Source organism: Ipomoea nil, unplaced genomic scaffold, assembly GCF_001879475.1.
Source record: "Ipomoea nil cultivar Tokyo-kokei standard unplaced genomic scaffold, Asagao_1.1 scaffold1099, whole genome shotgun sequence".
Lineage (NCBI taxonomy): Eukaryota > Viridiplantae > Streptophyta > Magnoliopsida > Solanales > Convolvulaceae > Ipomoea > Ipomoea nil.
In genome coordinates this window covers 49,229-189,610 of record NW_017617527.1, presented here as the reverse complement: position 1 = coordinate 189,610, position 140,382 = coordinate 49,229, and the positions used below count along the sequence as shown (strand labels likewise).

General features: G+C 35.6%; 3 protein-coding genes and 15 non-coding genes across 18 annotated transcripts; all 18 read left to right on the top strand.

Moving 5' to 3' along the window:
• Positions 1-9,015: 9,015 nt before the first annotated feature.
• LOC109183092 lies at positions 9,016-18,392 on the top strand. The gene is made up of 12 exons (XM_019333311.1): positions 9,016-9,098; positions 10,994-11,079; positions 14,795-15,089; positions 15,167-15,373; positions 15,738-15,995; positions 16,084-16,518; positions 16,598-16,864; positions 17,059-17,366; positions 17,447-17,620; positions 17,959-18,022; positions 18,112-18,210; positions 18,303-18,392. Exons 3-12 carry the CDS (start codon positions 14,811-14,813, stop codon positions 18,390-18,392), a joined length of 2,181 nt encoding a protein of 726 aa, XP_019188856.1. The 5' UTR covers positions 9,016-9,098; positions 10,994-11,079; positions 14,795-14,810.
• Positions 11,373-14,660, top strand: LOC109183093. The gene is made up of 3 exons (XM_019333313.1): positions 11,373-11,389; positions 11,523-14,283; positions 14,328-14,660. The coding sequence occupies exons 1-3, from the start codon at positions 11,373-11,375 to the stop codon at positions 14,658-14,660; spliced, it is 3,111 nt and encodes a 1,036-aa protein (XP_019188858.1).
• Positions 18,393-34,216: 15,824 nt separating the features above from the next.
• Positions 34,217-34,290, top strand: TRNAV-CAC. Its single transcript has one exon. It is a non-coding gene; the product is annotated as a tRNA-Val (tRNA).
• Positions 34,291-41,480: 7,190 nt separating this feature from the next.
• Positions 41,481-41,554, top strand: TRNAV-CAC. Its single transcript has one exon. It is a non-coding gene; the product is annotated as a tRNA-Val (tRNA).
• A 1,494-nt stretch (positions 41,555-43,048) lies between these two features.
• TRNAV-CAC lies at positions 43,049-43,122 on the top strand. Its single transcript has one exon. It is a non-coding gene; the product is annotated as a tRNA-Val (tRNA).
• A 9,124-nt stretch (positions 43,123-52,246) lies between these two features.
• On the top strand, positions 52,247-52,320 carry TRNAV-CAC. The gene has a single exon. It is a non-coding gene; the product is annotated as a tRNA-Val (tRNA).
• A 7,031-nt stretch (positions 52,321-59,351) lies between these two features.
• On the top strand, positions 59,352-59,425 carry TRNAV-CAC. Its single transcript has one exon. It is a non-coding gene; the product is annotated as a tRNA-Val (tRNA).
• A 1,481-nt stretch (positions 59,426-60,906) lies between these two features.
• TRNAV-CAC lies at positions 60,907-60,980 on the top strand. Its single transcript has one exon. It is a non-coding gene; the product is annotated as a tRNA-Val (tRNA).
• A 1,454-nt stretch (positions 60,981-62,434) lies between these two features.
• TRNAV-CAC lies at positions 62,435-62,508 on the top strand. The gene has a single exon. It is a non-coding gene; the product is annotated as a tRNA-Val (tRNA).
• A 1,848-nt stretch (positions 62,509-64,356) lies between these two features.
• TRNAV-CAC lies at positions 64,357-64,430 on the top strand. The gene has a single exon. It is a non-coding gene; the product is annotated as a tRNA-Val (tRNA).
• A 1,879-nt stretch (positions 64,431-66,309) lies between these two features.
• TRNAV-CAC lies at positions 66,310-66,383 on the top strand. Its single transcript has one exon. It is a non-coding gene; the product is annotated as a tRNA-Val (tRNA).
• A 1,852-nt stretch (positions 66,384-68,235) lies between these two features.
• On the top strand, positions 68,236-68,309 carry TRNAV-CAC. The gene has a single exon. It is a non-coding gene; the product is annotated as a tRNA-Val (tRNA).
• A 16,326-nt stretch (positions 68,310-84,635) lies between these two features.
• Positions 84,636-84,709, top strand: TRNAV-CAC. Its single transcript has one exon. It is a non-coding gene; the product is annotated as a tRNA-Val (tRNA).
• Positions 84,710-85,238: 529 nt separating this feature from the next.
• TRNAV-CAC lies at positions 85,239-85,312 on the top strand. Its single transcript has one exon. It is a non-coding gene; the product is annotated as a tRNA-Val (tRNA).
• Positions 85,313-95,782: 10,470 nt separating this feature from the next.
• LOC109183091 lies at positions 95,783-98,525 on the top strand. Its single transcript, XM_019333310.1, has 3 exons — positions 95,783-95,870; positions 96,616-96,671; positions 96,729-98,525. Exons 1-3 carry the CDS (start codon positions 95,783-95,785, stop codon positions 98,523-98,525), a joined length of 1,941 nt encoding a protein of 646 aa, XP_019188855.1.
• Positions 98,526-108,785: 10,260 nt separating this feature from the next.
• TRNAV-CAC lies at positions 108,786-108,859 on the top strand. The gene has a single exon. It is a non-coding gene; the product is annotated as a tRNA-Val (tRNA).
• A 20,131-nt stretch (positions 108,860-128,990) lies between these two features.
• On the top strand, positions 128,991-129,064 carry TRNAV-CAC. The gene has a single exon. It is a non-coding gene; the product is annotated as a tRNA-Val (tRNA).
• Positions 129,065-130,790: 1,726 nt separating this feature from the next.
• On the top strand, positions 130,791-130,864 carry TRNAV-CAC. Its single transcript has one exon. It is a non-coding gene; the product is annotated as a tRNA-Val (tRNA).
• Positions 130,865-140,382: the final 9,518 nt, after the last annotated feature.

The following is a 140,382-nucleotide window of genomic DNA, read 5'->3' as shown; positions in this document are numbered from 1 at the left end:
GAGATCATGTTGAAAAGAAAGACATCAAAATCGATCACGTACCAACAGAAAATCAACTAGTAGATATTCTGACAAAGCCTTTGTGCGAATCACGATTTATCACTCTAAGGCATGAGTTGGGCATGATCGAAATGAGCTAAGTATCACGTTCTCTATCCTTAAGCTCAATTTGTTTAATTTAATTTTGGTTACTGTGTTTATTTTATTTGTTACGTACCTATATGTGCTAATTGCATAATTATTTTGTGTTAATTAAAATGCAATTTCTTAAATTTAAAAAAAATATTAAAAAAAAAAAATTTGTTGTCTTATAATTCTTAGATCTTAAGTACGTGTCTTATGTGATTTTACATGACTTGTACGTGTCTTATGTGAAAGTTTTCATAAAACTTTTTTACCCTACTCACTAGAATAGCCATCTGTAAGTCATAGAGTTTTTACCTGGCACATAGAAATTTACTTTGGAAAAAGGTTGGTCTTGTTTGCATAACACATGGATATTGTGTCAGTGAATGAAATTTAATGTGCATCTACCCCTTTGACAAAAATATTTTTGCATGTATCTTTTATGCATGTATCTAATTCATCTGGGATATCTTTGAGCTGGACATATTTCTATACTCAATAATTTGACCAAATTACCCTCAATTTTCAAAACCCACTAAGCCTATCATTAAGGGCATTTTCGTCCCTCTAGCCCTAAAAGTCTTAGAAGACACTTGCTCTTCCCAAATAAACCCAATTTCAAAACTTCTCTTCTCTCTCTTTTACGAGAACACCATAGCCGAAACCTCTCAAATTCACTCATCGTCACTTCACTTTGATACCCATTCCAAAATAACTTCACAAATGGCATCCTCAAGTAGAAAATCATCCGAGAACACACAACCCACATAGAAAGTCAACACGGGACATCTCCTTGACCCAGCCGACTTTAAGGATGTTTCTACAAATTCAGTTCTTTCTCAAGAGATTCTGGACGGATTGGAGAAATGTGGTCTACAAAAGGTTTGCATGTTTCGTTATATGGGTATTTTTGATGATGAAGCCTTTGATTTTTTCAAGCATGCTAAAATGAAGAACAATGTGATTAGATCTACTGTTAATGGCGTACGGGTCTCTAATAGTCAAAATGATATTAGGGAGTTATTTGATTTCTCTAAGAATGATATTACTCTAGATAATTATTATTTTGATGAGCTTGAGTTTTGGACAAAGATTGGAATTAATGACAGTGGATTTGATAAGTCTACATTGCAAATAGCAAGTATGATTCATGCTGTGGTTCATGGAAAGAAGTTGGATTGGAGCAAGGTGATTTTCAACCAATTGGTCACAAATGTGAATAAAGAAGACAAGCCTAGTTATGGTCTCATGATTGGTGAACTCTTGAGAAGGAAAGGCATCCAAATGAAGGATAGAAAGTCAATTCTTTCTAGCAAGTACCTATTTCGAGTTAATGTCAAAAGAGAAAGAGTTGAGGAACATGAAAGTGAAGAAGAACAAATGGATGATGACATTCCTTTAAGCCAAGTGTTTAGAAAGAAAAGAACACCAAGAGTTGAGATTATTGATGAAGATGTGGCTGCTGAAGATGAGACAGTTGCTGCTGAGGAACAGAATGAGATTTTGGATGCTTCCAACACCATCCAAACAGAAGAAATTGAAGCAGTTCAAGAAGAAGAAGCAGGGGACAACACAGGGGATGACCAGGGAGACAACACAGCGGATGACCTTATGGCTGATTTGGATACTCACTGTGTGGCAGATTTGAACACTGATTTTATGGTGGATGATGAACCAGTGTTACCAACTGATTTAGGGGCTGATCCAGAGGCCAAGGAAGGAAAACAACAAGAAGATGTTGAGTTGAACAACCAAGCAAAGGAAGATGAAGTCCAAAAAGATGGTGATGAGCATATTGTTGTTGAGATTTTGGATGAACATTCGAATGAAGATGAGGAAATCAACAAAAGTGGTGAAGAAAAAGGTTCTAATGTTGAGGTGATCAAGGCCTTGAAGGAACTAACGAAGGCCATTGAAGCACGTGTTGAAAATTCTAACCCAACAATTGTTGAGTTTTTGAATTCTTTTGTTGACAGGTTAACTATAGCCCTTGAAGAGGAAAGAAGTGCTCAAGCCAATCTTGAAAAGTCTCACCATGCCGAGAATATGATGCACAAAATTAGGCATGAGAAGCTGCTTTTCAAAGTGTGCATGGAGGTTGAGGATCTACGAAGAACAATTTAAAAGATTGACACCCATGGAGAAGATATTCGAATGATCAAGAAGGAGCTATCCACAATTAAGGATTTTCTCCAAGGAATGGCTAGCACGACTTTGCGTACCGACTCGGTGGTCAAGGAGATAGTGACTTTATCCAAGAAGGGCACTGATATGGTCAAGATGATCTTTGATGACACCAAAAAGGGGGAAAATGAACAATCCTCACATTTTGGTGGATTTGGACATGGTGGACAAGGCTCGAGCAGTTCGAGCGGTGCATACCTTCAAGGGGAAGGAAGTTCACCAAATGAAGATGTCATTGCATCCTTTGCAGCTCTAGTACCAGATGTGGACGAACTAAAGGAAGGAAGGAGGATATTCGAATGTGCCAAATGGTACACTCAAAATGTTTTTCCCACAAGCAAGGGAGATGTACGTGGAGCCTTTTCATGCTATCTTAAAGGGCAAGTGAAGCAGTTATATTATCATGCTAATTGCAAAGGTAATTTCATTAAGCTAAGAGCTAGAGTAAATAGCATGATAGGACCGTGAAGATGCTTAACATTTCAGTACATTTTGCTAAGCTTGTAATATGGCTTGTTGGATTTGATGCAATTAATCTATCTAGTCATATTTTATTTAGCTTTATTCTTTTTAATTTTTAGACACATGATTAGCTTTGTAAATGGAATTTGAGGGAAGAAAACAAAGTTGATAAAAGAAATTAAAATTAATCCTCAAAAATTGAACCTTTTTAACGTGTCTAAAAGTAAAAAGTCTTTAGGTCCAAAAATTGTCAAACTCGTCAATTGGCTAGTCAAAATAAAAGAAAGAAAAATAAAAGATTATTGTTTTTGACTGGACTAAGCCAAAATGTTCGGGTATAGGTTTTGGCATCATCAAAAAGGGGGAATTTGTTAGGAATAAAGTGTAATAATTTTGATGAGCCAAATATTGTAATTTTAGAACTTCCCAATTTTATTTTGAGTCTAGTTGTCTATTAGTCTATGTCCCAAGTCAAGCCATAAAGTCTACGAAATTCTTAGCAAAATATACTTATCCAGAATATTACTATTTGAGAATTATTTACCTTGGAAAACATTAAAGGATCAAGCTGTGAAGTGGATAAGGAATAAGGTTGTTGAAGTCAGAGGTTATGGGTTTGAGACTCAATCTCTACATTTTTTAGTAAGAGATAAAGAAGGGATGACCAAGGGGCTGATAGGGGACGACCAAGAAGCAGACTCGGATTAATTTGTGAACTAATCTAAAACGATACTAAAGCCATTCTGGGAATAAAGATTAAATCCAGAAATATTAACCAATGAGTTAGTATGGCGTAGTGGTAAAAGCTTGGGAGATATATTTTTGAAAGATGACACTTGTTAAGTGCATGCTACAATGTGGACACATGTAAGGCTAAGTTGACTACAAGCTTGGAAGCTTGTGGACATGATATGGAAGATTCACGTGAATTCTTCTACACATCTTCTTTCTCATTTAAATATCTTGCTACATATCTCAAATCATTTCAGAAGAAGAAATGGACGAAGATATAATTTTTACTCAAGCAAGAATCAGCGGAAAATCTTTTGGAAGATTTCTTCATTTTGAATCCGTCAAGATAAGGAAATTATTTTTCGGAGAAGATTCAGCTGATGAGCCGACATATATGACTTTTGAAGATTTGTCAGGTGAGGATTTTCAAACTCACTGTAAGAAGCCCATCTCCTGCATTAAATCACCGCAATGCAAGTTGGCAATAATGTGTAGCTGATCAAGATGAACGATCAAGATCAAGTGACGCTACAACGGTAATATAGCTTCTCCAGCTATATATACCAGATGACTTGAAGACATGAAGCAGATCAAGGGAGGCAAACACAACAAAAATAGAAAAGCAAAAATTTGAAATATCCAGTTTGAGTTTTCACGAGAAATTCTTCAAGTCCTTAGAAGAGAAAATTTTTTTCTCTAAATTTTACCTCTACTGTGTGTAGAAAGAGGGTTGAGTGTAGCTTTGTGCAAGACACTACCCTGTTGAGTGTAGCTTTGTGTGAGACACTCGTGAGTGTAGCTTTGTGAGAGACACTCGTGGTTGCTGAGTGTAGATGTGTGCGAGACGCTCGGTGGTGCTAAGTGTAGCTGTGTGCAAGACACTTAGTTGGTGTAGGAGTATAGCTTTGTGCAAGATACTCGGGAGTATAGCTTTGTGCGAGATACTCGGGATTGAGTGTAGCTGTGTGCAAAATACTCGGGAAGTGTCTGTGTGCACTTGATTCACTATTTGTATCTAGATGAACGAGATAGTGAAATTCCTCCTTGGAGTGAAAGGAGAAGAGTGGACTAGGAGGATTACACCACCTCTCAACCACTATAAATTGCCTCTCTCATTTACTTAATGCTTTTATTTATTATTGCATGCATACTAACCCATTTACTATTCGTCTTATTTATCTATCTTATTGATTGGGTTATGTGACTTTACAAGTGCATGCGGAAACAATTCTATTTGGATTCATCTCATTGATTCACACGTGATATTGTATACATATTGAGTGAACCATCTTTTTAAATATTTTGTTGTCTTGCATGTTGAATATTTGACTAACCCATCTTATACTGTGCAAAAATATTCATCTGGGTGTAGTAGTTTTCACGTATGCATGTGAGCATAAATTTTCATACTTATTATTTGAGCCATACCAAGCATATCCATCATATTGCATGTGATATATCTCTTTGATTTTACGTAACACTTGGTTGATTAATTATTCCGCTGCGTATCTAAGTTAAATATCTTGTTACTTAGAGTTGAAATTACCAAAGTGTTATTAATTGTGAAAAAGTTAAAAAGTCTATTCACCCCCCCCCCCCCCCCTCCCCCGTCTAGACTTTTTACCACCCTATCGGGACCAACATATTTGGAGGTGAGTTGTGAGCTAGGCAGATAATCTTTTTCATCCGTAGGCCATGTATCAGATTGTCCACCTGTGAGGGTCTTCGCCACCAAATCCCAATACGTGATTTCTTCTTCGTGCACACCTTTCAAACCATAATACTCATTTGTCATGTCAGGGCCGAAGACATACCATTTTCCGCGAATGAAGATTTGCATTGGTCATGTCCTGGACAAATTGTTAATTTCCTCATTGAGATTATAGTAGAACTCGTAAGTCAGAAGCTTCGAATAAGGAAAAATGGAGGAGACAGTATTCAACAGGCCCACTTCACTCAGCAAGGGCAAGATATCGCAAACAGAGTTCAACTGGTGTTCATCAACAGACCGCTGAACAATAAGATCTCTCCAGATCATTGTGGACCATTTTCCTTGGGCAGTAGAGGAGACAAACTGAGGTCTATAGATAGATGTGTCAGGATTCTCAGCAGTAGGTTAAACCTCAGGCATAATACTTCGTCCTCTGGAGCGAGTAATTGGTTTCCCCTTCCTCGTAGAAGATGTGGGAACCACAGCAGGACCGTTTTGCTTGACGGATGACCACAGGGTTTTGAACACTTGTTGAACAGGAGGATTAGCTTCAGTTTTGACTGATTCACCAGAATTTCTCCTCTTCTCAGGTTGAGCCACATCAAGATTGTCATCGCCAGATTCCACAACCACTTTCACAGGGACACTCTTTCGTTTGGATTTTCTCGTCTCTTTGGATGGGGAATGAGCAGAAGGGCTTGGAGATACAGAATGACTTGTCTCAGAAACTTGGGAAGAAGAACTTCCAAGAAGACTGGTAACCTCTCGAATCTTGAAGGTGGTTGAATCAGGATGCGCAGTAGCCTCAACCGAAGGGGGTTTAGACAAATGGGCTTGTGGACCATAGACTTCAGCAAGAATCTTTTCATCTTCACTCGAGGACTCAGAGGGGTGAATCACACGATACGATTCTGGAATAGAGGCAGTGGGTAAACCTGCAATGTGCGGGACATGTTCAAGGCTCTCAGCCAATGATGAAGCAGTGTAGACTAGCACCCCATCTATTTGATCAGATGCATGGGGATTTGAGATACCGGCAGCCTCAATTTCAGGGGGCAAGCTGGAGGGATTTTCAAACGGATAGATTTCTCTAGGGGACACAGCAATTTCAGTAGAGGGCAGAGCAACTTTTTCAGCAGAGTAAACAACCAAACTAAATTGTTAGCCAAATCGGAGGATTTATCTTTCTCATCAGAAACTTCATCAACAACATCTTTCAGAGGATCAGATTTTTCAGAGGGGATACAGGGGGGATCATCAGGCATAGAGGATCTCACAGATAATAAAGCATTCATATTATCAGTTTCAACAATAGGCAAAGCAGACGGAATATCATCAGAGACTAAATCATCAGGCTTATCAGGAGAGATTTCAATAGGAGATTCAGAGGTATTAGACCTGTTACGAAGAAACTTAATCCGGCGTGTAGCTTCGTCCTGGGCAGCTTGTAGGTAGCGGGGCCTGAGCTGCTGCTCGACGACGTGAGACCTCTTCGGATTCAAGTGCCCGTTGAGCAAAATATTGAAGGAATGCCCCAGCACGATTACCATCTGCAGGTTCTGGGATAGACGCAAGGCTAACCTCATCACTCACCTCGGAGGCCAGCATCAAAAGCTCACTGGTGTCATCCTTGGACCAATCTGCATAGAACTTCGGATAATCCGAGAGCACAGTGACCATGATTTCATCGCGTAGATCAGAGTCAAGCTTCAATTTCTTCTTCATAGCTAACTGAAGCAGCGTCTTTACATGCTTAGTGGCTGTTTCTGGTGAATGGACCTTTCTCCCAAGCTTGATGATGATATTTCGTACAGCATCCGCCATTGATGTGCAATTTGGGTATGTAAGAAGGTAGACCCTAGGTAGAAGAGTAGAGAGAAAATAATCAGTGAGCAGAGATATTTTTGAACTCTTCTTCCTTTCAAGCTTGACCCGATAATCATATATAATCCCAAGGGTGAAGAACCCTATTTAATGCGGCTTGTCAGAATGCATTCAGAGCCGATGTGATTGACGCAACGGTATACCTCCTTTTTAGGAATGAAACGGAAGGGTTGGAGATTTGAATTTAGAAAAGGAGAAATAGTTTATGGTAACTTAGGTTAAGATATTCTCTTAACAAAACAGAAGGGAGTTTAAAAGGAAGTCAAAGGCTAAATTTTGACCCGTAAATATAACACCATATACTCTCCTTCTGTATAGCTAATTGCCTTATTAATCAATCCTGCAGATTCCCAAAGCACACCTGAGAATCTCAAATCGATTTGCATCCAGGGGCTTAGTCAGAATGTCAGCCAGTTTCTTATTTGTTTGAATGTATTCCAACTCTATTTCCTTGGATTCTACCAAATCTCTGATGTAGTGATGCCTTATAACAATATGCTTCGTTTTTGAATGTTGAACTGGATTCTTTGAGATATTGATTGCACTGACATTATCACAGTAGAGAGTCATAATTCTTTGAGTAAGCCCATAGTCCAGAAGCATCTGTTTCATCCAAACCAACTGAGTGCAACATCCGCCAGCGGCTATATATTCTGCCTCTGCAGTACTTAAAGAAATTGAATTCTGTTTCTTGCTAAGCCACGATACCAAGTTCTTACAAAAAAAGAAGCACCCACCCGAAGTACTCTTTTTGTCATCAATATTTCCTGCCCAATCAGCATCACAGTATGCAACCAGACTAAGTTCACTGTCCTTGGAGTACCATAGCACATATTGAATTGTTCCTTTTATATACTTTAGAATCCGTTTAGCAGCTATCAGGTGAGTCTCTTTCGGATCAGATTGATATCTTGCACAGATCCCAACACTGAACATAATATCTGGTCGACTGGCATTTAAGTAAAGCAGACTTCCTATCAGACTCCGATATACTGTGTTATCAACTGATGCACCAGTGTCGTCTTTGGATACTTTTGTGGAGGTAGAAATAGGTGTCCTGGATGGTTTACACGATTCCAGATCAAACTTCTTGACAAAATTCTTAGCATACTTTTCTTGTGAGATAATGTACCCTTTAGGACTCTATTTTAGCTGCAGCCCTAGAAAGTATGTCAGTTGGCCAACCATGGACATTTCAAATTCTTCTTTCATGACCTTTACTTGATCATCAATATACTTTTGTAAAGTAGAGCCAAAAACAATGTCATCCACATAAATCTGAGCAATGGTAACATGCACTACTACATAATTGGACATATAAGTAGTACTTTGCACTACACCTTCAAGGTGAAGGTGTCTTGGATAGAAAAAGGGGGAACTTTCAGAGGCACCAATTATAAAGAGGTGCCTCAGATATTTTATTATTATTATATTAATATGAGAATCCGCGGCACCCAGACCGAAAGGGTGCCGCGATATATTATTATAATAATAATAATATTAGAATCCGCGGCACATCCCTAAGCGGTTGCCGCGGATATAATATTATTATAATAATAATAATGGAATCCGCGGCACCCTCTTGGAAAGGGTGCCGCGGGTTCCAATATTATTAAAATTGGAATCCGAGGCACCTGCCATGACTGGAGCCCCGGATTCCCACCCAAAAATAACCCATCGGTCACAATTTAAACCTAAGTAAAAAAAAACTACCTAAGTAAAAAAAAAAAAAAAAACCGCCTCCGATCCCTAAGCTCCATTGCCACAGATCGACGATCGATCTCCATTGCCGATCTGGTCGAAACTCCATCGCCGGCCACGCCGTGCGTCGAACTCGCCTCCCACTGCACACAGGCACGACGGCCAACCCTTATCGATCTCCCTAAGCTCCATCGCCACAGATCTGGAAACTCCATCGCCTAAGCTCTCGCTCGACGGCCGACTGGTGCGTCCCCTCGCCGCCTCGCTGCTTCGCCGGTTCGCCGGCTCGACCCTCTCGGTAAGTTCTCCTTATTTATTTATTTATTTCGAATTTTAATTATTTGAGAATGAATTGTGTGTTTTTTAGACCTTCCAATTTGAAAGTTTTGATTGTGAGATGGTAAATTACTGATCTAATTCATCAGTGTTGTCCTTATTTATTGTGTGTTTTCTAGACCTTCTTTTCTTATTGTAATATGACTATACGGCTATGGTTTTGCTTTTGTGTTTTGTAATTGCACTTCATTATGTATAAATTGGTTGTAATGCTCAGATTATTGGGTAATGGGTATGATAATTTTTGGTTGTATTACTTGTATTGTTTGGTGATATTGCTTGTTGTTCGACTGCCATGTGTGTGCATTGGGACCACTCTGGACTGGAATTCCATTGTTTATGAATAGAAAAAAAAAAGAAAAAAAAAAACAGTGAGTAGTTTTAAACACATGGGGACCATTTCTTAGTTTGACATATTGTAGGTAATTTCTTATGCACTTCCTTAGGGCAGTCCATTCCATCAAACCCTTATATCTATTTCACATGGCAATCATTCTTTTAGAGGATAGTTCTAGTGATGGGAGTTGGTTGATTTTATATTGCTAGTCATCCTTGGTTTTTCTTTACTTCTCTATTTCAGGTTGCCTTTTTGGCCTTTTTCTAAGGGGTATTATAATAATAATAATAGTAATAATTATTATTAAATTCATAGTAATAAGAGTTGAGAAAAAGGTAAGAAAAAGAAGAGGTCGATATGAACTCATGTGTTGAACTCAAGCTTCAATTCTGTTCTTGTGCAATCTGCAATGGGATCTCATCTATCTGCTTTTATCTTTTGCATTATATTACTACAAAAGTTCAAAACCTAAAAGAGAAAAGTGCAATATTCATATGCTTTGATGGAGCTCATTGTTCACAAAATATTAAGGGGCAGATCAGATACCATTTAGCAGTGTTGTTTGATCAATAGAGATTTCCAGGCCAATTCCCAACAATTTAATTTGAATGAAATTCCATGTTCAGCATCACCACTTGTTCACTGGTCCCAAATCCACCTTCTTTCCACAGATTCTATTTCATTTTAGTGCAGTGAATGCTAGCTGCCTCACAAGTTAAGATAAGCAGAATATAATTAAAGTACATGCATGCATATATGAAATGGAAACCTCTGGTAGGGGTAACATTATTACAGTTTATTGTATATATATGCATGCATGTACTTTAATTGTATATATGAGAGAATAACTGTGTTGAGCAGTTTAAGATACTATTTGGTTACATTTCTTGCTCAGTTTTGGCTACATTTCTTGCTCAGTGTTATAGTTTTGATTTGTTAAAATTCAAACATTTAATTAATATGCTCTTTTAGCTTTACTAAGACTCCTGCTATTGACTTAGGTGTTTGTTAGTGGTATTAGTTATGCCATTTAGTTTAGTGGGTAAAAAATGACCTATATTTCCAAATGCAAAATAAAATTACAAATTAGTTTATCATTGTGAAGCTCCATTTAATGGTGCACCATATATTTAATGATATAGTATTGTTATGTTATATTTCTCCATCTGTTGAATGTTGACTGATTCACTAATTAAGCCTAAGACTTTAGGTAGGAGTTTGCAGGTCCAATCTCCATTCCCATCAAATCTTCCCTAAAATAAAAAAATAAAAAGCTGAAAAGAGACGTCTTAGTACTATCCGTCCATAAATTTTGATGATTTAAACTTGTATACCTGCAAATATTATTAGCATATGAATCACCGACTTTTGTTGAGTGCAATAGATCTGCTAGTTAACACTTCAAGAGTAGTTATACATTCTGCTTTCTGCTTCCTTGTATAGGGAAATTAACTGGAGTGATTTTAAAGTAATGTTTTTTCTTTGATGTCAACTTAACTTTGATTTGGTGTTTCTTTTAGGTGGATCTAGATCTTGGGAACTATGAGCTTTCCTAGATAATAAGCTGACGCGGGACAACAATATAACTACTGGGAAAATTTACCAGGCATGTATTTACATTCAAAGTGTTATCCGTATTTGTTATCTGTTTGGCTGGCCAAATAAATCAAACCACAACCGCTTCTTAATTTTGTTACTGTAGTTTGTTGTTATTATTGGTATTTTAGCTCTTTAATTATTTGAAAATGAGGTTTTAAGTTTAAATTAAATCCTCTCTATTTGATCTAATAATGTTAATTTAAGGTGTCAAATCTTAATATTAGTGACACAAATATTAAAATAGTATTATTTCTAAGTATTTGAAATAAATGGTATTTCATAGTACTATAATTGACAGATATGGATCGGAGTTGGATGTATGAAAAACGCACTACATTCAAATATATACAAGGGGTTCAAGAGTTTATAGAATGTGCTGAAAAAAAATAAAAGTCAAAAGGCCAAAGATTTTATATCGTGCCCGTGTTATGATTGTAAAAATTTGAAAAGATATCGGAGTTCTGAAGAAGTGAAAGTCCATTTAATACGTCGTGGCTTTAAAGAAGGGTACGATCGATGGATATGGCATGGTGAAAGCTTACCTCCTAGTATAAGTGTTAGTAAGAATGAAGCTCATGCAGGCAGTCAAACTCATGCAAAGAGTGAAACTGAAGCAAATAGTCGAACTGAGGCAGATAACGAGGAGAATGATGAGGATGATGGAATTAAAGACCGAATAGATGAAATGATGCGTGATATGCAGGGAGATTGTAGTGAAATGCCTCCTGAATTTAAATGTTTGTTTGAGAATGCTGAAAAACCTTTGTTTTCTGGGTGTGCCAAATATACTAAGTTATCTGGTGTGCTTAAATTATATAATTTAAAAGCAAAGAATGGATGGAGTGATAAGAGTTTTACGGGATTATTAGAACTAATAAAAGACATGCTTCCTAATGATAATAAACTTCCAAATTCAACTTATGAAGCAAAGAAGTTGTTGTGTCCGTTGGGTATGGAAATTGAGAGGATACATGCATGTCCAAATGATTGTATATTGTATTGGAAAGAATACAAAGACTTGCATGTATGTCCAAAGTGTGGGTCATCGCGTTACAAAAGGAAAAATGTTGGTGATGAACCAAAGAATAAGAAAGGTCCACCAGCCAAAGTGTTATGGTATTTACCTGTAATACCAAGATTTAAACGCATGTTTGCTAATCCAAGGGATGCAAAAAATTTGCAATGGCATGCTATTGGGAGAAAAGATGATGGAAAACTAAGACACCCCGCCGATTCACCACAATGGAGGAATATTGATAGGAGGTGGCCTGAATTCGGCACTGAAAACAGGAGTCTTAGACTTGGACTGTGTACTGATGGAATGAATCCTCATGGTAACATGAGTAGTCGACACAGTACTTGGCCTGTCCTTTTAGTAGTCTACAATCTTCCACCTTGGTTGTGTATGAAGCGAAAATACATCATGTTATCGTTGTTAATATCAGGGCCTAAACAACCAGGAAATGACATAGATGTATATCTAGCGCCACTTATTGAAGATTTAAAAATGTTGTGGAATGAAGGTGTGTCGGTGTATGATGCTTATACTCGAGAAAGTTTTACCTTACGTGCAATGATCTTTTGCACCATAAATGATTTTCCAGCCTATGGTAACCTATCAGGTTATACTAATAAAGGAGCTAAGGCATGTCCTATTTGTGAAGATGAAACAGCCAATCTATGGTTGAATAACAGTAAAAAGAATGTGTTCATGAGTCATAGGACATTTCTTCTAATTGATCATCCTTATCGAAAGAAGAAAAAAGCTTTCAATGGAAAATCAGAGACTGGAGTAGCTCGTTTGCCTTTATCTGGTTTAGCGGTTTATGACCGTGTTAAAAACGTTAATGTTGCTTTCGGCAAAACGTGTAAGACTACTCAGAAGACTCTATGGAAGAAGAGGTCTATATTTTGGGATCTACCATACTGGAAGCATTTAGCTGTTAGACATTGTCTTGATGTCATGCATATTGAGAAGAATGTTTGTGACAGCATTATTGGAACACTGTTGAACATTCAGGGAAAGACAAAAGATGGTATTAAAGCTAGAAAGGATATGGTTGAAATGGGAATACGGGAGAAGTTAGCACCAGAAGAATCGGGAAAACGGACATACTTACCTCCAGCTTGTCATACTTTGTCCAAAAAAGAGAAAACAAGTTTTTGTGCTTGTTTAAATGGTGTCAAGGTCCCTTCCGGTTATTCATCGAATATTAACAAACTTGTGTCAATGAAGGACCTTAAATTGGTTGGCATGAAGTCTCATGATTGTCATGTATTAATGCAGCAACTGTTACCTATTGCTATTCGAGATGTTTTACCCAAACATGTTAGGGTAGCTATAACAAAACTTTGTTTCTTTTTCAATGCTATTTGCAGTAAAGTTGTTGATGTAGATGTGTTAGATGCTTTGCCGGCTGAAGTGGTTGTTACTTTGTGTCAACTTGAAATGTATTTTCCCCCATCTTTTTTTGATATAATGGTGCACTTGATTGTTCACTTGGTAAGGGAAATAAAGATGACTGCTCCGGTTTTTATGAGATATATGTATCCGTTTGAAAGATACATGGGAATATTGAAAGGATATGTGAGGAATAGATATCGACCTGAAGGAAGTATAATTGAAGGTTATGGTTCTGAAGAGGCTGTTGAGTTTTGTACTGATTATTTAGCTAATGTTGAATCTATTGGTAATCCCAAGCCTATTCATGAAGGAAGACTCAGTGGGAAAGGTACTATTGGATTTAGACACTTTGTTCCACCTAGTAATTTACGAGATAAGGCACATCATCTCGTATTGGAACACCTTACTGAGGTTCATCCGTACTTGGAGCAACACATGTCTATGATAAGACAACAAAATCCTTTGAAGGGTGAAAGATGGGTGGATATTGAACACAATCGCACTTTCATAAGATGGTTCAATGATATTGTGATGAAAGAGCTATCTCAAGTGCCAAATAATGTCAGTGAAACCATCAAATGGTTATCAAATGGGCCTAAATTATTTGTGAATTGTTACGAAGGTTATGACATAAATGGATATACATTTTACACCAAGCGACAATATGAAAAGAGTGTGGTGCAAAATAGTGGGGTTACATTAGTAGCAACATCAAAAGATTATTCAAGTGCTAAAGATACTAAACCGATGGATGCTGTTATGCCTTACTATGGTGTGATTGAAGAGATTTGGGAACTTGATTACAATGTATTTCAAATTCCTCTATTCCGTTGTAATTGGGTTGATAATAGAAGGGCGTTCAGATAGATGAATTGGGTTTTACTTTGGTTGATTTTGGTCGGTTAGGTTATCATGATGAACCATTCATACTTGCATCTCAAGCAAAACAAGTGTTTTATGTTTCTGATCCTGTGGATAAAAAGTGGTCAATTGTTTTACAAGGCAAGAGAAGTATTGTTGGTGTTGGAGATGTTGTTGATGAAGAAGAGTATGATCATTTTGATGAAACTCCTCCATTTTCAATTGGTATTCAGTCTTTATCTGTAGAGGATGATAACCTTGAAATTAGTTACATGCGTAGTGATCATGAAGAAGGATTGTGGGTTGACCATCGGCCATCATAGTGTTTTGCTGTAAGATTTATGAATTGTTGACAATATCTTTTGCATGTGTAGGTATATCTATTGTTGACAATATCTTTTATTAGACTTGAAATACAATATAACATGTTTATTGATATATATTTTTGCATGTGCAGGTATATATAGACAACCATGACTGATCATACTAGAGAAACCTCTAGTCCAACCCTTAAAGAAACTTGTACTGTACCTAAAACAAGAGGTCCCAATTCATGCAGAAACTTGAAAAAGAAAAAGGGAAAAGGTGAAATATCAATTCAGTTTGATGCGTTAAACAGGCCAATTGGCGAGTATAAAGAGAAATTTGTCTGTTATATTGGGGCTTTGGTTCGCGATAGAGTAAATATCAACAGCGGCACTTGGCCCGACGTAGATGCAACGATTAAAAATTCAATTTGGACAGATGTTAAGGTATCCAATAACTTTATATTAATTGTCAATTATTGATATACGTTATTGTTATTGCTTATGTTTATGTTGTTATTCAGGCACAATTTGGCCTTCAAGATGATACGCAGAAATCTTTTGTATTGAAAATTGCAGCAAAGAGATGGAGAGACTTCAAGAGTAGATTGAAGCGTGAATATATTGTCAATAAGCACCCAAAGTATGAGTCTCCGGCACAATTCTATGAGTACGTGAGTGAAGAGAGTTGGTTGAAATTTGTTGCAAATTGCGAGAGTGAGGAATTCAAGGTATGTTTATTTCATTTTATTATTATAAGTAGTTTAAGTGCTTTAGTTCAATTGTATGAAATAGATTTGGTATGATATATATTGCTTGATTTTGGCATTGTTTGAGTGAAGTATGGGTACAAAGAGCTTGTGTAACAAAACTGTGGATATTATTGCCCATTCTGTAACAAAACTTCAATCAAACTTCAATCATTAATGAACATGCCTTCTAACAAAACTGCTCTCTTCAGTAGGGGAATAAATGTGACCGAAAGATTCCTGTTTAGCTTGATTCTTAATCTATGATTAATTTTGATCCAATAGCAATTAAATTTGAACTTGGATAATTTTGAAAATATAATTTAACTTATCATTGAAATTATAGAAAAGGAGTGAAAAGGCAAAGGAAAGGCAGGCATGCAATGTGCATCCACACTTCCTAGGTTCTGCTGGATATGCAGGCAAAAAAGCAGAGTGGATGATGTCAGACCCTCTATCTTCACAATCTTCTTGTGCTTCTGTTAGCTCAACATTACTATCAGATGATCGCAGTTTTGACTGGGTACGAGCAAAAGTTAAGAAGTCAAAAGAAGGAAATTATTACATTCCGAATGAGAAAACACAGGAGGTGTTTCATAAAATTGTAAGTACTATTTTTTAAAAATTGTTATAAGAACATATAATATTCATATAAATTCTAATACTTGGTTTTATCTAATTGATTGAAACAGATAGAAAAATGTGATGAAGTTGGTCAAGGGACATTTCAACCACACAGACATCATGACATATTGTTTGCAGCTCTCGGTAAACCAGAGGATAAACGGGGTTCGGGTTCGGTAAGAGGAATTGGTTCATACTCCACCATCCGACAAGTATTTGGTAAACCAGAGCAGAAACAGGGCATACGGAGTGGGTTTATGTCTAATGATGAAGTGCAAGTGCTGATGGAAACGGTCAAGCAAAATGCATTGTTGGAGATGCAACCCAAGATTGACATACTCACCCAGCAATTGAATATATTGTTGAATAACATGTCAGCCACACACCAAGGTCCACCAGGAGTTTCGATTAGCACTCCTCAAAGTGTTTATGCGCCTTGTTTTCAACCTCCGACTAAAAGCAGTTGTCATTCTGTTGACGTATATCCAGTAACCACAATTAAGGTAATATTAAAAATTATTTTATAATCAACATATTATTTTCTTTTAAATGTAAACCTAACATATACAATTTTAACAATAGAGCCGAAAAAAGTGTATTCTTGCAATATGTGGTTTTGATGGTAAGCCAATCGATGTTGCAAAGGGTACGGTTTACCCAACTACAGATGAGATGACAATGGTGAGCGATGCGCTACTTTTACCTAACCATGTCAAAGTGATGGTCGATGAAGTGCTTGATGGTGCAGAGCAATATAATTTCCCCGTGCCAACATTGCAGCATTACACTTTGGCACATATTGTTGGGAGTCACGCACAATGGCCTACTCACTTAGTTACTTTGGATGAGGTATGTAAGGTCAATTTAGTTCACGTTCTTTCTATATTGGACAACAAACTGACTTAGGTATTTGAAAACACTGTTTGTGGTTGTCTCTAATGTCTGCATGTTATTTTGGGATTTCTTAAGCGATAGTTGCATACAAAATTGAGTATTCTTTAGAATTGTAAATTAAATTGAACACAATCCTTTTCTCTTGGTAGGAAAATGTCAGAACAAGCTCAGAAAGACAAAATATGCAAATGACAGGTCAAAGTGCTGACCAATCTGCTACTTATATACGACCTCCAATTGTTGGTGAAAATGTGTTTTTGCTTTTGGGGACATATTGCAAGGAACTTGTCAGAGCGTTGTCATCATTTTCTGTTAAGAAAGAGTACATTGATGTGGAATTGGATTCTGCTGTTTTCCATCATGCAAACGCGAATGCTGTTTATGTGATGATAGATGATATATATAATTTGATGACATTGGCTTGCCTCGATGTCTCAATTATACAAGTGTTTATGCTGTAAGTTTTAAATTGTTCATGTGTTTTATATACATTTATTTTTGTAATTTTATTGAAATTTCTTAATTGTTATTTTTCAGGTTTTTGAATAAGCGGGGTAAGCAGCTTGGAGTGACATCTATCGGGTTTGCATGTCCAACACAAATTTCAGCAGATATGGTTCACTTAAATTCCTCTTCCGTTACATCACATTTCATTAAGGTCATGGAGGAACACAAGGATCAGCATTTCATTTTGGCACCATATCATCAAAAGTAAGTATTTTACTTAACTAATTTATTATATAACTTAATTACTTTATTTGAAGTGGTTGATATTAGAATTTTAATATATATATATATATATATATATATATATATATATATATATATATATATATGTTTTGTAAATGTAGTAATCATTGGATATTGCTTGTGATTTGCGCATCTTCAAAAACGGTGTATGTGTTTGATCCTTTGAAAAATACAAGGCACTTTGAAGTCAAAATTTATTTGAATATGTAAGTAAAATCTTAGCACAAATACTATGTATATATTTTAAATGATATTATATGTTATTTATACATCGATATAAATGTTTATTACTAATGTAGGGCATTTCGATCTCTTTCTACAATTGGAGGAAGAACTAAAGCGATTGATTGGAAGCAATGCAAAGTATGAAGTTAAAGTTAAATTTTTAATATGATATTAACATTTGTTTTTTATTTATTAATATGATATTAACCTTTGTTTGTATTTTGTAGTGTCCACAACAGTCAGGAGGCACTGAATGTGGATATTATGTACTAAGATACATGTTAGAGATCGTTACTAAGTATTCAAAGGTTGATTGTCTACATGGGGTAAGTAATTTAATTACAACTATATGTATATTTGAATTATAATTTATTAATTAATATGTTTACTAATTTGAATAATTAAAATTATTATGTAGATATTTGACAATGAAGCACCCTACTCCTTGAACGACATAGATGAAGTTCGAGAGTTGTGGGCAGAATATTTTCTAGAAGAGTGCGTGTAAATTTATTTAGTTTAAACAGTAACTTATGCTTAGTTTATGTTTGAATGTAGTGTTGATTGTTATTATATATTGTGTTGATATTATAAGTGTATTGTGGTATTTTATTGTGTTGATATTATAAGTGTATTGTGGTATTTTATTGTGTTGATTATTACTTGTGAATTATATATATTGTTGTGTTTGGGTTTATAGTTATTAGTGTTAATTATTAGTTGATTTTAATTTAATTATTTTTGAATATTTATAGATAGTTTAATTAATTGTTATTCTTTTTTGATAAAATTTTTTGTGCATTTGGTGAATTTAGAAAATTCTGTACAGGTTGAATCAATAAAATTGGGTAATATTCAATTTTTAAATAAAAAAAAAAAAAAAAAAAAAAAACCGTGTAACCCTCTCGGAGTAAGGTGACGCGGAAAGTAATAATAATAAAAAAATATAAAAGCTTTTCGCGGCACCCTTCATGTCAGAGGTGCCGCGGAAAAGCAATATTATAATATTAATAAATGAGTATCCGAGGCACCTGCTCCGCTGCAGGTGCCTCGGATACTCTGTATTAAAAAATTAAAAAATATATCCTCTGCTTTTCGAGTCACCTGCTCCGCTGAAGGTGCCTCGGATACTCTGTATTCAAAAATTAAAAAATATATCCTCTGCTTTTCGAGTCACCCTTTACGGGTGACTCGTAAAGCGGAGGAGAATCACAGTCTCTCACATCCGAGTCACCTGTACAGGTGACTCGGAAAGTGTTTTATGGGTGACTCTAAAAGCTTTTTTTGTACTAGTGATGACTTCCAGTGGTTTTTACGAACAGAGTTTTGTCAACACTTCTTCGCTTATACCCATGGTGTAGCAAATACTGTGTCAGTCGTTCGTACCATGCCCTTGGAGCTTGTTTGAGACCATAGAGGGCTTTTCTGAGCTTGTAGACATGGGATGGATGGTCTGGATCTTCAAATCCTTTCGGTTGTGCCACATAGATATCTTCATGCAAGTACCCATATAAAAACGCTGCCTTAACATCCATCTGAAACAGTGTGAATCCCATAATACATGCGAATGCCAACAAAATTCTGATCGACTCTAACCTTGCCACAGGAGCAAACGTCTCATCATAGTCAATTCCCTTTATCTGAGTGTATCCTTGAGCAACTAACCAAGCTTTGTTCCTTGCAATATTTCCAGCTTCATCAGTTTTATTTTTGAAGATCCACTTTGTTCCGATTATGTTGACACGATCAGGTCTTGGAACCAGATCCCAGACATGATTCCGGTCAAACTGGTGCAGCTCCTCTTGCATAGCCTTGATCCACAGATCATCCTGTAACACTTCTTTCACATTTTTTGGTTCTATTTTTGAGGTATAGCAGGCTGATCCGGATATTTCTATCAGATTATTTCTCATTCGGCTTCTGGTATTCATCCCATCTGTTGGATCTCCAATAATGTTGTCTGAAGGATGATTTTTCTGAGTTCTGGTGGGTTTGTTCTTCCCCACATTATCGACGAGAGACGTCGCTTGTTCAGAACTTTGTTGATCTTCATCTGATGAATCCTGAGTTTTGGATCTGGTGTCCTCAGCTGTGTCTAACTCACTCAGACGAGGTTCTGTCTCTTTTTCAATCACTGATGCTTCTACAGATTCGTCATGGTAGTCACTTATAACAACATTTACTAATTCCATTACAGATTGAGTTCTTTTGTTATAGACTCGATAGGCTCGACTGTTTGGAGACTATCCCAGGAAGATGCCCTCATCACTCTTAGGTTCAAACTTCCCCATTTGTTCCCTATCGATCAGCACATAACACTTTGTCCCAAACACATGGAAATACTTCAAGTTCGGCTTCTTCTCCTTCCAGATCTCATATGGCGTTTTGGATGTACCTGGTCTCAGGTAGACTCTATTCACTGTATGACATGGAGTGTGTACTGCCTCAGCCCAGAAACATTGTGGTAGATGAGAAGCATGTAGCATAACTCTAGCCATTTCCTGTAAGGTTCGATTCTTTCTTTCCACCACACCATTCTGTTGAGATGTTTTGGGAGCTTAGAATTCATGGGCTATACCATTCTCGGAGCAGAAATCTGAATACAAAGAGTTTTCAAACTCTTTACCATGATCACTTCTTAGTCTCTGAATTTTTATTATAGGCTCGTTCTTTTCTTTTTGAACCCTTATGCACAAGGCTCTAAAAGCATTGAAGGCTTCAGATTTTTCTCTTAGGAAGTATACCAAGCTAAATCGAGAGAAGTCATCTACACACACAAATATGTATTTCTTTCCACCAATACTTTCAGTTTGTGTAAGTCCCATAAGGTCTATATGAACCAGTTCTAGGCATTTCTCGGTAGTGATAACTTTTACTGCTTTGTGAGGAGTTCTTATTTGTTTCCCAATGACACATGCACCACAAACCCCTTCTTGTTCTATTATGATCTTAGGTATCCCTCGCACAGCATCCATTTTGATTATCTTATCCATGTCTCTGTAGTTTATGTGACCCAGTCGTCTATGCCAGAGTTTTGATTCATCTGATTTTGATAGGCGACAAGCATTTTCATTAGTCAGTACATAACAGTTGTCCGAGGATCATGTTCCTTCCATTACCAGTTGGTCTGCTTTATCCCTGACTCTGCACTAGTTACGATTGAAGCACACATTCCAGTTTTGATCACACAACTGACTGATGCTAATAAGATTTGATTTCAGACCACTGACTAATAGAACTTCTTCTAGATGGGGTAAGCCTGCTACATTTAGGGTACCTTTTCCAACTATTTTTCCTTTTTGTCTGTCTCCATATGTAACTGATCCAGTGATAGATTGAACAGCCATAAGGCACTTGACATTTCCTGTCATATGTCTGGAGCACCCACTGTCGAAGTACCATCTTGCTTCAGTAGTAGAGGCGGTCAGAACTATAGTGGGGTAGCATATTACTTCTGACTTCCTGACCCAAACTTATCTTGTAAACGGTGCAATAGTCTATTCTAATATTTCTCCTTCCTTTGGTCTCTATGAAAGGAATAACACTCAGGTCGAGTGTGACCTTTTGTTTGACAGTAGTGACAGATGGGTGTATATTGTTTAATTCTAGCAAATTTAGCTTTGAACTTTGAGTACTGTGATTGAAATGCCACTCTGCCAAAATCAGTTTCTATATGTGTCTTCCCTTTATCCTTTATCTGGACTGACCGGGATGACTGTCCTATCTCATACCTGCGAGCTGGTGTATCAATTGACGTACCCTCTATGACAAACACAGGGATAGTTTTCGAAGACTCTCATCAGTTATAACCAAGACCCTTTTTGTCATTTGGAATTCGTCCAGAATCCAGAATTTTGTCTAGAGTTGATGTGGTGTCCATCATATTTATGTTCTTCTTCAGATCCTCCAACTCTTTTATCAGCTTTCCTTCTCAAGACCTTACCTGAGTTATAACATCTTCTTTTGTGACAAGTTCTGTGTTTAGTTTCTTCAGAAGATCATCCCGTTGCTTTAGTTCTTCATTCAGATTTTTATTAACTTTTACCAGTTGCTCCCAGCTTGCAACAAGTTTAGAAAATTCCATCTCAAGTTGGGTATGCCTCTCTTCAAAGTCATCTGTCGAAATATAAGACTCTTCATCACATTCATTTCCTTCGGACTGGTTTTCTGTAGCTGAAAAGAAGGCCACAAAGTTTCCCATGTTGTCATCTGACTGACCATTAGATGCTTCTTCTTCATCATCACTTAGTGTAGCAACAGACATAGCCTTTTTTGTTTTGAGATAAGTTGCACATTCCGCCTGGATGTGTCCAAAACTCCAAATCCTTCACACTCTCGACACTGCACTGACCGGTTGAGTGACCTGCCTGTGTTAGCCGAACTGCTTCGGGGTTGTCTTGGTCGGCCAGTTTGAGACTGGTTGTTCTGTGTGAAAGAGGGTGTGTCTGTTTTATGATATGAGGAGTTACTACCTTTGTATTGAGTCTTGTTAGGTTGTCCCTGACTCCTTCTATTAAAGCCTTTCAAGATCTTCTTAAAGTTCTTGGTTAGTAAGGCCAAGGCTTCATCATCTATGTCATCTGTGTCTGATTCTCGATCAGCATCAGCAACAAAAGCCACTAACTTGCCTTTTCTGTTGACAGCAAGGTCATCATCAGCCAGCACTTCAAGTTCATATGTGTATAAGCTTCCCATAAGCTCTCCCACGCTCTTCTTTTCCCAGCCTGTGTGTTCCTGAATTGCGGTTACTTTCATTCGGAATCGTTTTGGCAAAGATCGAAGGACCTTTTTGACTACTCTTTCATCAGTGAATGGTTCGTCGAGTATTGAGGCTCTGCTCATTAGATTCTGAACACGACTGTGAAAGACTGAGATTGTTTCCTCTTCGTTCATTCTAAGGGCTTCAAACTCATACAGGACCATTTGAAGCTTTGATTGCTTCACATCACTTGTACCCTCATACCTGGTTTCAAGAATTTCCCATACTCGTTTTGCTTCCTTTACCCCAGTGACTAAAGTAAGCACAGATTCATGCAGAGATCCTAAAATGGAGTTCAGTGCTTTATTGTTCAGGTCAAAGGCCGTCATCTCATTTTCTGTCCAAGTCTCAATAGGTTTTGCCATAGTGGTTCCATCAGGGTTTTGAATAATTGGATGACTCCATCCAAAGAGAATAATACGATAAACCCTGGTACCTTGTGCCTTGAGATAGATCTCCATACGAGCATTCCAGAATGAATAGTTGTGACAATCCAATTCTGGTGGTTTCATGCTTGCATCAATCCTGAATAAAAACAACCAGCCAAAAACACACAAGTAGGCAGACTGCCAATCGACAACCAGAGATACTTCCAATAAAAAGAGTAATGCAAAAGCAAAAACTTCCCGTACGGATCAAGTGACTATGTAGACTTAAAAGCTCTGATACCACATGAAATTTTGCATTCTCTTAATTTAATGATATTAATTAAAAGATTGACGAAATAGTCTGACAAATTCAGCGATGATATCAGTCAGATAGTTGGAACACTAATTAGCTTGCAGAAAGAATAGACTAAGGCAGACAGCGAAAAGAACAACACACAAGATGTTTACCCAGTTCGATCCAGTGTGTATCTACATCTGGGTGACGATCACATAGGCGTCCAATCCACTAACAAATCATCAAATGTACAAAGGTAGAGAACAGTAATCTCACCCAAGTGCCCTACACAAGTTACATACCCAGTCTACACTGATTTAATAGATTGTTGAAGATGGAGAGCCGTGCATACAGAAGTCCAATGAAATCCCTTCACTTGGAGAGCTAACTCTGATGCAGTCCACTTTAATGACGCTGTTCAATGTTGTTCCCGCAACCGTGTGATCTTAGCGTCCTTTTCGTTTAAGCAACGGTATCTGTTGGTCCCGAAAGGGTGGCGAGAAGTCTAGAGGGGGGGGGGTGAATAGACTTCTCTAACTTTTTCAAACTTTCTTCGAAAACACACAAGGCAAATAACACTTTGATAATTTCAACTCTAAGTAACAAGCATTAACAAGATAAACAACTTAGAGTGTGCAGCGGAATAGGTAGCGGTAAAGTGTTATGCTTTAATAGTGTGGTGTTCAAAGAGAGATTCTAAACATGCAACACGTTAGAAACACTTGATATGATTCAACGATGATGTACGTAAAGTTTGGCTTGCATGCAAACGTGGGAACTATCAAATCCAGACAGATAAAGATATGCGATAAATCGTAATCGGGTTAGTTCGCAGTTAGAATAAGCATGCACAAAATATATGAGCAGTATGTAAATAGAGAGAGAGATTTATAGTGGTTCAGAGGTGGTGTAATCCTCCTAGTCCACTCTTCTCCTTTCACTTCAAGGAGGAAATTCACTATTCTTCGATCACCCAGATACAATAGTGAATAAGTGTCCACCGACACTTCTCCGAGTGCTTCGCACAAAGCTACACTCCTCCAAGGTTTTTCGCAAGCTCCTCTTGTTACTCCGCCTTCCCGAGTACTTCGCACCAAGCTGTACTCCTACACCACGAGAACTACGCACAAAGTTACGTCCTCACAGGGTTTTCACAAGCTCCTCTTATTACTCTGCCCTTTACACCGAGTGCTACGCACAAAGCTACACTCAACCAGGGTTTTTCACTCTCTCTAGTTACTCTGCCCTCTTTCTACACTCCATAGAGAATATTACAAAGAGATAAAAATGGGGACTACTTGATTTTTCAAAAATACATTCGGCTCATCAACATTTACAATTTATTCCTAACAATTTCCCCCTTTTTGATGATGCCGAAACTTATACCCAAGTCATTTTGGCTTTGTCAATTTTGAAAATAATTTCTTTTTAATTGCTTTTATTTCGACTAGCCAATTGACGGGTTTAACAAAAATTGTGACTTAGAGATTTTAAAATTTGGACAACCTAAACGTATATATGAGACTTTGATCGTGGGGTGTTCATTTTTCTTTTTAGCTTGAATTTTTCTTCCCCCTAAATTTTATATCCTCATTTTTATACGTGTTACAAAATTAATTCTAAGTCCAAATTAAAATCTTGTGACATAAGAACACAAAATGAATAAATTAACTAAGATACATTAGTATGGTACGAAATATTGTCATGCATTTTTTAACCCATTTTAGCTTAGCATAGATATGATATCAAAAAGTAATGTGCTAGCTAAAATAATTTATACACCAAAAATTGAGTTTGTCAATCAAATTTGTTATCTCCCTTTCAACTTGGCATTGATGAATTCTCTCAACTTCTTGAAGTCCTTCTCTAGTCCTTTATGTTGATAGGGTGCGGTCACTTGTCCCGTGATGTAGTTGCCATAAGCTTCTCTTATATTGTCTCCTTTCAACACTCCAGCTTCATGCGAAAAGATGCACTCATCAAGTGTTCGGTCGTCGCTCATTTGCTCACTTCGGTGTCCGAACTCCGTTTGAAGCTCTTGCAATTTTTGTATCCTTGTAGCAATCGGCTTCGGCATTGGTGTATTTGGCGTGTGTGGCAACACATCATGAGAGGTTGAACTTGAGCTAGGACAAGTGCTTCTAAGATAGTCTAGCATGCTCACACGGCCTTGTCCACTTCGACCTCTTGGTGTTGTTGACGGTCGAACAAGTTCCACTAATGGTCCTCTTGGAGCTCTCGGCCGTACATATGCTTGAGGTACAAAATGACTTGCTAATCCTTCCCCCTTTTCGGCAGCATTAATAAACATTTGAAAGCTCTACGAGGAAGAATTTTTCTTGTCACGAACTCCTTCGAGAAGATCCAAGTTGATGCGTGAATGTTGTAGAAGACCATTCACTTGTTGCTCCAAAAGTTTGAGCCTTGAAGTTGTTACGGACCCAAACTTTCCCATTTCAACAAACAATTTGATCACTTAATTTTTCAATTCTTCCTTGGCCGAATCAATTTCATTTTTCAATAGGCCTTGCCTATTGAACAATTGCACAACACGGTCCACCATGTCCTTGTGGTAGCCATCAAGCTTGTTATCCATTGCATCCACCTTGGTGTTTAATCCTCCCATAGACTCTTGAAGAATTGCCTTGACATCCTTAACAATTTCTTCCCGTAAGGATTGAGCATTTAACGTCGGTTCACTTTGCACGGGTGGTGTTGGAATCGGCAATGGGTGTGCAAAATCATCTTGCGGTGTGGTGATCATTGTGTCAACATGATTGGGTTCGGATTCCTCGGTATTGTAGCAAAGTAACAATGTATTTCGGTTCCTTGGGTGATCTTGATCGTACAACTCACAAGTTGTTGGCAAAGTAGGCAAGTTCCGTGCTTCATCCAAATTTAAAGAAATTTGTTGACTTATTGCACTCACATCACCATGAATAGACTCTGTAACCTCCGTTGCGGAATGTGGAAAACAAGATTCATAACTTAAATTGTCATCCCCAACAGTGGCAGGATACGGATCAATCTCCGGCAAGCTTCCACCATCAATTTGTACCAAAGATCCCTCTCCGGGTCCTCTTCGGCTATCCTCCAAAGAATTAATGGTTGCCTGGCGAATATCATTTGGATCAAATTCACCTATGGGCACTTCGGATGTGGCTTCAACTAGGACACTTTTCTCGGTCCTCTTCTTCCTTGCAAGCTTAGTCAAAAAGCGAGAATTAATTACCGAAAGACAAGTAGCTCTAGCAAGGTCACGTGAACCTAACCAACTCAACACTAGTTCTTCCCGCTCCAAGGTATTTGGCCCAATTGTTTCGGCCAATATGTTGTGGTCTCCTAATCTCCAAGCTCTCCATTCAAGTGCACGTTTATACTCCTCCAAAAGTGCACTATCCGCCCCAAATGTTGATATGTCATCATCACTTCCAACTTCAACTAAGTCACACTCAACAACATCAACTTCCACTCTATTTTCCTCAACTAACCCGTGACTCTCAAGGATAAATGGGTTCGGATTTTGAATGGTTAAGGGTCTTGAGATTGGGTGGCTTGATTGTTCTTTGTTGGATCGGACGGCATGGGTGTTTGATCCTTCATGGCTTGGTTCTCGGATAAACTGTTTAAGGTTTTGGAAGGGGTTAGGCAATTTCCTTTTTCGGCTGGGTTTTGGTAGGTTTGTGGGCAAGGTTGGATTTTTTGGTTCATTTGAGTTGGGTGGCCAAAAGAGATAGCTATGGTTTGTGATGTGTTTGGCTTTGGAAAGGGTAACATTTTTAGTCCTTAAAATTTCACCAATTGCAAACCCGTAACCAATCTCCTGTTGAAACCATCCATCTACCAAAGGTTTCGCCTTCTTCAAAGACTCACACAACCTCCCAAACATAAAAGCACCCCAATCCACACAAACATTGTTCAAGATAATATCCATAATCAACAATTTATACAATATCCAACAATAACCCGTAGTCCTTCTTTAAATCCTTTTTGTTTCCGTTAATCCTCGGATTTAGCGGTGCGTTTGCATCGCGAATCTCGGCCCAAATAGCATTAACATCATGCACATAATTTTCGACTCTTAAACTCGTTTCAACAAGATTAAACATTCTCCAAAAATCATCGAGTTTTATTTCTAAATCAACTCCTTTGGTCATAGAAATAATTGAGCCATTTTCTATTCTAGCATGCATGTAAAATTCGGTCACCTCATCTTTATAAAATCCAACATATCTAAAGGTGCAAAAATTTAACAACCCACAAGATTCGAGAGAGTTGATAATTTTTACCCCAATAGATTTGTCCTCCACTTGCTTGTTGAAATTGGCACCGTCCAATATCATCCCACTAAGTACACGACTTGATCTCCTTGGACCTCCGGTGATGTTTGTCTCCATCTCCACTTGATTGACCTCCATTGAGTAGAAATTGAGTCTTGGAATTTTGGGTGAAATTTGGACTATTTCGGCGGTGAAGTCCGAAAAGAGGGTGATGGGAATGGGTATTTGGATTTAGTGGATATTTGGGTGAGATTTTGGGTTTGGGTGATGGGTTTTTGTGTGTAGAAGAGTTTTATGTAGAAGATTTAGGGTGGGTGTCTAAGCATTGAGTGATTTTGGCTTTCCTCTTGTTCGATTTTTCCGGCCGGCGAGAGAGAAAGAAGAAGAAGACTTGTATTCTTTTTGGGTCTCCACTTCTACCCGTTAGGATTGAGGGAGAACAAGTGCGAAATGACTCCTTTGCCCTCTAGTGGGTAGAGAGAGAATATTGATCTCCTTGGGGATAAATTTGACCTTCCACATGATTTAAATTTGCCAGCTCAGATTTATATACTCCATTTGTGAGTACATGGCGCCAAAAATTGTGCTTCAAATAACCGCCAACCTGGAGCAAATCAGAAAAAAAAAAATTCTCGAAAATAATCGGTTAGACCAATAAATATATTCCAGATAAATATTATCATCTCGATTTCATATTTCAATAAAGCTGATTTTTTCTGAAATAAAATCTGATAAGAAATATTGGACAGACAGATACCTAATATCTGAAAAGAGCTACAAGTTCCCAAAACATTTAAACCTTTTGACTTTCTACAAGCATTCATCAGAAAATACTCCCTTACATATAAAGCCAAATAGACATGCAAATAGCTATATTTCCCCTAAATATATGCTTTGTCTATAAAATTAACCCAACACATAATTGTTCCCCCTTAATTGCATACTAAGCTCAAATTAATTAAACACACTTAGCAAATAAATTACACAAATCAATTATGCTAAATTAAATAGACATACGTATCATATAAATTACAAACACAGGCACGCAAATTTCGTAAGATAAAATTATAACACATTTAGGCACATATAAATTTTATGAAAACATGTACACAAATAAACATAGATCACACGTACATACAAAAATAAAATAAGCACGTAGATCACATAAATTACATGCAACATGCACAGTGCGAACATATTAACAAAAATAAAGAGTTTAGAAATTGCTTAGCTCATTTCGATCATTCCCATTTCATGCCTTAGAGTTGCAAAACGAGATTCACACAACGGCTTTGTGAGAATGTCGGCAATTTGATTCTCCGTGGGAACATGATCGATTTTCAAATCTTTCTTTTCGACGTGGTCTTGGATAAAATGGTGTCGAACGTCGATATGCTTGGTTCGCGAATGAAGCACCGGATTTTGGGTTATGGCGATTGCACTTAATCCCATAGTCCAATAATTGTTGCTTCACCCACAAGATTTGTGCACAACAACTCCCAGCTGCAATATATTCGGCTTCGGCAGTGCTCGTAGCTATGGAGTTTAGCTTTTTGCTGAACCAAGAGACCAATCTTCCCCCTAAGAACTGGCATGTCCCTGAGGTACTTTTTCGGTCTATTTTACAACCTGCAAAATCTGCATCTGAATAACCAGTTAGTGTAAAATCTCCTTCTTTGGGATACCATAATCCCACATTGATTGTTCCTTTGAGATATCGAATTATCTTCTTGGTTGCAATCAGATGACTTTCTTTGGGTTGGATTGGAATCTTGCACATACGCCAACCGAGTAGGATATGTCCGATCTGCTTGCGGTTAAGTATAGTAACGATCCAATCATCCCTCGATACATCGTTTGATCGACGTCTTTTCCTTCATCATCTTTATCCAATTTTTGAGATGTGCTCATGGGAATTTTGACTGAGGATTTTCCATCTATGCCAAATTTCTTGATAAGATCTCTTGTGTACTTGGCTTGATTTATGAAAATTCCTTCCTCAAGTTGCTTGACTTGCAGTCCCAAAAAGTAATTTAATTCTCCCATCATACTCATCTCGAACCTGTTCTGCATGAGCTTAGAAAATTTCTCACATAAAGATTTATCAGTACTTCCAAAAATAATATCATCAACATAAATTTGTACTAATAAAAAGTGATTATTTTCTTGAATTCTAAAGAGGGTTTTATCGACTAGACCTTTGGTGAATCCACGACTAATTAAGAACATCGACAAGGTGTCATACCAAGCTCGCGGAGCTTGTTTTAACCCATACAATGCCTTCTTTAATTTGTAGACTTGATCACCAACGTCTTTTACCTCAAAACCGGGTGGTTGTTCGACGTAAACTTCTTCTTCAAGTAAGCCATTAAGAAATGCGCTCTTTACGTCCATTTGATAAACAATGAAATTCTTGTGCGCTGCATATGCTAGGAATATCCGGATTGCTTCGAGCCGTGCGACGGGGGCGAATGTCTCATCAAAATCAATGCCTTCTTCTTGTGAATACCCCTTCGCAACTAATCTTGCTTTATTCCTAACAGTGACGCCGTCTTCGTTTGCTTTGTTCCTAAAGACCCATTTAGTGCCAATTACATTTTGGTGCGTTGGTCTTGGAACAAGTTTCCATACGTCGTTGCGCTTGAATTGATCTAATTCTTCTTTCATGGCATCTATCCAACTTGGATCGGCTAAAGCTTCGTCAATTTCTTTTGGCTCCAGTTATGATAGAAAGCATGAGAATATTGCATCTTGTTGTTGGTTCCTAGTAGATGATCGCGTTTTCACTCCGTCCCTCGGATCTCCAATGACTAAGTCATGTGTGTGGCTTCTTAGCCATTTTCGATTCGGTTGTAAGCTCATTGGATTCTCAGAGTTTCCTTCTTGTTGCAAAGTCACTTGGTGTGAATCCATTTGTTGCGAATTGTTGACGGGTACATCTTCTAGTTCATCTACTGGAATTTCTTCTTCTTGAATTCTGGGTGCAATTTCGGTTGTAGGTGTGCGTGACATTTTGGGTATCACATTGGATATTGCCTCAATTTGGTGAACACCCATATCACTTGATTCTTCTACTTCCTGCACCACATTATCTTCGAAATTGTCATTTGAAATAATTAAATCATGATTACCTTCATCATTTTTCCCATTATTGTCGTGATTTTCGTCGAACACAACGTGAATCGATTCTTCTACCACCATTGTTGATTTGTTGAATATTCTATATGCCTTGCTGGTAGATGAATATCCCAAGAATATTCCTTCGTCCGCTCGCTCGTCAAAAGTCTTTAATTGAGACTTTCCATTAACAAATACAAAACATTTACAACCAAATGTATGAAAATAGGTGAGATTGGGTTTTCTCCCTTTCCATAATTCATATGTTGTTTTGTTATAAGACTTGTGGATTAGACTGCGATTTTGAGTATAGCACGCCGTGTTAATTGCTTCTGCCCAAAATCTCTTTGGTAGTCCGGTGGCCGATATCATGACTCGTGCGGCTTCCTTGAGTGTTCGATTTCTTCTTCCAGCTACACCATTTTGTTGCGGCGTTCATGCGGCAGATAATTGATGTAAGATTCCTTGTGAATTACAATAAGATTGAATCACTCTGTTCACGAACTCTGTTCCTCGATCGGTTCGTATTGCTGCAATCTTCATGTCCTTTTCGACTTGTAGTAGCTTCAATAGCTCTGGCAGCTTTGATAAGACTTCATCCTTTTTCTTGATGAATATTGTCCAAGTGTACCTAGAAAAATCATCAACAACAACCAAAGTATATTTCTTACCACTTATACTTACTGGGTCTACTGGACCAAATAAATCCATATGAGTAGACTTAGGGGTCTTGATGTTGACTCTTGAGCTTTGGCTTTGAATGATGCTTTGATTTGTTTTCCTTTCTGGCATGCATCACAAATTTGATTTTTCTTGAACACAATGTTGGGTAGTCCTTCGACTAGATTATTTCTTGCAAGCTTGTTGATGGTTTTGAAATTCAAATGATTTAGCCTTCTGTGCCATTCCCAACAAGCTTCATTCGAATTATTTGCCATCAAGCATACAGATTCCTTTGTTGTACTCCAATCTACAACATACATATTTTTCTTTCTTGATCCGGCGAGTACGACTTCATTGGTGGATTCGTCTTTGACTTGACACTTGCCTTTGTAAAATTCTACGAGATATCCTGTGTCGCAAAATTGACTTGTACTAAACAAGTTAAATTTTAATCCTTCGACATAAGATACGTCATCAATTCGTAGACCATTTTTCACAATTGCGCCGATTCCTTTTGTCATTCCATATCTATCGTTTCCACCAAAAACTACTTTTGGTCCTTCGACACTTTTGAACTCAACTAGACTAGTTTTATTGCCGGTCATATGTCGAGAGCAACCGCTATCGAAATACCAAACTTCCGGCAAAAAAGATTAATTATTTTTATTAGGTACCCATACTTGTTTGGGTCCTTTTATGTTAGTAATTCTTGGCATCCAAATCCACCTAGATCCCACTGATCCAAGAATAGGTGATTTGTAACCATTAAAGACTCTATAATCATAACGCACTTGCGAATAATGCTTTGGTGCGGGTTGGGAAGCAGATAGTTGCTTGATCCTATGAAAAAGAGCAAATCTGGACTTGGTCCATGGTTTGTCTTCAAGCGACCAATCTTGTTCTGAGGGATATAATCTCCCAGCCCCAATTCTCGGAATTCTTCCCATATTCCTATGAGGTTTTGTTGCACTAGACTCGTTGGCTCTCTTTGGAGATACAAATTTTTGCCTTTTAAAATTTTGTTGCCTATCCGAGATATTAATTTTTGGATTCGGCCTTGCAACATTTTTCTGGGCATTTATTTGAATACCAACTCCTTGTCTCATTGTGCTATACTGACTTTTCACAAATTTTACCACTGGAACTTTATTAATTAAAGTAGTAGTAGAATTAGTCAGTTTCACAGGGGTTTGAGAACATGATGGATCATAGCCTAGTCCGGCTTTATCTCCAGCGGGTTTTTGCATGTTTACCATTTTATCCATTATTTTGGATGAATTTGTAAATGATGCGATTATTTCTCGAAGGTTATGTTCTCGAACCTCTCTAGCTTTGCACTCTTCTTGAAGTCGAACATTTTCGGCTTTCAAATTACTCATTTCATTTAGAGCATTTTGCAATTTTTGTGACATTTCTTCCTTTTCAAGAATTAACGTATTATTGCGCTCTTTGATTTGAGTATGAGTGGCAATGACCTTTTGACAATCTTCCATAAGACTTTGAAATGATTCATGATTCTCGAAAGAGGTGTCAACGGAACTAAAAGAACTAAAAGAACTAGAAGATATCTCATCGTCGGTTTCACGCGCCCTATAGCATTCCTCATGTTCGGAAGTCTTGCTTACTAAACACAGTAGCGCCGTATGTTCTTGTGATGAATCACTCTCGTCGCTAGATGATTCTTCTATAGATTTTAGTGTATGTTTCGTACATGAGTTTAGACATTAGAAATGAGAATAAAAATCATAGTTAGTGTTTGGTTGACAACTTTATAAAACACAAGTATGGATTTGATTATCCCTACAATTAAAAATCACATTCCCAAATTATAAACGGTAACATTCCAATTAGATTTGTAATAAGAAAATAGAAAACATAGCTTGTGTTGGTGGTGTGGTTGGGTATCACGCTAGTCTCACATATTAGAGGTCCCTAGTTCAAACTTGGGTTTAGACATGTTAATTTACATCCAAGCTTTTCTTCTTTTTTTTTTTTTTACTAGGAAATTAGTGTTTGGCTGACAACTTTTTAAAACACAATTATGGATTTAATTTCTTCTCGAATTAAAAACCTCATTCCCTAATTAAGAATCGTATCATTCAAATTTAATTAGTAAAAAGAAAATAAAAAATGTAGTTTTCTGGGTGGTGTAGTTGGTTATCACGCAAATCTAACACATTAGTGGTCCCTAGAGCAAACCTGGGCTCAAACATGTTGTTTTGCTTTCAACCTGCGTTTTTACCAGGAGATGTTTTGAAATTATATTGGTAAGTATTTTCCTTTCTTAATTATATTTTGATAGATTTTAGTGTATGTTTCGGACATGAGTTTACACATTAGAAATGAGAATAAAAATCATAGTTACTGCTTGGTTGACAACTTTATAAAACACAAGTATGGATTTGATTACCCCTACACTTAAAAATCACATTCCCTAATTATAAACGGTAACATTCCGATTAGATTTGTAATAAGAAAGTAGAAAATGTAGCTTGTCTTGGTGGTGTAGTTGGTTATCACGCAAATCTAACACATTAGTGGTCCCTAGTGCAAACCTGGGCTCAAACATGTTGTTTTGCTTTCGACCTGCGTTTTTACCAGGACATGTTTTGAAATTATATTGGTAAGTATTTTCCTTTCTTAATTATATCTTGATAGATTTTAGTGTATGTTTCGTACATGAGTTTACACGTTAGAAATTAGAATAAAAATCATAGTTACTGCTTGGTTGACAACTTTGTAAAACACAAGTATGGATTTGATTACCCCTACAATTAAAAATCACATTCCCTAATTATAAACGGTAACATTCCGATTAGATTTGTAATATGAAAGTAGAAAATGTAGTTTGTCTGGGTGGTGTATTTGGTTATCATGCTAGTCTCACACACTAGAGGTCCTTAGTTCAAACTTGGGCTCAGACATGTTATTCTACTTTTAAGCTTTTCTTTTTTAACTAGGAAATTAGTGTTTGGTTGACAACTTTTTAAAACACATCTATGGACTATTTTTTTTTTTGAATGCTACTAGCTCCTATTACATTGTAGTCTGTTCATATACTTTCTCAACCTACTGAAACACCAAGAGCTAAAAACGCCTCCACTGAAGCTTGAACTCACAACCTTCCTAATGAAAGTCCTACCTGGATACCATTGGACCACATAGTCCTGGTACATCTATGGATTTAATTACCTCTCAAATTTAAAATCTCATTCCCTAATTAAAAATCGTATCATTCTAATTTAATTTGTTAAAAGAAAATAGAATATGTAGTTGTCTGGGTGGTGTAGTTGGTTATCACGCAAATCTAACACATTAGTGGTCCCTAGTGCAAACTTGGGCTCAAACATATTATTTTGCTTTCCACCTGCGTTTTTACAAGGAGATGTTTTGAAATTATATTGGTAAGTATTTACCTTTCTTAATTATATTTTGATAGATTTTAGTGTATGTTTCGTACATGAGTTTAGACATTAGAAATGAGAATAAAAATCATAGTTAGTGTTTGGTTGACAACTTTATAAAACACAAGTATGGATTTGATTACCCCTACAATTAAAAATCACATTCCCTAATTATAAACGGTAACATTCCGATTAGATTTGTAATAAGAAAGTAGAAAACATAGCTTGTCTTGGTAGTGTGGTTGGGTATCACGCTAGTCTCACATACTAGAGGTCTCTAGTTCAAACTTGGGCTTATAGACATGTTAATTTACTTCTAAGCTTTTCTTTTTTAACTAGGAAATTAGTGTTTGGTTGACAACTTTTTAAAACACATCTATGGATTATTTTTTTTTTTTGAATGCTACTAGCTCCTATTACATTGTAGTCTGTTCATATACTTTCTCAACCTACTGAAACACAAAGAGCTAAAAACGCCTCCACTGAAGCTTGAACTCACAACCTTCCTAATGAAAGTCCTACCTGGATACCATTGGACCACATAGTCCTGGTACATCTATGGATTTAATTACCTCTCAAATTTAAAATCTCATTCCCTAATTAAAAATCGTATCATTCTAATTTAATTTGTTAAAAGAAAATAGAATATGTAGTTGTCTGGGTGGTGTAGTTGGTTATCACGCAAATCTAACACATTAGTGGTCCCTAGTGCAAACTTGGGCTCAAACATATTATTTTGCTTTCCACCTGCGTTTTTACAAGGAGATGTTTTGAAATTATATTGGTAAGTATTTACCTTTCTTAATTATATTTTGATAGATTTTAGTGTATGTTTCGTACATGAGTTTAGACATTAGAAATGAGAATAAAAATCATAGTTAGTGTTTGGTTGACAACTTTATAAAACACAAGTATGGATTTGATTACCCCTACAATTAAAAATCACATTCCCTAATTATAAACGGTAACATTCCGATTAGATTTGTAATAAGAAAGTAGAAAACATAGCTTGTCTTGGTAGTGTGGTTGGGTATCACGCTAGTCTCACATACTAGAGGTCTCTAGTTCAAACTTGGGCTTATAGACATGTTAATTTACTTCTAAGCTTTTCTTTTTTTTTTTTACTAGCAAATTAGTGTTTGGCTGACAACTTTTTAAAACACAATTATGGATTTAATTTCTTCTCGAATTAAAAATCTCATTCCCTAATTAAAAATCGTATCATTCAAATTTATTTAGTAAAAGGAAAATAAAAAATGTAGTTTTCTGGGTGGTCTAGTTGGTTATCACGCAAATCTAACACATTAGTAGTCCCTAGTGCAAACCTGGGCTCAAACATGTTGTTTTGCTTTCGACCTGCGTTTTTACCAGGAGATGTTTTGAAATTATATTGGTAAGTATTTTCCTTTCTTAATTATATTTTGATAGATTTTAGTTTATGTTTCGTACATGAGTTTACACATTAGAAATGAGAATAAAAATCATAGTTACTGCTTGGTTGACAACTTTATAAAACACAAGTATGGATTTGATTACCCCTACAATTAAAAATCACATTCCCTAATTATAAACGGTAAATTCCGATTAGTTTTGTAATAAGAAAGTAGAAAATGTAGCTTGTCTTGGTGGTGTAGTTGGTTATCACGCAAATCTAACACATTAGTGGTCCCTAGTGCAAACCTAGGCTCAAACATGTTGTTTTGCTTTCGACCTGCGTTTTTACCAGGAGATGTTTTGAAATTATATTGGTAAGTATTTTCCTTTCTTAATTATATCTTGATAGATTTTAGTGTATGTTTCGTACATGAGTTTACACATTAGAAATTAGAATAAAAATCATAGTTACTGCTTGGTTGACAACTTTGTAAAACACAAGTATGGATTTGATTACCCCTACAATTAAAAATCACATTCCCTAATTATAAACGGTAACATTCCGATTAGATTTGTAATATGAAAGTAAAAAATGTAGCTTGTCTGGGTGGTGTAGTTGGTTATCATGCTAGTCTCACACACTAGAGGTCCTTACTTCAAACTTGGGCTCAGACATGTTATTCAAATTTTAAGCTTTTCTTTTTTAACTAGGAAATTAGTGTTTGGTTGACAACTTTTTAAAACACATCTATGGATTATTTTTTTATTTTTGAATGCTACTAGCTCCTATTACATTGTAGTCTGTTAGTATACTTTCTCAACCTACTGAAACACAAAGAGCTGAAAACGCCTCCACTGAGGCTTGAACTCACAACCTTCCTAATGAAAGTCCTACCTGGATACCATTGCACCACATAGTCCTGGTACATCTATGGATTTAATTACCTCTCAAATTTAAAATCTCATTCCCTAATTAAAAATCGTATCATTCTAATTTAATTTGTTAAAAGAAAATAGAATATGTAGTTGTCTGGGTGGTGTAGTTGGTTATCACGCAAATCTAACACATTAGTGGTCCCTAGTGCAAACTTGGGCTCAAACATATTATTTTGCTTTCCACCTGCGTTTTTACAAGGAGATGTTTTGAAATTATATTGGTAAGTATTTACCTTTCTTAATTATATTTTGATAGATTTTAGTGTATGTTTCGTACATGAGTTTAGACATTAGAAATGAGAATAAAAATCATAGTTAGTGTTTGGTTGACAACTTTATAAAACACAAGTATGGATTTGATTACCCCTACAATTAAAAATCACATTCCCTAATTATAAACGGTAACATTCCGATTAGATTTGTAATAAGAAAGTAGAAAACATAGCTTGTCTTGGTAGTGTGGTTGGGTATCACGCTAGTCTCACATACTAGAGGTCTCTAGTTCAAACTTGGGCTTATAGACATGTTAATTTACTTCTAAGCTTTTCTTTTTTTTTTTTACTAGCAAATTAGTGTTTGGCTGACAACTTTTTAAAACACAATTATGGATTTAATTTCTTCTCGAATTAAAAATCTCATTCCCTAATTAAAAATCGTATCATTCAAATTTATTTAGTAAAAGGAAAATAAAAAATGTAGTTTTCTGGGTGGTCTAGTTGGTTATCACGCAAATCTAACACATTAGTAGTCCCTAGTGCAAACCTGGGCTCAAACATGTTGTTTTGCTTTCGACCTGCGTTTTTACCAGGAGATGTTTTGAAATTATATTGGTAAGTATTTTCCTTTCTTAATTATATTTTGATAGATTTTAGTTTATGTTTCGTACATGAGTTTACACATTAGAAATGAGAATAAAAATCATAGTTACTGCTTGGTTGACAACTTTATAAAACACAAGTATGGATTTGATTACCCCTACAATTAAAAATCACATTCCCTAATTATAAACGGTAAATTCCGATTAGTTTTGTAATAAGAAAGTAGAAAATGTAGCTTGTCTTGGTGGTGTAGTTGGTTATCACGCAAATCTAACACATTAGTGGTCCCTAGTGCAAACCTAGGCTCAAACATGTTGTTTTGCTTTCGACCTGCGTTTTTACCAGGAGATGTTTTGAAATTATATTGGTAAGTATTTTCCTTTCTTAATTATATCTTGATAGATTTTAGTGTATGTTTCGTACATGAGTTTACACATTAGAAATTAGAATAAAAATCATAGTTACTGCTTGGTTGACAACTTTGTAAAACACAAGTATGGATTTGATTACCCCTACAATTAAAAATCACATTCCCTAATTATAAACGGTAACATTCCGATTAGATTTGTAATATGAAAGTAAAAAATGTAGCTTGTCTGGGTGGTGTAGTTGGTTATCATGCTAGTCTCACACACTAGAGGTCCTTACTTCAAACTTGGGCTCAGACATGTTATTCAAATTTTAAGCTTTTCTTTTTTAACTAGGAAATTAGTGTTTGGTTGACAACTTTTTAAAACACATCTATGGATTATTTTTTTATTTTTGAATGCTACTAGCTCCTATTACATTGTAGTCTGTTAGTATACTTTCTCAACCTACTGAAACACAAAGAGCTGAAAACGCCTCCACTGAGGCTTGAACTCACAACCTTCCTAATGAAAGTCCTACCTGGATACCATTGCACCACATAGTCCTGGTACATCTATGGATTTAATTACCTCTCAAATTTAAAATCTCATTCCCTAATTAAAAATCGTATCATTCTAATTTAATTTGTTAAAAGAAAATAGAATATGTAGTTGTCTGGGTGGTGTAGTTGGTTATCACGCAAATCTAACACATTAGTGGTCCCTAGTGCAAACTTGGGCTCAAACATATTATTTTGCTTTCCACCTGCGTTTTTACAAGGAGATGTTTTGAAATTATATTGGTAAGTATTTTCCTTTCTTAATTATATTTTGATAGATTTTAGTGTATGTTTCGTACATGAGTTTAGACATTAGAAATGAGAATAAAAATCATAGTTAGTGTTTGGTTGACAACTTGATAAAACACAAGTATGGATTTGATTATCCCTACAATTAAAAATCACATTCCCTAATTATAAACGGTAACATTCCGATTAGATTTGTAATAAAAAAGTAGAAAACATAGCTTGGTTGGGTATCACGCTAGTCTCACATGCTAGAGGTCCCTAGTTCAAACTTGGGCACAGACATGTTAATTTACTTCTATGCTCATCTTTTTTTTTTTTACTAGGAAATTAGTGTTTGGTTGACAACTTTTTAAAACACAACTATGGATTTATTTACTTCTCGAATTAAAAATCTTATTCCATAATTAAAAATGTCATTCCATAATTAAAAATTGTATCATTCTAATTTAATTAGTAAAAAGAAAATAAAAAAATAGTTGTCGGGGTGGTGTAGTTGGTTATCACGCAAATATAACACATTAGTGGTCCCTAGTGCAAACCTGGGCTCAAACATGTAATTTTGCTTTCCACCTGCGTTTTTACTAGGAGATGTGTTGAAATTATATTGGTATGTATTTTCCTTTCTTAATTATATTTAATAGATTTTAGTGTATGTTTCGTACATGAGTTTACACATTAGAAATGAGAATAAAAATCATAGTTAGTGTTTGGTTGACAACTTTGTAAAACACAACTATGGATTTGATTACCCCTACAATTAAAAATCACATTCCGTATATATAAACGTTAACATTCTGATTAGATTTATAATAAGAAAGTAGAAAACATAGCTTGTCTGGGTGGTGCAGTTGGTTTTCATGCTAGTCTCACATACTAGAGGTCCCCAGTTCAAACTTATCTTGGGCTTAGATATGTTAATTTACTTCTAAGCTCTTCTTTTTTTTTTTACTAGGAAATTAGTGCTTGGTTGACAACTTTTTAAAACACAACTATGGATCTGATCTAATTACTTCTCGAATTAAAAATCTCATTCCATAATTAAAAATCTCATTCTATAATTAAAAATCGTCTCATTCTAATTTAATTAGTAAAAAGAAAGTAAAAAATGTAGTCGTCTGGGTGGTGTAGTTGGTTATCACACAAATCTAACACATTAGTGATCCCTAGTGCAAACCTGGGCTCAAACATGTTATTTTGCTTTCCACTTGCGTTTTTACCAGGAGATGTTTTGAAATTATATTGGTAAATATTTTCCTTTCTTAATTATATTTTGATAGATTTTAGTGTATGTTTCGTACATGAGTTTACACATTAGAAATGAGAATAAAAATCATAGTTAGTGTTTGGTTGACAACTTTATAAAACACAAGTATGGATTTGATTATCCCTACATTTAAAAATCACATTCCCTATTTGTAAACGGTAAGATTCCGATTGTATTACTAATAAGAAAGTTGAAAATGTAGCTTGTCTGGGTGGTTAGTTGGTTATATCACGCTAGTCTCACACTAGAGGTCTCAAGTTCAAACCTGGGCTCAGACGTGTTAATTTACTTCTAAGTTCTTCTTTTTTATACTAGGAAATTAGTGTTTGGTTGACAACTTTTTAAAACACAACTCTGGATTTAATTACTTCCCGAATTAAAAATCTCATTCCATAATTAAAAATCGTATCATTCAAATTTAATTAGAAAAAATAAAATACAAAATGTAGTTGTCTAGGTGGTGTAGTTGGTTATCACGCAAATCTAACACATTAGTGGTCCCTAGTGCAAACCTGGGGTCAAACATGTTATTTTGCTTTCCTCCTGCGTTTTTACCAAGAGATGTTTGAAATTATATTGGTAAGTATTTTCCTTTCTTAGTTATATTTTGATAGATTTCAGTGTATGTCTCGTACATGAGTTTACACATTAGAAATGAGAATAATAATCATAGTTAGTGTTTGGTTGACAACTTTGTAAAACACAAGTATGGATTTGATTACCCCTACAATTAAAAATCACATTCCCTATTTATAAACGTTAACATTCAGATTAGATTTGTAATAAGAAAGCAGAATACATAGCTTGTCTGGGTGGTGTAGTTGGTTATCACGCAAATCTAACACATTAGTGGTCCCTAGTGCAAACCTGGGCTCAAACATGTTGTTTTGCTTTCCACCTGCATTTTTACCAGGAGATGTTTTGAAATTATATTGGTAAGTATTTTCCATTCTTAATTATATATTGATAGATTTTATTGTATGTTTCGTACATGAGTTTACACATTAGAAATGATAATAAAAATCATAGTTACTGATTGGTTGACAACTTTGTAAAACACAAGTATGGATTTGATTACCCCTACAATTAAAAATCACATTCCCTAGTTATAAACGGTAACATTCCGATTTGATTTGTAATACGAAAGTAGAAAACTTAGCTTGTCTGGGTGGTGTAGTTGGTTATCACGCTAGTCTCACACACTAGAGGTCCTTAGTTCAAACTTGGGCTTAGACATGTTATTTTACTTTTAAGCTTTTCTTTTTTAACTAGGAAATTAGTGTTTGGTTGACAACTTTTTAAAACACATCTATGGATTTAATTACCTCTCGAATTTAAAATCTCATTCCCTAATTAAAAATCGTATCATTCTAATTTAATTTGATAAAAGAAAATAGAATATGTAGTTGTCTGGGTGGTGTAGTTGGTTATCACGCAAATCTAACACATTAGTGGTCCCTAGTGCAAACCTAGGCTCAAACATATTATTTTGCTTTCCACCTGCGTTTTTACAAGGAGATGTTTTGAAATTATATAGGTATGTATTTTCCTTTCTTAATTATATTGTGATAGATTTTAGTGTATGTTTCGTACATGAGTTTAGACATTAGAAATGAGAATAAAAATCATAGTTAGTGTTTGGTTGACAACTTGATAAAACACAACTATGGATTTTATTATCCCTACAATTAAAAATCACATTCCCTAATTATAAACGGTAACATTCCGATTAGATTTGCAATAAAAAAGTAGAAAACATAGCTTGGTTGGGTATCACGCTAGTCTCACAAACTAGAGGTCCCTAGTTCAAACTTGGGCACAGACATGTTAATTTACTTCTAAGCTCATCTTTTTTTTTACTAGGAAATTAGTGTTTGGTTGACAACTTTTTAAAACACAAATATGGATTTATTTACTTCTCGAATTAAAAATCTTATTCCATAATTAAAAATCTCATTCCATAATTAAAAATTGTATCATTCTAATTTTATTAGTAAAAAGAAAATAAAAAATATAGTTGTCGGGGTGGTGTAGTTGGTTATCACGCAAATACAACATATTAGTGGTCCCTAGTGCAAACCTGGGCTCAAACATGTTGTTTTGCTTTCGACCTGCGTTTTTACCAGGAGATGTTTTGAAATTATATTGGTAAGTATTTTCCTTTCTAATTATATTTTGATAGATTTTAGTGTATGTTTCGGACATGAGTTTACACATTAGAAATGAGAATAAAAATCATAGTTACTGCTTGGTTGACAACTTTATAAAACACAAGTATGAATTTGATTACCCCTACAATTAAAAATCACATTCCCTAATTATAAACGGTAACATTCCGATTAGATTTGTAATAAGAAAGTAGAAAATGTAGCTTGTCTTGGTGGTGTAGTTGGTTATCACGCAAATCTAACACATTAGTGGTCCCTAGTGCAAACCTGGGCTCAAACATGTTGTTTTGCTTTCGACCTGCGTTTTTACCCGGAGATGTTTTGAAATTATATTGGTAAGTATTTTCCTTTCTTAATTATATCTTGATAGATTTTAGTGTATGTTTCATACATGAGTTTACACATTAGAAATTAGAATAAAAATCATAGTTACTGCTTGGTTGACAACTTTGTAAAACACAAGTATGGATTTGATTACCCCTACAATTAAAAATCACATTCCCTAATTATAAACTGCAACATTCCGATTAGATTTGTAATATGAAAGTAGAAAATGTAGCTTGTCTGGGTGGTGTAGTTGGTTATCATGCTAGTTTCACACACTAGAGGTCCTTAGTTCAAACTTGGGCTTAGACATGTTATTCTACTTTTAAGCTTTTCTTTTTTAACTAGGAAATTAGTGTTTGGTTGACAACTTTTTAAAACACATCTATGGATTTTTTTTTTTTGAATGCTACTAGCTCCTATTACATTGTAGTCTGTTCATATACTTTCTCAACCTACTGAAACACAAAGAGCTAAAAATGCCTCCACTGAGGCTTGAACTCACAACCTTCCTAATGGAAGTCCTACCTGGATACCATTAGACCACATAATCCTGGTACATCTACGGATTTAATTACCTCTCAAATTTAAAATCTCATTCCCTAATTAAAAATTGTATCATTCTAATTTAATTTGTTAAAAGAAAATAGAATATGTAGTTGTCTGGGTGGTGTAGTTGGTTATCACGCAAATCTAACACATTACTGGTCCCTAGTGCAAACCTGGGCTCAAACATATTATTTTGCTTTCCACCTGCGTTTTTACAAGGAGATGTTTTGAAATTATATTGGTAAGTATTTTCCTTTCTTAATTATATTTTGATAGATTTTAGTGTATGTTTCGTACATGAGTTTAGACATTAGAAATGAGAATAAAAATCATAGTTAGTGTTTGGTTGACAACTTTATAAAACACAAGTATGGATTTGATTACCCCTACAATTAAAAATCACATTCCCTAATTATAAACGGTAACATTCCGATTAGATTTGTAATAAGAAAGTAGAAAACATAGCTTTTTTTTACTAGGAAATTAGTGTTTGGCTGACAACTTTTTAAAACACAATTATGGATTTAATTTCTTCTCGAATTAAAAATCTCATTCCCTAATTAAAAATCGAATCATTCAAATTTATTTAGTAAAAAGAAAATAAAAAATGTAGTTTTCTGGGTGGTGTAGTTGGTTATCACACAAATCTAACACATTAGTAGTCCCTAGTGCAAACCTGGGCTCGAACATGTTGTTTTGCTTTCGACCTGCGTTTTTACCAGGAGATGTTTTGAAATTACATTGGTAAGTATTTTCCTTTCTTAATTATATTTTGATAGATTTTAGTTTATGTTTCGTTCATGAGTTTACACATTAGAAATGAGAATAAAAATCATAGTTAGTGTTTGGTTGACAACTTTGTAAAACACAAGTACGGATTTGATTACCCCTACAATTAAAAATCACATTCCGTATATATAAACGTTAACATTCCGATTAGATTTGTAATAAGAAAGTAGAAAACATAGCTTGTCTGGGTGGTGTAGTTGGTTTTCACGCTAGTCACACATACAAGAGGTCCCCAGTTCAAACTTGGGCTTAGATATGTTAATTTACTTCTAAGCTCTTCTTTTTTTTTTTAACTACGAAATTAGTGCTTGGTTGACAACTTTTTAAAACACAACTATGGATCTAATTACTTCTCGAATTAAAAATCTCATTCCATAATTAAATTTCTCATTCTATAATTAAAAATCGTCTCATTCTAATTTAATTAGTAAAAAGAAAATAAAAAATGTAGTCGTCTGGGTGGTGTAGTTGGTTATCACACAAATCTAACACATTAGTGATCCCAAGTGCAAACCTGGGCTCAAACATGTTATTTTGCTTTCCACTTGCGTTTTTACCAGGAGATGTTTTGAAATTATATTGGTAAGTATTTTCCTTTGTTAATTATATTTTGATAGATTTTAGTGTATGTTTCGTACAAGAGTTTACACATTTGAAATGAGAATAAAAATCATAGTTAGTGTTTGGTTGACAACTTTATAAAACACAAGTATGGATTTGATTATCCCTACAATTAAAAATCACATTCCCTATTCATAAACGGTAACATTCCGATTGTATTACTAATAAGAAAGTTGAAAATGTAGCTTGTCTGGGTGGTTAGTTGGTTATCATGCTAGTTTTACACTCGAGGTCTCAAGTTCAAACCTGGGCTCAGACGTGTTAATTTACTTCTAAGTTCTTCTTTTTTATACTAGGAAATTAGTGTTTGGTTGAAAACTTTTTAAAACACAACTCTGTGTTTAATTACTTCTCGAATTAAAAATCTCATTCCATAATTAAAAATCGTATCATTCAAATTTAATTAGTAAAAAGAAAATAAAAAATGTAGTTGTCTAGGTGGTGTAGTTGGTTATCACGCAAATCTAACACATTAGTGGTCCCTAGTGCAAACATGGGCTCAAACATGTTATTTTGCTTTCCACCGGCGTTTTTACCAGGAGATGTTTTGAAATTATATTGGTAAGTATTTTCCTTTCTTAGTTATATTTTGATAGATTTCAGTGTATGTTTCGTACATGAGTTTACACATTACAAATGAGAATAAAAGTCATAGTTAGTATTTGGTTGACCACTTTTCAAAACACAACTATGGATTTAATTAACCCTCTAATTAAAAATCTCCTTACCTAATTAAAAATCATAACATTCTAATTTAATTAGTTAAAAGAAAAAAGAAAATGTAGTTGTCAGGGTGGTGTAGTTGGCTATCACGCAAATCTAACACATTAGTGGTCCCTAGTGTAAACCTGGGGTCAAACATGTTATTTCGCTTTCCTCCTGCGTTTTTACCAAGAGATGTTTGAAATTATATTGGTAAGTATTTTCCTTTCTTAGTTATATTTTGATAGATTTCATTGTATGTTTCGTACATGAGTTTACACATTAGAAATGAGAATAATAATCATAGTAAGTGTTTGGTTGACAACTTTGTAAAACACAAGTATGGATTTGATTACCCCTACAATTAAAAATCACATTCCCTATTTATAAACGTTAACATTCAGATTAGATTTGTAATAAGAAAGCAGAATACATAGCTTGTCTGGGTGGTGTAGTTGGTTATCACGCAAATCTAACACATTAGTGGTCCCTAGTGCAAACCTGGGCTCAAACATGTTGTTTTGCTTTCCACCTGCGTTTTTACCCGGAGATGTTTTGAAATTATATTGGTAAGTATTTTCCTTTCTTAGTTATATTTTGATAGATTTCAGTGTATGTTTCGTACATGAGTTTACACATTAGAAATGAGAATAAAAGTCATAGTTAGTATTTGGTTGACAACTTTTCAAAACACAACTATGGATTTAATAAACCCTCTAATTAAAAATCTCCTTACCTAATTAAAAATCATATCATTCTAATTTAATTAGTTAAAAGAAAATAGAAAATGTAGTTGTCTGGGTGGTGTAGTTGGTTATCACGCAAATCTAACCATTAGTGGTCCCTAGTGCAAACCTGGGGTCAAACATGTTATTTTGGTTTCCTCCTGCGTTTTTACCAAGAGATGTTTGAAATTATATTGGTAAGTATTTTCCTTTCTTAGTTATATTTTGATAGATTTCAGTGTATGTTTCGTACATGAGTTTACACATTAGAAATGAGAATAATAATCATAGTTAGTGTTTGGTTGACAACTTTGTAAAACACAAGTATGGATTTGATTACCCCTACAATTAAAAATCACATTCCCTATTTATAAACGTTAACATTCAGATTAGATTTGTAATAAGAAAGCAGAATACATAGCTTGTCTGGGTGGTGTATTTGGTTATCACGCAAATCTAACACATTAGTGGTCCCAGTGCAAACCTGGGCTCAAACATGTTGTTTTGCTTTCCACCTGCGTTTTTACCCGGAGATGTTTTGAAATTATATTGGTAAGTATTTTCCTTTCTTAATTATATTTTGATAGATTTTAGTGTATGTTTCGTACATGAGTTGACACATTAGAAATGAGAATAAAAATCATAGTTAGTGTTTGGTTGACAACTTTATAAAACACAACTATGGATTTCATTACCCCTACAATTAAAATTCACATTTCCAAATTATAAACGGTAACAATCCGATTAGATTTGTAATAAAAAAGTAGAAAACTTAGCTTGTCTGGGTGGTGTGGTTGGGTATCACGCGAGTCTCACATACTACAGGTCCCTAGTTCAAACTTGGGCTCAAACATGTTAATTTACTTCTTAGCTCTTTTTTTTTTTTTTTTTACTTGGAAATTAGTATTTGGTTGACAAGTTTTTAAAACACAACTATGGATTTAATTACTTCTCGAATTAAAAATCTTATCCCATAATAAAAATCTCATCCCATAATTAAAAATCGTGTCATTCTAATTTAATTAGTAAAAACAAAATAAAAAAAAATTGTTGTCGGGTGGTGTAGTTGGTTACCACGCAAATATAACACATTAGTGGTCCCTAGTGCAAACCTGGGCTCAAACATGTAATTTTGCTTTCCACCTGCGTTTTTACTAGGAGCTGTGTTAAAATTATATTGGTAAGTATTTTCCTTTCTAAATTATACTTTGATAGATTTTAGTGTATGTTTCGTTCATGAGTTTACACATTAGAAATGAGAATAAAAATCATAGTTAGTGTTTGGTTGACAACTTTGTAAAACACAAGTACGGATTTGATTACCCCTACAATTAAAAATCACATTCCGTATATATAAACGTTAACATTCCGATTTGATTTGTAATAAGAAAGTAGAAAACATAGCTTGTTTGGGTGGTGTAGTTGGCTTTCACGCTAGTCTCACATACTAGAGGTCCCCGGTTCAAACTTGGGCTTAGATATGTTAATTTATTTCTAAGCTCTTCTTTTTTTTTTTTACTAGGAAATTTTTTTTTTACTAGGAAATTAGTGCTTGGTTGACAACTTTTTAAAACACAACTATGGATCTAATTACTTCTCGAATTAAAAATCTCATTCCATAATTAAATTTCTCATTCTATAATTAAAAATCGTCTCATTCTAATTTAATTAGTAAAATGAAAATAAAAAATGTAGTCGTCTGGGTGGTGTAGTTGGTTATCACAGAAATCTAACACATTAGTGATCCCTAGTGCAAACCTGGGCTCAAACATGTTATTTTGCTTTCCACTTGCGTTTTTACCAGGCGATGTTTTGAAATTATATTGGTAAGTATTTTCCTTTCTTAATTATATTTTGATAGATTTTAGTGTATGTTTCGTACAGGAGTTTACACATTAGAAATGAGAATAAAAATCATAGTTAGTGTTTGGTTGACAACTTTATAAAACACAAGTATGGATTTGATTATCCCTAAAATTAAAAATCACATTCCCTATTCATAAACGGTAACATTCCGATTGTATTACTAATATAAGAAAGTTGAAAATGTAGCTTGTCTGGGTGGTAAGTTGGTTATCACGCTAGTCTCACACTAGAGGTCTCAAGTACAAACCTGGGCTCAGATGTGTTAATTTACTTCTAAGTTCTTCTTTTTTTTACATTAGGAAATTAGTGTTTGGTTGACAACATTTCAAAACACAACTATGGATTTAATTACCCCTCTAATTAAAAATCTCCTTACTTAATTAAAAATCGTATCATTCTAATTTAATTAGTTAAAAGAAAATAGAAAATGTAGTTGTCTGGGTGGTGTAGTTGGTTATGACGCAAATCTAACACATTAGTGGTCCTTAGTGCAAACCTGGGCTCAAACATGTTGTTTTGCTTTCCACCTGCGTTTTTACAAGGAGATGTTTTGAAATTATATTGGTAAGTATTTTCATTTGTTAATTATATTTTGATAGATTTTAGTGTATGTTTCGTACAGGAGTTTACACATTAGAAATGAGAATAAAAATCATAGTTAGTCTTTGGTTGACAACTTTATAAAACACAAGTATGGATTTCATTACCCCTACAATTAAAATTCACATTTCCAAATTATAAACGGTAACATTCTGATTAGATTTGTAATAAGAAAGTAAAAAACTTAGCTTGTCTGGGTGGTGTGGTTGGGTATCATGCGAGTCTCACATATTAGAGGTCCCTAGTTCAAACTTGGGCTCAAACATGTTAATTTACTTCTTAGCTCTTTTTTTTTTTTTTTTTTTTTTGTTTAATTGGAAATTAGTGTTTGGTTGACAAGTTTTTAAAACACAACTATGGATTTTTTTTTTTTTGAATGCTACTAGCTCTATTACATTGTAGTATCTGTTCATATACTTTCTCAACCTACTGAAACACAGAGAGCTAATAACGCCTCCACTGAGGCTCGAACTTACAACCTTCCAAATGGAAATCCAACCCGGATACCATTAGACCACATAGTCCTGGTCAACTATGGATTTAATTACTTCTCGAATTAAAAATCTTTTCCCATAATAAAAATCTCATTCCATAATTAAAAATCGTATCATTCTAATTTAATTAGTAAAAAGAAAATAAAAAAAAAAAATAGTTGTCGGGTGGTGTAGTTGGTTATCACGCAAATATAACACATTAGTGGTCCCTAGTGCAAACCTGGGCTCAAACATGTAATTTTGCTTTCCACCTGCGTTTTTACTAGGAGATGTGTTAAAATTATATTAGTAAGTATTTTCCTTTCTAAATTATACTTTGATAGATTTTAGTGTATGTTTCGTTCATGAGTTTACACATTAGAAATGAGAATAAAAATAATAGTTTGTGTTTGGTTGACAACTTTGTAAAACACAAGTATGGATTTGATTACCCCTACAATTAAAAATCACATTCCGTATATATAAACGTTAACATTCCGATTAGATTTGTAATAAGAAAATAGATAACATAGCTTGTTTGGGTGGTGTAGTTGGTTTTCACGCTAGTCTCACATACTAAAGGTCCCTAGTTCAAACTTGGGCTTAGATATGTTAATTTACTTCTAAGCACTTCTTTTTTTTTTTTTACTAGGAAATTTGTGCTTGGTTGACAACTTTTTAAAACACAACTATGGATCTAATTACTTCTCGAATTAAAAATCTCATTCCATAATTAAAAATCTCATTCTATAATTAAAAATCGTCTCATTCTAATTTAATTAGTAAAAAGAAAATAAAAAATGTAGTCGTCTTGGTGTTGTAGTTGGTTATCACGCAAATCTAACACATTAGTGATCCCTAGTGCAAACCTGGGCTCAAACATGTTATTTTGCTTTCCACTTGTGTTTTTACGAGGAGATGTTTTGAAATTATATTGGTAAGTATTTTCCTTTCTTAATTATATTTTGATAGATTTTAGTGTATGTTACGTACAGGAGTTTACACATTAGAAATGAGAATAAAAATCATAGTTAGTGTTTGGTTGACAAATTTATAAAACACAAGTATGGATTTGATTATCCCTACAATTAAAAATCACATTCCCTATTCATAAACGGTAACATTCTGATTGTATTACTAATAAGAAAGTTGAAAATGTAGCTTTTTTGGGTGGTTAGTTGGTTATCACGCTAGTCTCACACTAGAGGTCTCTAGTTCAAACCTAGGCTCAGACATGTTAATATACTTCTATGTTCTTCTTTTTTATACTAAGAAATTAGTGTTTGGTTGACAACTTTTTAAAACACAACTCTGGATTTAATTACTTCTCCAATTAAAAATCTCATTCCATAATTAAAAATCGTATCATTCAAATTTAATTAGTAAAAAGAAAATAAAAAATGTAGTTGTCTAGGTGGTGTAGTTGGTTATCACGCAAATCTAACACATTAGTGGTCCCTAGTGCAAACCTGGGCTCAAACATGTTATTTTCCTTTCTACCGGCGTTTTTACCAGTAGATGTTTTGAAATTATATTGGTAAGTATTTTCCTTTCTTAGTTATATTTTGATAGATTTCAGTGTATGTTTCGTACATGAGTTTACACATTACAAATGAGAATAAAAGTCATAGTTAGTATTTGGTTGACAACTTTTCAAAACACAACTATGGATTTAATTACCCCTCTAATTAAAAATCTCCTTACTTAATTAAAAATCATATCATTCTAATTTAATTAGTTAAAAGAAAATAGAAAATTTAGTTGTCTGGGTGGTGTAGTTGGTTATCACGCAAATCTAACACATTAGTGGTCCCTAGTGCAAACCTGGGGTCAAACATGTTATTTTGCTTTCCTCCTGCGTTTTTACCAGGATATGTTTTGAAATTATATTGGTAAGTATTTTCCTTTCTTAGTTATATTTTGATAGATTTCAGTGTATGTTTCGTACATGAGTTTACACATTAGAAATGAGAATAAAAATCATAGTTAGTGTTTGGTTGACAACTTTGTAAAACACAAGTATGGATTTGATTACCCCTACAATTAAAAATCACATTCCCTATTTATAAACGTTAACATTCAGATTAGATTTGTAATAAGAAAGCAGAATACATAGCTTGTCTGGGTGGTGTAGTTGGTTATCACGCAAATCTAACACATTAGTGGTCCCTAGTGCAAACCTGGGCTCAAACATGTTGTTTTGCTTTCCACCTGCGTTTTTACAAGGAGATGTTTTGAAATTATATTGGTAAGTATTTTCATTTGTTAATTATATTTTGATAGATTTTAGTGTATGTTTCGTACAGGAGTTTACACATTAGAAATGAGAATAAAAATCATAGTTAGTCTTTGGTTGACAACTTTATAAAACACAAGTATGGATTTCATTAGCCCTACAATTAAAATTCACATTTCCAAATTATAAACGGTAACATTCCGATTAGATTTGTAATAAGAAAGTAGAAAATTTAGCTTGTCTGTGTGCTGTGGTTGGGTATCACGCGAGTATCACATACTAGAGGTCCCTAGATCAAACTTGGGCTCAAACATGTTAATTTACTTCTTAGCTCTTTTTTTTTTTTTTTTTTTTTTTTTTTACTTGGAAATTAGTGTTTGGTTGACAAGTTTTTAAAACACAACTATGGATTTAATTACTTCTCGAATTAAAAATCTTTTCCCATAATAAAAATCTCATTCCATAATTAAAAATCGTATTATTCTAATTTAATTAGTAAAAAGAAAATAAAAAAATAGTTGTCGGGTGGTGTAGTTGGTTATCACGCAAATATAACACATTAGTGGTCCCTAGTGCAAACCTGGGCTCAAACATGTAATTTTGCTTTCCACCTGCGTTTTTACTAGGAGATGTGTTAAAATTATATTGGTAAGTATTTTCCTTTCTAAATTATACTTTGATAGATTTTAGTGTATGTTTCGTTCATGAGTTTACACATTAGAAATGAGAATAAAAATCATAGTTAGTGTTTGGTTGACAACTTTGTAAAACACAAGTATGGATTTGATTACCCCTACAATTAAAAATCACATTCCGTATATATAAACGGTAATATTCCGATTAGATTCGTAATAAGAAAGTAGATAACATAGCTTGTTTGGGTGGTGTAGTTGGTTTTCACGCTAGTCTCACATACTAGAGGTCCCCAGTTCAAACTTGGGCTTAGATATGTTAATTTACTTATAAGCACTTCATTTTTTTTTTTACTAGGAAATTTGTGCTTGGTTGACAACTTTTTAAAACACAAATATGGATCTAATTACTTCTCGAATTAAAAATCTCATTCCATAATTAAAAATCTCATTCTATAATTAAAAATCGTCTCATTCTAATTTAATTAGTAAAAAGAAAATAAAAAATGTAGTCGTCTTGGTGTTGTAGTTGGTTATCACGCAAATCTAACACATTAGTGATCCCTAGTGCAAACCTGGGCTCAAACATGTTATTTTGCTTTCCACTTGTGTTTTTACGAGGAGATGTTTTGAAATTATATTGGTAAGTATTTTCCTTTCTTAATTATATTTTGATAGATTTTAGTGTATGTTACGTACAGGAGTTTACACATTAGAAATGAGAATAAAAATCATAGTTAGTGTTTGGTTGACAACTTTATAAAACACAAGTATGGAATTGATTATCCCTACAATTAAAAATCACATTCCCTATTTATAAACGGTAACGTTCTGATTGTATTACTAATAAGAAAGTTGAAAATGTAGCTTGTCTGTGTAGTTAGTTGGTTATCATGCTAGTCTCACACTAGAGGTCTCTAGTTCAAACCTGGGCTCAGACATGTTAATATACTTCTATGTTCTTCTTTTTTATACTAAGAAATTAGTGTTTGGTTGACAACTTTTTAAAACACAACTCTGGATTTAATTACTTCTCGAATTAAAAATCTAATTCCATAATTAAAAATCGTATCATTCAAATTTAATTAGTAAAAAGAAAATAAAAAATGTAGTTGTCTAGGTGGTGTAGTTGGTTATCACGCAATTCTAACACATTAGTGGTCCCTAGTGCAAACCTGGGCTCAAACATGTTATTTTGCTTTCTACCGGCGTTTTTACCAGTAGATGTTTTGAAATTATATTGGTAAGTATTTTCCTTTCTTAGTTATATTTTGATAGATTTCAGTGTATATTTCGTACATGAGTTTACACATTACAAATGAGAATAAAAGTCATAGTTAGTATTTGGTTGACAACTTGTCAAAACACAACTATGGATTTAATTACCCCTCTAATTAAAAATCTCCTTACTTAATTAAAAATCATATCATTCTAATTTAATTAGTTAAAAGAAAATAGAAAATGTAGTTGTCTGGGTGGTGTAGTTGGTTATCACGCAAATCTAACACATTAGTGGTCCCTAGTGCAAACCTGGGGTCAAACATGTTATTTTGCTTTCCTCCTGCATTTTTACCAGGATATGTTTTGAAATTATATTGGTAAGTATTTTCCTTTCTTAGTTATATTTTGATAGATTTCAGTGTATGTTTCGTACATGAGTTTACACATTAGAAATGAGAATAAAAATCATAGTTAGTGTTTGGTTGACAACTTTGTAAAACACAAGTATGGATTTGATTACCCCTACAATTAAAAATCACATTCCCTATTTATAAACGTTAACATTCAGATTAGATTTGTAATAAGAAAGCAGAATACATAGCTTGTCTGGGTGGTGTAGTTGGTTATCACGCAAATCTAACACATTAGTGGTCCCTAGTGCAAACCTGGGCTCAAACATGTTGTTTTGCTTTCCACCTGCGTTTTTACAAGGAGATGTTTTGAAATTATATTGGTAAGTATTTTCATTTGTTAATTATATTTTGATAGATTTTAGTGTATGTTTCGTACAGGAGTTTACACATTAGAAATGAGAATAAAAATCATAGTTAGTCTTTGGTTGACAACTTTATAAAACACAAGTATGGATTTCATTACCCCTACAATTAAAATTCACATTTCCAAATTATAAACGGTAACATTCCGATTAGATTTGTAATAAGAAAGTAGAAAATTTAGCTTGTCTAGGTGGTGTGGTTGGGTATCACGCGAGTATCACACACTAGAGGTCCCTAGATCAAACTTGGGCTCAAACATGTTAATTTACTTCTTAGCTCTTTTTTTTTTTTTTTTTTTTTTTTTTTTTTTTTTTTTTTTACTTGGAAATTAGTGTTTGGTTGACAAGTTTTTAAAACACAACTATGGATTTAATTACTTCTCGAATTAAAAATCTTTTCCCATAATAAAAATCTCATTCCATAATTAAAAATCGTATTATTCTAATTTAATTAGTAAAAAGAAAATAAAAAAATAGTTGTCGGGTGGTGTAGTTGGTTATCACGCAAATATAACACATTAGTGGTCCCTAGTGCAAACCTGGGCTCAAACATGTAATTTTGCTTTCCACCTGCGTTTTTACTAGGAGATGTGTTAAAATTATATTGGTAAGTGTTTTCCTTTCTAAATTATACTTTGATAGATTTTAGTGTATGTTTCGTTCATGAGTTTACACATTAGAAATGAGAATAAAAATCATAGTTAGTGTTTGGTTGACAACTTTGTAAAACACAAGTATGGATTTGATTACCCCTACAATTAATAATCACATTCCGTATATATAAACGTTAATATTCCGATTAGATTTGTAATAAGAAAGTAGATAACATAGCTTGTTTGGGTGGTGTTGTTGGTTTTCACACTAGTCTCACATACTAGAGGTCCCCAGTTCAAACTTGGGCTTAGATATGTTAATTTACTTCTAAGAACTTCATTTTTTTTTTTACTAGGAAATTTGTGCTTGGTTGACAACTTTTTAAAACACAACTATGGATCTAATTACTTCTCGAATTAAAAATCTCATTCCATAATTAAAAATCTCATTCTATAATTAAAAATCGTCTCATTCTAATTTAATTAGTAAAAAGAAAATAAAAAATGTAGTCGTCTTGGTGTTGTAGTTGGTTATCACGCAAATCTAACACATTAGTGATCCCTAGTGCAAACCTGGGCTCAAACATGTTATTTTGCTTTCCACTTGTGTTTTTATGAGGAGATGTTTTGAAATTATATTGGTAAGTATTTTCCTTTCTTAATTATATTTTGATAGATTTTAGTGTATGTTACGTACAGGAGTTTACACATTAGAAATGAGAATAAAAATCATAGTTAGTGTTTGGTTGACAACTTTATAAAACACAAGTATGGATTTGATTATCCCTACAATTAAAAATCACATTCCCTATTTATAAACGGTAACATTCTGATTGTATTACTAATAAGAAAGTTGAAAATGTAGCTTGTCTGGGTAGTTAGTTGGTTATCACGCTAGTCTCACACTAGAGGTCTCTAGTTCAAACCTGGGCTCAGACATGTTAATATACTTCTATGTTCTTCTTTTTTATACTAAGAAATTAGTGTTTGGTTCACAACTTTTTAAAACACAACGCTGGATTTAATTACTTCTCGAATTAAAAATCTCATTCCATAATTAAAAATCGTATCATTCAAATTTAATTAGTAAAAAGAAAATAAAAAATGTAGTTGTCTAGGTGGTGTAGTTGTTTATCACGCAAATCTAACACATTAGTGGTCCCTAGTGCAAACCTGCGCTCAAACATGTTATTTTGCTTTCTACCGGCGTTTTTACCAGTAGATGTTTTGAAATTATATTGGTAAGTATTTTCCTTTCTTAGTTATATTTTGATAGATTTCAGTGTATGTTTCGTACATGAGTTTACACATTACAAATGAGAATAAAAGTCATAGTTAGTATTTGGTTGACAACTTTTGAAAACACAACTATGGATTTAATTACCCCTCTAATTAAAAATCTCCTTACATAATTAAAAATCACATCATTCTAATTTAATTAGTTAAAAGAAAATAGAAAATGTAGTTGTCTGGGTGGTGTAGTTGGTTATCACGCAAATCTAACACATTAGTGGTCCCTAGTGCAAACATAGGCTCAAACATGTTGTTTTGCTTTCCACCAGCGTTTTTACCAGGAGATGTTTTGAAATTATATTGGTAAGTGTTTTCCTTTCTTAATTATATTTTGATAGATTTCAGTGTATGTTTCGTACATGAGTTTACACATTACAAATGAGAATAAAAGTCATAGTTAGTATTTGGTTGACAACTTTTCAAAACACAACTATGGATTTAATTACCCCTCTAATTAAAAATCTCCTTACATAATTAAAAATCATATCATTCTAATTTAATTAGTTAAAAGAAAATAGAAAATGTAGTTGTCTGGGTGGTGTAGTTGGTTATCACGCAAATCTAACACATTAGTGGTCCCTAGTGCAAACTTAGGCTCAAACATGTTGTTTTGCTTTCCACCAGCGTTTTTACCAGGAGATGTTTTGAAATTATATTGGTAAGTGTTTTCCTTTCTTAATTATATTTTGATAGATTTTAGTGTATGTTTCGTACATGAGTTTACACATTAGAAATGAGATTAAAAATCATAGTTAGTGTTTGTTGACAACTTTATAAAACACAAGTATGGATTTGATTACCCCTACAATTAAAATTCACATTCCCAAATTATAAACTGTAACATTCTGATTTGATTTGTAATAAGAAAATAGAAAACATAGCTTGTCTGGGTGGTGTGGTTGGGTATCACGCTAGTCTCACATACTTAGAGGTCCCTAGTTCAAATTTGGGCTCAAATATGTTAATATACTTCTTAGCTCTTTTTTTTTTTTTTTTTTTACTTGGAAATTAGTGTTTGGTTGACAACTTTTTAAAACAAAACTATGGATTTAATTACTTCTCGATTTAAAAATCTTATCCCATAATTAAAAATCTCATTCCATAATTAAAAATTGTATAATTCTTAGTTAATTAGTAAAAAGAAAATAAAAAAAATAGTTGTCGGGTGGTGTAGTTGGTTGTCACGCAAATATAACACATTAGTGGACCCTAGTACAAACCTGGGCTCAAACATGTAATTTCGCTTTCCACCTGCGTTTTTACTAGGAGATGTGTTAAAATTATATTGGTAAGTATTTTCCTTTCTAAATTATACTTTGATAGATTTTAGTGTATGTTTCGTTCATGAGTTTACACATTAGAAATGAGAATAAAAATCATAGGTAGTGTTTGGTTGACAACTTTGTAAAGCACAAGTATGGATTTGATTACCCCTACAATTAAAAATCACATTCCGTATATATAAACGTTAACATTCCGATTAGATTTGTAATAAGAAAGTAGAAAACATAGCTTGTCTAGGTGGTGTATTTGGTTTTCACGCTAGTTTCACATACTAGAGGTCCCCTGTTCAAACTTGGGCTTAGATATGTTAATTTACTTCTAAGCTCTTCTTATTTTTTTTTTACTAGGAAATTAGTGCTTAGTTGACAACTTTTTAAAACACAACTATGGATCTAATTACTTCTCGAATTAAAAATCTCATTCCATAATTAAAAATAGTATCATTCAAATTTAATTAGTAAAAAGAAAATAAAAAATGTAGTTGTCTAGGTGGTGTAGTTGGTTATCACGCAAATCTAACACATTAGTGGTCCCCAGTGCAAACCTGGGCTCAAACATGTTATTTTGCTTTCCACCGGCGTTTTTACCAGGAGATGTTTTGAAATTATATTGGTAAGTATTTTCCTTTCTTAGTTATATTTTGATAGATTTCAGTGTATGTTTCGTAGATGAGTTTACACATTACAAATGAGAATAAAAGTCGTAGTTAGTATTTGGTTGACAACTTTTCAAAACACAACTATGGATTTAATTACCCCTCTAATTAAAAATCTCCTTACTTAATTAAGAATCATATCATTCTAATTTAATTAGTTAAAAGAAAATAGAAAATGTAGTTGTCTGGGTGGTGTAGTTGGTTATCACGCAAATCTAACACATTAGTGGTCCCTAGTGCAAACCTAGGGTCAAACATGTTATTTTGCTTTCCTCCTGCGCTTTTACCAGGAGATGTTTTGAAATTATATTGGTAAGTATTTTCCTTTCTTAGTTATATTTTGATAGATTTCAGTGTATGTTTCGTACATGAGTTTACACATTAGAAATGAGAATAAAAATCATACTTAGTGTTTGGTTGACAACTTTGTAAAACACAAGTATGGATTTGATTACCCCTACAATTAAAAATCACATTCCCTATTTATAAACGTTAACATTCAGACAAGATTTGTAATAAGAAAGTAGAATACACAGCTTGTCTGGGTGGTGTAGTTGGTTATCACGCAAATCTAACACATTAGTGGTCCCTAGTGCAAACCTAGGCTCAAACATGTTGTTTTGCTTTCCACCAGCGTTTTTACCAGGAGATGTTTTGAAATTATATTGGTAAGTGTTTTCCTTTCTTAATTATATTTTGATAGATTTTAGTGTATGTTTCGTACATGAGTTTACACATTAGAAATGAGAATAAAAATCATAGTTAGTGTTTGGTTGACAACTTTATAAAACACAAGTATGGATTTGATTACCCCTACAATTAAAATTCACATTCCCAAATTATAAACGGTAACATTCTGATTTGATTTGTAATAAGAAAGTAGAAAACATAGCTTGTCTGGGTGGTGTGGTTGGGTATCACGCTAGTCTCACATACTTAGATGTCCCTAGTTCAAATTTGGGCTCAAATATGTTAATATACTTCTTAGCTCTTTTTTTTTTTTTTTTTTTTACTTGGAAATTAGTGTTTGGTTGACAACTTTTTAAAACACAACTATGGATTTAATTACTTCTCGATTTAAAAATCTTATCCCATAATTAAAAATCTCATTCCATAATTAAAAATCGTATCATTCTTATTTAATTAGTAAAAAGAAAATAAAAAAAATAGTTGTCGGGTGGTGTAGTTGGTTGTCACGCAAATATAACACATTAGTGGACCCTAGTACAAACCTGGGCTCAAACATGTAATTTCGCTTTCCACCTGCGTTTTTACTAGGAGATGTGTTAAAATTATATTGGTAAGTATTTTCCTTTCTAAATTATACTTTGATAGATTTTAGTGTATGTTTCGTTCATGAGTTTAAACATTAGAAATGAGAATAAAAATCATAGGTAGTGTCTGGTTGACAACTTTGTAAAGCACAAGTATGGATTTGATTACCCCTACAATTAAAAATCACATTCCGTATATATAAACGTTAACATTCCGATTAGATTTCTAATAAGAAAGTAGAAAACATAGCTTGTCTAGGTGGTGTAGTTGGTTTTCACGCTAGTTTCACATACTAGAGGTCCCCAGTTCAAACTTGGGCTTAGATATGTTAATTTACTTCTAAGCTCTTCTTATTTTTTTTTACTATGAAATTAGTGCTTAGTTGACAACTTTTTAAAACACAACTATGGATCTAATTACTTCTCGAATTAAAAATCTCATTCCATAATTAAAAATCGTATCATTCAAATTTAATTAGTAAAAAGAAAATAAAAAATGTAGTTGTCTAGGTGGTGTAGTTGGTTATCACGCAAATCTAACACATTAGTGGTCCCTAGTGCAAACCTGGGCTCAAACATGTTATTTTGCTTTCCACCGGCGTTTTTACCAGGAGATGTTTTGAAATTATATTGGTAAGTATTTTCCTTTCTTAGTTATATTTTGATAGATTTCAGTGTATGTTTCGTAGATGAGTTTACACATTACAAATGAGAATAAAAGTCATAGTTAGTATTTGGTTGACAACTTTTCAAAACACAACTATGGATTTAATTACCCCTCTAATTAAAAATCTCCTTACTTAATTAAAAATCATATCATTCTAATTTAATTAGTTAAAAGAAAATAGAAAATGTAGTTGTCTGGGTGGTGTAGTTGGTTATCACGCAAATCTAACACATTAGTGGTCCCTAGTGCAAACCTGGGGTCAAACATGTTATTTTGCATTCCTCCTGCGTTTTTACCAGGAGATGTTTAGAAATTATATTGGTAAGTATTTTCCTTTCTTAATTATATTTTGATAGATTTCAGTGTATGTTTCGTAAATGAGTTTACACATTACAAATGAGAATAAAAGTCATAGTTAGTATTTGGTTGACAACTTTTCAAAACACAACTATGGATTTAAACGGTAACATTCTGATTTGATTTGTAATAAGAAAGTAGAAAACATAGCTTGTCTGGGTGGTGTGGTTGGGTATCACGCTAGTCTCACATACTTAGAGGTCCCTAGTTCAAATTTGTGCTCAAATATGTTAATATACTTCTTAGCTCTTTTTTTTTTTTATTTTTTACTTGGAAATTAGTGTTTGGTTGACAACTTTTTAAAACACAACTATGGATTTAATTACTTCTCGATTTAAAAATCTTATCCCATAATTAAAAATCTCATTCCATAATTAAAAATCGTATCATTCTTATTTAATTAGTTAAAAGAAAATAAAAAAAATAGTTGTCGGGTGGTGTAGTTGGTTGTCACGCAAATATAACACATTAGTGGACCCTAGTACAAACCTGGGCTCAAACATGTAATTTCGTTTTCCACCTGCGTTTTTACTAGGAGATGTGTTAAAATTATATTGGTAAGTATTTTCCTTTCTAAATTATACTTTGATAGATTTTAGTGTATGTTTCGTTCATGAGTTTACACATTAGAAATGAGAATAAAAATCATAGGTAGTGTTTGGTTGACAACTTTGTAAAGCACAAGTATGGATTTGATTACCCCTACAATTAAAAATCACATTCCGTATATATAAACGTTAACATTCCGATTAGATTTCTAATAAGAAAGTAGAAAACATAGCTTGTCTGGGTGGTGTAGTTGGTTTTCACGCTAGTGTCACATACTAGAGGTCCCCAGTTCAAACTTGGGCTTAGATATGTTAATTTACTTCTAAGCTCTTCTTATTTTTGACAACTTTTTAAAACACAACTATGGATCTAATTACTTCTCGAATTAAAAATCTCATTCCATAATTAAAAATCGTGTCATTCAAATTTAATTAGTAAAAAGAAAATAAAAAATGTAGTTGTCTAGGTGGTGTAGTTGGTTATCACGCAAATCTAACACATTAGTGGTCCCTAGTGCAAACCTGGGCTCAAACATGTTATTTTGCTTTCCACCGGCGTTTTTACCAGGAGATGTTTTGAAATTATATTGGTAAGTATTTTCCTTTCTTAGTTATATTTTGATAGATTTCAGTGTATGTTTCGTAGATGAGTTTACACATTACAAATGAGAATAAAAGTCATAGTTAGTATTTGGTTGACAACTTTTCAAAACACAACTATGGATTTAATTACCCCTCTAATTAAAAATCTCCTTACTTAATTAAAAATCATATCATTCTAATTTAATTAGTTAAAAGAAAATAGAAAATGTAGTTGTCTGGGTGGTGTAGTTGGTTATCACGCAAATCTAACACATTAGTGGTCCCTAGTGCAAACCTGGGGTCAAACATGTTATTTTGCATTCCTCCTGCGTTTTTACCAGGAGATGTTTAGAAATTATATTGGTAAGTATTTTCCTTTCTTAATTATATTTTGATAGATTTCAGTGTATGTTTCGTAAATGAGTTTACACATTACAAATGAGAATAAAAGTCATAGTTAGTATTTGGTTGACAACTTTTCAAAACACAACTATGGATTTAAACGGTAACATTCTGATTTGATTTGTAATAAGAAAGTAGAAAACATAGCTTGTCTGGGTGGTGTGGTTGGGTATCACGCTAGTCTCACATACTTAGAGGTCCCTAGTTCAAATTTGGGCTCAAATATGTTAATATACTTCTTAGCTCTTTTTTTTTTTTTTTTTTACTTGGAAATTAGTGTTTGGTTGACAACTTTTTAAAACACAACTATGGATTTAATTACTTCTCGATTTAAAAATCTTATCCCATAATTAAAAATCTCATTCCATAATTAAAAATCGTATCATTCTTATTTAATTAGTTAAAAGAAAATAAAAAAAATAGTTGTCGGGTGGTGTAGTTGGTTGTCACGCAAATATAACACATTAGTGGACCCTAGTACAAACCTGGGCTCAAACATGTAATTTCGTTTTCCACCTGCGTTTTTACTAGGAGATGTGTTAAAATTATATTGGTAAGTATTTTCCTTTCTAAATTATACTTTGATAGATTTTAGTGTATGTTTCGTTCATGAGTTTACACATTAGAAATGAGAATAAAAATCATAGGTAGTGTTTGGTTGACAACTTTGTAAAGCACAAGTATGGATTTGATTACCCCTACAATTAAAAATCACATTCCGTATATATAAACGTTAACATTCCGATTAGATTTCTAATAAGAAAGTAGAAAACCTAGCTTGTCTGGGTGGTGTAGTTGGTTTTCACGCTAGTGTCACATACTAGAGGTCCCCAGTTCAAACTTGGGCTTAGATATGTTAATTTACTTCTAAGCTCTTCTTATTTTTGACAACTTTTTAAAACACAACTATGGATCTAATTACTTCTCGAATTAAAAATCTCATTCCATAATTAAAAATCGTATCATTCAAATTTAATTAGTAAAAAGAAAATAAAAAATGTAGTTGTCTAGGTGGTGTAGTTGGTTATCACGCAAATCTAACACATTAGTGGTCCCTAGTGCAAACCTGGGCTCAAAAATGTTATTTTGCTTTCCACCGGCATTTTTACCAGGAGATGTTTTTAAATTATATTGGTAAGTATTTTCCTTTCTTAGTTATATTTTGATAGATTTCAGTGTATGTTTCGTAGATGAGTTTACACATTACAAATGAGAATAAAAGTCATAGTTAGTATTTGGTTGACAAGTTTTCAAAACACAACTATGGATTTAATTACCCCTCTAATTAAAAATCTCCTTACTTAATTAAAAATCATATCATTCTAATTTAATTAGTTAAAAGAAAATAGAAAATGTAGTTGTGTGGGTGGTGTAGTTGGTTATCACGCAAATCTAACACATTAGTGGTCCCTAGTGCAAACCTAGGGTCAAACATGTTATTTTGCTTTCCTCCTGCGTTTTTACCAGGAGATGTTTTGAAATTATATTGGTAAGTATTTTCCTTTCTTAGTTATATTTTGATAGATTTCAGTGTATGTTTCGTACATGAGTTTACACATTAGAAATGAGAATAAAAATCATACTTAGTGTTTGGTTGACAACTTTGTAAAACACAAGTATGGATTTGATTACCCCTACAATTAAAAATCACATTCCCTATTTATAAACGTTAACATTCAGACTAGATTTGTAATAAGAAAGTAGAATACACAGCTTGTCTGGGTGGTGTAGTTGGTTATCACGCAAATCTAACACATTAGTGGTCCCTAGTGCAAACCTAGGCTCAAACATGTTGTTTTGCTTTCCACCAGCGTTTTTACCAGGAGATGTTTTGAAATTATATTGGTAAGTGTTTTCCTTTCTTAATTATATTTTGATAGATTTTAGTGTATGTTTCGTACATGAGTTTACACATTAGAAATGAGAATAAAAATCATAGTTAGTGTTTGGTTGACAACTTTATAAAACACAAGTATGGATTTGATTACCCCTACAATTAAAATTCACATTCCCAAATTATAAACGGTAACATTCTGATTTGATTTGTAATAAGAAAGTAGAAAACATAGCTTGTCTGGGTGGTGTGGTTGGGTATCACGCTAGTCTCACATACTTAGAGGTCCCTAGTTCAAATTTGGGCTCAAATATGTTAATATACTTCTTAGCTCTTTTTTTTTTTTTTTTTACTTGGAAATTAGTGTTTGGTTGACAACTTTTTAAAACACAACTATGGATTTAATTACTTCTCGATTTAAAAATCTTATCCCATAATTAAAAATCTCATTCCATAATTAAAAATCGTATCATTCTTATTTAATTAGTAAAAAAGAAAATAAAAAAAATAGTTGTCGGGTGGTGTAGTTGGTTGTCACGCAAATATAACACATTAGTGGACCCTTGTACAAACCTGGGCTCAAACATGTAATTTCGCTTTCCACCTGCGTTTTTACTAGGAGATGTGTTAAAATTATATTGGTAAGTATTTTCCTTTCTAAATTATACTTTGATAGATTTTAGTGTATGTTTCGTTCATGAGTTTACACATTAGAAATGAGAATAAAAATCATAGGTAGTGTCTGGTTGACAACTTTGTAAAGCACAAGTATGGATTTGATTACCCCTACAATTAAAAATCACATTCCGTATATATAAACGTTAACATTCCGATTAGATTTCTAATAAGAAAGTAGAAAACATAGCTTGTCTAGGTGGTGTAGTTGGTTTTCACGCTAGTTTCACATACTAGAGGTCCCCAGTTCAAACTTGGGCTTAGATATGTTAATTTACTTCTAAGCTCTTCTTATTTTTTTTTACTATGAAATTAGTGCTTAGTTGACAACTTTTTAAAACACAACTATGGATCTAATTACTTCTCCAATTAAAAATCTCATTCCATAATTAAAAATCGTATCATTCAAATTTAATTAGTAAAAAGAAAATAAAAAATGTAGTTGTCTAGGTGGTGTAGTTGGTTATCACGCAAATCTAACACATTAGTGGTCCCTAGTGCAAACCTGGGCTCAAACATGTTATTTTGCTTTCCACCGGCGTTTTTACCAGGAGATGTTTTGAAATTATATTGGTAAGTATTTTCCTTTCTTAGTTATATTTTGATAGATTTCAGTGTATGTTTCGTAGATGAGTTTACACATTACAAATGAGAATAAAAGTCATAGTTAGTATTTGGTTGACAACTTTTCAAAACACAACTATGGATTTAATTACCCCTCTAATTAAAAATCTCCTTACTTAATTAAAAATCATATCATTCTAATTTAATTAGTTAAAAGAAAATAGAAAATGTAGTTGTCTGGGTGGTGTAGTTGGTTATCACGCAAATCTAACACATTAGTGGTCCCTAGTGCAAACCTAGGGTCAAACATGTTATTTTGCTTTCCTCCTGCGTTTTTACCAGGAGATGTTTAGAAATTATATTGGTAAGTATTTTCCTTTCTTAGTTATATTTTGATAGATTTCAGTGTATGTTTCGTACATGAGTTTACACATTAGAAATGAGAATAAAAATCATTGTTAGTGTTTGGTTGACAACTTTGTAAAACACATGTACGGATTTGATTACCCCTACAATTAAAAATCACATTCCCTATTTATAAACGTTAACATTCAGATTAGATTTGTAATAAGAAAGTAGAATACATAGCTTGTCTGGGTTGTGTAGTTGGTTATCACGCAAATCTAACACATTAGTGGTCCTTAGTGCAAACCTAGGCTCAAACATGTTGTTTTGCTTTCCACCAGCGTTTTTACCAGGAGATGTTTTGAAATTATATTGGTAAGTGTTTTCCTTTCTTAATTATATTTTGATAGATTTTAGTGTATGTTTCGTACATGAGTTTACACATTAGAAATGAGAATAAAAATCATAGTTAGTGTTTGGTTGACAACTTTATAAAACACAAGTATGGATTTGATTACCCCTACAATTAAAATTCACATTCCCAAATTATAAACGGTAACATTCTGATTTGATTTGTAATAAGAAAGTAGAAAACATAGCTTGTCTGGGTGGTGTGGTTGGGTATCACGCTAGTCTCACATACTTAGAGGTCCCTAGTTCAAATTTGGGCTCAAATATGTTAATATACTTCTTAGCTCTTTTTTTTTTTTTTTTTTTTTTTACTTGGAAATTAGTGTTTGGTTGACAACTTTTTAAAACACAACTATGGATTTAATTACTTCTCGATTTAAAAATCTTATCCCATAATTAAAAATCTCATTCCATAATTAAAAATAGTATCATTCTTATTTAATTAGTAAAAAGAAAATAAAAAAAATAGTTGTCGGGTGGTGTAGTTGGTTGTCACGCAAATATAACACATTAGTGGACCCTAGTACAAACCTGGGCTCAAACATGTAATTTCGCTTTCCACCTGCGTTTTTACTAGGAGATGTGTTAAAATTATATTGGTAAGTATTTTCCTTTCTAAATTATACTTTGATAGATTTTAGTGTATGTTTCGTTCATGAGTTTACACATTAGAAATGAGAATAAAAATCATAGGTAGTGTTTGGTTGACAACTTTGTAAAGCACAAGTATGGATTTGATTACCCCTACAATTAAAAATCACATTCCGTATATATAAACGTTAACATTCCGATTAGATTTCTAATAAGAAAGTAGAAAACATAGCTTGTCTGGGTGGTGTAGTTGGTTTTCACGCTAGTGTCACATACTAGAGGTCCCCAGTTCAAACTTGGGCTTAGATATGTTAATTTACTTCTAAGCTCTTCTTATTTTTGACAACTTTTTAAAACACAACTATGGATCTAATTACTTCTCGAATTAAAAATCTCATTCCATAATTAAAAATCGTATCATTTAAATTTAATTAGTAAAAAGAAAATAAATAATGTAGTTGTCTAGGTGGTGTAGTTGGTTATCACGCAAATCTAACACATTAGTGGTCCCTAGTGCAAACCTGGGCTCAAACATGTTATTTTGCTTTCCACCGGCGTTTTTACCAGGAGATGTTTTGAAATTATATTGGTAAGTATTTTCCTTTCTTAGTTATATTTTGATAGATTTCAGTGTATGTTTCGTAGATGAGTTTACACATTACAAATGAGAATAAAAGTCATAGTTAGTATTTGGTTGACAACTTTTCAAAACACAACTATGGATTTAATTACCCCTCTAATTAAAAATCTCCTTACTTAATTAAAAATCATATCATTCTAATTTAATTAGTTAAAAGAAAATAGAAAATGTAGTTGTCTGGGTGGTGTAGTTGGTTATCACGCAAATCTAACACATTTGTGGTCCCTAGTGCAAACCTGGGGTCAAACATGTTATTTTGCTTTCCTCCTGCGTTTTTACCAGGAGATGTTTAGAAATTATATTGGTAAGTATTTTCCTTTCTTAGTTATATTTTGATAGATTCCAGTGTATGTTTCGTACATGAGTTTACACATTAGAAATGAGAATAAAAATCATTGTTAGTGTTTGGTTGACAACTTTGTAAAACACATGTACGGATTTGATTACCCCTACAATTAAAAATCACATTCCCTATTTATAAACGTTAACATTCAGATTAGATTTGTAATAAGAAAGTAGAATACATAGCTTGTCTGGGTTGTGTAGTTGGTTATCACGTAAATCTAACACATTAGTGGTCCCTAGTGCAAACTTGGGCTCAAACATGTTGTTTTGCCTTCCACCAGCGTTTTTACCAGGAGATGTTTTGAAATTATATTGGTAAGTATTTTCCTTTCTTAATTATATTTTGATAGATTTTAGTGTATGTTTCGTACACGAGTTTACACATTAGAAATGAGAATAAAAATCATAGTTAGTGTTTGGTTGACAACTTTATAAAACACAAGTATGGATTTGATTACCCCAACAATTAAAATTCACATTCCCAAATTATAAACGGTAACATTCTGATTAGATTTGTAATAAGAAGGTAGAAAACATAGCTTGTCTGGGTGGTGTGGTTGGGTATCACGCTAGTCTCACATACTAGAGGTCCCTAGTTCAAACGTGGGCTCAAATATGTTAATATACTTCTTAGCTCTTTTTTTTTTTTTTTTTTTTTTTACTTGGAAATTAGTGTTTGGTTGACAACTTTTTAAACCACAACAATGGATTTAATTACTTCTCGAATTAAAAATCTTATCCCATAATTAAAAATCTCATTCCATAATTAAAAATCGTATCATTCTTATTTAATTAGTAAAAAGAAAATAAAAAAAATAGTTGTCGGGTGGTGTAGTTGGTTGTCACGCAAATATAACACATTAGTGGTCCCTAATGCAAACCTGGGCTCAAACATGTTATTTTGCTTTCCACCTGTGTTTTTACCAGGAGATGTTTTGAAATTATATTGGTAAGTATTTTCCTTTCTAAATTATACTTTGATAGATTTTAGTGTATGTTTCGTTCATGAGTTTACACATTAGAAATGATAATAAAAATCATAGGTAGTGTTTGGTTGACAACTTTGTAAAACACAAGTATGGATTTGATTACCCCTACAATTAAAAATCACATTCCGTATATATAAACGTTAACATTCCGATTAGATTTGTATTAAGAAAGTAGAAAACATTGCTTGTCTGGGTGGTGTAGTTGGTTTTCACGCTAGTGTCACATACTAGAGGTCCCCAGTTCAAACTTGGGCTTAGATATGTTAATGTACTTCTAAGCTCTTCTTTTTTTTTTTTTTAGTAGGAAATTAGTGCTTGGTAGACAACTTTTTAAAACACAACTATGGATCTAATTACTTCTCGAATTAAAAATCTCATTCTATAATTAAAAATCGTCTCATTCTAATTTAATTAGTAAAAAGAAAATAAAAAATGTAGTCGTCTGGGTGGTGTAGTTGGTTATCACGCAAATCTAACACATTAGTGATCCCTAGTGCAAACCTGGGCTCAAACATGTTATTTTGCTTTCCACTTGCGTTTTTACCAGGAGATGTTTTGAAATTATATTGGTAAGTATTTTCCTTTCTTAATTATATTTTGATAGATTTTAGTGTATGTTTCGTACAGGAGTTTACACATTAGAAATGAGAATAAAAATCATAGTTAGTGTTTGGTTGACAACTTTATAAAACACAAGTATGGATTTGATTATCCCTACAATTAAAAATCACATTCCCTATTTATAAACGGTAACATTCCGATTGTATTACTAATAAGAAAGTTGAAAATATAGCTTGTTTGGGTGGTTAGTTGGTTATCACGCTAGTCTCACACTAGAGGTCTCAAGTTCAAACCTGGGCTCAGACGTGTTAATTTACTTCAAAGTTCTTCTTTTTTTTATACTAGGAAATTAGTGTTTGGTTGACAACTTTTTAAAACACAACTCTGTATTTAATTACTTCTCGAATTAAAAATCTCATTCCATAATTAAAAATCGTATCATTCAAATTTAATTAGTAAAAAGAAAATAAAAAATGTAGTTGTCTAGGTGGTGTAGTTGGTTATCACGCAAAGCTAACACATTAGTGGTCCCTAGTGCAAACCTGGGGTCAAATATGTTATTTTGCTTTCCACCGGCGTTTTTACCAGGAGATGTTTTGAAATTATATTGGTAAGTATTTTCCTTTCTTAGTTATATTTGGATAGATTCCAGTGTATGTTTCGTACATGAGTTTACACATTACAAATGAGAATAAAAGTCATAGTTAGTATTTGGTTGACAACTTTTCAAAACACAACTATGGATTTAATTACCCCTCTAATTAAAAATCTCCTTACCTAATTAAAAATCATATCATTCTAATTTAATTAGTTAAAAGAAAATAGAAAATGTAGTTGTCTGGGTGGTGTAGTTGGTTATCACGCAAATCTAACACATTAGTGGTCCCTAGTGCAAACCTGGGGTCAAACATGTTCTTTTGCTTTCCTCCGGCGTTTTTACCAAGAGATGTTTTGAAATTATATTGGTAAGTATTTTCCTTTCTTAATTATATTTTGATATTTAAGTTTGAAAATTATTTACACATTAAACTAATTGGCTATTTTATTTAGTAATAGCTTTTTTTTTTTTTAATTAAGAAATTAATTAGAGTTGTTAGAATTTAGTCTGTTTTGGACCATGTGATATCTAAATGTGTGGATGGTATGCATTGGTGAATGAAGACAAAGACATCAGCGCATGAAGCTTTCAAAGAGACAAAGTGTTGTGGCTGTGATTTAATTTGAACAAAATAAAAGGCTACATTTAAGGATAAAAAATGAAGCTCAATATTTGCTATAAAAGGAAGCTGTTCGAAAGAAGACATTGTAAACTTTTGGAGATTAATATACTGAGCGCACTTCTGATTTACATAGCTTTCCATTTTAATGTGTTTTGTTAATTAATTCTTAAGAATATTTAATATGTACTACATGATCAGTACGTGGTACTGCTGAAGCATCTGGTGAAGATTGTTCGGGTATTCGTGTGTCAATCCTGGATAGGTGTTAGAAAGAGTGGTAGTGGCAAAGGCTGGAGGCCATTTGTATTTACCTCTTGTAATACTCCTTTTGGTGAACATCTCTAGTGGATTGGGCAGACGTGGAGTGCCCCGCAGACGTAGGAGATGGAGCTCCGAACTGCGTAACAATTTCTTTGTGTTTTTGCTTTCGTTTTTGCTTTCTATCTTCATTATTCATATTTGTTTAAACAAGATTAATTAATGAACTTAACTGGTGCTTAACTTAAATGCAAGTAAAAATACATTATTTTTTTTATTTCAAGATTCACGGTGCAATTTCAGTTGGTATCAGAGCCTGTAGACTTAATTTATTAGTCTATCGATCTGGCGATTCCGTGCCTCTTGAATTCATATCTTCAGCGGCTTTTAGTATTTATCTATTTATTGCTTATTTGTTTGATCTCACGGGGTGTTAAGTGTTACAGAATGGATCGAACCAAAGTTCTTCCCCAGTTGACTGGCGACAACTACGCCTATTGGAAGGCTCGCACTCGTACGCACTTAAAAGCTCAAGGTGAAGCCGTGTGGCGGTCTGTGGTGTCAGGTTGGACACATCCCACCAAACCCAGTTCCAGCACTGACGGAACAGAAGTAGCTAAGCCTGAGACTGAGTGGACTCAAACAGAGATAACTAAAGCTAGAAACAATGATAAGGCTTTAGACACAATTTATTCTCTTATGCGTGAAAGTCAGTTTTCAATTGTTGCAGGTATTCCTTCAGCGAAAGGTGCTTGGGAAGCTCTTGATTCAACTTACGAAGGAACTACATCGGTGAAACAATCTAAGTTGCAACTAGTCCAGTCAGACTTCGAAGAGCTTCGAATGAATGAGGATGAGACAATCATCGACTTTCACACACGCGTACAGGAACTGGCGAATCGTGCGATGGTCCTTGGTGAACCATTCTCGGTAGCAAAGCTTGTTAAGAAAATACTGAGATTGTGACACCCCAAAAATCCACATTCAATCCATGGATTAATTGAGTAATTAATTCTATTGTATTTGAGGAATTAATTCCTAAAATCCTGATTTTTTAATACTCAAGGACTAGTATTTGACTAGTCAACCTTTAAGTTTTGTTGTACCTTGTGCTTTGAGGGGAGTTCCCTTGTTCCTTACACTTTCTAAGGGTCAGTAACGTTATTCTTGTCTTTTCACCAAGAGTTAGTATTGTAAACTAACCTAGAAGACTTCTTCATTTCATTCCCTACAATTCTTAGAAATTAGTTATACCTTCTCTCTAGAAAAGAAGTGTAGCTTATTCTCCATGCCAAGTTGAGACCCTTGTCAAGATTCCAAGATTTGCTTCCAAGATTCAACCTTTCACCTATTTAAGCATCTAGGAGGGTAAGATCTAAGTTCATCTTGTGTTTTTGGTTCCATCTTAGTTGTCTTTTTCTTAAAGGTAGGATCTTTATGATCTTTTGGTTTAATCTTGAAGTGGGTTTGGAAAGTAAGCCTTGTGGGGAGCTTGGTTGTGGTGTAAAGTGAAGTCTTTTGGTCTTCAAGAGGTAACCCATGCTCTACAAAACCTATTTTGCTTACCTATATGTGATTTCTTGGATTGTAATTGTGTTTTTCTATGAAATGTGAGGGTTTATGCATTTGTCTTATGATATTGCATATCTAGATCTTCTGTTTAGGGTTCCTTTGCGCCATTGCTTGGCATTTTCCATGGTTCAAGTCATTTTGTTGTATTGGGTGAGATTTGGCATGTTTTGGACTTGAATATGTGTTTGGAGAAGAAAATCCCCGAAGGGATTGATTGTGGAACAGGAATGTTCCCGCGGGCGGGGCACCACCCGCCGGCCTACCCGCGGGTACATAGGCCTGTGGGAATGTGTTCCCGCGGGTGGACCACGGGTGGGCACTACCCGTGGGTCCACCCGCGGGTACACGAGTGGAGTGGATCGGGATTTGTTCCCCGTGAATTGTTTGACTCGGTATTTGGTCTTTTGACTTCCCGTTGTTCTTTTGTGGAACTATTTCAGTGTCTTCTTGATGTTTCGTACGTCTAGAACTATATGGTAGGTATCCATGTAGGACTTTGGTGTCTTGAATCGTGCTAAGTGTTCAACATTGTGTTTCGTTGGACCAAGAGGTGTCTTGTGTGTTCCTCGAAACTATCTTGAGTTTCTCCGTTGTTAAGCATGCAAGTTTATTGTCTTAATGCTAGTGTGTGTGTGGTTTGTACCTTCCGTTTGGTTGATGATAACTTGTGTTATTCATTGTTGATGTTGTTGGGCTGTGACATGTTCCTTGATTGAGTATGTTTCATACCTTCGTTGTGATCCGTTGTTTGACTCTTGTTGAGTTGTGGTGCGTGTGTGGCTATACCTGGATTGCACGATTAGTGGTATGGGACACTAGTCACCAAGGTATTGCAGCGGTCCTCGTGATGGCCGTGACGTGATTATGGAGTTGTGGCCTGAGTGATGGGTCCACGTTTTTGGGGGATAACATGTGTTATCCGGGCATGTGTTGCCGTGAATTGGTGGTTTCGTTGGTGGTCGTTGGTGGGGGACGACGGTCCTGGGGGAATAAGGTTGGACTAAGAAGTACAGGGGTCCTGGATATAATGGTTGGAAAGAAGGTACAAGGTTGGGGGTAGCCATAAGGTTGGAACAGGGCATAAGGAAGGCATACCAACTCGTGATGGGTGATGTTGCGAGGGCTTGTAAAGCCAGCGTTGTGTGATCTTCTCTCGTGACGTGTGTAGTCACGGAGGCTTGTGTTGTTTTGGCATGTGTTGCCGTTGGGTGAGTCTTTAACCTTGCGTGTGCTTAACCTTTGTGGTTTGAGATGTGTTCCCGTGTTATCTTTGAGAGTGATGAGTCTTGTGTTGACGGTTGATCTTGGTTTTGACTTATGTATATGTATTCCGTTTCGAAAATGGTTTTTATGACTTATATCTATCTATATATGATACTTAACGGTATTGGTGGGTTACCAGCATTATTCGCTGACCGGGCGTCGTCCCAATGTTTATCGTTGTATCTTTCAGGTGATGTTTAGACGAGCGCGATGTCTAGAGCCTGGTAGCTTAGCACCTTTATCCTTGCTTTTGTGGCCTGTGCGCCAATGTTGTTAGACTGATGTTTTGGGATAGATGTATACACTTGCAGATTATTTGCCGTAGCGTTTACCGTGTTTGGTAGACGTGGCGTGACACCCCGTTGGATTTCTTTTATCCAGTTTCATTTTATCTTCCGCTGTGCTAGTTTTGTCGTTTAATCTGCATGTGTTAAGGCTTTCATATAGGTCTTGTTTGGGGTGTGTTACAGTTGGTATCAGAGCCTAGGTTTGAGCCTAGGAAGAGTTAAGTCTAGACCTTCTAAGTGGTTCAGTGTGTTTTGAGACCTCTAAGCGACCTTAAGAAGCTAAGTGTTAGGCTTAGGACTCTAGGTTGCGCGGTGAGTTGTGTGTTGTTTTCTGTCTTGCTTGTTTGCTCTTTTTGGTAATCTCGTTGTTGTTGTAGATGTTTGCGATGCCTCCTCGTCCCCGCGCTCGCACCCCGGAGACCCCGACCAACGTGCAGCTCGCTCAGAATCTCCATCAGCTGACGCAGACGATGCAGACGCTCAGTGAAGCCTTGCTGAACAACAATCAAGCTGTGCCGCCTCCTCCCCCAGCTGGGCATCGCGATGTAGGTCGTTTGGTGTCGGGGCATCGGCCGCCAACCTTCGCTGGCGAGGAAGACCCTGTAGTCATATAAGAGTGGCTACGGGTGTTTGATAAGATCTTCATCGTTGTGGGTTGCCCCGAAGAAAGGAGAGTAGAACTGGCAACGTTCTACTTTTGCCAAGAAGCTGATCTGTGGTGGGTCCACGAAGGTCCGACATTCCTTGAAGAACCTGGGTTTGATTGGACCGCGCTCAAGGACAGAATGCGCGAGAGGTTCTACCCAGCGCATGTGCGACCCGCCATGTTTGATGAGTTCCTTCATCTGCAGCAAGGATCCTTATCTGTGGTCGAATACCACAAGAAGTTCTTAGAGTTGGCGCGCTTCGCGAGGATGCTTGTGCCTACAGAGCTTGCCAAGATTGAGCGTTTCGTTGCCGATCTGAATTATGAGGCACGAAAAGCGTTGTCGGTGAGTAGGCCCAGCTCCCTTAAGGATGCGTATCGGTGTGCCGCGTATCTGTATCGTGTTCAGCAGCTTCAGAAAGGATCGTTTGAGCTAACTAGGAAGAGGGTTGAGAGCGGAGGTTCTTCCACCTTCAAGAAGCCCCGGCCGAGTTTTCAAGTCAAGGCGGTGTCATCTTCTTCTCAAGGACCTATCAGGGTGGAGCATCAGGATCAAGCTAAGTCGGTTGGTTGTCGAAGATGTGGGAAGGTGCACGTGGGCCATGATTGTTATGGCCAGGCGTTTAGGTGTTTCCGATGCGGGGATCGTGGTCACAGAGTCGCGGAGTGTCCCCACCTTGCCCGTCAGAGAGTGTTGCCGCCACCCCCGGTAGCCGGAGGAGCACCAGGAGGGAGTTCGGGTCGCGAAGCTGTCGGAGCTAGGCCACCCGGAAGAGTTTTTGTGATGGCGCGTTCTCAGGCTGAGTTGGAGGGCTTGATGGAGGATGAAGTGGCAGGTAAACCCTTTCTTCTAGCATATCCTTGTTTGTTTCTCCAGAATCATCGTGTTCGTTGTATCTTGAGTGTTACATTGTGTTTCATAGTTGTCTCTTGCTTGGCAATCCTTGGTACGCTTTCTTTGATAGCAATTCTTTTGAGGCTTAGTGTAGACTCTTCTTGCTAAGTGATTTCTTTAGTTGGTATATGAGCTTCGTTGTGAAGTTAGCAATCCATCCTTGTCATGTTTTGCGGTTTGGGTCAATTCTACAATCCTTGTACTTGGTTTTTCTTACAACAATTCCTTGTGCACTTCCTAAATTATTCCAAGTATTCTTTGAATTGGAAAATAGCAAAATTCATACCAAAAACCTTTCCTTGTGTAGCTTAAAAGCCAAACCTAATGTTTAATTGTAACCTTTAAGTTTTAAACCCGAGCCTAATCTTTATCAACCTAACCTCTAAACCACTTGAGCCAATTGTCTTTCTTGAAACTTAACCAATTTCAATTCCATCTAAACCATAAATTCCTACTTTACCCAAAATCCCCAAATTAAATCATCTTTTTCCCCAATTTCACCCAAATCCCTAAATCCCAAAACTTTCTTTCTCTTTTTTCCCTCCCTACCCGTGAACCACCAAGCACCCACCCCTCCCCGTAGCTTCATCTGCAACCCGCCACCACCACCTGTCCGTCGTCGAGCCGCCGCCCTTCGCCGCCGTCGCTGTTCGCCGGAGCTGTGCCGCCGAGAGAGAGAGAACAGCGAGAGAGCTAGAGAGAGAGCGAGAGAGAGAGAGTAGAAAAGGAGGAGCATTGGGTTCTTTTTGTTGAGCTTTGGGTCATCTTCAATCATGCCTAGAAGGTCAAGTTGGGCAAGGAAAGCGAAATGGGTAGATACCCATTACCTCGTTCTTGAAGGTAAAGCTTTTGATCCGGAATCTTTTCCTAGCTCTTTGTTGGATATGCTTAGGTATCAAGGTTTGTTGGATGGGTTTCTCGCCATAAGGGCCGAGACTTACCCGAGTTTGGTGAAAGAGTTTTATCGTCACATGGTTGTGACAAAGGAGGGTGATAAGTTGGAGATCACCTCTAAGGTGAGAGGTGTGAAGGTTGTGTTTTCTGAGAAGAGGTTGGCTCAGTTATTGAGTTTGTCTGCTACCGGAGTGGCTCAGTACAGCGGTCATTCTTGGGTTAGTACAGATACCATGGGGTACCGTGACTATTTGAGCTATCTGTTGGGCCGTACGAGTGGTTTCACTCAAGCCTCTAGGCCGGAAAAGAAGTGGTTGTCTGCGGAGCAAAGGATCTTGGTGATGTTGGTGTCAGATTGGTTGTTGCCTAATAACAACAAGAGCAGTTTGTTGGGTAAGTTGGAGTGCACCTTTGCCTTTTTTCTCAAGAACATGGTTAAGTTCAACCTGCCTGCTTTGATGATGCAACACATGGTGTTTTGCCGGGATCACAATCGGAAGAGCTTGCCATATGGGATGGTGCTGAGTTGGATCTTGGTTAAGAAAGGTGTTAGTGTGGACGGTTGCCTCCCGAAGTCCGTGGGAAAGATGGTGTTGGATACCACCAATCTCCGGAGTTGTAATCTGTTTCGGTTGGATGATGGTGAGTACATCACGCTAGAAGAGGTTGCAAGGAAAGCACCTGATGAGAGGGCGGAGTTAGCTGCTGAGCTTGGAATCCATGCCGGGAAGTTGAGCCTCGCAGTCCAGAGTTTGGGCGGTGACGAAGAAGCTGAGGAGGAAGTAGACCAAGAGGAAGAAGTAAGAGCACCGGAGGCCGCCGAAGCTGAAGAAAGTGATTCGGACAATGAGGAAAGCTGGAGAAGGAAGGAAGCTCGCACAAAGAGGGAGCATGACGTCGTCACCTTGCTTCGTCAGCAGAACAGCATGATCGCCGAAGGCTTTGCGTTTATGAAGGCGCAGTTCGTCGCAGTGCATCAGAGGCTGGACCAGATTGAAGCCAGTTCTAGCCACAGAGACGAAGACGAAGAGGAGTCTAAAGAGGCCGAGGAGTCGGAGAGCGAGGAGTTTTAGCTTGTGTTGCGGTGATCTCGTTCGCCTTTTTCCTTGTGGTTTCCTTCTTAGCCGTTGTTAGCTTGGTGATAGGTTGTTGTTTGCTTTATGTGCTTGCTTGCTTTTGTTTGTTGCCTTGTTGTTTAGCTAGCTTGATAGTTGGTGTTTGGAGTTAGTAGCTTAGTTCTTGGTTGTTGTCTAGAAGTTGGTGGTTGTGTTGAGGCTAGAGTTCTTGATGCTCAATCTATCCGTTTGTTAACCTCTTGCCAATCCTTGAAATTTGAAATGCCTTCTTCTTTGCTTTGGAATCCTTGTGAGTTCTTTTGGAGTCTTTGACCAAAAGAGTTGTTCTTGAACTTCTTGTCACAATGTCGTTTCCTTTTCACCGTTTGCTTTTAATTCGTCGTACCCAAGCTTCGGGGACGAAGCTTCTTTGAAGGGGGAGAGGATGTGACACCCCAAAAATCCACATTCAATCCATGGATTAATTGAGTAATCAATTCTATTGTATCTGAGGAATTAATTCCTAAAATCCTGATTTTTTAATACTCAAGGACTAGTATTTGACTAGTCAACCTTTTAAGTTTTGTTGTACCTTGTGCTTTGAAGGGAGTTCCCTTGTTCCTTACACTTTCTAAGGTTTAGTAAGGGTATTCTTGTCTTTTCACCAAGAGTTAGTATTGTAACCTAACCTAGAAGACTTCTTCATTTCATTCCCTACAATTCTTAGAAATTAGTTATACCTTTTCTCTACAAAAGAAGTGTAGCTTATTCTCCATGCCAAGTTGAGACCCTTGTCAAGATTTCAAGATTTGCTTCCAAGATTCAACCTTTCACCTATTTGGGCATCTAGGAGGGTAAGATCTAAGTTCATCTTGTGTTTTTGGTTCCATCTTAGTTGTCTTTTTCTTAAAGGTAGGATCTTTATGATCTTTTGGTTTAATCTTGAAGTGGGTTTGGAAAGTAAGCCTTGCGGGGAGCTTGTTGTGGTGTAAAGTGAAGTCTTTTGGTCTTCAAGAGGTAACCCATGCTCTACAAAACCTATTTTGCTTACCTATATGTGATTTCTTGGATTCTACTTGTGTTTTGCTATGAAATGTGAGGGTTTATGCATTTGTCTTGTGATATTACATATCTAGAGCTTGTGTTTAGGGTTCCTTTTTGCCATTGCTTGGCATTTTCCATGGTTCAAGTCATTTTGTTGTATTGGGTGAAATTTGGCATGTTTTGGACTTGAATTTTTTTTTGGAGAAGAAAATCCTCGAAGGGATTGGTTGTGAAAAAGGAATGCTCCCGCGGGCGGAACAGCGGGAGGGGCACCACCCGCCGGCCTGCCCGCGGGTACATAGGCCTGTGGGAATGTGTTCCCGCGGGCGAAACCACGGGTGGGGCACTACCTGTGGGTCCACCCGCGGGTACACGAGTGCAGTGGATCGGGATTTGTTCCCCGTGATTTGTTTGACTCGGTATTTGGTTCTTTCGTGGTACTATTTGAGTGTCTTCTTGATGTTTCGTAAGTCTAGAACTATATGGTAGGTATCCATGTAGGACTTTGGTGTCTTGAATCGTGCTAAGTGTTCAACATTGTGTTTCGTCGGACCAAGAGGTGTCTTGTGTGTTCCTCGGAACTATCTTGAGTTTCTCCGTTGTTAAGCATGCTAGTTTATTGTCTTAATGCTAGCGTGTGTGTGGTTTGTACCTTCCGTTTGGTTGATGATAACTTTTGTTATTCATCATTGATGTTGTTGGGCTGTGACCCGTTTCTTGATTGAGTGTGTTTCATACCTTCGTTGTGATCCGTTGTTTGACTCTTGTTGAGTTGTGGTGCGTGTGTGGCTTTACCTGGATTGCACGATTAGGGGTATGGGACACTAGTCACCAAGGTATTGCAGCGGTCCTCGTCGTGGCCGTGACGTGATTATGGAATTTGGGGGATAACATGTGTTATCCGGGCATGTGTTGCCGTGAATTGGTGGTTTCGTTGGTGGTCGTTGGTGGGGGACGACGGTCCCGGGGGAATAAGGTTGGACTAAGACGTACAGGGGTCCTGGAGGTAATGGTTGGAAAGAAGGTACAAGGTTGGGGGTAGCCATAAGGTTGGAACAGGGCATAAGGAAGGCATACCAACTCGTGATGGGTGATGTTGCGAGGGCTTGTAAAGTCGGCGTTGTGTGATCTTCTCTCGTGACGTGTGTAGTCACGGAGGCTTGTGTTGTTTTGGCATGTGTTGCCTTTGGGTGAGTCTTTATCCTTGCGTGTGGTTAACCTTTGTGGTTTGGGATGTGTTCCCGTGTTATCTTTGAGAGTGATGAGTCTTGTGTTGACTGTTGATCTTGGTTTTGACTTATGTATATGTATTCCGTTTCGAAAATGGTTTTTATGACTTATATCAATCTATATATGATACTTACCGGTATTGGTGGGTTACCAGCATTATTCGTTGACCGGGCGTCGTCCCAATGTTTATCTTTGTATCTTTTAGGTGATGTTTAGACGAGCGTGATGTCTAGAGCCTGGTAGCTTAGCACCTTTATCCTTGCTTTTGTGGCCTGTGCGCCAATGTAGTTAGACTGATGTTTTGGGATAGATGCATACACTTGCAGATTGTTTGCCATAGCGTTTACCATGTTTGGTAGACGTGGCGTGACACCCCGTTGGATTTCTTTTATTCAGTTTCATTTTATCTTCCGCTGTGCTAGTTTTTTCGTTTAATCTGCATGTGTTAACGCTTTCATATAGGTCTTGTTTGGGGGGTGTTACAGAGATCCTTACCCCCGAGGTTCAGAATGAAAGTCACGGCTATTCAGGAACACGACGGCTGGGAGAACAAAACTGTTACTCAATTAATGGGAAATCTTAGAACCTATGAAATGGAAATTTTTACTGATCACACAAAAACGAAAAAACAAAAAAAAAATATAGCTTTTGCCGCTGAAGAAACTAATGTTGTATCTGATACAGACGAAACTAGTGATGATACAGTTGTCTTTTTGACTAAACAGTTTTCTAAAATTTTGAAACAGGTATCCAAAAATTCACTCAACAAAAATCTACAAAGAGGAGCAACATTGTCCAAAGCTGGTCCTAGGACAGGTGCATCAAACTTCAAACAGTCTGTCTCACGTCCAGGACAGTCCAAAGAAAAACCCAACAATAAAGGAATCAAGTGTTATGAGTGTGAAGGCTTTGGACATGTACAAGCTGAGTGTGCTACCTACCTTCTGCGCAAAAAATCTATGTCAGCCATTACCTGGAGTGATGACGAGCCTAACGTTGAAACAACTGGATCGGATGTCGAAGAAATCTCGATTAACTTTGTTGCATTTACGGCACGTGTTACTGGCTGTTCAGAATCCGTTGAAGAAGCTGACTCAGAGGGTGGTGAATATATCTCCGCAGAAGACTTGGAACTAAATACTTTATCTTTTGAAGCTGAGTTTAATAAGTTGTATCCCAAATGGGAAACCCTACGAAAAGTAAACTGCAAATTAGCTAGTGAGATAGAGATTGTAATCAATGCTAGTAAAGTATATCAAACTCAAGTAGCAGATAGGAATGTTCTACTTAAAGAAGCAGCTGACCGAGAAGAAAAACTACAAAAAAAAGTACAAACCGGCAATGTACTACTGAAGGAGGCAGCCGACCGAGAACAAAAACTCCAGCAAGAAGTACAGACTTTGAAACAGGAGCTCAGCACCTACAAACGACAAATCCAAATGATGGATACCACTTCAACACTTGATAAGATTCTTGATTCCGGCAGGAAATCTTCTGCAAAATTTGGTTTGGGCTTCACTGGAAGTAACTCCAAAGATAAGACAGTATTTGTCAAAGCATCTGGACCTGATCCAGAGGACATCCCTGAATCCAACACAAGGAAACGCTCCTATGGTAAAGTAAGCGCAAATAAGCTCCATTATAAACTATATAACCTTGTTTGCCACTATTGCAGGTTATGAGGTCATACCAGACCTGAATGTTACTACTTCTACAAGGATCAAAGAATCGAGAAGTTCAGGCACAAGAAGATACAACCATTCACAAAACAAATTTGGGTTAAAAATACTGACTATATATCGAAACATCAAATTCCTGAACAAAGTAAATGCCAACAAATGTGAAGTTACTTTTGGAGACAGTGTCAAAGGTCAGGTGACTGGTGTAGGCACCCTAAATGTAGCTGGTTTGCCAAAGCTTGACAAAGTATTGCTTGTCCGTGGTCTTCACGCAAATCTTATTAGCATAAGTCAATTATGCGACCAAAACTGGAACGTGTGCTTCACTAAAAATAGCTGCAGTGTGATGGACAAAACACACCAATGTGTTATGGAAGGTAAAAGATCAACTGATAATTGCTATATTCTAACAAATAATATGTTCTATTGCAGGTCCAGCATAAATGAAGCTGAGCTATGGCATCAAAAATTGGGGCATCTAAGTTATAGACTTCTTGATAAACTAGTAAAGATAGAAAGTATTCGTGACTTACCTAAAATGAAAATTGACAAATTTGCAAGTGAGGGTTGCAGGTAAGAATTACAGTCTACATCTTCGACCGGCCAACAGCTTCAACCGATTGGAGTCACCACCACGGATGCAACCTTGTCGCCGGACATACTGAAATTCGGTTCGCCACCGCCGCTGTCTATCCCATTATTTCCCAGCCGATAGCAGCAATGGCATCTGCAAGTCGCCATCATCGGAGATGCCGCAGATCACGATGTCACTGACGCCCACCTGCTGCCACCTTCACCTGTCTAGCTATTCATCAACGCCATTGCCTACAGTCACCATCCGTCACCGCCGACAATCAAAAGCAAAACGGACATGAATATTTCATATTGTTATTAAGAGTATCAGTAACAAGACAATTGAGGAAGTTGATACAGAACATGACGGGAAGATTGATATGGAGAAGGAAGAAGACTTTGACGAAGAACATTTTCTCAGTACTTTGAAGGCTTCAAACACTCAGAAAGTTGGTACACACTCTAACTCTCCTCCTTTAATTGGTATTACCTCAATACCCGAGTTTGAGAATCCTAATGTGTTACAATTTTTTACTGGCAATCTTCTTTCGCAGTCTTAGTATGCCATTTATTTTTTTTTCTGTTTTTTAAATGTGCCTAAGATGAATTTTGTCTTTTAGTTTATGTGAGTGGCTTTAAAATTGAACATGAATTATCCATTCCAACTTCTATATATGTGTGTATCTCTGGATTTATTCACACATCAGGTACATTTGATCATTCTGGATTCTTTCTCTTTATTTGTTCGTTTAATTTTTATCATTAAAGTGTTCGTTTAATTTGCCTGGGTTACTCTCTATGTTACTCTTTAATTTGCTTGGGTTACTCTTTGGTGCAATTTGATTAATGTGTTTATTCTCTTGTGTTACTTTATGTTTATGTGATTGTGTTTTGTTTGGTCCGGTCATGACCATATTTGTGTTTATTTATGTGTTTTCCGCGTTATCTGTGCCTAAATTGTTTATTTGTGTGTTTTCCGTGATATCTGGTCTGAATCAGTGTCTAAATTTGGTTTATATGTGTCTATGTCTGAATTTGATTTATTTTGAATCTTTGGCTTGCTTTACATGAATTTGCTTACTGTTTTATTTGCTGATCTGTTTGACTCGAATTGAAAATTGAAAATTCCTGAATTTTTTCTTTCTTATGTGTTTTGCTGAGTTGTTTGCAAGTTGCATGTGCATGGCTCTAGGGCTCTCGTTTTTTTTTTTTTTTTTAAATCTTCTGCAGGTTCAAACAAAGCAAATAACTTATTATGGAGTCCCAATTACAGCTTCAAGCTAATGTGAAATTTTTGGCAAAGGAAACAATCACGATGTACATTTTGAGAGGGAGTTCTTCTTAATCTCTTATGGTAATCTTCTTTTGGTAAATCTCTTGCTATTATATCAGTCTTCAGTTATGAAGTTTCTGGTTATGAATCTCTCACTAAGTATAAAGCCTTTATTTGGCTATATGATGGCTATATGATGAATTGGATTCTCTTACTGGAATTTCTCAGATTTTGGATTATCTCGTTTGGTTATAGTTTTTTTTTTTTTTTTTTTTTTTTTTTTTTTTTTGGCTCATCATAATCTCTGAGGTCTCATTTTATAATCATCACCTTATTTGGATTATTCTTGGATTATCTACTTCATGAGATTATTTATGAGGAATATTTTGGATGGGATTGCTTCTAAGGCTTTATCCTCTTGGTGTATGATATTTGATATTGATCAATATGATGCAAGATTGGATATGAGGGAAAATGGTAAACTCAGCCAGCAAGTAAGTATGAGGGCTGATACTGGCGCTACTACTAATGAAACTGATGATGCTGGCGACGACTCAGTTTCGGGCACCCCGTCTGCACGGTAAATCTAATCCGCTATTATGTTGTTCACCTTCCTTTGTCATTTATTTGGCAAAAAGGGGGAGTTTTTGGAGTAAGGGGGAGTATTGGTCAATGGTATATCTTTTGAAGGTTATGTTATGTTTTTGGAAGGTCTCTGTTAACTTTATGGCAATAATAGGATTATTATGGGGTCTCTGTTATCTTTATGGAAATAATAGGATTATTATGGAGTGGTATTTTTTGGATTATTATGAAGTGGTATATTATTGGAAGTTTTATGTTATATTTTATGTTATCTTTAGGGGGAGTAGTAGTTTCTTTGGTGCTCTTAATGACAATTTGAATGGATGTTTCTTTTGCTCTACTACTCGCATGAACAAGTTGAAATATGATGTAGTCTGCTGTGTATTCGATTCTACTGTGTGTGATCCAAGGCTAGAAGAATTCTAATCAGGTACACTATTCACAAATGGTCCAAAAAGGAATTAAGTTTAATTTTTGTTGTTGTTATACCTTTGTGTCTTGTTCAAGTACCTATACTAAGGGCTATTAATAAAATTATATTGATTCTTATTTTCTGCCCTTAGTATTTGATACTCAAGTTTTACCAAATAAAATGCCAAAGGGGGAGATTGTAAGTGTAAAAATTATTTACACATTAAACTAATTGGCTATTTTATTTAGTAATAGCTTTATTTGTTTTTAATTAAGAAATTAATTAGAGTTGTTAGAATTTAGTCTATTTTGGACCATGAGATATCTAAATGTGTGGATGGTATGCATTGGTGAATGAAGACAAAGACAGCAGCGCATGAAGCTTTCAAAGAGACAAAGTGTTGTGGCTGTGATTTAATTTGAACAAAATAAATGGATACATTTAAGGATAAAAAATGAAGCTCAATATCTGCTATAAAAGGAAGCTGTTCGAAAGAAGACATTGCGAATTTTTGGAGATTAATATACTGAGCGCACATCTGATTTACACAGCTTTCCATTTTAATGTGTTTTATTAATTAATTCTTAAGAATATTTAATCTGTACAACATGATCAGTACGTGGTACTGCTGAAGCATCTAGTGAAGATTCTTCGGGTATTCGTGTGTCAATCCAGGATAGGTGTTAGAAAGAGTGGTAGTGGTAAAGGCTGGAGGCCATTTGTATTTACCTCTTGTAATACACCTTTTGGTGAACATCTATAGTGGATTGGCCAGACGTGGAGTGCCCCGCAGACGTAGGAGAACGAGCTCCAAACTGCGTAACAATTTCTTTGTGTTTTTTACATTCGTTTATGCTTTCTGTCTTCATTATTTATATTTGTTTAAACAAGATTAATTAATGAACGTAACTGGTGCTTAACTTAAATATAAGTAAAAATACATTATTTTTTTCATTTCAAGATTCACGGTGCAATTTCATGAAAGATTTTAGTGTATGTTTCGTACATGAGTTTACACATTAGAAATGAGAATGAAAATCATACTTAGGGTTTCGTTGAAACTTTATAAAACACAAGTATGGATTTGATTACCCCTACAATTAAAAATCACATTCCATAAGAAAGTAGAAAATGTAGCTTGTCTGGGTGGTGTAGTTGGTTATCATGCTAGTCTCACACACTAGAGGTCCCTAGTTCAAACCTGGGCTTAGTCAAGTTAATTTATTTCTAAGCACCTCTTTTTTTTACTAGGAAATTAGTGTTTGGTTGACAACTTTTAAAAACAAAACTACGGATTTAATGACTTCTCGAATTAAAATTTTCATTCCCTAATTCAAAATCGTATCATTCAAATTTAATTAGTAAAAAGAAAATAGAAAATGTAGTCCTTTGGGTGGTGTAGTTGGTTAACACGCAAATCTAACACATTAGTGGTCCGTAGTGCAAACCTGGGCTCAAACATGATATTTTGCTTTCCACTTGCATTTTTACCAGGAGATGTTTTGAAATTATATTGGTAAATATTTTTCTTTCTTAATTATATTTTGATAGATTTTAGTGTATGTTTCGTACATGAGTTTACACATTAGAAATGAGAATAAAAATCATAGTTAGTGTTTGGTTGACAACTTTGTAAAACATAAGTATGGATTTCATTACCCCTACAATTAAAAATCACATTCCATAATTATAAACGGTGACATTCCAATTAGATTTGTAATCAGAAAGTAGAAAATGTAGCTTGTCTGGGTGGTGTAGTTGGTTATCACGTTAGTCTCACACACTAGAGGTCCCTAGTTCAAACTTGGGCTCAGTCATGTTAATTTATTTCTAAGCTCTTCTTTTTTTTACTAGGAAATTAGTGTTTGGTTGACAACTTTTTAAAACACAACTATGGATTTAATTACTTCTCGAATTAAAAATTTCATTCTCTAATTAAAAATCCTATCATTCTAGTTTAATTAGTAAAAAGAAAATAGAAAATGTAGTCCTCTGGGTGGTGTAGTTGGTTAACACGCAAATCTAACACATTAGTGGTCCGTAGTGCAAACCTGGGCTCAAACATGTTATTTTGCTTTCCACTTGCGTTTTTACCAGGAGATGTTTTGAAATTATATTGGTAAGTATTTTCCTTTCTTAATTATATTTTGATAGATTTTAGTGTATGTTTCGTACATGAGTTTACACATTAGAAATGAGAATAAAAATCATAGTTATTGTTTGGTTGACAACTTTGTAAAACACAAGTATGGTTTTGATTACCCCTACAATTAAAAATCACATTCCCTATTTATAAACGTTAACATTCCGATTAGATTTGTAATAAGAAAGTAGCAAATGTAGCTTGTTTGGGTGGTGTAGTTGGTTATTGTAATTTTGCATTTCCTCAATTTAAGGATATTAATAGGATTAAATGACTGATGAATTAGACTGACAGAATCGACGATGATATCAGTCAGTTAGATAGATAGCTGATTTGATTGCAGAAAGAGTAAACTAAGGCAGACAACAAAAAACAACACACAAGGTGTTTACCCAGTTCGATACAGTGTGTATCTACATCTGGGGGACGATCACAGAAGCGTCCAATCCACTAACTCATAATTCAATGTACAAAGGTAGAGAAACAATAATCTCACCCAAGTGCCCCACACAAGGCACGTACCCAGTCTACACAGATTTAGTGGATTGTTAAAGTTGGAGAGCCGTGCATACAGAAGTCCAATGAAATCGCTTCACTTGGAGAGCTAACTCTGATGTAGTCCACTTCAGTGATGCAGCTTAAAGTTGGTCCCACAACTGTGTGATCTTTGCGTCCTTTTCGTTTAAGCAACAATATCTCTTCTCAAGTTCTTCACCATAATCAACAAGAACAAATTGTCTTGAGAAGAGGCACGATTATCAAAGATGTAGTCTCTTAGTATATGTCGGAGTGTTTCTTTCTTCTCAAAAGCGTAACCCTAATTCATGACCGAATAAGGGTACTTATACTTCCATAGCAAGAACACTTTCCAAATGCATCTCTGATTGTAGATGGTAGGACGATATGAGAAGGATGTAATCTTAAAGATTAGGTCCATACCTTTCCAAGACAGATCCGCTGATATTCTTTCCAAAGCTGACTTCTTATACCGCGTTCAGTAAAAGGAAACATCTTCCTAAAACAGATCTTCAGTGTCAGTACATCTATTGCTGTATCTGATCAATTAGTCTTCTGTAACCGACACCAAGCTAACCCTATCTTAGATTGCCATAATTGTAACACCCCCCAAAAACAAGACCAAAAAACAAGTCTTAACACATGCAGATTAACAACAAAACACTAGCACAGCGGAAGATAGAAAGATAACTGGATAAAAGGAATCCAAAACAGGTTGTTATGCCACGTATACCACACTTGGCATACGCTACGGCGACAATCTGCAAGTGTATCACAATCCCAAAAACAACAAACTAGAACAATCTAAAGACATTGGCACACAGGCCTCAAAAACACTGTCTAAAGATACAGGTGCTAAGCTACCGGCTCTAGACACCGCGCTCGACTACGCATCATCTGAAAGATACAAAGATAAACATCGGGACGACGCCCGGTCAGCGAAAGATGCTGGTAACCCACCAATACCGTTAAGTATCATAAATAGGTAGATATATAATATGAAAACCATTTTCGAAACGGAATACATATATAAAAGTCAAAAGCCAAGATCAAAGGACAACACAAGAATCACCATTCACAAGGATAACACCGGGAACACGTCCCAACCACAAAGGTTAACCACACACAAGGATAAAGACTCACCCAACGGCAACACATGCCAAAACACCACAAGACTCTGTGACTACACACGTCACCAGAGAATATCACACAACAACGGCTTCACAAGCCCTCGTGACATCACACATCACGAGTTGATATGCCTTCCTTATGCCCTGTTCCAACCTTATGGCTACCCCCAACCTTGTACCTTCAAAGCCAACCATTACCTCCAGAAAACCCCTGTACAGCCAAGTCCAACCTTATTCCGCCGGGACCGTCGTCCCCCACCTATAACCACCAACGAAAACCCACCAATTCACGGCAACACATGCCCGGATAACACAATGTTATCCCCCAAACACGTGGACTCAGCCACAACTCCATAATCACGTCACGGCCACCACGAGGACCGCTGCAATACCTTGGTGACTAGCGTCCCATACCACTAATCGTGCAATCCAGGTAAAGCCACACACGCACCACCACTCACACGAAACAAGCAACGGATTGCAAAAGAGGTATGAAACATACTCAATCAAGAGACGGGTCACCACCCAACGACAACAACGACGCTAGCATTAGGATAATAACTAGCAAGCTCAACAACGGGGAAACTCAAGATAGTTCCCAGGAACACACAAGACACCACACGGTTCAACGAAACACAATGTCGAACACTTAGCACGATTCACAACACCAAAGATCCTACATGGATACCTATCATAAAGCTCTAGACCTACGAAACATCAAGAAGACGCTCAAATAGTTCCACAAAAGAACATCGGGAGGCCAAAAGATCAAAGACCGAGACAAGCAAATCACGGGGAACAAATCCCATCACAACACCAACCATGTACCCGCGGGTAGACCCACGGGTAGCGCCCCACCCGTGGTTCCGCCCGCGGGAACATATTCCCACAGGCTATGTACCCGCGGGTAGGCCGGCGGGTGGTGCCCCGCCCGCGGGTACGTCCCTGTACCACAACAAATCCCTTCGGGGATTTTCTCCCCCAAACACAAATTCAAGTCCAAAACATGCCAAATCTCACCAAACACAACAAAATGACTTGAACCAAGGAAAATGTCAAGCAATGGCACAAAGGAATCCTAAACACAAGCTCTAGATATGCAATATCACAAGATAAATGCATAAACACTCACATTTCATAGCAAAACACAAATAGAAGCCAAGAAATCATATATAGGTAAGCAAAATAGGTTTTGTAGAGCATGGGTTACCTCTTGAAGACCAAAAGACTCTTCTTACACCACAGCAAGCTCTCCACTAAGCTCACTAGCCAAGCCCACTTCAAGATCAAAGCAAAAGATCATAAAGATCCAACCTTTAAGAAAAAGAGAACCAAGATGGAACCAAAAAGATTAGACAAGCTTAGATCTTACCCTTCTAGATGCCAAAATAGAGGAAAGATTGAATCTTGGAAGCAAAACTTGGAATCTGGACAAAGGCTTCTTTTGGCTTGAAGAACAAGCTACTCTTCTATTCTAGAGAGAAGGTAGAGATATTTTCTAGGAAATGTAAGGGTTGAAAAATGAAGAAGTCTTCTAGGTTTAGGTTACAAAACTAGCTCTTGGTGAAAAGACAAGGATACCCTTACTAACTCTTAGAAAGTGTAAGGAACAAGGGAACTCCTCTCAAAGCACAAGGTACAACACCACTTAAAGATTGACTAGTCAAATACTAGTCCTTGAGTATCAAAAATCAGGATTTTAGGAATCAATTCCTCAAAAGAAATAGAATTAATTACTCAATTAATTCATGGTTTGGAGTGTGGATTTTTGGGGTGTCACATCCTCTCCCCCTTGGGTACAACGAATTAAGAACGGAAGGTAACAAGGAAACAAAATTGTGGCAAGATGTCCAAGAATATCCCTTTTGGTCAAAAACTCCAAAAGTTCTCACAAGGTTCCAAGGCAAAGAGAAAGACATTTCGAATTCAAGGATAGGCAAGAGCTCAACAAACGGATAGATTGTGCATCAAGAACTCTAACCTCAACACAACAACCAACTTCTAGACAACAACTAAGAACTAAACAACTAACCCAAACACCAACTGTAAGTGTAAATATATTGCACATTTAAACCGCTGTTTTATTGGCTTAGATTAGTTGTCAAAGTAGTCCTGGATTAGTCATGGCGTCTGGAGCAGTTGACTGGATCAGCGCACGGAAGTATTCCAGGAGATATAAAGCTTATTCAAAAGTACCTATTCAAGACCCTATAAATAGGGAGATCTACATCTAATGAAGCAGCCGAATTCTAGGAATGGAAGAGTGCATGTTTTGAGGATCAAAACAGCTTTTACAACCTATATAATACTACCTTAATTAGCATTCAAAGCGCGCACTATTTCACAAAGTCTTACACTGAAATCTTGGTGCATCTATACCGAATATAATCTGTACTGTTGTGTGTGAAGAAGATCTTGCAATCAGATCATGAAGAAATGAAGAACGCCTGCACATCGGATCCACTGGAGTAGGCTCTGGAGTAGTTATAGGTTATACTGTAGAGTGTAATTAACTATCCTCTTGTACTCCGTTTTTCATCATAGTGGATTTGGGTTGATGTGAGTGGCCCCGCAGACGTAGGAGTGAGGCTCCGAACTGCGTGAACATATCCTGGTGCATGCTTTCTTTTACTGCTATTTATTTCCTGTTATTTATTATATCTGGAATATGTTGTCTTCTAGTCCAGCGTTATAATTGAAATAAATTAAAGGTTTTAAAGGTTATATCTTGCATTCAAGATTCACGTGCTTTTTCAATTGGTATCAGAGCACGGGGACTTAAATTACTAGTCTAAACCGATCTGGCTATCACGTGTTTTTTGAATTCAAGATCTCAGCATCTGTGCCTTATTTTGTTTTTCTGGTTTACTTGTTGCTCACTGTGCATTGAGTCTTACAGAATGGAACGACATAGAGCACCTCCTGAGCTAACAGGTGACAACTATGCGTACTGGAAGGCCCGCACCAAAATGCATCTACGAGCTCAAGGGGAGAGGGTCTGGAGGGCTGTTCTCACTGGTTGGACTCATCCTACCAAAGCTGGAGCCAATACAGGAGATCCTCCAGTCCTCAAACCAGAAGCGGAATGGACAGAAACTGAGATGACTACTGCAGGCTTCAATCATAAAGCGTTAGATATCATTTTTTCTTTAATGCATGAGAGCCAATTTACTATTGTTGCAGGATGTGATTCGGCCAAAGACGCTTGGGATGCCCTAGAAACTACCTATGAAGGAACTGCATCAGTTAAACAATCCAAACTCCAAATGGTTCAAACCGACTTTGAAGATCTAAAGATGAAAGATGATGAAACCATAGTGGATTTTCATGCTCGGATACAAGAACTAGCCAATAGGGCAAGCATTCTAGGTGAACCGATCACTCAAGAACGACTCGTCAAAAAGATTCTTCGCTCACTCCCTCCAAGGTTTCGAATGAAAGTTACAGCCATTCAGGAGCACGATGGATGGGAAAAGAAAACGGTACAACAATTGATGGGAAGCCTACAAACTTATGAGATGGATCTTTAATATTGTTTGGCCAAGTTTCGTACTAAAGATGACCAAACCACCAAACTCGAGGGACCTTGGCTGGTATTAACTCTTTTCGTATAAGTCAAATGACAATATTACCCTCCATTTTGACGGCTGAGACGGGATGAAGTAACGGAAGGACGCTAGAAGGTAACTTTCCACAACTCGGAGGATGACAGATGGTAATTACGGAAGTTAGGGACCATTGATGGCGATGCCACCAAACTCGAGGGACCATAGGTGGTATTTACTCTTAATTTTATTTTATATACACTATAATTTCATTAAAACACAACTACATGAAATATGTGAAATGTTATTCAATTTCATTTTATATATACTGTAGTTTCATTTCACCACAACTACAATATCATTTTGATATAACTGTAGTTTCATTTGATAATATAAAAATAATACGTGAGCCAGTGTCGGTTTAGACACACTGTAGTGTCTGACGCGCGGTGCATAATAGATTTTACAATATACAAAATATGGTCCACACAATAATGATTGCTCCAGCACTGCCTCTATCGCACTGAATTGGCGTTTCAGCCATTTCCCCTTCTCATGCGCTTCGAGTGTCTTGACATTGAAGATGGTTTTATTTCTCCAATTCCAGATCCACCACACGGTGATTGCGAATCTCTTCTTTCTTTTATCGCCTCTGCACCCTGCCAAGTTGTTCATTAGCCAGTAATTAAAATCAATGGTAAAGAAATTACCCTGGTCATTTGAGAAGTTGAGATTCTGCCACACTTCTCTTGCCGCGGGGCAGTTTCGGATGACATGATCCACTTCTTCCTACACTGTAATGTCATTGCATGATGCTTCCCACTATGATATTACAACTAACACAATTGAACATGGCGAACTACCAAATCAAAAGAAGAGGATATGTACTGAAGATGAAGATGAAGAGAATGACAAAGCTCCCCTTAAGAGAATTAAGAATGCTTAGAGAAATTTAAACCAAATGTAGATTTTATTTACACTATTATTTTTAGACTAGCATTATTTAGACTATTATTTTTAGAGTAAGTATTTAGAAAATTACCATTAATTATTTTAGTGACAATTATAATCAAACATAATTGTATTATCTTACATTCGTAAACTTACAATTATCTAATTAAATAAGCAAATTTAACATTTTATTATCTTTGCATGACCAACTCTAATATAATCTTGTATTCATATACTATAAAGTATTTATATAAAAATATAAACATTGAGCATTAACTCAATTGCGCAATGCGCGTTAAAAACTAGTTTTTACCATAAAAGAGAAAACAGTTTAAAAATAAAAATAATAAATAAATGTCATGACTTTTTCTCAGGTCCACACGTTTTTTAGTGGCAATGGTGATTTCTTCATTTCGATTCTCTAATATAGATTGACTTTTATATAATTTGTTATATATATAAATTGGAGTAATATATCATTGCTAATCTCTACCAGGGTATACATCTCAATATCGTATTGTATGTGTTTCAATTCCAAAAGTAGCCTTCTTTCTCTACTACAATTTTTAATTCTTAATCCTTATATTTTAAATCTAGATTGTGTTGTTTTCTTTACTGCCTTCAATCTACTACAATTTCGAATTCGTGCATTGTATTTCAGATCTAGATTGTGTTGTATTCTTTTATGTTTCTCTACTACAATTTCGAATTCGTAATCCCTGCATTGTATTTTAAATGTAGATGGTGTTCTATTCTTTTCGATTTTCATACTGCAATTTCGAATTCTTAATCCCTGCATTGTATTTTAGATTTAGATTCTATTGTGTTCTTTTCGTTTTCTCTATTGCAATTTTGAATTCTTAATCCCTACACTCCGGATGTAGATTGTGTTGTATCATTTTCGATTTCTCTATTGCAATTTTGAATTCTTAATTCATGCATTTCAGATTCAGATTGTGTTGTGTTGTATTCTTTTCAATTTCTCTTATGCAATTATGAATTTTTAATCCATGCATTTCAGATTTAGATTGCTTGGAATTTGGATTAAATCAGTTAATTGGATTTAAAATTCTGCGCTTCTTTCCAGGTTAAGGTTATGGAGAGCAACGATGAGCTGAGTGAGAGTCAGAAGCGTGCTAAATTGGAGGCAGAATACGACATGTGGTATGTTACTGTCATGAAAAGGAAAAGTTTGCTTGAGGAGATGCATGTCACTGTAGACGAGCTGAACCGCAAATATGAGGAGACCATAAAGGCTTTGGATCATGAGGTTACGATGCTGATGCATTTTTCGCGCAAATTGCCTGATCAAATAATTGATTTAAGGAAAATTGTTTCAAGGAAAATCTGTCAAATAGACCGTTAATTTTTACACTTTAAACAAATAAAAATAAAAATTATGTCATAACAAATTACTTTAAAGTTAGTGAAGTTCTCTTATGCAGAGTTTTAATGATAATTGATAAGTCAATAAAAATTACTTTATTGTTAGACATAATATGTCTATAAATTTATAACGGGTTTACTAATATTGCAGCACCATTCCTTAATGCTTCTTTCTCGGATGAATACTTGTAGGACCAAAATTAATTTTCCGAATTAATTTTGTTCTTCATGTGGTAGATTTCTCTTTGACTCGATATTCTGGATTATGATGCTTGTACTAATTAAAGACCTAAATTCTAAGGGGATCTAAAGTACATTTGGCTCATCAAAGTTTTATTACAAAAATATTCCTATCAAATAAGTATAAGTCAAAACCATTTTGAAACGGAATACAGTATATATCATTTCAAAAGCCATCGAAAGAAGTCAACTTCAAGGACTCATTAACACTCTAAAAAGGAAAAGGAATCAACATCCTTACGACAATACCAAGACAAGAATCATGAAAGACAATACAACTCAAGATGCATTCTATTGATCACAAAGTAAAATACGTCAGACATGCTCATTAGCAAAGAAAATACATTCGCACATTGGCAACTACATGCCACAGTGATAACTACATGTCACAAGTATCATAGTTCTAACCTTATGCCCTGTTCCAACCTTATATGGCTACCCCCGGCTTTATACTACAGTTTAATTTGACAATATATATTATTGAATACACTTTTTTAAAGTTGCATTTTTCACATACACTAGTTTTATTATAGCATTACTATAGTATCAATTTAATTCTACTGTGTAGTTTCATTTGACGACCAAGGCCCACAGAACAATGTGTGGACCATGGTCAACTGTATAACGATTCCTATATGATGAGTTAACAAACATGTCGAATAGTAATTAAAAAGTTAATATATTAATAACACGTCAAAAAATAAAATTTGTAAAGAAATTGAAAATTTTGAAAGTAAGTTACTGAAACTCACAGGTATTTAGTTTAGGGGGAATTAAGAATTTGGTCCCTAGATTATTAGCGAACTGTCAAGTAGTCCCTCAATCTCTTATTCATCTATTTGGTCAACGAAAATAATTATTTTTAGCCGGTTTAGTCCTTCCGACCGTATTCCGTCAACCAGCCAGCGAGAGCTTCGATTAACCAAGAGCATTTTGGTATTATCCTTCGTTCATCGCGGTGCACGATATAATCATTCGTAAAATACTAAAATCATAAATATTTAAATTGAAATTATTTAATCTATTGCTAGTTCTAATAGTATTTTACCGTGTACTATTTTCTTGTAGTCTTTGTTAAGAAATTGAATAGGCTCTCTCATTTCATCTTCCACTCTTATCTTTTCAGAATCGAATAAGTCAACTACAAAGAAGTCAAACACTGCGTCACAACCGTACGTTATAGATAAAAAAAAAAAAAAAAAACAATTGGTCTCCATTTATGACACAGTCATCCTTCACGACCTTTTCCCATTCATTCCCGATAAACATAACATCTTAAATTTTTGATATCTCTATCTCTCAAACTTTCTTTTCACGATTCCTAATTAAAACCTTTCTTTTAAAATTCCTTCTCTCAAATTCCGTGAATGATATATGGAATTTCCTATTAAGGGAAGCAGGTTGAATTTGTTAACTTCATGAAACAAACATAAATTATTTGCAATATTAATTAGAAAGCTAGCTAAGGTTTAGCTATGCAACAATATAATATAACGAAACATCAATTCAAGCTAGCTATGGCACGTGGTGTGCACGCACCAGGCTGAGCATTTCTGATGCGACTCACGTGCACAAGGAGACAGTTTTTTTTTTCTTGGTGGGACTCACTGAATCTGACAAAAATTAATGCCTCCTGCAAGACCCCAATTTATTCTTTCTCATCTTTTGCTCTAATCCACATGTGCATTGCCCCTGCAACAACCTTCCATAATTACCCTATTGAGGATGCTTCCAGAAAATTACGAGAAAAAGGTAGATGATATGACTAATATTGTCTAGGAGGCGATGCGAGTGGATAAGGAATGAAATGGGTCCGATCAAAACAACGTCAACATGTGATCACCTCACCTCCATCAGAGACACTAAGATGAGTCCGTGTGCGGCCGGCGTAGTGTAGTCCTTACTTATTTTAAAAGTGCATTACTTATGTATTACAATTGACAAATGATTTAGTGAAATATACAAACTTTTAGAAATCATCATTACTTTTAAGAACAAATAATTTATGAATCTAAATCAGCGTAACATATTAATTTTATACGTTTCAATTTTCATAACTGATTTCGTAATATGAAAAAGATGGAATCTTATGAAAAACTTCAAAGACTAAATGTTCAAAGTAAATACATTCTAAATCGAGAAATTAAAGTACTGAAATTAAAATAAGAGAAAATTTCAATTTTGGTCCACTGACTATTGGAGCTGTGTTAATTGTAACACTTGACTTTCAAAAATGTTAATTTAGTTCCTTGACTATGTAATTTCTATCAATTTTGGTCACGCCGACCAAATTTCTGGCCAAATCTCACCGGAAAAATTTAATAGATCAAATAATGAGGGTATTTTAGTCATTTTACTCATTTTCTTTCTTCTCCGATGTCTTCTCCCCATTTCCGGCAACAAACTGCAACTACCTCTCCGCCAGCCTCACGCAACTTCCTTTTCATCATCAGGGAGCCCGCAGGTGAGCGGTGAATTTAGAATGCTATTAAAGCCAGGAATGAATTGAATTAAGGTCTCCGTCTGCTCTGTATAAATTGTGCATTCATCTCCAACAATGGGAGGCGCGGTAGGAAATTGCTGTGATTATGTATATTTGTTCATACAATTATGTACATTTTCTATACAATTCTGTACATTCTTTTTATACAATTATGTACATCCGAATTAGGAAATTTTTGTGTATTATGTTAAGAGTTGATGTGTATTATGTTAAAAGTTTATGTGTATTATGTATTATGTTAGATTATGTGTATTATCTTTTTAAAAAGAGTATGTATATTTTATTATATAATTATGTAAATTCATGTATACAATTATGTGTATTTTAGTATAACATTATGTACATTTTTGAACATGGGTTTTTTTTGAAAGAAAAATTAACTGTCAATCACTGAGGCGGGAAATTAAAAAAAAAAAATGAAACGACGTCGTTTTGCATCTGGGCGCACAATGCAACGCGCGCCGTGGTGTAGGATATAAATTGCCATTTTTATTTACCAAGAGTGAATTGATTGATTATATGTTTGACAAATTTTACTTTGCACCATGATTTATGTAGATATAACTTGATAGAATATCGGCCCATTCAGAACGCACCAGATCAATAACCGCTTTGTCATATTCAACTTGTTGGAACTACATGTAAAAAGTGAGTAAATAAATTAGTAATTGCAACATGGAAATCTTAGGCGGACCTGAAACAAAAGGAAAAACCGTAGCATTCACTGTAGAAGACGCTGGAGCTGTTTCTGATCCAGATGAGGTAAGTGATGATCCCGTAGTCTTTTTAACTAAAGGTTTTTCTAAATTGTTGCAACAGGTAAAACAAAGACAAACTGGAAAGCTAGGCAAGTTTCAAGGCCAAAAAGGATTAGGATCAAGTGCAAATCGAAACAATCAAAGATCAAACTCATCCGGCCAACGACCAGGTGCTTATCGGAACTCTCAATCTAAAGACAAAACCGGAGGCAAAGGGATCAAGTGTTATGAATGTGAAGGGTATGGCCATGTGCAGGCTGAATGTCCAACCTATTTGAGAAGGAAGAAGTCAATGAAAGTTGCCCTTACCTGGAGTGATAACGATGAACCAGAAACAGATCCAGGTTCTGATCCAGATGAGATCTCCGGAAACTTTGTTGCCTTTACAGCTCTTACAACTACCGTATCTGCTTCTACAACTGGCGAAGAATCAGAAATTGAAGAGTATGTGTCATCAGAAGACCAAGACTTACCAGCACCTACATTTGAAGTAGAGTATAAAAAATTGTATGCAAAATGGGAAATTCTTGTAAAAGTCAATAGGTCTCTGTCTAGTCAGGTTAACATTCTAGAAAATGCCAAAAAAGTGTATCTATCTAAAATTTCTGACAGGGACAGCATCATTGAAGACAGTTACAAGAAAGAAGAAAGTCTCAAACATGAGCTAGAAGATCTCAAAAAGGAACTGGAGCAACTCAAACGCAAGATAAAAATGATGGACAACACATCCACCTTAGACCAAATTTTAGACTCTGGTCGAAAGTCGTCTACAAAATATGGGTTAGGATACTCTGGAGGAAAGGACAAAGCCACTACAATTTTCGTCAAAGCCTCATGTTCTGACTCAGTCTCTGGAGCAGTTCAATATCGTCCAGAAACCAGTACAGCTCGGCGTCAAATTAACTTTGCTCCAAGAAAAACATCACTCAAGGTTAGAGTGTATAATCCTATATGTCATTACTGCAGGGTACGCGGACATACAAAACCAGAGTGCTTCTACTTCTACAAAGACCAACGTTGTGAGAAACTCACAAACAAATCTATCACCCCGTTTGTCAAGCAAATTTGGGTGAAGAAAAGTGACTTTGTATGTCATGTCTCTTTCCACTCTACGAGTACTAACAGAAAAGAGAGATGGTACTTTGATAGTGGATGCTCGCGGCATATGACGGGTGATGCTAAATACCTAAACAACGTAAAGGGAAGTACAGGAGAAGTAACTTTTGGCGACGGTGTTAAGGGAAAAATTACTGGAATTGGAACTCTAAATGTCACAGGTCTACCCAAACTCCAACAAGTTCTATTGGTGGAAGGTCTGCATGCAAATCTGATTAGTATCAGCCAATTATGTGATCAAGAGTGGAAAGTCTGCTTTACAAAAGACAGCTGCAACGTTACAGACTACAAAAAGAACTGTGTCATGGAAGGTAAACGCTCTTCTGATAATTGTTATATACTTACTAACGATTCTTATTGTTATAGGTCCAGCATAAAAGAATCAAAACTGTGGCATCAAAAGTTAGGCCACTTGAATTATCGCTCTCTTGAAAAATTGATAAAAATTGAGGGTGTTCGGGGTCTACCGAGTATCAAGGTAGAAAAAGCTGGAGTATGCAGCGCCTGTCAAGCTGGAAAACAAACTAGAGCAGCGCATACCTCTCAAAACATGATCAATACCACACACTGCCTGGAACTCATTCACATGGACCTCATTGGACCTACCAGAACAGAAAGCATTGGAGGTAAAAGGTACATTTTAGTTTGTGTTGATGATTTTTCTAGGTTTTCGTGGGTCAGTTTTCTCAGGGAAAAGTCAGAAACCTTCGAAGCCTTCAAAGCCCTGGCCCTAAAACTCTAGAAAGAGAAAAATGAGCCAATCATACGCATTAGAAGTGATCATGGACGTGAATTCGACAATCAAGTATTTGATGATTGGTGCGCATCAATCGGTATTTTCCATGAGTATTCAGCACCTAAAACACCACAACAAAATGGTGTGGTTGAAAGAAAGAATCGGACGATTCAAGAGATGGCTCGGGTTCTACTCAATGCAAAAGACTTGCCTCAGAGATTTTGGGCTGAAGCAGTAAGTACTGCTTGTCACACGATAAACCGAGTATATCTACGACCCGGAACGCATCATACTCCATATGAAATATGGAAAGGTAAGAAGCCTAATATCAACTACTTTCATATTTTCAGCTCACGGTGTTTTATCTTGAAGGATCGAAACCCAACCGGAAAATTCGAGCCTAAAAGTGATGAAGGGTACTTTCTTGGGTATTCAACGAATAGTCGTGCCTACCGTGTGTATAACAAAGTTACAAAATCTATCATGGAATCGGCAAACGTGGTGGTTGATGATCAACCTGAGGAAATAACTGAGGTTATAAGTGTCTCTAACCCAGAAGTCACTCCAGAATCTGCCACAGATAATCCAGAAACCCCTGAAACTACAACATCGGGTTCTACTCAATCTTGTCCGGAAACTGCTCCAGAACCTAGTCCCGACCCAGATGCTGGAGCACTCGAAGGGGCTATTCGTCTTCGCAGAGATCACCCTACTCAGAATATCATAGGAGACCCATTCTCTGGGGTAAGGACTAGAGGGATTAAACGAAATTACCTCGAGCTTGCAGGGTATACGTGTTACACATCAAAGATCGGACCCAAGACGGTAAAAGAAGCCCTATCTGATGAACACTGGATTAAAGCCATGCAGGAAGAACTAGGACAATTTGAACGTAACAAGGTATGGAATCTAGTCCCAAAACCTGACAGTGTAAACGTTGTAGGAACAAAGTGGATTTTTCGCAACAAGACCGATTCAGCTGGAAACATTGCTCGCAACAAAGCAAGACTAGTTGCACAAGGCTACTCTCAAATTGAAGGTATCGATTATGAAGAGACATTTGCACCAGTAACACGACTAGAGTCCATTCGCCTTCTTCTATGTATAGCATGTGCTCTAGGAATAAAATTGTTCCAAATGGATGTCAAAACGGCTTTTCTAAACGGATATCTGTCCGAAGATATATATGTTGCTCAACCTAAAGGGTTTGAAGATCCTCATCATCCTGACTATGTCTACAAACTGGACAAGGCTCTATATGGTCTAAAACAAGCTCCGAGGGCCTGGTATGAAAGATTATCCCAGTATCTTCTCCAGCACGGCTACAACCGAGGGGGAGTCGACAAAACCTTATTTATCAAAAGGTCAGGTAAGCATATTACAATTGCTCAGGTTTATGTTGACGATATTATCTTTGGTTCCACTGAAACAGGTGCTACAGATCAACTGGTTCAAGTCATGCAACAGGAATTCGAAATGAGTATGATTGGCGAACTAACCTATTTTCTAGGACTACAAGTCCAACAAACCAATGAAGGTATTTTTATATCTCAAGAAAAATATGCAAAAGGCCTGCTAACAAAATTTGGACTTGAGTCAGCCAAAGAAGCAAGAACGCCAATATCTACGACTACAAAATTAAGCAAAGATGAATCAGGGAAACCAATTGATCCTACTCTATATAGAAGCATGATCGGGAGCCTTCTGTATCTGACAGCCAGTCGTCCAGAAATTATGCTTAGTGTTGGAATATGTGCCAGGTTTCAAGCAGCTCCTAAAGAATCACATCTTAAAGCCGTAAAAAGGATAATAAAATATGTCAAAGGTACTCTCAATTGTGGCATTTAGGTGTCAAATGATACTAATCTGAATCTTGTGGGATACAGTGATGCCGACTGGGCTGGAAACGCAGATGACCGCAAAAGTACATCTGGTGGTTGTTTCTTTTTGGGAAAGAACTTAGTTGCCTGGCTAAGTAAGAAGCAAAACTCAATATCTCTCAGCACAGCTGAAGCTGAATACATTGCAGCAGGTAGTTGTTGTACTCAACTCCTATGGATGAAGCAGATGCTCCAAGATTATGGTCTACATCAAGAGTACATGACACTATATTGTGACAACACTAGTGCGATCAACATCTCCAAAAATCTAGTTCAACATTCCCGAACTAAACATATTGAAATAAGGCATCATTTCATAAGAGAATTGGTAGAAGACAAGGAAATCAACCTGGAGTACATTTCAACAGAGAAAAATCTAGCAGATCTTTTTACAAAGCCTCTTGATAACACAAGTTTTGAGTTACTACGAGCTGCTCTTGGGGTGTGCAGGTTTTCAATCTAAGTTTGTACTGTGACTCAAATAATGTTTTTGTTTTTATTTTGTTGTTCTTTTGTTTTTGTGTTATTTCCTTCTTTTTCAGATTTTCTCCAGAAAATCCTCCAGATATGATTACTGCTCCAGTACGCTCTCCAGACCGGAAAATAAGCTTCTTTGACCGCACTAAAAAATCAGATTTTTTGATTAATTGTTTCTCTCTCTTAGCTGTTATACACCACCGGTTCTTCCCCAAATTTATAGAATCCAATCCCTAAAATTACTCTCATTTACCTTTAAAATCTTTTCTACCCAAATCTTCGAATCCTTGCAAAAATCCTCTACTCAATCGATCTGATTTGCTCCTGTCTTTCTCATGGCTAGTCATTCTGATCTTAATCCATTCCTTTTCTACCTCACGGAAGATGAGCGCCTAGATCTCTATCGTCAAATTCTTCGGGGAACAGCTCCAATCTCGGACATCTCTGCTCGCCGGGTTCTCGCAACACTTCTTCGACACCCATCTCTGATGGAGGAGTTGTCTATGAAGGACTCTAAGGAGATCTTTTCAAGAGCATCAGGGATCACGGATGACCCATGGCCACTTGATGAAATCTTAGACGAGGAGCTTCTTCAAGGAGAACTTCGGGCTCGGCAACTACGGGCTCAATCTACGGTTTGATTTCTCTAATCTCTTAGGGAGCAATATCTAATTGCTTGTTAATTAGGCATGCATCGCATTTTTATTCGTTAATTTTCTTTTTTAGCCTTGATTATCTATGGTCGAGTTTATTATGCCTAAACACTGCTTCTTGCTTTGATTATTTATGGTATGTTAGTGTTGAGATTGTGCTATTGCCTTGTGAAATTAGGACCCCTCTGCTGGTCTGTCTATTGTGCCTCTGTCTGCAATTCCCTTCACAGGTTCCCAACTTCAAAACACGGACAAGGCCACTTCCAAAAAGGCTGAGCATTCGCATGATCCAGTCACAACTCCAGCCTCAGATCCAGTTATAGATAATCCCGTCTCTGTTCCAGGATCTGTTCCAGATGATGTTGAGGTTTCGATTCGGGACATAGTCTCTGAGCCTGAGGATCCATCCATTCAAGCAGCCATCATCTCTGACACCATTGCAAATATGCCAAACACTGCCCGTGTTGAAACAGCCGTTCCTGTTATCAGGGTGCCATTTACAAAGGCCAAAGGGAAAGCTAAAATCACTGATCCAGATGAAGCACCTGCAGCAGCTCTAGTGGCTAAGAGAAAGCTTCACATGTCCGAGGATGTTGAATTTGTCTCTGAATCTCGTCCTAGCAAACGGTCTGAACTTCGGCCTACGGGTCTTGCTCAGCGTACACGTTCGAAAACTGGCGTGTCTACTCCGGCTCCTCCTCCAGCTTCTGCCCCAGCCTCTGCTACTATTTCAAAGACAGCTGCATCATCCAAGTCCAAGACTGCTAAGGTGTCCAAGGAGACCTTGTTCAGACCTATCTTGCTCTCCCCTGCACTGGAAACAATATGGCAGCAGCACTCAAATCGCGATATCTTGGTTGAGAAAAATTTTAGTATTGAATACCTCATTCGCGTGTGCAATATCATTCCTTTGCTTAGAGCTCAGAATCTTCTCCAAACCATCCAGAATGTGGGAGCTTACTCTGCCTGGCTTATCCCAGAATTCTACGCCAATCTCACGTCTAATTCTCTTCGACCGGCCTCTCCACATTATCATCAAGTTTTTCTCCGGGATACTTGGTATGATTTTAGCCCCTCTATTATTAACTCTTATTTTCAGCGTGATGCGTGTGATGATCTGTTTGATCCTGCTGGGGACTTTCTTGCATCCCATCTTACACACAATGAGATCAACGTTTGGCCAAAGGATGGCCTGCCTTCAAATGTACTTACTGCAGTCTATTCGGTTCTCTTTCGCCTAGCTTCTAGCAATTGGATCCCTAATGTTTCTGTGCACACTGTGAATAAGAAGATGGCCTCTCTGTTATACAAGGTTCGACATCAGCTACCTATTGATCTTGGTCATCTCATCTATCATCACATCATGGGTTTTTCCAAGAAGAAAGAAGCCAAGATTCATCTACCATTTCCTTGCCTTATCACGGGTATCTTGCAACAACAAGGGCTTCAACTCTATTCCAATGAAGAGCTCTGTCATGTTACTCACAAAACCTCTATGGACTCTCGCATCTTCCAAAAATCCCACTTTGATGATCGGGCCACTCTCTCCTCAGTTCCACCTGCCCCTGCTCCAGAGAATACTCCAGCAACTGGCATGGCCTCTGCATCGACTACTTTTGCTGCTGACTCTGCTTCGACTCTGGCTGTTCTCAGACAGCAAGTTACATTTCTCGCTTCACACATTGCCACGATGAAAGATGCCTCTCTTGCCGTTCAATCTTCAATCTCTACTGCTGAGGCTCAGATGCTTCGTGTGACTCGCCAGATTGCCACTATTGAAGCTGCTCCTACTGATGCTCCTGCTGGTGATGACGAAGACTTGGAGACCTCCTCCTCTTCCACCCAGTCCTGATGTTGCTCTTTGTCCATTAGATTGACAAAAAGGGGGAGTACGTTAGTAAGGGGGAGTACATGTTTTTTTTTGAGAACTTAGCCATAAGTGCCAGTGAATAATGTGGTGTGCTCTACCTTTATTTTGTTTGCTTTTAAATGTGTTAAGGTGCTGTGTGTTTTTGCCTTGACTATGTGATAAATGCTATGCAGCTATATTATGTGACATATATGTGTTCTGTGTCTCTTTGTGCTCTTAAATTTCTGTGTTTGTATGCCTTAATTGTGTTTTGAATTCTCTGGCACAATATTGGTTAAGTTTAAAGGAGGGTGTGTGTCTAGCTACTCTTGACTAGTGACTAATCCGATCTCTTTTGTATAGATTATTCATTTGGCAATTCATTTTAAAGCCGATGATATCTTTTAGTAGTTTTTTCAACTAATAGCCAAAGGGGGAGATTGTAAGTGTAAATATATTGCACATTTAAACCGCTGTTTTATTGGCTTAGATTAGTTGTCAAAGTAGTCCTGGATTAGTCATGGCGTCTGGAGCAGTTGACTGGATCAGCGCACGGAAGTATTCCAGGAGATATAAAGCTTATTCAAAAGTACCTATTCAAGACCCTATAAATAGGGAGATCTACATCTAATGAAGCAGCCGAATTCTAGGAATGGAAGAGTGCATGTTTTGAGGATCAAAACAGCTTTTACAACCTATATAATACTACCTTAATTAGCATTCAAAGCGCGCACTCTTTCACAAAGTCTTACACTGAAATCTTGGTGCATCTATACCGAATATAATCTGTACTGTTGTGTGTGAAGAAGATCTTGCAATCAGATCATGAAGAAATGAAGAACGCCTGCACATCGGATCCACTGGAGTAGGCTCTGGAGTAGTTATAGGTTATACTGTAGAGTGTAATTAACTATCCTCTTGTACTCCGTTTTTCATCATAGTGGATTTGGGTTGATGTGAGTGGCCCCGCAGACGTAGGAGTGAGGCTCCGAACTGCGTGAACATATCCTGGTGCATGCTTTCTTTTACTGCTATTTATTTCCTGTTATTTATTATATCTGGAATATGTTGTCTTCTAGTCCAGCGTTATAATTGAAATAAATTAAAGGTTTTAAAGGTTATATCTTGCATTCAAGATTCACGTGCTTTTTCACCAACTAACACACTAGCTAAACAACAAGGCAACAAACAAAACAAGCAAGCACACAAAGCACACAACAACCAAACACCAAGCTACAAAGGCTAAGAAACAACAAAGAAGAAGCGAACGGGGTTACCACAACACCACTAGAACTCTTCACTCTCCGACTCTTCGGCCTCTTCAGACTCTTCTTCTTCGGCTTCAACTCTGTGGCTAGAAATAGCTTCAAACCGATCCAGCCTCTGATGCACTGCGGCAAACTGCGACCTCACAAACGCAAAACCTTTAGCGATCAAACTGTTCTGCTGACGAAGCAAAGAGGCGACATCCTGCCCTCTCTTGGTGCGAGCTTCTTCCCTTCTATGGCATTCCTCACAGTCTGATTCACTTACTTCAGTTTCAGCGGTCTCCGGTGCTCCTTCCTCTTCTTCCTGATCTGCTTCCTCCTCAACTTCTTCGTCACCACCCAAACTCTGGACTGCAAGGCTCAACTTCCTGGCATGAATCTCAAGCCCAGCAGCTAACTCTGCTCTCTCAACAGGTGCTTTCCTAGCAACCTCTTCAAGCGTGATGTACTCACCACTATCCAACTGAAACAGATTACAACTCCGGAGATTGGCGGTATCCGACACCATCTTTCCCACAGCCTTCGAGGGACAACCATCCACACTAACACCTTTCTTAACCAAGATCCAACCTAGCACCATGCCATACGGCAAACTCTTCCGGTTGTGATCCCGGCAAAACACCATGTGTTGCATCATCAAAGCAGGCAGATTGAACTTAACCATATTCTTCAAACAGAAAGCAAAGGTACATTCCAACTTACCAAACAAACTGCTCTTGTTGTTGTTAGGCAACAAACAATCTGACACTAACATAACCAAGATCCTTTGTTCTACAGACAACCACTTCGTTTCCGGCCTCGAAGCTTGAGTGAAACCACTCGTACGGCCAAACAGATAACTCAAATAGTCACGGTACCCCATGGTATCCGTACTAATCCAAGAATGGCCACTATACTGAGCCACTCCGGTAGCAGACAAACTCAACAACTGGGCTAACCTCTTCTCAGACAACACAACCTTCACACCTCTCACCTTAGGGGTGATCTCAAGCCTTTCACCTTCCTTCGTCACAACCATGTGACGGTAAAACTCTTTCACCAAACTCGGGTAAGTCTCGGCCCCTTATGGCGAGAAAACCATCTAGCAAACCTTGAAACTTAAGCAAATCCAACAAGGAACTTGAAAAAGATTCCAGGTCAAAAGCTTTACCTTCAAGCACAAGGTAGTGGGCATCTACCCATTCTGCTTTTCTTGCCAAACTTGACCTTCTAGGCATGGTGGAAGATGATCCAAAGCTCAACAAACAAAGCCCACAACTTCTTCTTCTTCTACCACACTCTCGCGGCTCTCCCTCTCTCGCTGCTCTCTCTCTCTCTCTCGAGCTCTCTCTCTCTCTCGCGGCTGCTCGGCGGCACGACACACAGCAGGACGGCGGCGGCGACGGGACGGCGAGGCTCCGGCGGCGGCGAACGGCGACGGCCAGGTTGGTGGTGGCGGGTTGCGAAGGAGCGACGGGGTGGGGTGGCTTCGGGTAGCTCACGAGTAGGGAGAAGGAAAAAGAAGAAGAGAATTTTGGGGAAAGAAATTAGGGATTTGGGTGAGATTGGGGAAAAAGATGATTAAATTTGGGGATTTTGAACAAAGTGGGATTTAAGGTTTAGAAAGAATTAAAATGGGTTAGGTTTCAAGAAAGATAATTGGCTCAAGTGGTTTAGAGGTTGGGTAGAAAAGAAATAGGCTAAGGTTTGAAACTCAAAGGCTACAAAGAAACATTAGGCTTAACTTTTAGGCTACACAAGGAAAGATTTTGGTAGGGATTGGTTATTTTTTCCAAATCAAAGAATACTTGGAAAATTTAGGGAAAAGCACAAGGAATTGTTGTAAAAACAACCAAGTCCAAAGGTGAAAGAATTGGGCTAAGCACAAGATAACTCAAGGATAGATGGCTACCACAAACAAGATGCCAACTAAAGAAAACACTTAGCAAGAAAAGAGTCTATACTAAGCATCCAACGAAAAACAAGCATGGGAAACAAGCCAAGGATTGCCAAACAAAGACAACTACGAAACACAAGATAACACCCAAGGCAACAAAGAACACAAAGACAACTACGAAACACAAGATAGCACCCAAGGCAACAAAGAACACAAAGACAACTACGAAACACAAGATAACACCCAAGGCAACAAAGAACACAAAGCTCTCGGGGACACAAGGATAGGCTCAAAACAAGGGTTACCTGCTAACTCCTCCTCCACCAGACCCTCCGACTCCGCCTGCGAACGCGCCATCACAAAAACTCTCCCCGGCGGCCTAGCTCCAACAGCTCCACGACTCGAACTCCCTCCTGGTGCTCCTCTGACTCCCGGGGGTGGCGGCAACGCTCTCTGACCGACAAGCTGAGGACACTCCGAAACTCTATGACCAACAACCCCACAGCGAAAACACTTAAACGCCTGGCCATAGCAAACTTGAACCGGATGCACTTTCCCACACTTGCGACAACCAACTGACTTAGCTTGAACCGGAGGCTCCATCCTAACTGGTCCTTGAGAAGAAGATGACACAACTCTAGCCGGAAAACTCGGTCGGGGCTTCTTGAAAGCAAAAGAACCACCACTCTCAACTCTCTTCCTAGCCAACTCAAGCGAACTCTTCTGAAGCTGCTGAACACGAAACAGATCCGCGGCACACAGATACGCATCCTTGAGGGAACTGGGTCTACTCACCGTCAACGCTTTTCGTGCCTCATAATTCAGACCAGCAACGAAACACTCAACTTTGGCAAGCTCTGTAGGCACCAACACCCTCGCGAAGCGCGCCAGCTCTAAAAACTTCTTGTGGTACTCCACCACAGATAGGGGTCCTTGCTGCAGATGAAGGAACTCATCAAACATGGCGGCTCGCACATGCGCTGGGTAGAACCTTTCGCGCATCATGTCCTTGAGCGCGGTCCAATCAAACCCAGGCACTTCAAGAAAGGCCGGACTCTCGTGAACCCACCACAGATCAGCTTCTTGGCAGAAGTAGAACGTTGCCAGTTTTACTCTCCTCTCTTCGGGACAACTCACCACGGTAAAAATCTTATCAAACACCCGTAGCCACTCTTCAAGGACTACAGGGTCTTCTTCACCAGCAAAGGAAGGCGGCCGATGCCCGGACACTAAACGACCCACATCGCGGTGCCCAACCGGAGGCGGAGGCGGTGCAGCTTGATTGTTGTTCAACAGAGCTTCACTGAGCGACTGCATCGTCTGCGTCAACTGATGGAGATTCTGGGCGAGCTGCTCGTTGGTCGGGGTATCTGGGGAGCGGGCGCGAGGACGAGGAGGCATTGCACTTCTGCTACAACAACAAGGTTACCACAAAAAGCAAGCAAGCAAGACAGAAAACAACACACATCTCACCGCGCAACCTAGAGTCCTAAGCTTAACACTTAGCTTTTTAAGGTCGCTTAGAGGTCTCAAAACACACTTAAATACTTAGAAAGTCTAGACTTAACTCTTCCTAGGCCCTAAACCAAGGTTCAAACCTAGGCTCTGATACCAACTGTAACACCCCCCAAAAACAAGTCTTAACACATCCAGATTAACAACAAAACACTAGCACAGCGGAAGATAGAAAGATAACTGGATAAAAGGAATCCAAAACGGGGTGTTATGCCACGTATACCACACTTGGCATACGCTACGGCGACAATCTGCAAGTGTATCACTATCCCAAAAACAACAAACTAGAAAAATCTAAAGACATTGGCACACAGGCCTCAAAAACACTGTCTAAAGATACAGGTGCTAAGCTACCGGCTCTAGACATCGCGCTCGACTACGCATCACCTGAAAGATACAAAGATAAACATCGGGACCTTTGCATACTGACTTGTTATTCTGAATTATGATGCTTGAACTAAAGACCTAAATTCTAAGGGGATCTAAACTACATTTGCCTCATCAAAAATTTATTACAAAAATATTCCTATCACGTTTCTTAATTATATTTTGATAGATTTTAGTGTATGTTTCGTACAAGAGTTCACACATTAGAAATGAGAATAAAAATCATAGCTAGTGTTCGGTTGAATAGTTTATTAAACACAAGTATGGATTTGATTACCCCTACAATTAAAAATCACACTCCCTAATTATAAATGGTAACATTCCGATTAGATTTGTAATAAGAAAGTTGAAAATGTAGTTTGTTTTGGTGGTGTAGTTGGTTATCATGATAGTCTCACACACTAGAGGTCCCCAGTACAAACCTGGGCTTAGACATGTTAATTTACTTTTAAGCTCTTCTTTTTTTACTAGGAAATTAGTGTTTGGTTGACAACTTTTTAAAACACAACTATGGATTTAATTACTTCTCGAATTAAAAATCTCATTCCATAATTAAAAATTGTTTCATTCTAATTTAATTAGTAAAAAAGAAATAAAAAATGTAGTTGTCTGGGTGGTGTAGTTGGTTATCACGCAAATCTAACACATTAGTGGTCCCTAGTGCAAACCTGGGATCATATTTTGCTTTCCACCTGCGTTTTTACCAGGAGATGCATGTTTTGAAATTATATTGGTAAGTATTTTCCTTATTTATATTTTGATAGATTTTAGTGTATCGTACATGAGTTTACACATTAGAAATGAGAATCAAAATCATAGTTAGTGTTTGGTTGACAACTTTATAAAACACAAGTATGGATTTGATTACCCCTACAATTAAAAATGAAATTCCCTAATTATAAACAGTAACATTACGATTAGATTTGTAATAAGAAAGTTGAAAATGTAGCTTGTCTAGGTCACACACTAGAGGTCCCCAGTTCAAACCTGGGCTTAGACATGTTAATTTACTTTTAAGCTCTTCTTTTTTTACGAGGAAATTAGTGTTTGGTTGAAAGCGTTTTAAAACACAACTATGGATTTAATTACTTCTCGAATTAAAATTTTCATTGCATAATTAAAAATCGTATCATTCTAATTTAATTAGTAAAAAGAAAATAAAAAATGTAGTTGTCTGGGTGGTGTACTTGGTTATCACCCAAATCTAACACATTAGTGGTCCCTAGTGCAAACCTGGGCTCAAACATGTTATTTTGCTTTCCACCTGTGTTTTTACAAGGAGATGTTTTGAAATTATATTGGTAATTATTTTCCTTTCTTAATTATATTTTGAGAGATTTTACTGTATGTTTCGTACATGAGTTCACACATTAGAAATGAGAAGAAAAATCATAGTTAGTGTTTGGTTGACAACTTTATTAAACACAAGTATGGATTTGATGAACCCTACAATTAAAAATAACATTCCCTATTTATAAACGGTAATATTCCGATTAGATTTGTAATAATAAAGTAGAAAATGTAGCTTGTCTGGGTGGTGTAGTTGGTTATCACACTAATCTCACACACTAGAGGTCCCGAAGTCAAACTTGGGTTCAGACATGTTAATTTACTTCTAAGCTCTTCTGTTTTTTACTAAGAAATTAGTGTTTGGTTGGCATCGTTTTAAAACACAACTATGAATTTAATTACTTCTCGAATTAAAAATTTCATTCCATAATTAAAAATCATATCATTCTAATCTAATTAGTAAAATGAAAATAGAAAATGTAGTTGTCTCGGTGGTGTAGTTGGTTATCACGCAAATATAACACTTTAGTGGTCCCTAGAGCAAACCTGGGCTCAAACATGTTATTTTGCTTTGCAGCTGCGTTTTTACCCGGAGATCTTTTTAAATTATAATGGTCAGTATTTTCCTTCTTAATTATATTTTGATAGATTTTAGTGCATGTTTCGTACTTGAGTTGACACATTAGAAATGAGATTAAAAATCATAGATAGTCTTTGGTTGACAAATTTATAAAACACAAGTATGGATTTGATTACCCCAACAATTAAAAATCACATTCCCTAATTATAAACGGTAACATTCCAATTAAATTTGTAATAAAAAAGTAGAATATGTAGGTTGTCTGGGTGGTGTAGTTGGTTATCATGCTAGTGACACACACTAGAGTTGCCCAATTCAAACCTGGGCTTAGACATGTTAATTCACTTTTAAGCTCTTCTTTTTTTACATGGAAATTAGTGTTTGGTTGAAATCGTTTTAAAACACAACTATGGATTTAATTACTTCTCGAATTAAAAATTTCATTCCATAATGAAAAATCATATAATTCTAATTTAATTAGTATAAGGAAAGTAAAAAATGTAGTTGTCTGGGTGGTGTAGTTGGTTATCACGCAAATCTAACACATTAGTGGTCCCTAGTGCAAACCTGTGCTCAAACATGTTATTTTGGTTTCCACCTGCGTTTTTACAAGGAGATGTTTTGAAATTATGTTGGTAATTATTTTCCTTTCTTAATTATATTTTGAGAGATTTTACTGTATGTTTCGTACATGAGTTCACACATTAGAAATGAGAAGAAAAATCATAGTTAGTGTTTGGTTGACAACTTTATTAAACACAAGTATGGATTTGATGAACCCTACAATTAAAAATAACATTCCCTATTTATAAACGGTAATATTCCGATTAGATTTGTAATAATAAAGTAGAAAATGTAGCTTGTCTGGGTGGTGTAGTTGGTTATCACACTAATCTCACACACTAGAGGTCCCGAAGTCAAACTTGGGTTCAGACATGTTAATTTACTTCTAAGCTCTTCTGTTTTTTACTAAGAAATTAGTGTTTGGTTGGCATCGTTTTAAAACACAACTATGAATTTAATTACTTCTCGAATTAAAAATTTCATTCCATAATTAAAAATCATATCATTCTAATCTAATTAGTAAAATGAAAATAGAAAATGTAGTTGTCTCGGTGGTGTAGTTGGTTATCACGCAAATATAACACTTTAGTGGTCCCTAGAGCAAACCTGGGCTCAAACATGTTATTTTGCTTTGCAGCTGCGTTTTTACCCGGAGATCTTTTTAAATTATAATGGTCAGTATTTTCCTTCTTAATTATATTTTGATAGATTTTAGTGCATGTTTCGTACTTGAGTTGACACATTAGAAATGAGATTAAAAATCATAGATAGTCTTTGGTTGACAAATTTATAAAACACAAGTATGGATTTGATTACCCCAACAATTAAAAATCACATTCCCTAATTATAAACGGTAACATTCCAATTAAATTTGTAATAAAAAAGTAGAATATGTAGGTTGTCTGGGTGGTGTAGTTGGTTATCATGCTAGTGACACACACTAGAGTTGCCCAATTCAAACCTGGGCTTAGACATGTTAATTCACTTTTAAGCTCTTCTTTTTTTACATGGAAATTAGTGTTTGGTTGAAATCGTTTTAAAACACAACTAAGGATTTAATTACTTCTCGAATTAAAAATTTCATTCCATAATGAAAAATCATATAATTCTAATTTAATTAGTATAAGGAAAGTAAAAAATGTAGTTGTCTGGGTGGTGTAGTTGGTTATCACGCAAATCTAACACATTAGTGGTCCCTAGTGCAAACCTGTGCTCAAACATGTTATTTTGGTTTCCACCTGCGTTTTTACAAGGAGATGTTTTGAAATTATGTTGGTAATTATTTTCCTTTCTTAATTATATTTTGAGAGATTTTACTGTATGTTTCGTACATGAGTTCACACATTAGAAATGAGAAGAAAAATCATAGTTAGTGTTTGGTTGACAACTTTATTAAACACAAGTATGGATTTGATGAACCCTACAATTAAAAATAACATTCCCTATTTATAAACGGTAATATTCCGATTAGATTTGTAATAATAAAGTAGAAAATGTAGCTTGTCTGGGTGGTGTAGTTGGTTATCACACTAATCTCACACACTAGAGGTCCCGAAGTCAAACTTGGGTTCAGACATGTTAATTTACTTCTAAGCTCTTCTGTTTTTTACTAAGAAATTAGTGTTTGGTTGGCATCGTTTTAAAACACAACTATGAATTTAATTACTTCTCGAATTAAAAATTTCATTCCATAATTAAAAATCATATCATTCTAATCTAATTAGTAAAATGAAAATAGAAAATGTAGTTGTCTCGGTGGTGTAGTTGGTTATCACGCAAATATAACACTTTAGTGGTCCCTAGAGCAAACCTGGGCTCAAACATGTTATTTTGCTTTGCAGCTGCGTTTTTACCCGGAGATCTTTTTAAATTATAATGGTCAGTATTTTCCTTCTTAATTATATTTTGATAGATTTTAGTGCATGTTTCGTACTTGAGTTGACACATTAGAAATGAGATTAAAAATCATAGATAGTCTTTGGTTGACAAATTTATAAAACACAAGTATGGATTTGATTACCCCAACAATTAAAAATCACATTCCCTAATTATAAACGGTAACATTCCAATTAAATTTGTAATAAAAAAGTAGAATATGTAGGTTGTCTGGGTGGTGTAGTTGGTTATCATGCTAGTGACACACACTAGAGTTGCCCAATTCAAACCTGGGCTTAGACATGTTAATTCACTTTTAAGCTCTTCTTTTTTTACATGGAAATTAGTGTTTGGTTGAAATCGTTTTAAAACACAACTATGGATTTAATTACTTCTCGAATTAAAAATTTCATTCCATAATGAAAAATCATATAATTCTAATTTAATTAGTATAAGGAAAGTAAAAAATGTAGTTGTCTGGGTGGTGTAGTTGGTTATCACGCAAATCTAACACATTAGTGGTCCCTAGTGCAAACCTGTGCTCAAACATGTTATTTTGGTTTCCACCTGCGTTTTTACAAGGAGATGTTTTGAAATTATGTTGGTAATTATTTTCCTTTCTTAATTATATTTTGAGAGATTTTACTGTATGTTTCGTACATGAGTTCACACATTAGAAATGAGAAGAAAAATCATAGTTAGTGTTTGGTTGACAACTTTATTAAACACAAGTATGGATTTGATGAACCCTACAATTAAAAATAACATTCCCTATTTATAAACGGTAATATTCCGATTAGATTTGTAATAATAAAGTAGAAAATGTAGCTTGTCTGGGTGGTGTAGTTGGTTATCACACTAATCTCACACACTAGAGGTCCCGAAGTCAAAACTTGGGTTCAGACATGTTAATTTACTTCTAAGCTCTTCTGTTTTTTACTAAGAAATTAGTGTTTGGTTGACATCGTTTTAAAACACAACTATGAATTTAATTACTTCTCGAATTAAAAATTTCATTCCATAATTAAAAATCATATCATTCTAATCTAATTAGTAAAATGAAAATAGAAAATGTAGTTGTCTCGGTGGTATAACACTTTAGTGGTCCCTAGAGCAAACCTGGGCTCAAACATGTTATTTTGCTTTGCAGCTGCGTTTTTACCCGGAGATCTTTTTAAATTATAATGGTCAGTATTTTCCTTCTTAATTATATTGTGATAAATTTTAGTGCATGTTTCGTACTTGAGTTGACACATTAGAAATGAGATTAAAAATCATAGTTAGTGTTTGGTTGACAACTTTATAAAACACAAGTATGGATTTGATTACCTCAACAATTAAAAATCACATTCCCTAATTATAAACCGTAACATTCCAATTAAATTTGTAATAAAAAAGTAGAATATGTAGGTTGTCTGGGTGGTGTAGTTGGTTATCATGCTAGTGACACACACTAGAGTTGCCTAATTCAAACCTGGGCTTAGACATGTTAATTCACTTTTAAGCTCTTCTTTTTTTCCTTGGAAATTAGTGTTTGGTTGAAATCGTTTTAAAACACAACTATGGATTTAATTACTTCTCGAATTAAAAATTTCATTCCATAATGAATAATCATATAATTCTAATTTAATTAGTATAAAGAAAGTAAAAAATGTAGTTGTCTGGGTGGTGTAGTTGGTTATCACGCAAATCTAACACATTAGTGGTCCCTAGTGCAAACCTGGGCTCAAACATGTTATTTTGGTTTCCACCTGCGTTTTTACAAGGAGATGTTTTGAAATTATATTGGTAATTATTTTCCTTTCTTAATTATATTTTGAGAGATTTTACTGTATGTTTCGTACATGAGTTCACACATTAGAAATGAGAAGAAAAATCATAGTTAGTGTTTGGTTGACAACTTTATTAAACACAAGTATGGATTTGATGAACCCTACAATTAAAAATAACATTCCCTATTTATAAACGGTAATATTCCGATTAGATTTGTAATAATAAAGTAGAAAATGTAGCTTGTCTGGGTGGTGTAGTTGGTTATCACACTAATCTCACACACTAGAGGTCCCCAAGTTAAACCTGGGCTCAGATATGTTAATTTACTTCTACGCTCTTCCTTTTTTTACTAGGAAATTAGTGTTTGGTTGACAACTTTTTAAAACATAACTATTAATTTAATTACTTCTCGAATTAAAAATCTCATTCCATAATTAAAAATCTTGTCATTCTAATCTAATTAGTAAAATGAAAATAGAAAATGTAGTTGTCTGGGTGGTGTAGTTGGTTATCACGAAAATCTAACACTTTAGTGGTCCCTAGAGCAAACCTGGGCTCAAACATGTTATTTTGCTTTGCAGCTGCGTTTTTACCCGGAGATCTTTTTAAATTATAATGGTCAGTATTTTCCTTCTTAATTATATTTTGATAGGTTTTAGTGCATGTTTCGTACTTGAGTTGACACATTAGAAATGAGATTAAAAATCATAGTTAGTGTTTGGTTGACAACTTTATAAAACACAAGTATGGATTTGATTACCCCTATAATTAAAAATCACATTCCCTAATTATAAACGGTAACATTCCAATTAAATTTGTAATAAGAAAGTAGAATATGTAGGTTGTCTGGGTGGTGTAGTTGGTTATCATGCTGGTCACACACACTAGAGGTGCCTAGTTCAAACTTGGGCTTAGACATGTTAATTTACTTTTAAGCTCTTCTTTTTTTACTTGGAAATTAGTGTTTGGTTGAAATCGTTTTAAAACACAACTATGGATTTAATTACTTCTCGAATTAAAAATTTCATTCCATAATTAAAAATCATATTATTCTAATTTAATTAGTATAAAGAAAGTAAAAAATGTAGTTGTCTGGGTGGTGTAGTTGGTTATCACGCAAATCTAACACATTAGTAGTCCCTAGTGCAAACCTGGGCTCAAACATGTTATTTTGCTTTCCACCTGCGCTTTTACAAGGAGATGCTTTGAAATTATATTGGTAATTATTTTCCTTTCTTAATTATATTTTGAGAGATTTTAGTGAATGTTTCGTACATGAGTTTACACATTAGAAATGAGAATAAAAATCATAGTTAGTGTTTGGTTGACAACTTTATAAAACACAAGTATGGATTTGATGACCCCTACAATTAAAAATAACATTCCCTATTTATAAACGGTAATATTCCGATTAGATTTGTAATAAGAAAGTAGAAAATATAGCTTGTCTGGGTGGTGTAGTTGGTTATCACACTAATCTCACACACTAGGGGTCCCCAAGTCAAACCTGTGTTCAGACATGTGAATTTACTTCTAAGCTCTTCTTGTTTTTACTAGGAAATTAGTGTTTGGTTGACAACTTTTTAAAACATAACTATGGATTTAATTACTTCTCGAATTAAAAATCTCATTCCATAATTAAAATTCGTATCATTCTAATTTAATTAGTAAAAAGAAAATAAAAAATGTAGTTGTCTGGGTGGTGTAGTTGGTTATCACGCAAATCTAACACTTTTGTGGTCCCTAGAGCAAACCTGGGCTCAAACATGTTATTTTGCTTTGCAGCTGCGTTTTTACCCGAAGATCTTTTAAAATTATAATGGTCAGTATTTTCCTTTTTAATTATATTTTGATAGATTTTAGTGTATCTTTCGTACATGAGTTGACACATTAGAAATGAGAATAAAAATCATAGTTAGTGTTTGGTTGACAATTTTATAAAACACAAGTATGGATTTGATTACCCCTACAATTAAAAATCACATTCCCTAATTATAAACAGTAATATTCTGATTAGATTTGTAATACGAAAGTAGAAAATGTAGATTGTCTTGGTGGTATAGTTGGTTATCATGATAGTCTCACAAATTAGAGGTCCCTAGTTTAAACTTGGGCTTAGACATGTTAATATACTTTTAAGCTCTTCTTTTTTTACTTGGAAATTAGTGTTTGGTTGATATCGTTTTAAAACACAACTATGGATTTAATTACTTCTCGAATTAAAAATTTCATTGCATAATTAAAAATGATATCATTCTAATTTAATTAGTAAAAAGAAAATAAAAAATGTAGTTGTCTGGGTGGTGTAGTTGGTTATGACGCAAATCTAACACATTAGTGGTCCCTAGTGCAAACCTGGGCTCAAACATGTTATTTTGATTTCCACCTGCGTTTTTACAAGGAGATGTTTTGAAATTATATTGGTAATTATTTTCCTTTCTTAATTATATTTTGAGAGATTTTAGTGTATGTTTCGTACATGAGTTCACACATTAGAAATGAGAAGAAAAATCATAGTTAGTGTTTGGTTGACAACTTTGTTAAACACAAGTATGGATTTGATGAACCATACAATTAAAAATAACATTCCCTATTTATAAACGGTAATATTCCGATTAGATTTGTAATAATAAAGTAGAAAATGTAGCTTGTTTGGGTGGTGTAGTTGGTTATCACACTAATCTCACACACTAGAGGTCCTCAAGTCAAACCTGGGTTCAGACATGTTAATTTACTTCTAAGCTGTTCTTTTTTTTACTAGGAAATTAGTGTTTGGTTGTGTTAGGAATAAATTGTAAATTTTGATGAGCCGAATGTATTTTTTAAAAATCAAGTAGTCCCCATTTTTATTATATTTGAGTCAGTTTAAGTCTACGGAGTATGGTGCACCCATATCATGCAACCCAGGTACAAGTTTGGAATATCATAATTTATTTGAAGAAGTTAAGCGGGATTATAGCTTAACACAATTATGATGCGGATAAGTCTCTAAGAACCATGCTAGAGGAGTTGGAAGAAACGCGTTTGAGCTATGCCAAATGATCCTAAGTTCGAATCTCAAGTGAAGCATTCTCTCTTGCTTAGGAGACTAACCTTCAAACCGTATGGGAGACTAGCTAGCTTTGGAAACTAACCCAAGTGAATGCACAAGTCTCACAAGAGCCATGCACCAGATGGAGAAACACACCAAGTATGGTGGACCAAGCTTAAAATTGAAACAGAGCATTTCACCATGAACAACTATGAAGTTTTTACAGAGGTTCCAGTATATTATTTTACAAGGATCATGAAGGAGAAAATAAAGGAGAAAATATCGGCTGATTCACGGAGAAATTATTTTATACTCAAGCAAGAACCAGCAGATAAATTATTTGATCAACTTGACATGTCAGAGCATTTATGAAGGGCAAGAAATATCAAGCTTGCCGCGCCGAACTTATTCAAATTTTGGAGGCTACAATATTCAAGACACGACAACGGGCAAATTATTCAAATCATCTGACAAAAGGAGAAATGACATCTACAGAATATTTCATATCATGTTGACAATATTATTTGATCAACTACAATTCAAAATGACGATCGAGATCGAAAGTTGATCAACGGGCAAATAGCTTTCATTGGCTATAAATTGTCCAAGCAGACTTGAAGACAAGCAGTGACTTGAACCCCGATTGAGCAGTTGAACGACTTGAACAACGGCTAAGACATACAAGCAAAAGAAACAAGTTATTTTTCAATTAGCCGAAAAAGGGGGAAACAGAGCTTCATAGAATTAAATTCAAGTCTGAGTGAGAGGGAAATTTTATCTCTTTGTAATATTCTCTACTGAGTGTAGAAAGAGGGCGGAGTAACTAGAGAGAGTGAAAAACCCTGGTTGAGTGTAGCTTTGTGCGTAGCACTCGGTGTAAAGGGCAGAGTAACAAGAGGAGCTTGTGAAAACCCTGTGAGGACGTAGCTTTGTGCGTAGTTCTCGTGGTGTAGGAGTACAGCTTGGTGCGAAGTACTCGGGAAGGCTGAGTAACAAGAGGAGCCTGCGAAAAACCTTGGAGGAGTGTAGCTTTGTGCGAAGCGCTCGGAGAAGTGTCGGTGGACACTTAATCACTATTGTATCTGGGTGATCGATGAATAGTGAATTTCCTCCTTGAAGTGAAAGGAGAAGAGTGGACTAGGAGGATTACACCACCTCTGAACCACTATAAATCTCTCTCTCTATTTACATATTGCTCATATATTTTGTGCATGCTTATTCTAACTGCGAACTAACCCGATTACGATTTATCGCTTATCTTTATCTTTCTGGGTTTGATAGTTCCCACGTTTGCATGCAATCCAAACTTTACGTACATCATCTTTGAACCATATCAAGTGTTTCTAACGTGTTGCATGTTTAGAATCTCTCTTTGAACACCGCACTATTAAAGCATAACACTTTACCTCTACCTATTCCGCTGCATACTCTAAGTTGTTTATCTTGTTAATGCTTGTTACTTACAGCACGTTTGGTTCACGGAATAAATTTGGAGGGAATAGGAATGTTATTCCACAGGGAATGGAATAGGTAAGGAATAGAATAGGAATTGTATTTTGTTGTTTGGTTGGCTGAAGGAATAGACTTTAGTAATTGTATTGCAGTTTTTGGTTGGTCAAAGGAATAGAAATGGAATATGTTTTAAAGACATAAAAACCCTTATATAATAATAATAATAATAATAATAATAATAATAATAATAATAATAATAATAGTGAATATGATTATGATATACTGAATGTTATATATATATATATATATATATATATATATATATATATATATATATATACACACACACACACACATTTATATGCATGTGTGTGTGAGAGAGGATAACAATAACAATAATAATAATAATAATAATAATAATAATTATTATTATTATTATTATTATTATTATACAAATAAATATTTATATTTATATTTATTTTCTCACTTATCCCACATCGGTTAGAGAAGTAAGGAATGGAGCCTTGAGGCTTCTATAAAAGGAGCCTCAAGGCTCCATAATTTTAATTGCAATGCTCATCCGCTTGCCCATCCGCTAGGCATGCAGATGGGGAATATATATATATATATATATATATATATATATATATATATATATATATATACACACACATAGACACACACATATTGCAGCGTTTTCCCAAAATGCCAATTGCAAACGCTGCAATATGTGTGTGTCTATGTGTATATATATATATGTATATATATATATATATATATATATATATATATATTTATTTATTGATAGATAAAAATTATAATTAATTAAATATATACATTTATATAACAAACTATGTTTATTAAATAAATATAAATATTATATAATGTGCAAAGGGTATTTTTGGTATTTATGATATAAAAGCTATTCCCAAGGGCATGGGAATAGCTAATACTAAGGCCCCCCCTAGGAATGGCTATTCCCCTTGCGAAGGTAATAGCTCATTCCTAGGCATGTTATTCCCATGACAAAATGATCAAACCAAACGATGGAATAGGTCTATTCCAAGGAATGCTATTCCATTCCTGACCAATTCCATGAACCAAACATGTCATTAGAGTTAAAATTACCAAAGTGTTATTTGCCATGTGTGTTTTCGAAGAAAGTTGAAGAAGTTAGAGAAGTCTATTCACCCCTCCCCCCTCCCCCCCCCCCCTCTCTAGACTTCTCGCCACCCTTTCGGGACCAACAGGTTGAAAACTTTTTAAAACATAACTATGGATTTAATTACTTCTCGAATTAAAAATCTCATTCCATAATTAAAAATCGTATCGTTCTAATCTAATTAGTAAAATGAAAATAGAAAACGTAGTTGTTTGGGTGGTGTAGTTGGTTATCACGGAAATCTAACACTTTAGTGGTCCCGGTCCCCTGTGCAAACCTGGGCTCAAACATGTTATTTTGCTTTGCAGCTGCGTTTTTACCCGGAGATCTTTTTAAATTATAATGGTCAGTATTTTCCTTTTTAATTATTTTTTGATAGATTTTAGTGTATGTTTCGTACATGAGTTGACACATTAGAAATGAGAATAAAAATCATAGTTAGTGTTTGGTTGACAACTTTATAAAACACAAGTATGGATTTGATTACCCCTACAATTAAAAATCACATTCCCTAATTATAAACGGTAATATTCTAATTAGATTTGTAATAAGAAAGTAGAAAATGTAGCTTGTCTTGGTGGTGTAGTCAGTTGTCATGATACTCTCACACTCTAGAGGTCCCCAGTTCAAACCTGGGTTTAGACATGTTAATTTACTTTTAAGCTCTTCTTTTTTTACTAGGAAATTAGTGTTTGGTTGACAACTTTTTAAAACACAAGTATGGATTTAATTACTTCTCGAATTAAAAATCTCATTCCATAATTAAAAATCGTATCATTCTACTTTAATTAGTAAAAAGAAAATAAAAAATGTTGTTGACTGGGTGGTGTAGTTGGTTATCACGCAAATCTAACACATTAGTGGTCTCTAGTGCAAACCTGGGCTCAAACATGTTATTTTGCTTTCCACCTGCGTTTTTACCAGGAGATGTTTTGAAATTATATTGGTAAGTATTTGCCTTTCTTAAGTATACTTTGTTAGATTTTAGTGTATGTTTCGTACATGAGTTTACACATTAGAAATGAGAATAAAAATCATAGTTAGTGTTTGGTTGACAACTTTATAAAACAAAAGTATGGATTTGATGACCCCTACTGTAAGTGTAAAATAATTTACACATTAAGTTATTGGCTATTTTATTTTGTAAATAGTTTTATTATTTTTAATAAATTAGAGTTGTTAAAGTTAATTATATTTTTGGACCATGTGATATAAATATATGAATGTTGTGCCTTGGAGTATGAAGTCAGCGTGTGAAGATGTCAAAGAAATAAAATGTGTGGCAGTGGTTTATTCTAACAAGGAAAGGCAGTGGTTTATTCTAACAAGAATAAGTGGTGGTGATTCATTTGAACAAGTGGTGGCTAAGGAAAAAGCTATTGCTAAGGATCCTAACTAATGGTTCAAGAAGTGCTATAAATTCACACGGTTCGAAGGAAGCATTTGCACAACTTTGAAAATTATACACTGCTTGAGCTCTCTTGATTTTACAAAGCAATTTATATTTTGAATGTAATTTATGATTTAATTTGTAAGAATATTTATATTGTACTGCATGATCAGTACGTGGTACTGCTGAAGCATCTTGTGAAGATTGTTCGGGTATTCGTGTGTCAATCCTGGATAGGTGTTAGAAAGATTGGTAGTGGTAAAGGCTGGAGGCCATCTGTATTTTACCTCTTGTAATACTCCTTTTGGTGAACATCTATAATGGATTGGGCAGACGTGGGTTGCCCTGCAGACGTAGGAGAAGGAGCTCCGAACTGCGTAACATTTCTTTGTGTTTTTTACATTCTTTATGCTTGTAGCTTTCATTATTTACATTTGCTTAAACAAGTTTAATTAATGAACGTAACTACTACATAACCTAATTAACAAGTAAAAACACATAGCTTTTATATTTCAAGTGTCACGGTGCAATTTCAATTGGTATCAGAGCCTGTAGACTTAATTTATTAGTTTATCGATCTGGCGATTCCGTGCCTCTTGAATTCATATCTTCAACGGCTTTTATTATTTATCTGTTTATTGCTTATTTGTTTGTTCTCACGGGGTGTTAAGTGTTACAGAATGGAGCGAACTAAAGTCCTTCCCCAGTTGACCGGCGACAACTACGCATATTGGAAGGCTCGCACCCGTACGCATCTAAAAGCTAAAGGTGAAGCCGTATGGCGGTCTGTGGTGTCAGGTTGGACACATCCCACTAAACCCAGTTCCAGCACTGATGGAACAGAAGTCACTAAGCCAGAGACCGAGTGGACTTAAACAGAAATAACCAATGCAGGAAACAATGATAAAGCCTTAGACACAATTTATTCTCTTATGCATGAAAGCCAGTTTTCAATTGTTGCAGGTATTCCTTCAGCTAAAGGTGCTTGGGAGGCTCTTGAGTCTACATACGAAGGAACTACCTTGGTAAAACAGTCAAAGCTGCAACTGGTCCAGTCAGAATTCGAAGAACTGCGCATGAACGAGGATGAGACAGTCATCGACTTTCATACACGCATACAGGAACTGGCAAATCGCGCAATGGTCCTTGGTGAACCATTCTCGCAGGAAAAACTTGTTAAGAAGATACTGAGATCTTTACCGGCCAGGTTCCGAATGAAAGTCACTGCCATCCAAGAGCATGATGGCTGGGAGAAAAAATCTGTTACTCAGCTAATGGGAAATCTTAAAACATACGAAATGGAAATTTTAACTGATCACACAAAAACGAAAAAACAAAAAAATATAGCTTTTGCCGCTGAAGAAAATAATGTTGTATCCGATTCAGATGAAACTAGTGATGATACAGTTGCGTTCTTAACTAAACAGTTTTCCAAAATTTTGAAACAGGTATCCAAAAACACACGCAACAGAAATTCACAAAAGGGAGCAACGCCGTTCAAAACTGCACCTAAGACAGGGACGTCAAACGCCAAACAGTCTATCTCACGTCCAGGACAGTCCAAAGAAAGGACCAACAACAAAGGCATCAAGTGTTATGAATGCGAGGGATTTGGACATGTACAAGCTGAGTGCGCCACCTATCTTCGATGCAAAAAGTCTATGTCAGCCATTACCTGGAGCGATGACGAGCCCGACGTTGAACCAACTGGGTCAGATGTCGAAGAAATTTCGGGTAATTTTGTTGCATTTACGGCACGATTTACTGACAGTTCAGAACCTGTTGAAGACTCAGAAGGTGGTGACTATGTCTCTGCAGAAGATGTGGAACAAAATGCTTTATCTTTTGAAGCTAAATTTAATATGTTGTATCCCAAATGGGAAGCATTAAGAAAAATGAACTGCAAACTAGCTAGTGAAATAGAGATTGTAACCAATGCAAATAAAGTATATCAAAATCAAGTAGCTGATAGGAATATATTGCTTAAAGAAGCAGCTGATCGAGAGGAAAGACTACAAAACGAAGTACAAACTGGAAATGTACTACTTAAGGAGGCAGCCGACCGAGAAGAAAAACTCCAGCAAGAAGTACAGACCTTGAAACAGGAGCTCAGCACCTACAAACGACAAATCCAAATGATGGATACCACTTCAACACTTGATAAGATTCTTGATTCTGGCAGAAAGTCTTCTGCAAAATTTGGTTTGGGCTTCACTGGAATTAACTCGAAAGATAAGACTGTATTTGTCAAAGCATCCGGACCTGATCCAGACGACATCCCTGAATCCAGCACTATGAAACGCCCCTATGGTAAAGTAAGCGCAAATAAGATGCATTACAAACTATATAATCCTGTTTGTCACTATTGCAGGTTACGCGGTCATACCAGACCCGAATGCTACTACTTCTACAAGGATCAAAGAACTGAGAAGTTCAGGCAAAAGAACATCCGGCCTTTTACAAAACAAATTTGGGTTAGGAAAATTGACTTCGTATCTCAATCAATTCCAATAACATCTCAAGGATGACAAAATAATTGGCAAACATGCTGATTAAGGATTCCAAATAAGAGTAACAGGTAAGTCAATTTACCTTTTATTTTAATTATTTTATCTTATACATTTGCTAATGTTTCAGGAACAGGTTTATTATATCTTAAATTATACAAAGGCTTTTTTAATCCTTCAAGAATTCAATTTCTAATCTTTTAAAATATTTCTTTACCTACCAAAATTCTTGTTCCAATCTTTTTTTTTTTTACATATTTTCCCTGTGATAAAAAAAAAAAAAGGGAATTTTTTTCCCCAAAAATGCATCGCGACCCAGCCATGCCTCATCGCCTGAAGTTGCAATCAACGTGTCCAGCCGGTCATTAACGCCAATGCCTGCAGTCACCATCTGTCACCACCATCACCGGAGATGCCGCAGACTATGAAGCCACCGACTACTATTGTTGCACCCCACTCCTGCCCGACACTGCCCAGGTCACTCTCTTAATTTTATTAAAATTATAAAATAAAATAAAAAAAATCTAGGGTTTCTCTGCCTATTTTTTAATCTTTAATACTGCATTTGTTTTCCTTCATCTATATCAAAATTTTTTAAGTGTTTTCTTCTCTAATCCGTCGTTAGTTTGGATACCTCACACAATGTCCTTATTTCAAATTTGTCTGGCTCAGTACCTCCTGCACTTTATTTGAACATATGTGTACTGCTTTTTCCATGAGGAATGTGTCACTATATGTATACATACCTCTTTTTCCAGATCCACACACATCCCAAATTGTGTCAATACCTAAATATGCTCCCACTTCTGTATCTGTGTCTGCGTTCTTTGTGTCTATTTCATCTGTTCAGGTACCGATTGCCTCCTGCATGTTATTAAGAGTATCATTGACAAGTCATCCGAGGTAGCTGATACAAAACACGATGGGAAAATTGATATGGAGGATGAAGATTAACGAAAAAAAAAAAAAGAAGAAGAAGAAGAAAATTCTCGCTTCTTTAAATGCTTCAAAACACTCAGGATATTGGTACCTCTATCTCTTCTCTTTTAGTTGGTATTACTTCAATACCTAGTCTATGAATCTTATTTTTTTCTTATCTATTTACCTGATTTTTTTTTTCTACTCCTATATGTCATTTATGTTTTAAGTATCTGCTCCTTTAAATGTGCCTAAGATGACCTTTTCTTGATATTATTGTGTGAATGAGTTATCCTTTTCTGTGTGTTCACTAAATGTCCTATCTACGTTGTTTTGGCTGCCTTTGATCCTTTGATTATGCCTTTTTGTTGGTGTTTCTTGTGCTAAAAATTGGATATCTATAAGGTTGCTTGAATGGTAAATTTGCTGCAAGTAGATATTCGTAGCTATGTGTTTACGTGAATATACCTATTGATTTACCTGCTTCTCCATAAAAGTGTTATCTGTAATCTTGCTCTGTGTTATGTGTTATGTGTTTAGTCCGGTCATGACCGTATTTGTGTTTATTTACGTGTTTCCTGCGCTATCTGTGCCTAAATTATTTATGTGTGTGTTTTCCGTGATATCTGGTCTGACTCTGTGCCTAAATTTGGTTTATATGTGTCTATGTCTGAATTCGATTTATTTTGAATCTTTGGCTTGCTTTACATGAATGTGCTTACTGTTTTATTTGATAATTTGTTTTACTCGAATTGAGAATTGAAAATTCCTGAATTTTTTCTTATGTGTTTTGCTGAGTTGTTTTCAAGTTGCGTGTGCATGGCTCTAGGGCTCTCGTTTTTTTTTTTTTTTTAAATCTTCTGCAGGTTCCAACAAAGCAAATAACTTATTATGGAGTCCCAATTACTGCTTCAAGCTAATGTGAAATTCTTGGCAAAGGAAACAATCACGATGTACATTTTGAGGGGGAGTTCTTCCTAATCTCTTATGAACAAATTCAAGTTGTGTATTTATTGGGTATTTTCGGTTATATTGGACTTCTTGGGTATATATGGATTTTCTTACTAGACTCTATCAGTTTTTGGATTATCTCGTTGGGTTGTCGTTTTATTTGGCTTATCATAATCTCTGGGGTCTCCTTTTATAATTATCACCTTATTTGGATTCTTCTTGGATTATCTACTTGATGAGATTATTTCTGAAAAATATTTTGGATGGGATTGCTTTTCTTGGTGTATGATATCTGATACTGAGGATGCTGATGACGGCTCAGTTTCGGGCACCCCGTCTGCACGGTATATCTAATCCACTATTATGATGTTCACCTTCCTTTGTCATTTATTTGGAAAAAAGGGGGAGTTTTGGAGTAAGGGGGAGTATTACGGAGTATTATGGTAACTTTTGGAGATTTTGGAATCTTTTGGATTATTATGGTATCTTTTGGACGTATTGGATCATTATGGAATTTTTGGTAAGGACTATGATGAAATATTTGGTAGTTTGGCAGTGGTTACATTTGTTTGGTTGTTTTTTGGATTTCATTATGGAAATAATAGAATTATATGTGTTAGGGGGAGTAGTAGTTTTGTTTGGTGCATCTAAACAAGTTGAATGGATGTTTCGGGTTATGCTACTCTCACATGAAAAAGTTATTATATGATGTGGTATGCTAGGAATTCAATGCTTCTGTGTGTGATCCAAGACTTGAAGAATTCCAATCAGGTACTTTATTCACAAATGGTCCAAAAAGAACTTAATTTGTTATTTTTGGTTTTATATCTTTGTGTCTTGTTCAGTACCTATACTAAGGGCAAAAAAATAAATTGATTATACTTTCAATTTTGCCCAAAGTCTTTGATACTTGAGTTTTACCAAATAAAATGCCAAAGGGGGAGATTGTAAGTGTAAAATAATTTACACATTAAGTTATTGGCTATTTTATTTAGTAAATAGTTTTATTGTTTTTAATAAATTAGAGTTGTTAAAGTTAATTATATTTTTGGACCATGTGATATAAATATATGAATGTTGTGCCTTGGAGTATGAAGTCAGCGTGTGAAGATGTCAAAGAAATAAAATGTGAGGCAGTGGTTTATTCTAACAAGGAAAGGTAGTGGTTTATTCTAACAAGAATAAGTGGTGGTGATTCATTTGAACAAGTGGTGGCTAACGAAAAAGCTATTGCTAAGGATCCTAACTAATGGTTCAAGAAGTGCTATAAATTCACACGGTTCGAAGGAAGCATTTGCCCAACTTTGAGAATTATACACTGCTAGAGCTCTCTTGATTTTACAAAGCAATTTATATTTTGAATGTAATTTCTGATTTAATTTGTAAGAATATTTATATTGTACTGCATGATCAGTACGTGGTACTGCTGAAGCATCTTGTGAAGATTGTTCGGGTATTTGTGTGTCAATCCTGGATAGGTGTTAGAAAGAGTGGTAGTGGTAAAGGCTGGAGGCCATCTGTATTTTACCTCTTGTAATACTCCTTTTGGTGAACATCTATAGTGGATTGGGCAGACGTGGGTTGCCCCGCAGACGTAGGAGAAGGAGCTCCGAACTGCGTAACATTTCTTTGTGTTTTTTACATTCTTTATGCTTTTAGCTTTCATTATTTACATTTGCTTAAACAAGTTTAATTAATGAACGTAACTACTACATAACCTAATTAACAAGTAAAAACACATAGCTTTTATATTTCGAGTGTCACGGTGCAATTTCACCTACAATTAAAAATAACATTCCCTATTTACAAACGGTAACATTCTGATTAGATTTGTAATAAGAAAGTAGAAAATGTAGCTTGTCTTGCTAGTGTAGTTGGTTATCATGCTAGTTCCACACACTAGAGGTACCTAGTTCAAACTTGGGCTTAGACATGTTAATTTAGTTTTAAGCTCTTCTTTTTTTACTAGGAAATTAGTGTTTGGTTGACAACTTTTTAAAACACAATTACGGAATTAATTACTTCTCGAATTAAAAATCTCATTGCATAATTAAAAATCGTATCATTCTACTTTGATTAGTAAAAAGAAAATAAAAAATGTAGTTGTCTAGGTGGTGTAGTTGGTTATCACGCAAATCTAACACATTAGTGGTCCCTAGTGCAAACCTGGGCTCAAAAATTTTATTTTGCTTTCCACCTGCGTTTTTAGCAGGAGATGTTTTGAAATTATATTGGTAATTATTTTCCTTCCTTAATTATATTTTGAGAGATTTTAGTGTATGTTTCGTACATGAGTTCACACATTAGAAATGAGAAGAAAAATCATAGTTAGTGTTTGGTTGACAACTTTATTAAACACAAGTATGGATTTGATGAACCCTACAATTAAAAATAACATTCCCTATTTGTAAACGGTAATATTCTGATTAGATTTGTAATAATAAAGTAGAAAATGTAGCTTGTTTGGGTGGTGTAGTTGGTTATCACACTTATCTCACACAGTAGATGGCCCCAAGTCAAACCTAGGCTTAGACATGTTTATTTACTTCTAAGCTCTTCTTTTTTTTTTTTACTAGGAAATTAGTGTTAGGTTGACAAATTTTTAAAACATAACTATGAATTTAATTACTTCTCGAATTACAAATCTCATTTCATAATTAAAAATCGTATCAATCTAATCTAATTAGTAAAATGAAAAAAGAAAATGTAGTTGTCTGGGTGGTGTAGTTGGTTATCACGAAAATCTAACACTTTAGTGGTCCCGGTCCCCTTTGCAAACCTAGGCTCAAACATGTTATTTTGCTTTGCAGCTGCGTTTTTACCCGGAGATCTTTTGAAATTATAATGGTCAGTATTTTCCTTTTTAATTATACTTTGATAGATTTTAGTGTATGTTTCGTACATGAGTTTACACATTAGAAATGAGAATAAAAATCATAGTTAGTGTTTGGTTGACAACATTATAAAACACAAGTATGGATTTGATGACCCCTACAATTAAAAATAACATTTCCTATATATTAACGGAAACATTCTGATTAGATTTGTAATAAGAAAGTAGAAAATGTAGCTTTTCTTGGTGGTGTAGTTGGTTATCATGCTAGTTTCACACACTAGAGGTTCCCAGTTCAAACTTGGGCTTAGACATGTTAATTTATTTTTAAGCTCTTCTTTTTTTACTAGGAAATTAGTGTTTGGTTGACAACTTTTTAAAACACAACTATGGAATTAATTACTTCTCGAATTAAAAATCTCATTCCATAATTAAAAATCGTATCATTCTACTTTAATTAGTAAAAAGAAAATAAAAAATGTAGTTGACTGGGTGGTGTAGTTGGTTATCACGCAAATCTAACACATTAGTGGTCTCTAGTGCAAACCTGGGCTCAAACATGTTATTTTGCTTTCCACCTGCGTTTTTACCAGGAGATGTTTTGAAATTATATTGGTAATTATATTTTGAGAGATTTTAGTGTATGTTTCGTACATGAGTTCACACATTAGAAATGAGAAGAAAAATCATAACTAGTGTTTGGTTGACAACTTTATTAAACACAAGTATGGATTTGATGAACCCTACAATTAAAAATAAAATTCCCTATTTATAAACGGTAATATTCTGATTAGATTTGTAATAATAAAGTTGAAAATGTAGCTTGTTTGGGAGGTGTAGTTGGTTATCACACTTATCTCACACAATAGAGGTCCCCATGTCAAACCTGGGCTTAGACATGTTTATTTACTTCTAAGCTCTTCTTTTTTTTTTTTTACTAGGAAATTAGTGTTAGGTTGACAACTTTTTAAAACATAACTATGAATTTAATTACTTCTCGAATTAAAAAACTCATTTCATAATTAAAAATCGTATCAATCTAATCTAATTAGTAAAATGAAAAAAGAAAATGTAGTTGTCTGGGTGGTGTAGTTGGTTATCACGAAAATCTAACACTTTAGTGGTCCCGGTCCCCTGTGCAAACCTAGGCTCAAACATGTTATTTTGTTTTGCAGCTGCGTTTTTACCCGGAGATCTTTTTAAATTATAATGGTCAGTATTTTCCTTTTTAATTATATTTTGATAGATTTTAGTGTATGTTTCGTACACGAGTTGACACATTAGAAATGAGAATAAATATCATAGTTAGTGTTTGGTTGACAACTTTATAAAACACAAGTAAGGATTTGATTACCCCTACAATTAAAAATCACATTCCCTAATTATATAAAGTAATATTCCGATTAGATTTGTAGTAAGAAAGTAGAAAATGTAGCTTGTCTTGGGAGTGTAGTTAGTTATCATGATAGTCTCACACTCTAGAGGTCCCCAGTTCAAACCTGGGCTTAGACATGTTAATTTACTTTTAAGCTCTTCTTTTTTTACTAGGAAATTAGTGTTTGGTTGACAACTTTTTAAAACACAAGTATGGATTTAATTGCTTCTCGAATTAAAAATCTCATTCCATAATTAAAAATCGTATCATTCTACATTAATTAGTAAAAAGAAAATAAAAAATGTAGTTGACTGGGTGGTGTAGTTGGTTATCACGCAAATCTAACACATTAGTGGTCTCTAGTGCAAACCTGGGCTCAAACATGTTATTTTGCTTTCCACCAGCGTTTTTACCAGGAGATGTTTTGAAATTATATTGGTAAGTATTTGCCTTTCTTAATTATACTTTGTTAGATTTTAGTGTATGCTTCGTACATGAGTTTACACATTAGAAATGAGAATAAAAATCATAGTTAGTGTTTGGTTGACAACTTTATAAAACACAAGTATGGATTTGATGACCCCTACAATTAAAAATAACATTCCTTATTTATAAACGGTAACATTTTGATTAGATTTGTAATAAGAAAGTAGAAAATGTAGCTTGTCTTGGTGGTGTAGTTGGTTATCATGCTAGTTCCACACACTAGAGGTTCCTAGTTCAAACTTGGGCTTAGACATGTTAATTTAGTTTTAAGCTCTTCTTTTTTTACTCGGAAATTAGTGTTTGGTTGACAACTTTTTAAAACAGAATTACGGAATTAATTACTTCTTGAATTAAAAATCTCATTGCATAATTAAAAATCGTATCATTCTTCTTTAATTAGTAAAAAGAAAATAAAAAATGTAGTTGTCTGGGTGGTGTAGTTGGTTATCACGCAAATCTAACACATTAGTGGTCCCTTGTGCAAACCTGGGCTCAAAAATTTTATTTTGCTTTCCACCTGCGTTTTTACCAGGAGATGTTTTGAAATTATATTGGTAATTATTTTCCTTCCTTAATTATATTTTGAGAGATTTTAGTGTATGTTTCGTACATGAGTTCACACATTAGAAATGAGAAGAAAAATCATAGTTAGTGTTTGGTTGACAACTTTATTAAACACAAGTATGGATTTGATGAACCCTACAATTGAAAATAACATTCCCTATTTATAAACGGTAATATTATGATTAGATTTGTAATAATAAAGTAGAAAATGTAGCTTGTCTGGGTGGTGTAGTTGGTTATCACACTTATCTCACACAGTTGAGGTCCCCAAGTCAAACCTGGGCTTAGACATGTTTATTTACTTCTAAGCTCTTCTTTTTTTTTACTAGGAAATTAGTGTTAGGTTGACAACTTTTTAAAACATAACTATGAATTTAATTACTTCTCGAATTAAAATCTCATTTCATAATTAAAAATCGTATCAATCTAATCTAATTAGTAAAATGAAAAAAGAAAATGTAGTTGTCTGGGTGGTGTAGTTGGTTATCACGAAAATCTAACACTTCAGTGGTCCCGGTCCCCTGTGCAAACCTAGGCTCAAACATGTTATTTTGCTTTGCAGCTGCGTTTTTACCCGGAGATCTTTTTAAATTATAATGGCCAGTATTTTCCTTTTTAATGATATTTTGATAGATTTTAGAGTATGTTTCGTACATGAGTTGACACATTAGAAATGAGAATAAAAATCATAGTTAGTGTTTGGTTGACAACTTTATAAAACACAAGTGTGGATTTGATTACCCCTACAATGAAAAATCACATTCCCTAATTATAAACAATAATATTCCGATAAGATTTGTAGTAAGAAAGTTGAAAATGTAGCTTGTCTTGGTAGTGAAGTTGGTTATCATGATAGTCTCACACTCTAGAGGTCCCCAATTCAAACCTGGGCTTAGACGTGTTAATTTACTTTTAAGCTCTTCTTTTTTTACTAGGAAATTAGTGTTTGGTTGACAAGTTTTTAAAACACAAGTATGGATTTAATTGCTTCTCGAATTAAAAATCTCATTCCATAATTAAAAATCGTATCATTCTACTTGAATTAGTAAAAAGAAAATAAAAAATGTAGTTGAATGGGTGGTGTAGTTGGTTATCACGCAAATCTAACACATTAGTGGTCTCTAGTGCAAACCTGGGCTCAAACATGTTATTTTGCTTTCCACCTGCGTTTTTACCAGGAGATGTTTTGAAATTATATTGGTAAGTATTTGCCTTTCTTAATTATACTTTGTTAGATTTTAGTGTATGTTTCGTACATGAGTTTACACATTAGAAATGAGAATAAAAATCATAGTTAGTGTTTGGTTGACAACTTTATAAAACACAAGTATGGATTTGATGACCCCTACAATTAAAAATAACATTCCCTATTTATAAACGGTAACATTCTGATTAGATTTGTAATAAGAAAGTAGAAAATGTAGCTTGTCTGGTGTAGTTGGTTATCATGCTAGTTCCACACACTAGAGGTTCCTAGTTCAAACTTGGGCTTAGACATGTTAATTTAGTTTTAAGCTCTTCTTTTTTTACTAGGAAATTAGTGTTTGGTTGACAACTTTTTAAAACACAATTACGGAATTAATTACTTCTCGAATTAAAAATCTCATTGCATAATTAAAAATCGTATCATTCTACTTTGATTAGTAAAAAGAAAATAAAAAATGTAGTTGTCTGGGTGGTGTAGTTGGTTATCACGCAAATCTAACACATTCGTGGTCCCTAGTGCAAACCTGGGCTCAAAAATTTTATTTTGCTTTCCACCTGCGTTTTTACCAGGAGATGTTTTGAAATTATATTGGTAATTATTTTCCTTTCTTAATTATATTTTGAGAGATTTTAGTGTATGTTTCGTATATGAGTTCACACATTAGAATTGAGAAGAAAAATCATAGTTAGTGTTTGGTTGACAACTTTATTAAACACAAGTATGGATTTGATGAACCCTACAATTAAAAATAACATTCCCTATTTATAAACGGTAATATTCCGATTAGATTTGTAATAAGAAAGTAGAAAATGTAGCTTGTCTGTGTGGTGTAGTTGGTTATCACAGTAATCTCACACACTATAGGTCCCCAGTTCAAACTTGGGTTTATACGTGTTATAATTAACTTCTAGGCTCTTCTTTTTTTTACTATGAAATTAGTGTTTGGTTGACAACTTTTTAAAAAATAACTATGGATTTAATTACTTCTCGAATTAAAAATCTCATTCCATAATTAAAAATCGTATCATTCTAATTTAATTAGTAAAATGAAAATAGAAAATGTAGTTGTCTGGGTGGTGTATTTGGTTATCACGCAAATCTAACACATTAGTAGTCCCTAGTGCAAACCTGGGCTCAACCATGTTATTTTTCTTTGCAGCTGCGTTTTTACCTGGAGATCTTTTCAAATTATAATGGTAAGAATTTTCCTTTTTAATTATAATTTGGTAGATATTAGTGTATGTTTCGTACATGAGTTGACACAATAGAAATGAGAATAAAAATCATAGTTAGTGTTTGGTTGACAACTTTATAAAACACAAGTATGGATTTGATTACCCCTACAATTAAAAATCACATTCCCTAATTATAAACGGTAACATTCCGATTAGATTTGTAATAAGAAAGTAGAAAATGTGGCTTGTGTGGGTGGTGTAGTTGTTTATCATGCTAGTTACATACACTAGAGGTCCCCAGTTAAAACCTGGGCTTAGACATGTTAATTTACTTTTAAGCTCTTCTTTTTTTACAAGGAAATTAGTGTTTGGTTGACAGCGTTTTAAATCACATCTATGGATTTAATTACTTCTCGAATTAAAAATCTCATTCCATAATTAAAAATCGCATCATTCTAATTCAATTAGTAAAACGAAAATAAAAAATGTAGTTGTCTGGGTAGTGTAGTTGGTTATCACGCAAATCTAACACATTAGTGGTCCCTAGTGCAAACCTGGGTTCAAACATGTTATTTTGCTTTCCACCTGCGTTTTTACACGGAGATGTTTTGAAATTATATTGATTGGTATTTTCCTTTCTTAATTATATTTTGATAGATTTTAGTGTATGTTTCGTACATGAGTTTACACATTAGAAATGAGAAGAAAAATCATAGTTAGTGTTTGGTTGACAACTTTACAAAACACAAGTATGGATTTGATGACCCCTACAATTAAAAATAACATTCCCTATTTAGAAATGGTAATATTCCGATTAGATTTGTAATAAGAAAGTAGAAAATGTAGCTTGTCTGTGTGGTGTAGTTGGTTATCACAGTAATCTCACACACTATAGGTCCCCTGTTCAAACCTGGGTTTATTATACATGTTATAATTAACTTCTAGGCTCTTCTTTTTTTTTTTTACTATGAAATTAGCGTTTGGTTGACAACTTTTTAAAACATAACTATGGATTTAATTACTTCTCGAATTAAAAATCTCATTCCATAATTAAAAATCGTATCATTCTAATTTAATTAGTAAAATGAAAATAGAAAATGTAGTTGTCTGGGTGGTGTATTTGGTTATCACGCAAATCTAACACATTAGTAGTCCCTAGTGCTAACCTGTGCTCAAACGTGTTATTTTTCTTTGTAGCTGCGTTTTTACCTGGAGATCTTTTCAAATTATAATGGTAAGAATTTTCCTTTTTAATTATATTTTGATAGATATTAGTGTATGTTTCGTACATGAGTTGACACATTAGAAATCAAAATAAAAATCATAGTTAGTGTTTGGTTGACAACTTTATAAAACACAAGTATGGATTTGATTACCCCTACAATTAAAAATCACATTCCCTAATTATAAACGATAACATTCCGATTAGATTTGTAATAAGAAAGTAGAAAATGTAGCTTGTGTGGGTGGTGTAGTTGGTTATCATGCAAGTCACACACACTTGAGGTCCCCTGTTAAAACCTGGGCTTAGACATGTTAATTTACTTTTAAGCTCTTCTTTTTTTACAAGGAAATTAGTGTTTGGTTGACAGCGTTTTAAATCACATCTATGGATTTAATTACTTCTCGAATTAAAAATCTCATTCCATAATTAAAAATCGCATCATTCTAATTCAATTAGTAAAACGAAAATAAAAAATGTAGTTGTCTGGGTGGTGTAGTTGGTTATCACGCAAATCTAACACATTAGTGGTCCCTAGTGCAAACCTGGGTTAAAACATGTTATTTTGCTTTCCACCTGCGTTTTTACAAGGAGATGTTTTGAAATTATATTGGTAGGTATTTTCGTTTCTTAATTATATTTTGATATATTTTAGTGTATGTTTCGTAAATGAGTTTACACATTAGAAATGAGAATAAAAATCATAGTTAGTGTTTGGTTGACAACTTTACAAAACACAAGTATGGATTTGATGACCCCTACAATTAAAAATAACATTCCCTATTTAGAAACGGTAACATTCCGATTAGATTTGTAATAAGAAAGTAGAAAATGTAGCTTATTTGTGTGGTGTAGTTGGTTATCACAGTAATCTCACACACTATAGGTCCCCAGTTCAAACCTGGGTTTATACGTGTTATAATTAACTTCTAGGCTCTTCTTTTTTTTTACTATGAAATTAGTGTTTGGTTGACAACTTTTTAAAACATAACTATGGATTTAATTATTTCTCGAATTAAAAATCTCATTCCATAATTAAAAATCGTATCATTCTAATTTAATTAGTAAAATGAAAATAGAAAATGTAGTTGTCTGGGTGGTGTATTTGGTTATCACGCAAATCTAACACATTAGTAGTCCCTAGTGCAAACCTGGGTTAAAACATGTTATTTTGCTTTCCACCTGCGTTTTTACAAGGAGATGTTTTGAAATTATATTGGTAGGTATTTTCCTTTCTTAATTATATTTTGATAGATATTAGTGTATGTTTCGTACATGAGTTGACAAATTAGAAATGAGAATAAAAATCATAGTTAGTGTTTGGTTGACAACTTTATAAAACACAAGTATGGATTTGATTACCCCTACAATTAAAAATCACATTCCCTAATTATAAACGGTAACATTCCGATTAGATTTGTAATAAGAAAGTAGAAAATGTAGCTTGTGTGGGTGGTGTAGTTGTTTATCATGCTAGTCACACACACTAGAGGTCCCCTGTTAAAACCTGGGCTTAGACATGTTAATTTACTTTTAAGCTCTTCTTTTTTTACAAGTAAATTAGTGTTTGGTTGACAACGTTTTAAATCACATCTATGGATTTAATTACTTCTCGAATTAAAAATCTCATTCCATAATTAAAAATCGCATCATTCTAATTCAATTAGTAAAACGAAAATAAAAAATGTAGTTGTCTGGGTGGTGTAGTTGGTTATCACGCAAATCTAACACATTAGTGGTCCCTAGTGCAAACCTGGGTTAAAACATGTTATTTTGCTTTCCACCTGCGTTTTTACAAGGAGATGTTTTGAAATTATATTGGTAGGTATTTTCCTTTCTTAATTATATTTTGATAGATTTTAGTGTATGTTTCGTACATGAGTTTACACATTAGAAATAAGAATAAAACTCATAGTTAGTGTTTGGTTGACAACTTTACAAAACACATGTATGGATTTGATGACCCCTACAATTAAAAATAACATTCCCTATTTATAAACGGTAACATTCCGATTAGATTTGTAATAAGAAAGTAGAAAATGTAGCTTGTTTGCGTGGTGTAGTTGGTTATCTCAGTAATCTCACACATTATAGGTCCCTAGTTCAAACCTTTTCTTAGACATGTTGATTTAATTCTAAGCTCTTCTTTTTTTTATAAGGAAATTAGTGTTTGGTTGACAACTTTTTAAAACATAACTATGGATTTAATTACGTCTCGAATTAATAATCTCATTCCATAATTAAAAATCGTATCATTCTAATTTAATTAGTAAAATGAAAATAGAAAATGTAGTTGTCTGGGTGGTGTATTTGGCTATCACGCAAATCTGACACATTAGTAGTCCCTAGTGCAAACCTAGGCTCAAACATGTTATTTTTCTATGTAGCTGCGTTTTTACCCGGAGATCTTTTCAAATTATAATGGTAAGAATTTTCCTTTTTAATTATATTTTGATAGATTTTAGTGTATGTTTCGTACATGAGTTGACACATTAGAAATGAGAATAAAAATCATAGTGTTTGGTTGACAACTTTATAAAACACTAGTATGGATTTAATTACCCCTACAATTAAAAATCACATTCCCAAATTATAAACGGTAACATTCCGATTAGATTTGTAATTAGAAAGTAGAAAATATAGCTTGTCTGGGTCACACACTAGAGGTCCCCAGTTCAAACCCGGGCTTAGACATGTTAATTTACTTTTAAGCTCTTCTTTTTTTACTTGGAAATTAGTGTTTGGTTGACAAATTTTTAAAACACAACTATGGATTTAATTACTTCTCGAATTAAAAATCTCATTCCATAATTAAAAATCGTGTCATTCTAATTTAATTAGTCAAAAGAAAATAAAAAATGTAGTTGTCTGGGTGGTGTAGTTGGTTATCACGCAAATCTAACACATTAGTGGTCCCTGGTGCAAACCTGGGCTCAAACATGTTATTTTGCTTTCCACCTGCGTTTTTACAAGGAGATGTTTTGAAATTATATTGGTAAGTATTTTCCTTTCTTAATTATATTTTGATAGATTTTAGTGTATGTTTTGTATATGAGTTTACACATTAGAAATGAGAATAAAAATACAACTGAGTGGATACTGAGTCCACACTTCCGAGCCAGCCATAGAACCGGTCGCCCGAGCTATTTCATGAGCTACGCGATTCGCTGATCTCTTGACTTGGGAGACATGCACAGTCCCAATGTCCTTAGAAATCAACCGACACTGCTTTACAAATAAACCAACATAAGAAAAATCAACAGAATTAGAAATAAAAGCGTTACAAAGAAAGCAAACAGTCTGATTCCAAAGTGATATTGTTTAAACCCTGTTCCTTTATCCATGTTAAAGCTTCCTTGATCGCAAGAACCTCGGCTGCAAAAGGATCGCTCTCCCCGTCAAGCCGTCCCAACTTTGCCGCAATGAATAGGCCGTCTCCGTCACGGATTACCGCACCAAAGCCCGAGCCGTCTTCGAAGATGGCAGCATCAACATTACACTTGAGTGTATTTGCCGACGGCGGTGTCCATTGGTCTTGAATATCCAGGCCCCTAGGAGCGCACCGCGGTGTGACGTAAGTCGTGTGCCATAACGTCCGCATTCGGATCATAAGCTCCTGAGTTGACGCCGCTGCTGGAGGTTTGTCGTGCCATACTGCTTCATTTCTTGCCTGCCAGATCGCCTAGAAAACACCAGCCAAAATAACCGCTTAATGAACCAACGAGGCGCCTAAAGTAGCATCCATATAAGCGAGGAATTATTTCCCTTGCAGGATGTCATCCCTATCCCAGACCTGTTTTGCAAAGCTACATTCACAGAACAGGTGAGCCATAGTCTCCATATCATGGCCACATAGCGGACAACCCCCTCCAATCCACACCCTCTTCGAACGAAGGTTATCGCGAATCGGAAGAACATTGCGAGCACAGCGCCATAAGAAGTTCCTCACCTTAGGCGGGATTGGCAGTGCCGAAAGTTCTTTCCAAGCTTTAAACGCACCATCTGCTTCCACCTGTGTACGCTCCCGAGCAAGTAAACGGTACCCTTGTTGAACGGAGTAGCTGCCTCGCACATCTCCTGGCCATCTCCAACAATCCATCAGGTGGGTGCTAATCGGAGTGGCAAGAATTCTGTGAATATCATCTGCGACGAAGAGCTCACGTATCTGGTTGTGTCAGCAAGCGCCATCGTTGTTTCGCCAACAAGGCAATGTTGAAATCATGTAACTTCTTGAAACCTAGCCCCCCGAGTGATTTTGGCTTGCATAATCTGTCCCAACTCAACTAGTGTATCCCTCGATTCCTGTGACTTCCTCCACCCCACCAATATCGGTTAAACATTTTCTCCAAGGTGTCACATACACGCAAAGGCAGTTGAAACACTGACATAGTAAAAATAGGTAATGACTGAGCTATACTTTTCAGAAGAACTTCCTGTCCTGCTCTGGATAGGAACCTATGTTGCCATGACACAATCCGTGCTCGAATGTTCTCCTCAATATACCTGAATACCGCTATTTTGTTACGGCCCAGAACTGACGGCAAACCCAGGTAACGACCCAGGTCCTGGGCTTCATGCACCCCCACCAGACCCGAGACCAACGTACGCATATCATCAGGGGCAAATTATGCTGTGCATCACGGATGCAAAAACGACGTCGTTTTAATAAAACGCGTGTCTCCCCTTAAAAAAAATTCAGGTTCGATTCCCAGCAACAACATAAGAATTCCATAATCTAATCTATGAACTAAAAATTCCAGAATGAATGAACTAAAATTCCATAATCTATAAACTAAAATTTCAGAATCGATGAACTACAATTCCATAATTGATGAACTATAATTCCATAATCAATGAACTATAATTCCATAATCTATGAACTAAAATTCCAGAATGAATGAACAATATAATGTTGTTGCTGGGAATCGAACCTGAATTTTTTTTAAAGGGGAGACGCGCGTGTTTTAATAAAACGACGTCGTTTTGGCATCCGTATGCACCATGCATGGTGCATACGGATGCACAGCATAACGATTGATCATCAGGAGTATTGCGACTATACACATTACTGGATTTGTCAAAATTAATCAGTTGCCCCGAGGCCGAGCAGTACAACTCCAAACATTCCTTAATTTTCAACGCCTCGTGCTGGTTGGCCCTGAAAAATAGTAAACTATCATCAACAAAGAATAGGTGAGAGATGGTCAGAGCTCCCCGGGCCACCCTCACCCCATGAATATCCCCCCGTGCTTCCGCTTGTTGCAAGAGAAGCGAAAGACCCTCGGCACAAATGATGAAGAGGTAAGGTGACGGAGGGTCACCTTGCCGAATACCCCGAGACGGGCAACCTCGCCCCGCAGCCACACCGTTAACTAAAATGGAGTAATTAACGGTGGTGACGCAACGCATTATAATTTCCACCCAAACATCAGTAAACCCAAAAGCCCGCATTATTCCTGCCAGAAAATTCCATTACATCCTGTCGTACGCTTTAGCCATGTCTAGCTTTAGCGCAGCCCACCCTGACACTCCCCCAGTTTTCCTTCGCAAAAAAATGCCCGATCTCACCGGCTACTAAAATGTTATCAGTCAAAAGCCGGTTC

What these genes read in the sequence shown, in the direction of transcription:
- LOC109183093 (XM_019333313.1), top strand. An exon ending in TTTGGGAACTTGATTACAAT is followed by an intron (nt 14,284 to 14,327) that starts GTATTTCAAATT and finishes GGTTGATAATAG; the next exon opens with AAGGGCGTTCAGATAGATGA.
- LOC109183092 (XM_019333311.1), top strand. Translation starts at nt 14,811, where the DNA reads ATGACTGATCATACTAGAGAAACCTCTAGTCCAACCCTTAAAGAAACT. An exon ending in ATTATACAAGTGTTTATGCT is followed by an intron (nt 17,367 to 17,446) that starts GTAAGTTTTAAA and finishes GTTATTTTTCAG; the next exon opens with GTTTTTGAATAAGCGGGGTA. An exon ending in AGGTTGATTGTCTACATGGG is followed by an intron (nt 18,211 to 18,302) that starts GTAAGTAATTTA and finishes ATTATTATGTAG; the next exon opens with ATATTTGACAATGAAGCACC.
- LOC109183091 (XM_019333310.1), top strand. Translation starts at nt 95,783, where the DNA reads ATGTCTTCTCCCCATTTCCGGCAACAAACTGCAACTACCTCTCCGCCA. An exon ending in CATCATCAGGGAGCCCGCAG is followed by an intron (nt 95,871 to 96,615) that starts GTGAGCGGTGAA and finishes CTGAAACAAAAG; the next exon opens with GAAAAACCGTAGCATTCACT. An exon ending in CTGTTTCTGATCCAGATGAG is followed by an intron (nt 96,672 to 96,728) that starts GTAAGTGATGAT and finishes TTGTTGCAACAG; the next exon opens with GTAAAACAAAGACAAACTGG.